The sequence below is a fragment of the Euleptes europaea genome, chromosome 19 (assembly GCF_029931775.1).
Source record: "Euleptes europaea isolate rEulEur1 chromosome 19, rEulEur1.hap1, whole genome shotgun sequence".
Lineage (NCBI taxonomy): Eukaryota > Metazoa > Chordata > Lepidosauria > Squamata > Sphaerodactylidae > Euleptes > Euleptes europaea.
This window is the reverse complement of record NC_079330.1, coordinates 33523280-33647471: the sequence shown is the minus strand read 5'-3', so window position 1 is coordinate 33647471 and position 124192 is coordinate 33523280. Positions and strand designations below refer to the sequence as shown.

At 46.5% G+C, this 124192-nt stretch overlaps 2 protein-coding genes and 1 non-coding gene across 3 annotated transcripts; 2 read left to right on the top strand and 1 right to left on the bottom strand.

Moving 5' to 3' along the window:
* Positions 1–23884: 23884 nt before the first annotated feature.
* Positions 23885–108872, top strand: SYNRG (synergin gamma). The gene is made up of 22 exons (XM_056865279.1): positions 23885–23922; positions 24857–24975; positions 25972–26102; positions 27008–27113; positions 27432–27543; positions 28295–28597; positions 32722–32949; positions 35816–35893; positions 38104–38300; positions 39381–39629; positions 45436–45572; positions 51992–52110; positions 52886–52948; positions 58519–59454; positions 74339–74926; positions 87841–88004; positions 89143–89196; positions 95905–96001; positions 98224–98372; positions 98649–98759; positions 100813–100848; positions 108726–108872. The coding sequence occupies exons 1-22, from the start codon at positions 23886–23888 to the stop codon at positions 108855–108857; spliced, it is 4146 nt and encodes a 1381-aa protein (XP_056721257.1). The 5' UTR covers position 23885; the 3' UTR covers positions 108858–108872.
* TRNAI-GAU (transfer RNA isoleucine (anticodon GAU)) lies at positions 101578–101649 on the top strand. The gene has a single exon. It is a non-coding gene; the product is annotated as a tRNA-Ile (tRNA).
* A 7636-nt stretch (positions 108873–116508) lies between the features above and the next one.
* Positions 116509–117337, bottom strand: DUSP14 (dual specificity phosphatase 14). Its single transcript, XM_056865237.1, has one exon. The coding sequence runs from the start codon at positions 117335–117337 to the stop codon at positions 116738–116740; it is 600 nt and encodes a 199-aa protein (XP_056721215.1). The 3' UTR covers positions 116509–116737.
* Positions 117338–124192: the final 6855 nt, after the last annotated feature.

Here is a 124192-nt window from a genome sequence, read left to right as displayed (position 1 = left end):
TACTGACAGCTCCTTCTGACCAGCTGTCCTGTCATAATATTACAACATGCTTGTATTTGCGACAGTTCTTGGATTTTTTTCCCCCTTGGCCTGGTTAGAACTAGTCAGAAATACTAAGCTTCAGCTGCACAACCACTGCCACTCTTCTTCATGTAGGTTTACTTTGCATTTGGCCAAAACTACACTGTTTCAAGGGCAAGCTTAGGATCAACATTTGTAGCACTCCCTTCTTTTGGCCAGGAAGCCCAGCCGCTTTCTTCCAGCGGCAAGACGTCTACTTGAAGGTTCAAATTCCCAGTCACTCTCAAGCCCTGCTTGCACAAGAATCTTTCAGCCTGAGATACTACCCAGCCTCGGCCAACAGTACTTCAAAGGCTGTCCATTGCCCTAGGCTGGGGGTGTCATACCTTTGAAAGCTACATGGTAGGCAGAAATAAAACAGGTGGTGCAGGCAGAGATTACCTTCCTAAACCCTAAACAGAGCTGGTGACTCTGTGTCATGTGAGATTCTATGAGTGTCCAAGCCTTTTTCTTCCCTGTGAAAGTTCTTGTTCCCACTCTGAGGGAAGGCCATCTTGCAGCTTGGGTTATTCTCGCCTATTGCTAGGGGAGGCAGGACTAAAATTTCTATTTCCTGTCTCCTGGGCGGGAATAGCCCGAGCTTCCACTTTTCCTCCTGCCTTGCTGGGGAGAGCACGTAGTCAGCGGAGCTCTGCTTCTCTGTACTATAGGTTAGACTAGGGGAAATCTTCCGCACTGGAGACATGCTCCTTCCTTGAGACAGCGCACCCTTTCCAGGCTGAAGCCCCCTCAGTTCCTTCCGTCTCTCCGCAGTTCAGCTGCATTGCCCCCTTTGGCGGGCGCTGCGGGGGGTACCTTTGACGGGCGATCCTTGGAAAACTGGAGGGTTAGCTTGCGATTTTCCACCAAGGCCGCCAGTTTAATCCAGTCCTCTACCGACTCTGGATCACCCAGGGTTAAACAGCCGTCCAGCACTTCCCAACACAGTCCTTCGCGGAAGTGCTGGACCTTGGTGGCCTCACTCCATTCCCTTATCTTGCAGGATAGGGATTGAAAATCCTGGGTGTACTTACTTACAGAGCGGGGGCCCTGCTTCAAATGACGCATGGCAATCTTTGCCTTCTCCCCCTTATGAGGGTCCTCGAAACGGAGTTGCAAATCAAACATAAAGTCATTCAGGGACTTCAAGACCCTGGGCATAGTCTCTGCCACCGTCACTGCCCATTCTACCGCCTCCTTTTCTAGTAGGCTGATCACGTACCTGACCCTGGCTTCCTCAGAGGGAAAGGTCTCTCCTTGATCCTTCATGAACCCGGACACTTGGAGTAGGAAATGGGCTAGCTGAGTGCTGGATCCGTCAAAGGATACTTTCAGCTCCCTGGCAGTAGGGCGCCTGGGTAGGGGCGCCTCTCTGTAGACGGGTGGTTCCGCGGCAGGCAGGGAGCTGGCTCGTGGTTGCTGCGAGGGCTGTCCGAGCTCTCTCACTACCCCCAAAACTGCAGTCAAATCCCTCTGCGGAGCGTTCAGCTGCGCCTGCAGGTCACGGTTCTGTAGGGTTAACCTCTGATTCTGGTTGCGTAGCAGGGTAGTTTCCTCCGTGGCGATGGCGACTGGGGTGGTCGGAGTGTGGATGATCGAGGGTCCCTCCAACCATTCTCTAGGTACGACCTCTCGGTTCCGCTCTCCCTTCACCGTACCAGGCGGTTAGCGGTCCCCGGTAGAAACTGCCACAAGGGTCCGACGACACCCATTCATTGGCCCCTACCCTCCGTCGTTGCTCCGCTAGCATGGGCAAGGAGGTCCACTTTGGTATCCTAGGGAAGCCGGTAAGCCTGGGTGGACGCTGCTCCGGGGTAGCTTCCTCCATACAAAAATCAATAAGGAGGGCTGCTCCTTGTTCGTCGCTCTGGCGGAGGACGAGTGTGTGGATCGCGCAGACATTCTAACACTAACTATTTACTAACACAAAAATAAAAAGAAGGCTAAGAAATTCTGAGATTCTGACCTACTGTCAGACTTCAGTACCTCGTTGCATCTCAGCAATAGTAAACTTCACTCCAGACGTTGCAGAGAGTTTAAAGTTTTATTAAGAAAGCAAACGGGTTCAGTAGGTCTATACAAACTTAAGGTCAGAATACAGATGGGGGGAATACTGGTCATCTTTATAGGGAACATACAATACAATTGATTACATCAAGGGTAGGACATGAAAGGATGAGGTGCAGCAGAGTTGCTTTGAATGTGAAAGGATACAAGGTGACAAAAAGGAAGTGTTCTCCGGTGATTGCCCACTACTAAACCTCCTGGTGAAATTGACTAGCAAACGACCGAGCGATCTCTCGGGCTCCCAGGCATTGTTCCGCAGCGCCAGAGATCTCACAGCGGATCTCTATTGAAACGCTAATGCCTGGCGAGCCAAGGAATGAGAACGGGGGGTGGGACAGAGACGAGGCGAGATGAGGTTTGCTTATCCGTGGCCCGACTGGATGCCCTCGCTGACACCTATTCTGTATTTCTATCTGTATTCTTAGACTACACTATACCTATTTAAAAAAGACCTCTTGCTGTCCTTTCTCTCTTGAGATCTTCTCTCTGGAGTCTTGTCCTCCCTGCTTCACCATGCAAACCCCGGCGATACTGGGGTCCGCTGCCTTAAGTGGCCGGAAGGAAGACAATTATCTCTTTGAGGCTAATCATGATCGCGCCCTGCGATCACAAGCAGCCTCAGCAAGCAAAACACCTTCCTTTTGCCACTTCGGCGTTCCTTCAGAGCAGCAAGAGACGCCCATTGCACAGGCCGACGATATGGGTGCTCAGAAAAAAGCCTCAAAGAAGAGGCAAAATGGCGGCCACAACAAAAAGGGCGCGAAAAAGCCGCGACTCCTGAAGGATGATTCTGGTGGTGCTGCAGCGGTCTTGAGCGGACTCCCTGCCTCTAAGGGCTCTGAGGGAGAAATGCAGACCAGGTCCTCCTGTCCCTGCATGAAGACAGCCACAGGTAAGGTCTCTCTTCCCCCGGGCGGGTCAGCAGGAGGGAGAACAGCGATGGTGGATAAGGTGGCAGCCAATATTGCCATGGCGCTTGCCGCCCAAAAGCAATCTCCCCCCCCGATCCCCCCTCCCCCTCGGGTAGCTCTCCTGTATATTACAGTGGGAGAGACCCGTGATGCAGCCACTCTGAAGGTGCGGGACCTTGGCTAACAAAAGCAGCCATGAAAACTAATTACACTCCACGCTATGCATGATCATGCCTCAGTGTATTCATCTGAAGGCAGCATCAGAGAGGAGGGAGGGTGTAGTTCCGACACGAAGATCACTATGACTGAAGGAAATATTCCTCGTCTGTTTTCTACAGAAGACTATCAGTCCCTCCTTTCCAAAGCCCTCTCTGCTCTGGAGCTTAATGACGAGGCTGAAACGGTGGAGGTGCCCAAACCACAGGTTTGGCCAAAGGGCACTAAGTCGTACTTTCCCAGAGTGAATCAACAAAGAAAAAGAGTCCCTTTACCAGAATATTTTCAGCAGTTGATTAAAACTGAGTGGGATAAGCCCACCATTAATAGACAGTTCCCTGCAGCTATACCAAATGTCATCTGCTGCCATGGAACTTTTCAAGCTACCAGTGGTTGATGCCCCCGTGGCAGCTCTACAGGCCCCTGATCTTCCATCAGAGGATGGGGCCAGTTCCATTAAGGACCCGTTAGACCGGAAGATGGACTTTCTGGTTAGAAAGATCCATGAAGCTGCTACCTTAACACTACAGGCCAACACCACGGCAGCAATTATTGCACGGGAATCCCACGCCTGGGCAAAGAAGCTATCCCAGCTAACTTTGGGAGCAGAGCCAAGGGTGGCAGAGGGAGTGGACAGAGTGCTCAAGGCCTCTGCCTTCCTAGCCGACGCCTCACTAGATGCGCTCTCATTCTCAGCTAGGTTGGTTGCCGCAAATGTAGCCATCTGAAGGGCTCTGTGGTTAAGAATCTGGCCATTTGACATCAAAGACAAATCACTACTGGCATATCCTCTGGAGGGAGGAAAACTCTTCGGAGAAAGGTTAGATAAGATGCTAGTAGAATCAAAAGATAAAAAGCGCATCATGCCCAAGGCCCAGAGAAAGGAATACAAGCCCTTTCAGCAGTCCTTTCGATCCAATCATGCCTTGCCAAGATTCAGACAGGATCAAGGACTTACCTCATGGTCAGGCAACCGCCAGTCCTTTCACTGTGCAGGTAGATTCTCCCATCCCTTCCAAAACCAACAATTTAAAGGAGACAAAGGGGATAAATTCCCCAAGACGGGTAAGCAGTGACGCCGCCACTGCACCTGTGAGAGGAAGGTTGCATCACTTTCTCCCACGATGAAAGCTTTCACAGCCAGATGCCTGGGTGCTGCAAGTTATAGAACAGGGGTATCAAATAGAACTGAAGGCCACACCAAAAGATCAATTTGTCCCATCCCCAATATCTCACTCTACCACCAAGCATGCAAGGACAATGGATGACATTTCCCACCTGCTACACATAGGAGCCATAGAAGGTATTCCCACAGCAGAATGTCGAACTGGCATTTATTTAATATTCTTTACAGTCCCCAAAAAGAACGGGGACTGGAGGGCTATCCTGGACCTGAAGTACTTAAACAGGTTCGTCCAGACCCGGCACTTCAGAATGGAAACCCTCTCATTCATCATAGAGGCATTACAACACGGTGCGTACATGACCTCCATTGACCTACAAGAGGCATACCTACACATACCTATTCATCGACAGTACCTGAGGTTTACTTACATGGATCTACATCTCCAGTTCAGAGTCCTCCCCTTTGGTTTGAGGTCAGCACTGCGGGTCTTCTCAAAGGTACTAGTGACCTGAGTCGCAGTCCTGCGGACGGAGGAGATCCAACTTCACCCCTATCTGGACAACCTGCTGATTTGTGCCCCATCCAGAAAGCTGTCGCTGCCACACACCTACAGGGTGATGCAGGTCCTAGAGGAGCCCGGCTACATAAATCGGGGGGAAAGCCAACTAAAACCCCTGCAACGCATCTCTCACCTAGGGGTTATCATAGACTCCACCCTAGACTGCCTTGTCCTCCAAGAGGACAAAGTGGAAAAGATATCCAACATGGCAAGATCCATGTCCAAGGCCTGTCAGTCCCAACTAATGGCATTGGCCCGACTACAGGGACTCATGATATCCTGCATCCCTGCTATACTGTGAGCACGTTTTCACTCAAGACTGCTCCAGTGGCTGCTCCACCCCTTCCAAAATCACATAGCTTGCAAAAACAACAGAGCTGTCTCGGTGCCTCTTCAGGTCCAAAGAAGCCTTCTTTGGTGGATTCAACCCACAAACCTCCAAAAGGGTTTACTGTTCATCCTCCCACAGCCCATACAGGTATTTACGGACACTTCTCTAGAAAGGTGGGGAGCCACAGCGGAAAGACACATTGTCCAGGGGTCTCCAATTGGACTCCAATAGAAAGGAGCCAACATATCAATCTGTTAGAACTCAGAGAGGTCCACAAGTTCGGTCCCTTCTAAGTGGACCTGTTCACCTCGGCGCAGAACAACCAACTGCCTCGCTTCTACTCCCACTTCTGCCATCTTCAAGCGGAACAGATAGATGCTCTGCTGGCTCCCTTGCCCTCGGGCACGCTTTACGCATTCCCTCCCTTACCAATTCTGCTGAGAGTTCTCAGGAAAATACGCTCGCAGAGGGCAACAGTGATACTGATCGCGCTGGACTGGCCAAGAAGACCCTGGTATGCAGCCCTAACCTCCATGTCAATCCAGAGGCCTTGGAGGCTTCCATGCCTTTCCAACCTTCTACAACAGGGCCCGATTGTACACCCCAGCCCTGGGTGGTACAAGCTAACCGCATGGGCATTGAAAGGCGACACCTAGCGGACATAGGTCTGTACGAGCGGGTCATCGCTACCATCTTAGAAGCTAGAAAACCGTTGTTCAGGAGGATCTATGATTATACATGGAAGGCGTTTGTCAGATGGTGCAGACGGAAAACAGTAGATCCCCTGGCCATCACCCTTTCTCAACTACTTGATTTTCTACAGGACGGTGCAAACCAACAGCTCAGACCAGCTACCTTGCGCAAACAGGTGGCTGCCATAGCCACAGTCATACCATGCTTAGATGGCATTCCTATATCTGTGCATCCACAGGTTAAGGCATTCCTTAAGGGAGTCACTCAGTCAAACCCCCCTGTAATCCATAGATTTCCAACCTGGCGCCTGAACATAGTCCTTACAGCATTCATAAAACATCCATTCGAACCTCTGAAAGATATACCTTTTCGTTTTCTTTCCATGAAAGTGCTTTTTCTCACTGCCATCACATCGGCCAGGAGAATCTCCGAACTAGGGGCCCTATCCATTCGTAAGGACCTCTGCATTTTTCACAGAGATAAGGTGGTGCTTTGGCCTGATCCCACCTTCATCCCTAAAGTGAATATGCTCTTCCGTAGACAACAAGAGCTCCACCTTCCGTCCTTTTCTCCTAATCCGATTACTCCAAAACAAAAGGAGTGGCACACCCTAGATGTGAGTAGAGCTATTGGGACCTATATCAATCGCATGGCTCCCTTTAGAAGTTCAGAATCTCTATTCATTTCCATGTCAGCGCCAAACAGAGGTCACAAAATGTCCTGACCTTCAATCAGTAGGGCAGTTAAGCAGTGCAGTATAGAAGCCTACATGGCGTGTAAGCTCCCAGTGCCAGAGGGCATCACTGCCCACTCCATTCAAAGTGCCGCCACCACAGCGGCCTACAATAACAAAGCATCTATAGATGAAATATGCAAAGCGGCCACCTGGTCCTCCATCTCCACTTTCATACAACATTATAAAACAAAACAAAAACAAAAGTTTAAAGATGGGAAATAATGCTGTGTTTGGAATTTAGCAAGCTGTGACCTTTTGCAACTGAGATAAAGAGTCCACATGCTATGAGGAGGCAGTTTCTATCCTGGCCCCTTCCTAGGTCTCCAAGGTAGAGAATAGCAGAGCCATACTCCCATCTAATTGTTGGAAATACAATGTCTAGTGTACAAAGATTGATTAAAGAAAGGAAGATCAGCAGGGGGCAGCAAGTGTGAGAGTTAGATAGATAGAAAGGTTGTGATCCTTCTCCCTTCTCTTCCTGTGTTCTTGTTTGTTCCCATAATGCACCCCTACTCTTCCTTCTAGTTACAGTGAAAGAGAGGAGTAACAGGCTGCATGTTGCCCTAAATGAACAGACTAAATGAACAGAACTACTTAATCTGGAAAGCCCGTATGCAGACTCACCTCATGGAGCTGGGAAACTGGAGTGCGATAAAGGATCCAAGACCAGCAGATGCCGAGGGAGAAAAGCAACGCAAGTGGGACGAGCATAATGACAAAGCAAAAGGAGTCTGTTCAAAGGTTTGGAAGACAGGGACATTTTGAGGGTGATTCATTTTGATAAAGCTAAAGAAATCTGGGAAGAAGTTCAGAAACTTTATACAGATACCTCTCTGAAAAGTTTTTGCAAAGAAAGTTATTCTCCATCAGAATGAGAAATGATCAGAGCTTGCGTGCACATTTGGACCATTTTCTGAATTTAGTGCAGCAGCTCCGCTCAGCTGGAAAAGACTTGATGAGGATTTGATAATACTGTTGTTGATAAGTCTGCGCCCAGAGTATGAAAATTTTATAAACCAAGTTGAAACTAAGAAAGACTTAACCTTGAGTCAAGCAATAAGTACGCTGGAAGAGTATAATAGGTACAAGGAGTTTAAGAACTCAGACAGGGTGTGAACTGAAAGATTGTGAGAATGCAATGAGTGCTGTAAAATTAAAAAAGAAAACTGAAATCGTATGCCATCAGTGTGGGAAGTGTGGACATATTAAAAGAAATTGTCCTTTCTTTAAACAAGGAAATCATTTCTCCAAGAAAGAAGAAGAAAAGGGGAATGTCTCATATGAGAAATCAAAACCTCCAAAGAAATGTTTTGTGCTGGCAGAGAAAGAATCCAGTAATCAAGTATGGCATATAGATTCTGCTTGTACTGCACACATGACAGGAAACAAAAACGTCTTTGAAATATTAAAGGAAGAAAAAAGGGAGGTACTGCATGTTGCTGATGGCAGGACTGTAGAAATAGCAAGTGTTGGGTCAGGGACTTTGAGATGCAAACTTCCAAATGAAGAAATTCAAGAAATCCTAATAACAAAGTGTTTTTATGTGCCAGCCTTGAAGTCTAACCTGATTTCTGTGAGTGTTCTTACTGAAAAAGGCATGAATGTGTCTTTTGGAAAAGAATGTGTTATTGAAAAGGACATAGAAATAATTGCAATAGCTGAGAAAAGAGATGGACTATGTACTGGAAACATGCGAGCAAGTAGCAAGCTTTGCCAATGCAAAGGAAAGTTGCAAGCACAGAGATTGTTCATTAATTTGGCACTGACTGTCAGGCCTGCTCTCTGCTGAGACAGCCAGACTGTGTATGTTTTGGTTCCACCAGGTGCGTCCCAAGGCCAGGCTTGTTAACTGTCAAATTCCTTTCGCTAACTTTGTGGGAACTGCTCTCGTAGGGAGGGTGGTTGCCATGCCTGCCACCACTATCTGATATGACCCATGCTCTTCCATATAGACCTTAGGCCGTGCCTGTAGTTCTCATTCGTGCCAATTTACCTGTTAGCTTTCTAATAAATCAACTCTTTTGGAGTACTCGTCTGTGGATGTTGTTTATGGGATTATCACGGGGACAAGGGCTCACATTTTGGCACGAATCCCTCTCTACCTTTTACCTGCCTGGCTGGAGCCCTGGAGAGATCGCCGGGATCTCGGATGGGAGCAGGGAACGTGATCTCCGAGTGAGTTGCCTGTGGCTGGAGCCCCGAAGGGTTCGCCTGGGTCCCGGGTGGAAGTAAGGACGGTGCTCCCCTGGGTAGAGGGTTCCTGACTGGAGCCCTGGAGGGTCCTGGTCCTTGGTACCTTCCGTTGGGATCTTTGGATGAATTCCCCGATGACCCTACTCTGCTGAATTACATTCTTGCTGAGGCGCTGCGGACGGATGCGGAGATCAGTCGCCTAGTTGTACTTATTCGAGTTCAGTGGCGTCGCCTTGCTGAAACGACCCCCTGGACGACCCACGACACAGATCAAAGTGCCCAGCACGACCTCCGGACACTGGATAGTTTGTTGCAGGAAGTTCGGCTGGCGCAGGAGGATTTAGCAGCATTAACCCATTTGTTAGCGGGATTAACTTTACACAAGACGCAACTGGAGTTGGCGGTGGCCCCGATCCGCCCTGTGTGCGGCTCTCCCATGGCGGGAATGCGGGAGGAGGGGGTCCCAATATCAACCGTTCCCGATCCCAATGAGTGCCTGAAGGAGGCACAGGATGTGGCAGCCCGGACGGCTTTACAGTTTGTGGGACTGACCTCAGCCATGGCCACAGTGGCCGAGATCGCGGAACGACTAACCCCGGAGTTTGGACCGGACAAGCTGCTTTAGAAGAGGCCCTCCCGATCGTCACAATGGCGATCGCCGTTAAGCTTGAGGCCGACCAAACGCTCGCCGATCGGAAGCGAGCCGAGGAACAGTTGTGGGCCGCAGATGCGGCTGCAGCTCAGACCCTGGCCAATCTGAACAAGGCTGAGGAGCTACGTTTGGCTCAAGTGGCCAACGCTCGAAGTAGCGCGACAACGGCAGCAGACGTGCGTCCCAAAGAAAGCACAGTGTTCGGCTTGTTCCCCTCAATTTCCCCGACCTATGGCCCACCTCGAGACGTGCAACGCGCACGTCAGCTCGCTGGTCGCCGGGTCGAACCGGATTACTCAGATGAGGAGGACTTATACTGTGAGGAGTCTCACTGGGCTACTGGCCTCCGAATCAGTCAGGCCCGACGTACTGGGGGAACTGGGGACGAAATGCGTCTCTTACGGGGCCAGAACCGGGACTTGACTGATCGTGTGGCCAGTCTAATGGAGCTCCTAATGCGAGAAAACGAACGTTTACAGCAAGCTCAAACGCCCCCAGTTCGACCGATGCCAGGGCATCCAACTCAGCCGGCTCCACAGTCACAGGTTCCGCCACTGAGACTGCCAACTCTGCCCCCTCCCGGGCAATCGGCTCAGCTGGCCCCGGGGGCACCAGTCCTACCGCCTCTGGGGCAACCAGTTTTGCTGCCCCCAGGGCAACCCCCAGCGCCCCCTTTCATGCAGTGGAAGCAACCACAGTTAAGGGTGACTTACGGCGGCTCAGTTGAGGCTCTGCCCTGTTTCCTACACCAAGTGGACAGTTATATGAGGGAACAGGGGCAGCCCCACCGAAGACAGCCGGGTACGATTTGTTGCCTCACTATTGACTGGAAAGGCAGCCGACTGGATGGTTCTCCAGTTTGACACTCGGGCCCGATCCATACGCTCACTCGATGATTTCATGCGAGTGTTGCGGCATGTTTTGAGGACCCCTTCCTGGGAGAGAAGGCCAAGGCAGCCCTCCTGCAACTTCGGCAAGGCTCTACACCAGTGCGAGAATTCGTGGACGAATTCCAAAGGCTCGCCAGTAAAATAGTGGACTGGACCGAGGCTACCCAAATACATTATTTCCGGGAAGCCTTACACCCTGAGATATTGAACTGGGCTTATATGCAACGAGACCCAGACACTCTAGAAGAATGGATTTTACTGGCTGAAGAAAGTGGAAAGCCGCCGCCAATTCATTTCGCTGGCCCAACGTCGGGCCAGGGAGGGGGGCAACCAAAAGCCCCCGCCTAAGGCTGCAACTCCTACACCACGGAGACCTGCTCAACCCTCGCAAGTCCACGTGTCTCGGTTTCAAAGGGAAGCCTGTCTCATTTGCGGAGCCATCGGCCACTTTGCTGCAGCCTGCCCGCTTCGACCGGACCGGTTAGTCCCTTCTCGATCGGATGGACCGCCCCGGAATCGGGGGCGAACTCAGCGAAGAGGCACCGCGGCCAACCGTAGCGCTGCTTCGGGACGAACTGCGCCGTCAGCGCTTCACATCGGAGATGCACCCAACGAGCCTGCACCGACTGACCCATTGGGGTCCCGGATTATAAATGCCCCGGGAGGGGACAGCTCACCTTCTTCGGATGAGGACAGAAGCTGGGACCCCCCGGCTTTGAATCTAGAGTCTCCTTTGGATCTGTCAAAAAACGGGAGGGGTCTGCGGTGAGTGGAGCGACACCGCGGACCCTCGCAGCTGTTCCTGCAAAACCCAAGGCTCCTGTAATGGTGAGTGAGATCGAAGATACCGTGTATGTGGACATAGTGTTACAACACTACAAAAAGGGCCCCCAATTACAAGTCAAAGCACTAATAGATTCCGGGTGTTGCCCGATCCCTAATCAATGAGGCCACTTTCAAAGCGCTCAAAGTCAAATCAGAGACTCTGTCAGCTCCCATTCAGTTTGCCCAAATGGATGGCAGTGACTTTAAGGGTGTCTGTTGTGCGGAGGGGAAGGGAAGGGGATTGTAAACCGGTTTGATTCTCCCTTAAGTTGTAGAGAAAGCCAGCATATAAAAACCAACTCTTCTTTTTCTTTGCCCCAATTCCTATGTGTCTTGGACAGACTGCTATTAGTCAACCTTAGAAAGACCACTTAAAACTGTTTTCTACAAGTCAGAAATCTGATCCTTATGCATTAAGAACTGCCTCTCTGTTTTTCCCACTTGCACATTATAACAGTATCTGAAAAGCTGTAAGCTTGACACATGAGAAGTCAGCGTTGGAGTTCAGGGGCAGGAAGCAAACAAGGCAAGACCATCAATCTAGCAGAGGCAGTTTGGGAAAGAGAAGAGCAGGAGAGAGAGCAAGCTGCTTTTGTCTAGAATTGCGAAAGGTGCTTCTTTACCAAAGATAAAACTATCAATATCGAAATGCCCTGATATAGTTCTGTGGCGAGGCCACATTTGGAATCAATACAGGTTGAGTATCCCTTATCTGGATATCCAATATCTGGGCTGACCTGAAAACCAAACGTTTTGAGACGGAAGGTGGGCATTACTCTCAGGCCCTCAGCAGCATGCCAATTTGTTTTCTGTTGGTTCAGTGTACACAAAAATATTTAAAATGTTGTTTAAAATTACATTATGGCTATATGTATGAAGAAGAAGAGGAGGAGTTTTTTTTTATATGCCGCCTTTCTCTACCACTTAAGAAAGAAACAAACTGTGACCAAAGTTCAACAGCCTCAGTCATTTTAGCTTCTAGGGGTCAGTTCAGGCTTGATTTGATCTATAACCCACTGATTTGTTTTTGTTTTTTTGGCAGTCCACGGTATCCGTAACGCTCTCTTCCAATGCCACATTTCAAAGGAATCTACTTTTTTCATACCCCCACCCCATTGCATTCTTTCCAGCATGGTGTAGTGGTTAAGAGCGGTGGAGTCTGATCTGGAGAACCAGGTTCGATTCCCAGCTCCTTCACATGAGCGGCGGGGGCTCACCTGGAGAATCGGGTTGGTTTCCCCACTCCTACACACAAAGCCAGCGGGGTGACCTTGGGCTAGTCACAGTTCTCTCGGCCCCACCCACCTGACAGGGTGTCTGCTGTGGGGTGGGGAAGTGTTGGGTCTTAGATAGCGAGATTCGTTACATGTCAGACAGTCAAGGGTTAATTAGCCAAATGGTGAGGAAGAGCAGATCGCCATTGCATTCATGTCATATAGTCACGTAGGCAAAAAGCCTAGGGAACTTAGCTATGTAGGAAGTTTATTGTTTAACCCATGTACCCTACCCTTGAGATTAGTTAGTACATCTAGGATGCTCTTAGGCCGATACCTTCAGATCCCTAGAACGCCTATGCACGTGCGGTTTAAATTTGTTGGATACAATTGACCACATCCTTTTAGATTGCCCCTTCTATGTGACTCTGCGGGATAAACTGCTATTTACTTTGCTCCAGTACAAGAGATACAGGAGTAATGAAGTGAAATGCAAATTTCTTTTGGGTGATCATGATCCTAAAATTACGGCTACCGTGGCAGTATTTCTTACAGGAGTTCTTAAAGAACAAGAAAAGTTTTATTAACCCAACTTGTAACTTATATGTATTGCCCTTTGGAGGTATGTTGATGTTGTTTTTTATCTCTGTCTTTTGGTATGCCAATAAAGGTTAGCGAAATGAAATGATTAGTTAGTAAAGAATCGATTTGATTAAGAAAACGACTCTGTGGTGTTTTTGTGTGTGACTAACCTTATTTTCAATAAGCCAAAATCCAAGATCCATCGCTCTGAGTGGTAGCAGATTAATTAAGTGAGTTGCAGGTGTAACCCTGTTGATACAAATCCCCACTAGAGGATAAGAGAGGGGTTCTGAATTCAATAAACTGACAGCGCTACTTGTGGACAAATGTGAAGTTGCTTACAATAAAATAAAACATTTAATACAACAGCACAACAGATAACTTCAAGTAACCAAACAATTACAAACACAATACACAAAATCTTCAGTGCCTTTCAGGAAGGACACGCTGTACATTGGTAAATAACACCAAGTGCAATAACAAGGAAAGAAAAGTCCACAACTTAAAGTTTAACTGCAGGGTTGTTGCTTCACGAATGCTGCTGCAGATGCTGAAGGCCTCCTTCTCTCTCCCCAGTCTGACCTGTAAAGGGAAATGATTAATCCCCTCAGTTTAACTCTGGCTTCCCTATTCCTAGCCAGCCCAACTGACTCAGGGTGTCAGTGTCTAAACTATCCCTTTAAAACCATTTTATTAACACAACTCTTTCAGGGAATATTCTAGTGTGCCCCTTTCTTTCTAACAGGACCCACACATACCTGTAAAGCACTGGTTCCCAACCAGGGGTCCGCGGACCCCCTGGGGTCCGCGAGAACTGAATTAAGGTCCGCGAAACAAAGTTATAAACCCATAATAAATTAATATTTTCAATTAAAAGTTCTCTATTATAAAAATATATATTCAAATATTATTCTACGTTTAATGTTTAACTAACAGTTATGATTAAAGTTTATTTTCAAATTCTCGGAAATTTTATTTTGCACCTTGGGGTCCCTGCACCGAACAAAAAAGTCCTAGTGGTCCCGGGCCAAAAAAAGGTTGGGAACCACTGCTGTAAAGGGGAATGATTAATCCCCTCCGTTTAACCCTGGCTTCCCTCTTCCCAGCCAGCCCAACCGACTGAGGGGTGTGGCAGTTGCTGTCAGTAACCTACCTAACTGCCCCTGCTCAGGGAGCCCCCCTGGGTCCTAAAGCCCACAATATTGGCAGGGTTACACAGAGTCTAACAGGAAGGGAAGGGGGTTGTCAGCCGGTTTGAGTCTCCCTGAAGTGGTGGAGAAAGTCGGCCTAGAAAACCCTCCTCCTCCTTCCTTTTCTGGCATCTCCCCGCCTAGTCAGCATCTCCGCTCCCCCGACTCAGAGCGACCCTCCCGGGGGCCCAGGGGTCCTTCGGGCTCCGCCTCCCTCGGCAGGCATGGCGGCGGCCACCCGCCTCCTCTCCGCCGGGCTCCCTCAGGCGGCGGGGGCGGGGCCTGGCCCGGAAGTCGCGCCGCCCAGCCCCGGAAGTGGCGCCGGCCCAGCTGACGGGAGAGGCCGGGCCGGGGCTTCGGTTGCTGCCGCTGCCTGGGGAGGCGGGCGGCCAGATGGCGCTGCGGCCGCGCCTGGGAGCCGGCGGCCCCTCCGCTCCTGCCGGGCCGCCGGGGGTCGCCGCCGGTGCTGGGGGCGGAGGGGGCGGCGGCGCCGTCGCCACAGGCAGCCCGGGGCCTGCCAGGTAGGCCCCGCGGGGGGTGGGGTTGGGGGGGGCGTGTGGGGAGCTCCGGAGGGGGTTTCTTTTCTCGGGGGCGGACGGGTTTCTTTGTCAGGAGGGCGGCGGGGAGGGGGGGGTTGGTCCCGTCCTCATGAACCGCCGCTCTCCCTTCTGCCCGCCCCCCCCCGGGGCCGTCAGTGCAGGAATCGCTGACCTGCTGCTGCTGCTGCCGTTAATTAAAACACACACACAATAGCGAGATTGTCGTTCATAAAAGCACGGTGATCCTCCATATGCTGATCCTAATAAACAGCCTCCTCCTGTAAAAAGCATGTTGTCGTTGCTGTGTTGGCCATCTATGCAGGGGAGGTTTTGCCTTGGATTTGCCGCTCTCGAGATGCACATTTTCCCCATCCCAGTTCTCGAAACCCTGCATGGGGGCTGATTGTTGATTTTTGAGAATTGGGATGGGGAGTTTTGAGAACTGGGATGGGGGAAATGTGCATCTCGAGAGCGGCAAATCCAGGGCATAGCCTCCCATGAATACATGGCTAATGTTAGCATTTTAATGAGGCCACCTGCATTTATTAATAGTTATGGCGGTTCATAATACCGACAGAGTCATGACATCCGCTGTGTATTATGAAGACGCTTGAGAAGATAGATGATTTGGAGCAAAATAACTATTTTTTTAAAAAAAGGGAAATATAGCTCAAGTTTGGGGGATGGGGCTTATCTTCTTAAGGAGGAAGAACTTGCCTGATGCTAGGAGTTTTTATTTATTTTTTAGAATGGAGTGCAAATATGGGTCTTCTGCATTGGAGTCATGTGCCTTTAAAGTCCCCCCCCCCTTTTGCTTGTTTTAAAATTAACTGGCTATGCAGGAATTTCATAATGGTGCTTAGTGGAATAGTGAAAGATGTGGGGTTTAGAGGAATGGTCTCCCTCTATTGTTTGGACGAGTTGTTTTACAGCCCAATCCTATGCAGTTTAAGCTCATTGAAATGAATGGGCTTAGATTGGAATAACTTTGTGTAGAGTTACCCAATCGAAGCCCATTCATTTCAGTGGGTTTAGATTGGAATAACTCTCTTTAGAATTGCACCTTTGGAGTGCAACTCTGTGACCTGCCCTTCTTCCCCATGAAAGGCATTGTGTGTATTGAAAGTGTAATGAGGCTGGGGGCACAAAGTGTGGGGCTTTTCTTTTTATTGGTGTTTTCTCAACCTGCTTGGGAAATACTGAGGTAAGAAAAGTAGAAGGTTTCGGATACTGGAGTATCTACTGTTTTAACTTGTAAAAAGAGAATTGCTGGGGTAGAAACTAGTATGGAGGATTTGCTCCCCCGATTTGAGACATGTGTGGACTTCTTGCATAAAATTCCCTCAGGGATGTTCATTACAGGCGCTGCTGAAAATATTACATCTCTGCTGAAATCAGACAATATGAAGATCCCACCTGAGGCAGGGAACTACTTGTGAAGGCCTATTCACATGTAAATCGCTGCTTCTCAGCCATGGAGTAATACACATACATGTGTGAACTACCCTTTGGGGATGAGAAACTCCTTCTGAGTTTTGAGGTGTTTCCCTCATGCTCAGCCAGGCATTTAGAACAGATTCTGGGTCTTGGCCATGGCCCACATCAATAGGGTGGGATTAGGTATTCTGGCACTAATTCCCCATAGTGGAGAGAAGTAGTATTCAGTGCAATCCTAAACAGAGAGCCACTTTAGACTCGAGTAACTCTCTTTAGAATTGCACTGCTTGTCTAATGGGGTGTGTGGGGGGTTAGTATATTGGAGATGAGCATTAAGAGTGGATGAGCTCTTATTCTTTAATTTGCATTATTTCACTTTTCTTAATGTGTTACTTTGTTCACCCTTACAACAGTCTCTTTGGGAAAGAGGCAGGGAGCTTCGTAGGTGGGTATAATGAAATCCTGAGGACTGTATGATGAGGTTAAGAATTTTTGCGTAGGGTGCGGGAAGATAGGTCTTGACAAATGTTCCTTGGTTCTATGTATGAGCCACCCCCAAAATTTAGGAACCAGACTTATTTTTCAGCCTTCAGGGTTTAATGGCCATACTTTCTAATGACTTTGCTCACAAAACCTAATCCTAAACTCTTCCAATTGTGACTTTTTTTAAAAAAACGGTGACCTCTATCCCTCACCTAAATAAGCTTGGTACTTCTACTGAGAATCACCAAGAGGCACTTACAGTAAATGACTGCTGAAAACTCTAGCTGCCAAAATTTCTAGGCACCATGTGTCCTGGTGCCTGCATTTGTCGAGCCTGGCAGTAAGTGTCAGTGGTGTTGACCGTTGCTGAGGTTTTTTTAATCCTTGGTCAGCAACTAGATTTATGGAAGGGCTTCAGAGGTATTGGTGGCATACCAGGTGCCTCCCACTTAGGGATGCTAGGCCAATGACCAGCATCCATGGGAATATTAGTTTTGAGGACAGAAATAATGTCACTCAATACATGACGTTGTGCAACATCATTTCTGCCTGCAGACCTTTCTCCTGCTGGTCCAGTGAGTGTTGGCAGGTCCGTGGGCCCACCTGCCCCCATCCACCAGAAACGAGCAACTGGTGAGCCTACTCCCACCTGCAGTAAGGTCTAGTTGACACATGCAGGGGAGAATCAGGTGGTAGAGGCCCGAGCTGGTAGAATGGAGGCACTGCTACAGGTGGAGGAGGATCACATTTTGGAAAGTTCCCCCATGTTCAGAAACTCCCTGAAAACAGCCAGCATGTCAAGCCTAGAAAAGGGGAGAATTTCTGCTTTTTTTCTATCTGCATGGCTTGTTTAATGTGAAGGAATGTTAAAAGCTGGAATCTACGCATCTGCACTTTCTGCACCACGGTTGGCTGCTAGAGGAGCCAGCCTGACCTCTTGGGTAGAGGGCCCTGGGGCCTCCTTTTACTGATCCTTAATCAAAAAGCTTTAAAATTATTTATTTTCTTCACTTTTCCATCAGTCCTATCAAGTAGGCCATTTGTTATTCCCATACAGGCAACAGTGACTTGACCGAGGCTCCTTAATAATTCTGTATCTGAAATAGGGCTTGAGACCATGGGACATATTTAAGGCAGTTCTGGTTTATTGGTTCTTGTAGGTTATCCGGGCTGTGTAACCGTGGTCTTGGTATTTTCTTTCCTGACGTTTCGCCAGCAGCTGTGGCAGGCATCTTCAGAGGTTACTCAGTGTTACTCCTCTGAAGATGCCTGCCACAGCTGCTGGCGAAACGTCAGGAAAGAAAATACCAAGACCACGGTTACACAGCCCGGATAACCTACAAGAACCAACGAACTCTGACCGTGAAAGCCTTCGACAATAGTTCTGGTTTAGTTTCTTCCTTAACATCCTCGTTGTCTTTTATTTTATAGCAGCAGTGAATGGAGTGGTACAGATTCCTTCCTTTTTTAAAGAGTATATTTATGAAGGACATGGGGATTCTATGTATATGCTGCAGCTAGTGATCATTTTGTATTAATTAAATACATGGGGGAAATGATAACTGGGCTGTCCATTTGCATGTGTGATCAGCCTGACTCCCAGCTTCAAGCTCATTTCCATTCTATCTGCATATGTTTTTTGCTGTGAAATTAAGATATTTCATTAGATGGTTGCCCATTTGCCTATTTCCCCATGTATAATATCATTTTCACACTTTAGAGCTGTGTTCCATATGATATACATCCATTTTCATGCATTTTGAGGGTAAGGTAAAAGGTAAAGGTCCCCTGTGCAAGAACCGGGTCATTCCTGACCCATGGGGTGACGTCACATCCCGACGTTTTCTAGGCAGACTTTGTTTACGGGGTTGTTTGCCAGTGCCTTCCCCAGTCATCTTCCCACTTGTGAAAAATAATAATTAGTGTGTGTCTCTGTGCTTTTTGTTTCAGCATCCCATTGTGTGTGTATAACTGATCTCTTTATCTCTTTTCTTGTTGTTACTATTGGGATCAGTTGAGACGTAATGCAAAGTCAGGTTTCTTTTAACAATCGTTTATGAAACCAGGGTTTGGCTTTGAGACCAACGCTGCTGGCTTTCCTTGACAAATGGTTTAATTACCTTTCCTCTAGACAGGAATAATGTCTGGATTACTAGGTTTGACCATCACACACAGATAAGAACTAGTTAGTTGCTAATAAACCAACTCTAAATCATGGTTTCTGACTAAGCATGGTTTCCTATCTAAGCATAATTGGCTTGCATTTAGATGATCATTTAACTGTCATTAATTTACTTAAACCATGGTTTTGTGTGATGTCTGAACCAAACCTGCATACTGGTAAGAAGCATTCCTCATGTAGGATAGTGACAATACCTTTTCTCCTGCTTTCCACATATTGCAAATATGTTGGTCACATTCTGTTGCAGACTTAGGCATGCCTGAGACCACAATTGCATTGTAGCCATTGCGTGTATTCAGAAGACTGTGGTTTGAGCTGTAATATCTTCTTTTAAAAAGGAGTAAAAGAGGGAGATTACAAAATAAGAACTCTCTGGCAATATGGTGTGCATCTTTTATTTGGGTGGGAATGATCTTTCTTTAGTTTTTTAAGTATTACTGTGTACAGATCTACCTAGCATTTCTCCCACACTGGGGACTCATGAGCCTTATGTGCAAGTTACACAGACCCCCCCCCCCCAACATTAACAGAGAGATACAAAACAGTACCCAGCTTGCTGGGGGTAAAGTATAGATGACTGGAGAAGGCAATGGCAAACCACCCCGTAAACATAGTCTGCCTAAAAATGTTGTGATGTGACATCACCCCATGCATCAATAATGACCCGATGCTTGCACGGGGGACTACCTTTCTTTACAAAATAGGCACTTAAAACATTCTTCTGGCAGGTGATGGGATATAAAGTAATCCTAGGGTGGTGCTGGCTCTAGAGGGGCTGTGGCTCAGTGGTAGAGAATCTGCTTGGCATGCAGAAGGTCCCAGTTCATTCCCTGGCATCTCCAGTTAAAGGAACTAAGCAAGTAGATGATGTGAAAGACCTCTACCTGAGACCCTAGAGAGCTGCTTCCAGTCTGAGTAGACCACACTGACTTTGATGGACCAAGGGGCTGATTCAGTATAAGGCAGCTTCATGTGTTCAATCATAGGGTTGTAGGCTGCAGACCACAAGCTAAGAGGGGCAGGTGCTTAGCCCCAGATCCTGTTCAGCTGGCTCAGAGGTTCCCATAGGAGAATGTCTCTCCTGCTATGCTCTGCCATGACAACTTCACTCATTGGAGCAGGGTCTTCTACAGGTGCCAACCTGCAAGTGGGCAAAATCCAACAACTGCCCCTACATGTGCCTTCTCCATTGTGGCCCCATCTTATGGAATGGCCTGCCTGAGGAGCTCAGGAAGGCTCCCACTCTCCTGGCTTTCTACAAACTATGCAAAACTAAATTATTCAAGAGGGCTTTTCTGCGTAGGCAATAGGGTTGCCCTGTACTAAATGATTCACAGTTACTTAGAAAAATGATTAGGGACTGTGCTCTAATACTACTGTGTATAGGTGTTGAAACTAGAATGCTAGTATGGAACTTTACATAGTTTAATGTGTCATGTTAATACTGATGCTTCAGTTTTGTTTTTAGACTTCTGGTTGGTTCTACAACCCTAATCCTATTGCATTGTTTATTGAATGCCCCATCCGTTGATTGTATTGACTCACTCTGTGTAATCCACCTTGAGTCCAAGTGAGAAAGGCAGACTATAAATAATGTAAATAAATGAATGAATAAATTATCTCCTGGCCTAGCTGGTCTGGGTAGTCAGCTGTTGCTTCTAGTAGCCAGTGAAGCTCAACTTCCTTGTTTCCTGCTTCACAGAGGCACAGCGAGGTGGTCTCTCTTGTACCACTTTCTCTGCTTCCCTCCATTTCTGTGGTGGAGGAATACCGTGAGAAGCTAGGTACTGCTTCTTATATAATAAGCTATCCTACCAGCAATTAAAATGATGACTGTATTGCAGAGTTTCTCCCCCACCCCCAGTTGTGATAACTACGTTTCTAATTTTTGTTTCACCTACCATGTAGTGATTATTTTCCTAAAACAGAGATCCTCACCTAGAAATGATCCATAATAATAATTTTATATTAATAATAAAATAATACCAAACTTGCTGTTTTGCTTAAAGTACAGCTCACTCACTGTATGCGAGGCACATAGTGAGAAAGAAGAATCAGCTGTTTAGACCCACCTGTAAATTTTTTAAAAAACTGATTCCTCTCATAGCGACAAAAAATGACAAAGAAAGTTTTGAATTGGTGTAATCTGATTCAAGAGAGTTACCCTTAAAGAGTTTTAAACATCTACCAGATAGCTTATTTCTGGATTGTCTCTTTGTCACACCATGCTGTGACTGAGAAGAGGATCAATCTGCTCTGTGACAAACAGGTGTGTATGTGGATAAATGAGTTGGTGGACACTTGTAGTAAGAAGAAGAAGAGTTGGTTTTTATATGCCGACTTTCTCTACCACTTAAGGAAGAATCAAACCGGCTTACAGTCACCTAATTTATTGGGAATGTGTCCTCCCAGAGCTACTGTTGTGTCTTTACAAATTAGTCTGGATTATTTTTTTTAAAATCCTCATCAGTAATAATGGTGATAAAAGCATTTAATCAGCATGACTCAATTTTGGTAGAACAAAGTCAGTGGTGAATCCTTACCAGGATGCTGGCTACATTTTAATATCTGAGAGAATTCTGGGTTTGTGTGTTTTTCAAAGAAGGCTGTAACTAGCAAGAGTGTGTTTTTTCATAGATGCTTATAAATAAGTCACTTGCTTCTCTAGACAGGCATGAATGTTTAATGATTTGGCCTTCATTCGCTTGCCGCATGAAATGGTAACTAGCACTGCTTGGCTGGGTTATGTTGCACATCAGATCAACTTGTGCGAATACCCGCTTGTTTCTCAGGAAAATCCTTACATCGAAGTATGAGGGGAATTATTCATGTGTGCAGCTGCTGATGCAAATGTGATTTCAGCAGGAGGATTTCAATGTGATGTGCCGGTTTTGAACGAACATCAACAAAATGAGCTGTAGGAGAAGAAAATGTCTTTAAAGTGTTAGAGGCCGCTTTCAGGACATTATAGTTAAAAAGGTTGGATGATAATCACAAGAACAGGTTGTGGAAGGGGTGCTGTAATTCTGGGCTTGGAGTGTACTGGCAACCATGTCATGGTTTGTAACTTTGATGCACATCCAAAAGACAGCTGGACCAGATGCAACAGTTGCCCCTCCAAGGAGTGTTACACACATTTCTTTATGTTAAAGGTGACAGTTGGCAAACTGGAAAATGACTGTATACACTGGACCATGGTAAATCATGTCCATTTGACGAGTCACATTGAGCAGCTTTTTGCAAAATACCGTATATACTCGGGTATAAGCCGACCCGAGGATAAGCCGAGGTGCCTAATTTCACCCCAAAAATTGGGAAAAATTGGGCACCCATGTATAAGCCGAGGGGGAAATGCACCCCCTCCCCCCCCCCGCAGGCTTACCTGACTGGGCTCCAGGCGTGCAGGCAGGCGGTGGCGGCAGCGGCCCCCTCCCTGCGCACAGGAGGCCCCGCGGGCCGCTCCTGGCCCGCAGGGAAGGCATGCGGGCAGGCGGCGGCGGTAAGTTCCCCCCTCCCTTCTAAGTACCGTATTGACCCGCTTATAAGCCGAGTTGGGCTTTCTCAGCCCTTTTTTTGGGCTGAAAAACTCGGCTTATACGCGAGTATATACGGTAATTATTTGGATATTGCAAGATGCATCAACCCATATTTTTAAAGTACAAGATGAAAGCACTTTTAGTATCACTTGTTATTGACAAAAGGTGGAGTTAAGCAGCCAGTTTTTCCTTGTGTTGCAGTCTTCAGTTGACTAGGTGAACCAAAGGTTTTCTATTGTCCAAAGACCCAGGGCGCTTAACTACTTCTGAAAAGAAGAAATGAATACTTTGTGAGTGAGTTTCTTCTTTTCCTGCTGTGTTGTAGTTAGTTGTCATGCTGAATTTCTTGGTTGCTAAAATTCTGACCAACAGCTGACTTTTTGGTGCAGCTGGCAAACAGCTGTTAAACCTGGGCTTCTTTCTTTTTCCTCTAGAAAGAGGCACAATTCTGCTTCAAAGCAGGGATTCATTGTTCTTTCTACATAGCTTTCATTGAACATGTTTATTTCTCCCCTTTTCTTCCCCTGCTTCCACAAAACATTTTTCCAAATAATATGAGTAGAAAGTAGGCCGGTATGATGACATCTGTTTCACAGGTGTCAAGAGAAATCCATGATAAATACTGTGTATCTCTCCATGCTCTGTGTGCAGTCTCACATTACATTTCTGTTTGTGATACCTGTCAGTGAAGGTCAGAGAGGAAGGTAGTTTTAGCTTTCTTCATAACAGCACGCAACATAGTTCTTTCACCTGTAGAAGAAAATAGCCATTCAGTTCCACAGGAAGAAGAGTTGGTTTTTATATGCCGACTTTCTCTACCAGTTAAAGAAAACTCAAACCGGCTTACAATCACCTTCCCTTCCCCTCCCCACAACAGACACCCTGTGAGGTAGGTGGGGCTGAGAGAGCTCTAACTGAGCTGTAACTTGCCCAAGGTCACCCAGCTGGCCTCGTGTGTAGGAGTGGGGAAACAAATCCAGTTCACCAGATTAGCCTCTGCCGCTCATGTGGAGGAGTGGGGAATCAAAGCCATTTCTCCAGATCAGACTCCACCGCTCCAAACCACCGCTCTTAACCACCACACCACACTGACAGATATACTTGGTATGAACATGCACATGTGTGGACTCCACTGGCGTGCTAAACCCTGCTCCTAAGGACCTCAGCTACTGAGAATCAAGCCTGCCCTTATATGCGCAGCATTACGTCTTCGTTTGCATAGCCCCATTCTGGGTTCTGTTTCTTGGTCTCACCAAAACATTATGGAATGATGGGAGCTGGATTTTGTAGATATGGATTTCTGTAATTTTCTTCAGTGTGCAAAATGCCTGTCAATTAACACACACACACACACACACACACACACACACACATGAGGTAAAAGGAAAATAAGGCAGTGTTTTGCAATAGAGCTTATGTTTTTAAAGATTGTAAATGTGATTTATTTTCTCTATTTCAGCTTCATGTTTTCTGTGCCGGGTGGTCTTGGATCTCCTCAGGGTATGTACAGATGTTTAAAGCTGTAAAGAGTGCATGTCTTAATGGATGGATATCATAATTAGAGTTTTACTTGTGAGGATCAGAGATAAATATGTCTCTGGGGATTTTAGCTTGCATGTTGTGGTGAAGAGCGACAGTGATACTAGTTGAAAGAAGGTGTTGGCTTGTTCTCGAAGACCTCCAACCCTCTCACACCCCTGCCCTTCCACCATAAGAATATAATTCTCACAACTCCTTGGAAGGAAGCCAGAACACATGGTGAAATAGAATTTGTGCAGGTCTCAGGCTCACATGCTCCTTCTCCCATGGGATCAAATTCTCCACACAGTCCTTGGCCATTAATAAGAGTTTACCTGAGCACTATCGTTAACCAAGGTTGATGCTAACCAGGAAACTGATTTAGAAACAGTTTCCAGTCCTTAGCTTCACTCATGGGTAATGCTTGTGTCAACGTGGACATTAACCGTGGTTAATACATGTACCATTTGATGCTATGCCTATGTTCATGGTGCTCCCTCAGTGTCAGGCTGCCCCGTGACACTCAGTCATAGCCTGTCCCACGGCCACATTGTACCTGAATCAAACTGGAAAGAAACGGCATGAGTTACTCTAGCATTTCTATCTCTGAGCTCAGTCCCACAGTGTGCATCCAAATCCTGCTCCAAACTGCAAAGCCATCTCTCATTGGTAGTAACCAGGTCAGTAGGCATGGACATTATCACCTACTCCTAAGTGATGATGCATCTCATGAGGGGGGTTGGGGGGGTCGATTGAAAGTTTTCTCATGCATCACCAATTTAGGCCGCTACCTAAATTGGACAGGCCTTGGTGTGTCTGCTGCAAACCAGAGTGTATAGGCTTTTAGTGTAGTAATGAACTAATTTAAGCTAAAGGCCAGTAAGAATCCTAACTGGTCTTTAATGTCTTGGTGCAGGCATGATTTCCATGCAACAGCAAGGCTTCCCAATGATGTCTGTCATGCAGCCCAACATGCAAGGCATGATGGGTGTGAATTACAGCTCTCAGATGCCTCCTGGAACCATGACCATGCAGGTTTGTGACTAGTGTTTGTGTTCAGTTGACCCCAAGCCGTTTGTTTTTAATCTGTATTGAAAAGGGAGACTCAAACGGATGTTGGCCAGAGAAGGAAAACCTAAGCAAGGTGTGCTCTACTTGTCGGGCTAGGATTCTGACATGAATTGACAGGTTTATATACTGCCCTTCCAAGAGTTGAGGAAATCCGCCCTCTGAGACCTTAAAGAAATATTTTTTGGCTACAGGTCTCCACCACTATACAACTTGTTTGTGGAGTTCTCTTAATATCTTTGGGCTTTGGGGTAGACCTGTGATGTTGCTGAGGAGGATGGATGGGAACTCCCAGTGCAGTAGACCAGGGTTTCCCAACCTGTGGGTTCCAACTCAGAAGCGGGTTGCAAAGCCTGTGAAAATGGGTGCCAGGCTTTGACAGTTTGATGTCTGTATTCTCTATTTTTTTAAAAATTGCGTCACCATACTAAGTAAATTTGGACTTTTGGGTCACTATACCAAAAAAGTTTGTAACCACTTTAGTAGACCATGTCCACCCTCTTGACTAAAATGGGGTAACATTTAAACATACGTTTGAAATAGGGAAGTCTTCCATCAGGTAAGGCATCCAATAATTTTCCATGGGTTCTTGCCCTCATTAATGTATTTGTTTCATGTGGTAGACATCATGAGATGGTGCCGTTGATTTCAAATCAAAAGTTTTTTTGTGGCTGTTCTGTACTCCTGTGCTACATGGGACGGGGCACTCTTTATTACATTTTTAACAATCTGGTGTCTAATTTATAAAAATGGATGAGCATTCATAATCCTTCTGGGATTATCTCCGAGTGGTGAGGTTTCACTGTAAACAGAGATCATGAAACTTTCAGGCTGCTGGAAGTTCAATGCATAGGCTTTAGTGTCTCATTGGTTGCAAAGCAGTGGCTGGCCATTGTCCCTAGCTAGGTGTCTTTTTTTTTTTTAAGTGATAATTTCATGTTGAAATTTTAAATTTGTTTGCAGGGTGGCATGCCTTTGGGTTCAATGCCTACAGCTGGAATGCCATACATGGGGCAGGCTCCCTTCCTTGGAATGCGGCCAGCAGCTCCTCAGTACATCGCTGATATGCGGAAGCAGTTTGTTGAAGAGCAGCAGTAAGTGATGCTGAGCTCTCGTGTCCTAGGTGGAGGCAAGAAGGGTTGTTATCCATCAGAGCCCCTATGTGGACAAAGCATTTAACCAAGAGGTTGGGCTGCAGAATCGTGTGCTCTCTTGTCTTCTGGCACAAGCATTCTGAATGTTCTTGATGGTGTTGGCTGTGCTCTTTGTAACTAGTTAAACAGGCCCCTAAACCCCAAATTCAGGCATGGTTTTGGCCTGGTCTACACGTGTAGCAGAATGCAGCAGTAGAATTTTGAGTGGTAGAATGAGCAGTACTGCTTCAGATCGCATGTGGGAAGAGTCACATTTTTAATGCTTCCCCCCATAACAACTCCTAGCAAATAAGAAATTAGCATATCAGAGAGAGGTTCTAGACTAGAAGCCCTTTGCATGCTGTGCCAGTTTTGGCCTATAGGGAATAATGTAAGGGAATTTTGAAAAACATAATCCCTTACTTTGCGGTCAGTCCGTTCTACCATCTCATTTCAGTCAAAAGCGTGGTTTCACACCTGCACTCTGAAGTTGTACAATTTGTTTTACCATCTTGCTACTTTATGTGTGAAGCCTGATCTTCTTTCTGCTTCATGGTAGATCATGGCTTAAGATTTCTGAGCTAAGCCCTGCCCTGGAAAGTACATGTAGGGAGACCCCAATAAAACTTACATGTCACCTTGCAAGAAGAGAGGCTATAATTTGCTTGGTGTGCATGTAGTGGTTAATTGTGATTTGCAAACTCACTTCAGACCACTGGACGCTTTCACATCCAGTCCTGAAATGCCATTTAGGTAGTCAGATGGTGCTGAACTGTGTAAATCTGTAAAACAAAATATATTAAGTGTTATGTCTGCATAGGACCTAAATAACGTTTTTAATTAGAATGGCTTGTGCATCATTGCAGGAAAAGATATGAACACCAGCAAAAGTTTTTGGAAGAGGAAAGGAAAAGGCGCCAGTTTGAGGAGCAGAAACAGAAGCTCAGGCTTTTGAGCAGTGTGAAACCAAAGGTATGTTACAAATACTGTTTCAGTGGTGGCCTCTTAAACGTTTTGTGAATTAACAAAGGGATTTCTCTATCCCTTTGTTAGGTTGGAAAATCAAAGCAGCTAACAAAACGTACAGTCAATGGAAACGTATCACAAAGAATTTACAATAAACTCTGGAAGAATCCTTTGCTTGGCACCTTTTCGATGGCAGCTCCAGAACTGGGCTGCAGGGACAGTTGCGAACTGGATAGAGCCGCTTTTGAAACATGCACCAGATTTCCAACAGAAATTTCAAATACTGCTCGAGTCATCTCAAAGTGTCTTATGCTTTTGTTTCAGATGGGTGAGAAAAGCAGAGATGATGCATTGGAAGCTATTAAAGGGAACCTGGATGGGTTTTCCAGGGATGCTAAACTGCACCCTACGCCAACAGCTCACCCCAAAAATGCAGGTATTCTATTCTGGATAAAATTCTTGAAACTAAATATGTAATTATGCAGATTAACATTAATAAAAATATATGGATCTGCAGGACCTCCCTGTGCTTTGTCTGGATCATAGTTCTGTAAATGTCATGAAAAGTCAATTGGCACATCTAAAGATTTTAGGGGCTGGTAGCAAATTCTAACCTTTGTTGTTGTAGATGCCCATGCAAATCTGTTTTTACCTTGCATGGCCACTGCAATCTCCACGCTGCCATGGGAGCAGGCACCTTCTCAGCCTGGCCTACCTCACAAGGTCTTTGTGAGGGTAAAATGGAGACAGGGAGAATGCTGGAAGCCGCTTAGGGTCCCCATTGGGGAGAAAGTGGGCCAGCCTTCTGTGTATGTCTATCAAGCATCTCTGGACAAATGAACCTCCCCAAAAGGCGGGGATATAAATGTCTTAAATAGATAAGTAAATAAATGTACTGTTGAGCTGGGTTGTTTTTTTCGTTCAGAAATGTAACAAGCCTCTTTCTGTGGTTGGCCAAGCCACACACAACCAGCAAACCAAGATAATGGTCCTCAGTACAGAAGTGCTGATAAACTACAGTTCTAACACCCTGATCCAGAAATTAAGTGGAACCATAGCAGGAATGCTTTGCCTTCATTAGACGTGACCCCTTTTCACTTTTCTTAGCAAAAAGAGTAGTTTGTTTTCTCTTCCTCATTGGTTTTCCGTGTGTGTGTACGTACGTGTGTGTTCATTCCATTTTGCAGATCATCCCTCACCATCCCATTCCACCGTGTCTGTCTCCCATACCTGTGCCTTTCTTGACGACGAGGAGTTTAGTGACTTTATGCAGGGGCCCATCGACCCCCCAGCTCTCGTGCCTCCAACCTCTCCCCGGCCTTTTCAGTCTTGCCATCCTTCTTCCCCGACTGGGCAATGGCTTTCAGAGAAGGCTGTGGCCCAGCCTCTCCCTCTAGTCCAGATTCCAGTGTCCTCCATCCTCCATGGTACCATTGGGCAGGATCCTTATTTCTCTACTTCTGCAACTTCACAAATCACTCAGAAAACAGGTAACCTTGCCATGTCTTTGATGGTGGAACAAAACGTGTCAGATCATGGGGTGTTACCTCTAGGCTTGAGAAATTTCATCTCATGAAAAGCCAAAGAGGGGCAAGGGATTTAAAGGAAATGAAAAGCTTAATGAAATGAAGCTACTTTGGGTGGGTGTCAGTGTGATCAGTTACTGGAGAGGGGCATGGAACCAGGAGTATGTGAAAATATGGCTATAAATGATAATGTGGCATGAATACTGCCTTGGAGCAAGGACCTTGAGATGATGTGGCCGAGACTGTAGTTGGTTGGCTGTCTGAAGCGGGTCAGTGCCTTTCGAGTGACTATGCTCTTAGAATTGACCCCTTCCTGAGAAGTGGTATGTAATCTTATTCAGTTAGTCACCTACTAGGCAGGACTCAACTACTTTACTCACTTAAAAAGTAAGTCTTTTTATTGATATGCTCCAATGTAATTGTGTATATATATGCATATATGCAAGTATTACAAAATCTTAAAATTCAGTAACAGTGTATACAGTAAAGCAAGCAAGTTCAACATACTATTCAGTTTTAAAATCCAACACTTAAAATATAACAGTTGAAGTCTGATTTAGTTCAAAGTATCTAATTCACATTCTGTGTGTGTGTGTAAAGTGCCATCAAGTCACAGCCGACTTATGGTGACCCCTTCTGGGGTTTTCATGGCAAGAGACTAACAGAGGTGGTTTGCCAGTGCCTTCCTCTGCACAGCAACCCTGGTATTCCTTGGTGGTCTCCCATCCAAATACTAACCAGGGCTGACCCTGCTTAGCTTCTGAGATCTGACGAGATCAGGCTAGCCTGGGCCATCCAGGTCAGGGCCAATTCACATTCTAGAATAATATATGTGTAAAGCCATACATACCAATACCATCTGCTGAGCCTCCCTTAGAGGTCTGAAGTTCTAGCCCTTTCCCTGCCTGTATTTATACTGTTTCAATCACCTTGAAAAGGGGCTGTCTTGAAAAATCTCCATGCATTGAAGTAACCACTTCTGCACTGTTTTAGGAATGTTAATGCACATGCTCAGTTGCTCTACTTTAGATGGCCATATATGGACTTCCACTTCCACCAGGCTAAGCATACTATTTCTTAAACAGTCAGTTTTGAGTTTTGTTATACCATCATTCTCATCGCCAGAAAAATACATTGAGATTGAACCCATTCATTAATTTCTAGCATCTTGTTTTCATGTTTAAATTATAAAATACAATATATTGTTTACATTGCATCATTACATCTTAGCATAGAATACCCTTGGAATGGAGAGCATTTCAGCACTTGAAGTCATTGGAAGGGCGGCGAACACTCTGCTCTGTAGCTTAAAAAATGTAAAAAGTGCTGCGAAGGCTTTGCTCTTTTCCCATTGAAAAGTCTGGGGAAGGTCATGAAAAAAGGGGAAAAGTGCAGCTAGCAAATCTGCTCTGACACTGAAATCTTTGACAGAGTAATTCAGAAACATAAGCCTCTGGCAAAGAATATCCAGGCTCTGTTTCCTTATAAAAGGAAATATAAGCCTCTGCTGTATATTTTGCAGTTTGTATGTGTAGCTTGGTTTTACATTGAATATTTCTGCATATGTACAACACTAATTCCATAGTTCATGTGCTCTAATATGTCACAGCCTGTAACATGTCCATGTGGCATATTTTAAGCACGTACACTCCTTCAGTGGTGCAAATGGCTGTCTGAAACCATCCAGAGATGACATGCATTGAGCAATGGAGCTATTGTGGGAAGGTGCAAACCCTCCATGGTTTCCTACTAACTTCCCAGTCAGTCCTAACCATGGTTAAGTGTTACACCAGCACCATCTTATAGGTACTATGAACGGAGTTGTCTCTTAACCAAGGTTTGCTAGTCAGTGCTTTTAATCTGAACCTGAAGGTCCATCTCTTCCTACACTATTCCAGCCTACCTGTTAATCTGCCTCCCCTCCCAATCCTTGCTGTCTTTGCCTAAACCTTTGGAGGTGAAGTAGGTGGCAGCTAGATATGGGGCCTTTTCAGTTGTGGCACCTTGCCTTTCGAATGCTCTCCTCTTTGAGGCTCACCTAGCAAATACCTTACTATATTTAGGCACCAAAGAAAACCTTTCTCTTTACTCAGGCTTTTAATTAAGAGGTTTTAATCTTTTTCAAAGCTATTTTATGTTCTGCTCCGAGCCTGAGTACTGTTTGCATTAATGTCTTTTTAGACTGCTCTGTTTGTTTTAATGCTGGTTTTATGGACCTGTTTATATTGGCTCGTCATTTTTATTGGCTTGTTTAGTTTTATTGTTTTAGCTGTGAGCCGCCTCAAGTGGGTTCTAGAGAGAGAGGCAGCATAGAAATTCTCTGAATGAATAATTAAATAATCCCTGGCTGTGATGGGGTAACACAAACTGTTGTCTGTGGTTCTGATGTAATGAATAGCCACAGGCAAGGGAAGGTGGGGGCTTTGCACTGGGGACAGGGGAGCTGCAGTCCTGTGGCCAGAAAGCAGTGAAGCCTTTAGGATCTTTGCCTCTGGAGTGCTCTGGAGCTGATGAGAGAGAGGGGGGAAGCGTCCAAGAGACGACAGGAAAGCAAGCACAAACAGTAGCAGGCGTTTTCAATTGTAAATGTTTCTGACACCCTGAATAGATTGAGATGTGATTTAACATGTTTTCTGTGACCTGTATGTAATTAAAAAACAACTGTCTTTAAAAAGTATTCCTTATTAGCTTTACATGCCGAATAAATATCCCAGAATGTTATTTCAGTAGTCTAAAGTAGATACACGGAAATGTTTGAGTAGGGGAAAAATCATTCATTTGTAGTTACAGGATTGGTAATGAGGCCATGTGAGGCAGTGGAGTAAGGGGATAGATTTGTGGGGGGGGGGGGCGCTGCCACCATGTCACCTTCACCTTTTGCCTGTTTCCTCAGGAGCCAAGGTAGCTAACCTTCCCTCCTTATTCCCCAGACATCTTTAAGGGGGCAGGTAGGAGGGGGGGGGACTCAGGCAACACCCTCTGTTGAGCCACACCGGAGTGATTCCAAAATTAAAATCAAACAGAACCAAAACCTTACTTGAGAGACTTTTTGTTGTAGAATCTGTAAATATTGTCATGGCGTGACCGTTCAATAGCGTACACTTCCCTTGCATAAATGAAATTTGAAAGAAAAAACAGTTAAGGTGCAGGATATTGTTAACATAATTCTTGCACGCCCAAAGACCTATGTGTAATTTTTCTGTTAATCTGCTTTGGCAACATGAAGCTGCTGGAATTCATACGGAGGTTGGGCACTGTCAGTCATACAGTGCAATCCTATGTAGAGGGACGCCTTGTTAAGGATATGGAAGTCGATGAGTATCAATGTGCGCTCACCAAAAGTTATGCTGTATTAAATCAGCCTTTAAGGTGCCCTAAGATCCCTCTGGTATCTGATGAAGGGAGCTTTGTTTCTTGAAAGCTTATACGCTGGAAATCTTGTTGGTCTAAGATCCCTCTTTATCCTTACTTCAACAGAATTAAACTGTCAGTTGCCAGTTTTGACTGGAGCAAGATCCATTTGGTTCTTGTAGGTTATCCGGGCTGTGTGACCGTGGTCTTGGTATTTTCTTTCCTGACGTTTCGCCAGCAGCTGTGGCAGGCATCTTCAGAGGAGTAACACTGAAGGACAGTGTCTCTCAGTGTTACTCCTCTGAAGATGCCTGCCACAGCTGCTGGCGAAACGTCAGGAAAGAAAATACCAAGACCACGGTCACACAGCCCGGATAACCTACAAGAACCAATGAACTCTGACCGTGAAAGCCTTCGACAATATCAAGATCCATTTGTTCTGTGTAACTAACTTTCTGAAATGATTATTTAAAAAAATGGAACATTTTCTGCAGAGCATTTTCCAGCACCTTCCCTCCTTGATTACTGTACATGAACACCTATGCACATATAAGGCCAGTGTGTGGAGATTGGGAGCATTACATTGCACCAGCTCTCTGAATCTGTAGGGGTGATTGTGCATGCTTGCTTGGGTAGCTGGAGTTTTTTCCCCCAGTGGGAGTGGAGTTAGAGTAGGGAGACGCTCCAACATCAAGGTGGTGAGCCATATACAAATAATCCCTCCTCTGTTTGTCTAGGCCATTCCATGGAAGAGCAGCTTCCACCACCTTGTGGTTTGAATGAATTTGGGGAGATTCAAAGCAAATTTAAAATGCCTGAAATTGAGTTGGATGCTGCAGCTATCAACCACCCTGACCAAAAGTTAGTGGCCAATAACTGCAAGCCCTTAGGGGAGCTGGCAAATGGCACCCCGAATGCAGGGGCAAACAAGATTTCAGAACAAAAGCTATCAGTCGAACAGCGTGGTGAGCAAATTGCGTTCTTTTGGCCAAGCGTCTGTTCAGCTGCTGCCGGAGTGTGCTGACCTCTTAACACGAATGCCGACTTGACTTTGCTCTGAATCCCTGCTTGAATAACAACCACAGCAGAGAGTCTCTTCTCCTTACTCTCACATAATACAAAGCTACTGCTCTGATTTTAAGACCCTTCGTTTATCAGCCTGAAGCCTAATGCATCTTTTTTAAACGATTCAATCCTTATGATAACCAGTCTTCAGCAAAAGTGTTGTTCCAATCATGCATGCTTTCTGCTGTTTCTTGTCACTGTTGTTGTTAACCTTGTGGGAGAGGAAAGGGCCTCCAAGACCCCTGAAGTGGAGAGTTTGTGTCATTTAGCAGTAAGACTTTGAATAACAAAGTCCCTGGTTAGAATTTCACCTCTGCCATACATTCACTAGCCTTAGGCAAGCCAGTCTCTCGGCCTCCATCAGAAATGTAGGGATAATAATGCTGCGCTCCCTTACAGGGCTGTTTTAAACTTTACAACTCTGTATGTATAATGTGTTGAACACTCAAAAGCACAATAGAAATACTAAGTGGTGTTATTAGGTTGATAGGGAGATATTTAGGGTAGGCAAAAGGATGTACTTAACCCAGGAGTGGGGAACCTTTTTTCCACCAAGGGCCAATTGAATATTTATAACATCATTTGCAGGCCATACAAAATTATCAACTTAAAAATTAGGCGACCAAGCCCCAAGCAGGCAGCTGCCCCAGATGAACCCCCCCCTGCACGCGGGCAAGCAGGCATCCAACTAGTGGCGCACTCGCCCACCTGGTGGCACAGGATAGTCTAGCACCAGCCAGGTGTAGCCATCCAGCCACACGCTGGAGTTGCTCCTGTTCCGCATGGTCGGGGCTGGATTCTACAGCCGGCTCCTGCTACCTCCGCCTGCAGGGATGAAATGAGGACACACTGGCTAAGAACTCCCCCCCCCCCCGCACATTCTGGCCATGCCCCCTTTAACCCCTCCATTGTCGCCACTTCCACCCCCAGCCCTCTTGTAGTGCAGAGAGAATATGTTTCTCCATGGCCTGGGTGGGAAAGGGTTAACACAGTTTCTTGGGCGGTCCTGGCAGCTCCATAGCTAACTCGTCTGCAAGGGGGGAAAAGGTTCCTTTCCTCAGCAAAACAAACTCACATCTGCCTTGAATAGAGGCTATTCCTGTCCGCAGGAGGGGGCGGATCGCCAGTCTTAGATCCTTCTGAGCTAGAGATCAGCAGGACCCATGAAGGGCCAGACCAAATGATTTCGCGGGCCTTAAACGGCCCCCAGGCCTGATGTTCCCCACCCCTGACTTAACCCAATATATAGTTAAATTGTTGAGTTCATAACCACTGTATGTGGCCATTAGGTGCTCATAGTTGACTTTAGAGTTTGCAGTGGGATCTAAGAGACCACCATGTGTTGGGTCCAGTTTCATAGCTTTATCAATAATATCGTTCAGCTTAGAATTCTAGTTGAGCACTTTCCCAAGAGTTTAATGCTCAGATACGTTTTCTCTGTGCACTGTCTGGCTTTCTGTTTGTATGACCTTTCTTCTAATTAACAGTTTCTGAAGAACTCTACTGGAATTGCATGCCATCTGGCTGCTTAATGAGTGATAATGTAACAATATTATTTAAGTCTTTTTAAAAATCTATTTTGGTTGGGCTCTGTGAACTAAGAATGATAGTATCTGCTTAGCAAGTGCGAGCTGTAAAATAAAATTGAATGAGGTGTGTCTTGATACAAACCAAGAGACAAGCTGTCACCAATCAGATGTGCTTGATTTTATCCATGAGGTGGCCAATCCGTTGCTTTTAACCGCTATACCACACTGGCTCTCTTCCCCCCCCCCCTCTTTGGTGGTATCTTCCCCCCCCCTTTTTCTTTTTTTCCTTTTCTTTTTGGTGTCAAGTCACAACCCAATTTATGGCGACCCCATAGGGTGTTCAGGGCAAGAGGCGTTCAGAGGTGATTTGCCATTGCCTGCCTCGTGTAGCAACCCTGGACTTCTGGTCTCCCATCCAAATACTAACCAGGGCTGACCCTGCTCAGCTTCCAAGATTCGATGAGGTCAGGCTAGCCTGGGATATCCAGGTCAAGGCAGTTGCTGTCTAGGCAGAACATTTCCCAGTAGTGAATGTTTTAAGGCAGAAATGTCAGCATGGTCAAGGAAGGCCATAGTTCTCACTGTGAGCAATTTAATGAACCAAGTAATGAGCCACATGACTGGCTCAGTTGACCTGCATTTATTTTCATAAATATCCAGCAGTGCTGCCAGCTCTTCCCCAAAGTTTGATGCAAGCCCTGATGTGTCTGTCGTGTGGAAAAAGGGAGGCTGTATTCAGATGTGACAGTGAACCTCCATTAGTCTGTGACGGTATGAACACAGCTCGCTTGCCATGCTTGCACACTCCCTCAATTCTTGTTTCACCCATGGGGCAGGATTGAAAATCTTCTGCTTTGATCAAACTTCAGTCTGTCGTGACATCCAAATGCAGGCATTCAGCCTTCACAATGAACTGGAACTTGGTCAAACCAGGGAGTTTTGAATTGTGCTCTGGCGAACAAAGGGAAGAGGGAGAGCGAGCGAAGTACATGAGCATGGAAAGCAAGTTGTGCTGTTGCCCATCACAAATGGATGGGTTTGTCGCGACATCTGAATTCAGTTGGTCTCTCTTCCATTATGTGTATTTTTGAGCCAGACATGTGCCTCTTTGACAGGACTGTTTGTGGCAGTCTGATTCTATCTCTGAAATGGCTTGATGGCAGTGCTGCAGACAAGGAAGTGCAGTCACTGACTGCAAGTGTTTCCTAAATAATGGTTCTCTTGTCTGTGTCTTTAGGTGTTGGTGTATTTCCTTCACAGGACCCAATCCAGCAGTTGATGCCCCCGTGGATTTACAATGATAGTTTAGTTCCAGGTAAGAATATTTAATAGTAACAATGCCCCTAGAAAATAACTTGAGGTGTTGATTAGTTAGAAATGTTGCAGGCTGATCTCCCTTTCTGGAGTCCTTGTTTTAAGGACTCCCTTTCTGGAGTCCAACTTCTTTTTGTAGGATTATTCGTCTTTTCCACAAGCTTAAGTCATAGTAAACAGAGAATGAGGCACCATGCTAAATATTGATTAGACTGCGCTGAATTATGAGCTGATTCCTGCTAAGGTTGTCTCGTCTTGAAGGATTTCAAAACTACGGAGTGGATTTTATCAAAGGGAACTCCTTCCCAGAGCAACCATGTGCATGTATGAATTGTTATGCAGTCTGATATCAGTCCTCTTTGGAACTGTTCACATTTGATTATGTCCAAACTCAGCATCTGTTTGTAATGCACATTCTTGCCATCTGGCATCTGGGAGAAAAGCCACAAAATCTTGACTGTGAAACTAAGAATGTATGTATTGGGTTACTGAAGAGTTGCGTTACCAGCATCTAGTCAGAGTGCAACTCGCTCCTGTTTTCTTAGAATGCTGCATTAACAAACAGTATGTTTTTGCTTCCAGAACAACAAAATGGAAAGAGGTCAGGACGTTTTGGCTTGTAATGTCGACTGGACAAAATAATGGCCATTAAATGGGAGGGCCGTAACTTAGTGGCCAGGCCTGGGTTCAATGCCTGGCATCTCAGGTGCTGGGAAAGACCTCTCTCTGTCTGAGATCCTGGTGATCCACTTGCTAGTTGTAGGAGGCCATAACGGGCAAACAGTCTAACTCCATTATAAGGTGGCTTCATATGACTGCACTTTGTATGCTTTGTAATTTAGAAAAGATACAATGTCGATAACCTTCATTTTGAGGCAAGAACAGCCAAATTATGTATGTCTAAACAAATGAAGCAACTCAGCCAGTTTGGGTTAAATTTGTTTGCATAATCTGTTGTGTATCCATTAACCACTTGGAAGGAGTTCTGTAGAACTTTACACTTCATAACCACTGGATGCTGGTGAGGTTTGGTGACTACGAAAGAGGCCCAGATTTGGGCCTCGCCTCTACAGTGAATTCTCTGTTTAAAAAGGTAAAGGTAGTCCCCTGTGCAAGCACCGGTTTATTCCTGACCCATGGGGTGACATCACATCCTGACGTTTACTAGGCAGACTTTGTTTATGGAGTGGTTTGCTCTTGCCTTCCCCAGTCATTTACACTTTACCCCCAGCAAGCTGGGTACTCATTTTACCGACCTCAGAAGGATGGAAGGCTGAGTCAACCTTGAACCGGCTACTTGGAACCGACTTCCGTCAGGATCAAACTCAGGTCTTGAGCAGAGCTTTTGACTGCAGTACTGCAGCTGACCACTCTGCGCCACGGGGTTCTTGAATTTTCCTTCTCCGTTTAACTCACCCTATAACTGGAGAGGCAGTCCAAAGCTGTTGGTGGAGGGAATGGCACGGAAAGTATTTTCGCCTTCAGTTGTTATGTGTAACTTCCAGACAAGTAAGCAGAATGAGTTATAACTCTGCTTGTGCAACCTTGCCAATAAACCCTCAAAGCTGCTAGTCCACAACACTTTTCACTATCCCACCTTGACCACACATACCCTTGCTAGTTGAAGCACATCCACTTCTCATTTATGAGAGCTCCCTTGCGGTTTTAATCAGTATAGGCACCCAGCAGAACAGCTGTTTATATTCTTGGAGTGGTAGAATCATAGAATCATAGAGTTGGAAAGGACCACCAGGGTCATCTAGTCCAACCCCCTGCACAATACAGGAATTTCACAACTACCTCTCCCACACACACCCAGCGATCCCTACTCCATGCCCAGAAGATGGCCAAGATGCCTCCCTCTCATGAACTGCCTAAGGTCATAGAATCAGCATTGCTGACAGATGGCCATCTAGCCTCTGCTTAAAAACCTCCAGGGAAGGAGCACTTACCACCTCCAGAGGAAGCCTGTTCCACTGAGGAACCGCTCTGTTAGAAAATTCTTCCTAATGTCTAGATGGAAACTCTTTTGATTTAATTTTAAAGATAATCATAGGCATTGCCGGCACTCTCTTTGGATAATTTTTGTGTCAGGCCAGGTTATTATCAATTCTTGCAGACAAAACTTTCAGCTTCTAAACACAAAGTAGTCTGAATAATTCCAAGTATGTACCATTCAGTCCTTTTGACTATCTGCTTCCTCTTTTACAGATCTATACAAGAAAATTTTAGAAACCACGATGACGCCTACTGGGATAGACACTGGCAAGCTGTATCCTGTTCTGATGTCGTCAGGGCTTCCCAGAGAGACTCTTGGGCAAATATGGGCCTTAGCCAATCGCACCACACCTGGGAAGCTTACGAAAGAAGAACTGTATTCTGTTTTGGCTATGATAGCAGTCACTCAGGTAGGGAGTGAGTGAGAATTGTAGGGCACAGAGGAAGGAAGAGCATTTCTTGTCCCACTTTCTATTCGCAGTAAGGATTTGGGGCTGTGGCTCAGAGGGAGGGGATCCCTTCAGAGCTTGAGTGCTCCGTGCTTGGAAGCTTGATGGCTCCTTTCCCCAACCCTCTCCTTTCTGCCAGCTGTGAGTTTGCTGCTGGGTTCTTGAGCACATGCAGAGTATAGTCACTGTGATTGAAATATTGGGGTTAACCATGTGATTTCATGGCACATTCCTGAGCTCTGAATCATGGCTAGTGGTCGGAAGTGTTATGTTTGTGTAGACCAGGGTGTGTGACCTAGGGGTGCTATGAGACCTGGCCAAAAAAAAAAGTATAATAAACCTTTTTAAAAAGCAAAATGCCCACAGAATATTGTAAAGGGCTTGGTCCTTCCTCTTGGAATGGAGGGGAAATACTTACTCCTGTACATTGAAACGATTTGATTAGTACAAAGCTGTGCATATTGAATATAGCCTTGGCATCAAATTAGGTATTACAACCAGTTGCATTTAATTTTCTGCCAGTGGGTGGAGGAAGATGTATTGTTTCCTCAACAAGGGCAAAAACACCCAAGAAAGGAGATTTTGAATTGCAAAATGATCCTAGGGGAAAGGGTTGTTGCCCTTCTCCTTCTGTTCCAGTGAGTATCCTAACCCTCTGTGGCTGCTTTTCACTTTTAAAAGATCTCATGGATAGCCCTTTTCCCCTAAAGTGGCAAATTTTGCTAATAATAATGAGTGAAGTGGTGCATTACATGCAGTGGTGATCTTAGGTTTTCTTTGCTACAACCTAGGTCTGTAATGGATCTATCATATTTTTACCCTGCCCATCCTCCAAGGAACCCAAGGGCATCAGACCTAATTCTCCCCTCAGTTTTATGCTCACAACAACCCTCAGAGAGAGAGTGATTGGCCAGCAGTCACCTGCAAAATGAGCATCAGACCCAGACCTTCCAAGTCCTAGTTCGACCACTGAACTTTACTGGTGTCAGTTTTCAAACCATGTAATGCTTTTCTGTTTGCTTTCCATCTGCTTGCTTGCAGAGAGGAGTTCCAGCCATGAATCCTGACATACTAAACCAGTTTCCATCTGCCCCCATCCCTACGTTAAGTGGGTTTCCAGTGACAATCCCTGTCACGGTGAGCCAACAGCCGATGATGTCCCCGGGACCGCCAGTTTCCATGCCTCTTAGTATGGGGCCATCAGTCGTGGGGATGAACTTGGCTGCACCAGTTGTAGGATCTGCAACACAGGTTTCCAGTGGCTTTCTGCAATCTTTCCCTGCACATCAGGTTAGTGCTGCCGCTGATGTATGTGTGAGGGACACTGATGAGCATTGTTCTCATATCAAGCTTAGGGCAGCTTGTAGTTAATTTTAAGTGATACAACCTAAATGTCAAAAGAATTCTTTAAAAACCTTGTCTCTTCTGCAGCCACTTCTAGGATTAAGATTTTGTTGTTTTTGTTTGTGCTGTAGTTTTAATCTAAAATACTCCCAGCATCGCTTCTCGGCCTTTTGGCTAAGATCAAGTGTAGTGTAAAATACTCCCAGCAAGAGTGGGGCACGGAATCTATTTGATTGGCATCATTTCTCCACCTTGTCAAGGTGTTTCAAATTGTGTTGTGTGGTTCAGTGTCCCTCACACTCTGTTCGTGCATGGCTCGATCTGTGCAGAACTGTAATTCTTGAAGTCTGTGTATTAAGACATTAATTACCTGATGTCACCAATGAATGTTGAGTGCTTACCCACACAGAGGCTGCCTGTTACGTCTCTGCACGATCTGATGCTCTGCCCTTGCCTCCATTCATATTTGTCATAATACTTATTTGTGAATAGTTTCCAGTGTTCAGAGGGCTTAACACATATTAGATTGGATTTCGCAATGTGTGAGCGGAAAGGAAAAGTCACTTGACACAATTCCACTTACACAAGCGATAGCGCCAACACAGCACTTCAGTATAACTTTTAACGAAACAGCAGTGTGCCCACAGAACAATGCGATGCACAATAAATGGTTTGCATGATTTTAAAATTTTACTTCGGTTTTGAAATTGTATCAGAAGAAATACGTGTTATGTCTTGCACACATGGAAAAGATAGTGAAGCTGGTCAGTGCCTTTCAATGCCTATGCTCTTAGAATCGACCCCTTCCTGAGAAGAAGTATGTTATCTTATTCAGTTAGACACCTAATAAGCAGGACTCAACTAATTTCTTACAAGAGTAAGCTTTTTATTGAACAACTTCAAAAAATATGTAAAATATGTATATGTATGTACAGTCTTAACATAATGTAGTATGTATATAGATGATTACAAAGTCTTAAATGTTACAAAAGTTCAGACATGAGTCTTAAGCATGTTTCATGTTACCAGCAATCTTAAGCAATCTCTATTTTATACCTCTATGTGAGAGTTTCAAACCTTAAAACAGTAATAATATTTCATTCAGAAAATGCAACAGTTTGCAGAAATATTTAAAATGGTTAGTGCAGTAAATAAGATCTGATTTAGTTAAAAGTATCTTAATTCAAAGTATCTAGAATATCATAAGAATAAGTAGGCATACTTGTCAGCTCTAGTCCCGTGTTAATCCCATAAACAGACATCAGCAGTCAGTCAGTCAAAAAAGAGTTGATTTATTGGAAAATCCACAGGTTAACAGAAGCCAAGAGTCAAATGGACACTAGTGAAAACTAAGGGAACAGTACAGGGCATATATGGAAAAGAGCAGAGGGCAAATCGGGGTGGATCTGGATACCATGGCAACCCCCCTCCTGGGAGCTGACAGGGTGCTAGGAGTCTTCCCACAGAGAGAGTAGTCTAAACATACTGTTTACAGGACACAGAACTGGCCAAGGCCAGCACCTGGAGAAACCACAACATTCCTTCTCAGACCATGTCTGACAATACTTTACCCAATCATGTCATCTGTGAAACTCTCCAGTCCATAAGGACTAGAGAGATCTGAGAGTCCCCAGTACATGCTAAGACTGGGTAGATCTCTAAGACCCTCCATTTGTTATTGGAGTCTCTGAGAATCTCTAGTATATGCAAAGCCTAGAGAAATCTTTGAATATCCTCAGTCCATGCAAGGACCGAGTCTATGAGCCTCTCCATTTGTTTGAGAGACCTCTGATCTATGCAAAGATCAGAGAGATCTGTGTGTGAACCCCTAGTTCATGCAAGAACTAGAAAGTTCTATGAACCTTTAATCCATGCAAAGATTAACGAGTTCTGTGTAAGACCTCCTTAGCTCTGAGGCTAGGGAAGCCTAAGAACTTCCAGTCCATAAGGACTGGAGCGCCCATGCAAGGGCTAGATAGATCTTAGTGAAAACTTCTTAATCCACGCAAGGATTAAGAAGATTTCAGTCTCTCCATACAAGGGATGGAGAGATCTATAAAAAGTGAGCTAGGGAGCTCTTAGAACCTCCATTTCTACGCAAAGACTTGGAAGGATCTAAGTTCCTCCAATCCATGAGGACTGGAAAGCTCTAAGAGCCTCAATCCACGCAAGGATCAAGGTCTGAGAGCTTACATCCCATGCAAGGGATGGAGAGATCCATGAGCATCCAACCTACGCAAAGGTTAGAGATCTGGAAGCTCTAAGAATCTCTAACTTTACTGCTGTTGTGCCTCTTCTTTTATATCTTTTCAAGATCAGTTTTTTCCGGTTTTATCTGATTTGATCTATAAGATGCACTCTGAGGTTGCGCAGTACTGCTGTATTCCTTCGTAAATTCCCTGGATATTACCATATAAGGAGTTCCTCTTCCAGCAGGTCACCTGCTGGTCATAACCACATATACTAAACAGTCAGTTTGTGTCTTTGTTATAGAATCATAGAGTTGGAAGGGACCACCAGGGCCATCAAGTCCAACCCCCTGCACAATGCAGGAAATTCACAACTACCTCCCCCCCCACACCCCTAGTGACCAGAAGATGGCCAAGATGCCATCTCTCTCATCATCTGCTTAAGGTCACAGAATCAGCATTGCTGACAGTTGGCCATCTAACCTCTTCTTAAAAACCTCCAGGGAAGGAGAGCTTACCACCTCCTGAGGAAGCCTGTTCCACTGAGGAACTGCTCAAACTGTTAGAAAATTCTTCCTAATGTCTAGACGGAAACTCTTTTGATTTAATTTCAACCCGTTGGTTCTGGTCCGACCTTGAGCAACAGAAAACAACTCGGCACCCTCCTCTATATGACAGCCCTTCAAGTACTTGAACATGGTTATCATATCCCCTCTCAGTCTTCTCCTCTTCAGGCTAAACATACCCAGCTCCTTCATCCTTTCCTCATAGGACTTGGTCTCCAGACCCCTCACCGTCTTTGTTGCCCTTCTCTGGACACGTTCCAGCTTGTCTACATCTTTCTTAAATTGTGGTACCCAAAACTGAACACAGTACTCTAGTTGAGGTCTAACCAGAGCAGAGTAAAGCGATACCATCACTTCGCGTGATCTGGACACTATACTTCTGTTGATGCAGCCCAAGACTGCATTTGCCTTTTTAGTTACAGCATCACACTGCTGACTCATGTTCAGTGTTTGGTCTACTAAGACCCCAAGATCCTTTTCACACACACTCCTAGATTGCAGATCATTCTTGTAGCTGCCTAACTGCATCTGCTCATTTAATCAGCAACTTATTATCAGGCTTTAATAAATCCTATGGTGTGAATTGCATCTAATGTAGGGAGAGCTTGTATAATCAGAATTCTTGTCCATTTCTCAGGGCCATCATATTTGCTCGTTAAATTTTACACGAATCCCTGTCAGACACATTTATTTTAAAAAGTGTTACGCTACCTCACCAGAGAGCCTGCCCAATGTGGCTTAAAAAATAAAATTACTAACATCACAAATCTTTAGAAGTTACTAATTCAAGTTAATTTACTCAATACAATTTCTGGATTAATTAAAATCCAGAATTTTAAAAAGCCCCCCCCCCAAATGAGCTGCTTAAAATAACCATTTTCAGACTACAAAGCATACTGTAAGATGGTTTTACAAGATCAACTTCTTAAAATGTAAAAGTACCTCTTCTTGGATAGTTTAAAACGGGTCCCCGACCTCTTTGAACCTTTGGGCACCTTTGGAATTCTGACAAAGAATGGCTGCCACAAAAGGGCTGCCAGAAGAGGCGGAGTCAGTCACAAAATGGCTGCAAAAGCTTTAGGGCTGTTGAAAAAAAATCGGTATAGTTCGGCTTCGGCAAAATACGGCCCGTTTTTATTCGGGCCGTGCCGAAGTCCGAACTCCCCCACTTCGGATCCCCGGAAATTCGGGGGGATCCGGAGTTCGGGGGGAAATTCAGCCCCCCGCGCGCCTTCAGGGAATTTCCCTGAAGGCGCGCGGGGCCCTTTAAACAGATCTGCGCCTCCCAGCTGGGAGGCGCAGATCTGTTTAAAGGGCACCCCGCGCGTCTCCAGGGAAGCTCCCTGAAGGCGCGTGGGGTGGGGGAAAGGGCCCAAATCGGCCGAATTTATTCGGGAACACCCCAAACCCGGCCAATTCGGCTCCCCGGTTCCCCCCCTTTTTGAGTTCGGTTCGTCCGAACCGAAAAACCTCCGAATTGAGAGAAATTCGGCTGTTTTTCGGCTCAGGCCGAACCGAATCAACAGCCCTAAACAGCTTGCCTTCAGTCACACAGTGACGAGCCTTGTCCTTTTTGAAAATCTGCACTGCCAGTCACATCTCCAGTGGCAAGTCAGAAGTCTTGCTGGGCAAAAGCCCCATCCACTTGCTAAAAACACTTGGCAGTAGGGTTGCCAACCTCCAGGTGGCACTTGGAGATCTCCTGCTATTACAGTTGATCTCCAGATGACCAAGATCATTTCCCATGGAGAAAATGGCTACTTTGGAGGGTGGACTTTATGGCATTATACCCAGATGAGGTCCCTCCCCAGGGTGTACCCCCCAAATCTCCAGGTATTTCCCCAGAGCTGGGTTTAAAATCTCAGACTTGCCCATTGCTTTCATGGCAGAGTCTTTTTTTCAGTGACTTTTGCCTTCCCAAATGTGCTTTCTCAAGTGCGCCTCTGCCTGACACCACTTCATAATCTTTCCAGTTTGATGCGGAGGTCTCTGATCGTGTCTGTTGTTCCTTTCGATTTGTTTTAGAAAGGCTTCTGTGGGTTTGCCTTTTTCCTTAAAGCAAGGAATCCTTAAAATGTACAACAGCTCAATTAATTCATCCTCACCAGTCCTTTCTTTTTGCTCCTTGTTTCCCACTTTTTGGAGATCAGGCATGGTCCTGGCTGCTCTGCAGGCAAGTAGGTTTATAGCGTTGCTGCATTCGCTCATCCAGGCAGACACACTCCAGAACTACTCACACTCGGAGGAGGCCGCCTGTTAGCCTCTGCATGATTTACTTCTCTGGGCTTTATCCTTCGTTGAGGAAATGCACATAAATCAATGACTCTCACAGAAGCCCACCAGGGCAGACTCCTCTGATTTTTAATTCCTTACTGTTTGGGTGCAAGGCTGAAGTGCTTCCAGTGTTAATTCAGGAAAAAGTTCCTGGACTAAGGTTCAGTTTAGTGGCAGGTGGTCACTTGGGGTGCTGAGGAGGGGAAGATTATCCTTGACTGGAGAAAAGGAGTTCTCGTAACAGGCTTGAAGTTCTGCTCAATAGCAGAAGCAAGTAGCAGTGGTTCATGGTGTTCCAGCCAATGCTGATGCACAATTCAGTTTCTTGAGGTCAGTGCCTTTCAGCTGTTCTGAATTTCAAAAGCTTCTTAAGCTTAGAGGAAACAAAGTTCTTTTTATGTGCTTCTATAAGGCACAGATAAATACAGATTTACGAATCCTAGCATGCAAATTAATCATGAGACAGGGATAAATAGGGCATGCAAATCTTGTCTCAGAGTTGTGAACCAGGCTATAAATGCAATAAAAAATAAGTTGAATGAACTTCATGTGAGGGGTGTGTGCAGAAGGTTTTCTTTAGCTGAGCACCATTGGGTCTATGGCTGGCCCTGACCCTTGGCTTTTGGGAAATTCATGGTGGTGGTCCAGGGGGGATAATAGCATCAATAAAAATATGAGTAATGGATTACCCTGAAAAGATCTTCATGGTCTCCTATAATTTAGGCAGCCAAACCAGAAGATGATGATTTTCAGGATTTCCAAGATGCTTCCAAGTCTGGGGGGCTCGACGATACCTTCACGGATTTCCAAGGGGATGTGTCTGGATCTACTAAGACTACCACGGCGCAGCACCGGAGCAGGTAGAACATTAAGCTGGGATTTATATTTAAGTGTATGCATATTTGTGGGTTTTAAAGTATACTAAAGGATCCAGTAGTACTAATAAGCTTGAATGATGTTGCTTTACTCTAAAGGAGATATACCGTATATACCCATGTATAAGCCGACCCGCGTATAAGCCAAGGTGCCTAATTTCTCCCCAAAAATGGGGAAAAATTAGGCACCCGCGTATAAGCCAAGGGTCGGCTTATAACCCCTCCCCCCCCGCAGGCTTACCTGACAGGGCTCTCCAGCGGTGAGGGTCCACCGGCGGCGCGGCCCAGGGGGGCCTGGGCAGCCTTCCTGCGGCTGCAGGAGGCTGCCCCAGGCCGCTCCCGGCGGGAGGAAGCGGCGGCGAGGCCCAGGGGGACCCGGAGCAGCCTTCCTACTGCTGCAGGAGGCTGCCCAAGGCCCCTCCCGCCCGAAAAAAATGGCGGCGGGGGGCGGGGGGGGCCTTGGGCAGCCTCCTGCAGCCGCAGGATGGCTGCCCAAGGCCCCTCCCGCCCAAAAAAAATGGCGGCGGGGGGCAGGGGGGGCCTTGGGCAGCCTCCTGCAGCCGCAGGATGGCTGCCCAAGGCCCCTCCCGCCCAAAAAAAATGGCGGCGGGGGGCCTTGGGCAGCCATCCTGCGGCTGCAGGAGGCTGCCCAAGGCCCCTCCCGCCCGGGAAAAATGGCGGCGGGGGCCGGGGGGGCCGGGGCAGCCATCCTGCAGCTGCAGAAGGCTGCCCCAGACCGCTCCCGGAGGCAGGAAGCGGCACGGGCCCGGTGGCGGCGGCGGCGGTAAGTTTCCCCCCTCCCCCCTCCTCCCTCCCTCCCCCGTATTGACCCGCGTATAAGCCGAGGCCGGCTTTTTCAGCCCATTTTTGGGGCTGAAAAACTCGGCTTATACGCAAGTATATACGGTAGTCACAAATTCACATTGGTAATTACCAGATTCCGTGCCAGAGCACGCTCACGTGTCATGAGAAGAGAACTCGTGTCCTGCTATTAAATAATTGAACTGCAGAACAGAAGAAGCCCTGTTGGATCAGACCAAAACTCTGTTTAGTCCAGCATTTCCAACTGGAGCCCCTGAAAGGCTTGTAAGTAGGACATAAAGGCAACAGCCTTTCCCTATTCTTTCCCTCCCCCCATCAGGAACTTGTTTTCAGTTATACGCCTTTGGGACCAACAAGATTTTGGGGATATAAGCTTTCAAGAGTCAAAGCTCCCTTCATCAGATATCTGGTATCTGATGAAGAGAGCTTTGACTCTTGAAAGCGTATACCCCTCAAAACCTTGTTGTCCTGTAAGGTGCTATTGAACTCAAATCTAAGTGTTCTATAGCTGACCAGCATGGCTACACTCCTGAAACTGCCAAAGAACAGTAATGTTTCACTTAGTCATAATGACTAGTAGCCATTGATGGGACTTATTCTCTGTAAATTTATTTAGTCCCTTTTTAAAACTACCTAAGGCCACCACTGGTGGCTGTGAATTCTTCAGAATGTCTGAAGAGCCCTTTCTTATTATCTGTCCTGCTGTCCATCAGCTGCACTGAGTCACCCTGAGTTCTCGTATTATGGGAGAAGGACAACACCTAAACAATTAAAGGCCTTTGTTAACCCCAAATTACACCCCCCAACAGAGGCCAGTTGAGCCTCTGTATGATGGACTCCTCTGGATTTGCCCCCTTGCCTCTGATAGGGGAATCATTTTTCCACACTATGTGTGATTCATTTATTCAATCGCTTACCAGTACAAAGGCACAACAAGATTACCTGGCTTCTGAGGAGATTGTCTGATACATCTTTGCATGACTCACTGCTCAGTAAGGAGGCATGCTCAGACTGAATCACAGGCAGGGACCTCCTCTGAAGGTTGGTATTCCCTACTCTTACACATTCTAAACTTTTTTTGTGGGGGGACAGGGGCTTCCAATGTCAACTTGGAAATAGTATGACTCTGCTGTTGGAAGCATGAGAACATAGTGGCTTAGCTCTGCAATGTCCATCTCCCCTGCCTATTCCCATACACACACACACCTTAAGGGCTTATCATGCACAGTGATATAAATATATATATGTATTTTAGGCTAACAGTGATGAAAAGTGATTTATCCTAAGCCAATAAATCAAGTCAAACAGAAAAAATATATGAATAAAATGAATGTAAATAATAATAATAATAATAAGCCATATTTCCCCCCCTTCTTTCTGTGTGTAGAATGTATTTGTATGCATAGAAACAGTAAGAAATAGAGTTTCTCTCTTCCTCCATGTGTACGCGTGTTTCCATCCTGAGCTTTTTGGAAGCTTTTGTACACCACCCTGAGCCTTTTGGAAGAAGGGAGGGATAAAAATTTAAGATGTGAATATACGTCTCTGACTCAGATTGTCCATTGGAGCTGGCAGAAGCTTTCCAGGGTCTCCAGCAGAGGAAGGGTTTTCCCAACATCTGTTCCTTGAGAATCTTTAACTGCAGATGTTAGGAAATCAACCTTGGTGTGCATGTATATTGGGTGTTCAGCCTCTGAGCCACAGCCACCCCCCACCCCCACTACTATTTTGTATTTTGGACACAGGAGAAATGATACCAGTCTTCTTTCTGTCTTTGTTGAAAGTGTTTACTTTTTGCACAGAAAATAATTGTTGACTTAACTGATAGGGTGTATGAGCTGGGATGGAGGGCTGTTTTCTTTTGAGGTGATTCTGGGGATTGTGTGCCGGAGCTTTTCTTTCCACCTCCCTGATTTACAGAGTAATAAGACAGTCTAATAATTGTTTACAGACTTCCCTTTGACAATAGAAGGCAGTCTTCAGCTCTACAGTTCCCTCTGCCCCTGAAGCAGACTCTTAGATATCCAGTGCGAAATTGAATAATGTTGCCATAAATGCTATCTCTTGGTCTCTCTTTGTCTGCAGGCTTCACGGATTCCCATTAGCACGGGTCTGCAAAATACTCCGCTAGTACAAGGCTTATAGGCTGCTGATAAGGAGATTTAAAATAGTAGCAGGAAGATTCATGCTCCTGGTGCAAAATAACCCAAACAAAAAACAGTTCTGAGAATCCTACTTTCAGTGGACATCTCACTGGGTGGGTTGGACTCAGCATCACGGAATGCTTGTTTTACTATCCAGAAAATTATGCAGAGCTGCTATGATTTGATAAGGGAGGGGAGACACCTGATCCATGGCGCTTTTTCACTGCCAAGAACTGCAAACACCATTTTTAAGTACCTCTAGCATTTGCCTCTGTAGAACAAAATGTGTTTGCGCTGGCAGTGCTGAGCCAATTTATCCATTAGATCAATAAAACATTTTGACTGATTAAAAAGATATCTCTATTAATTGGGTTGCAGACCGTAAAAAAAAACACCTTGTCTTTTTGCCACACTTACCAAACCACAAATGACAGGCGCCATCTTGGAAGCAGCATTCCCTCTTCTCCCAGGCATGAGAGGGAATGCCTCTTCTCAGATGGCCCCAGCTGCAACATGGTCAAACATCACCCAGAAATGTGTTGTGCTGCTTTAGATTAAGAGCTTTCATTCATATGCAAATTTAATAAATGAACTAAAACTCCTATGATTAGCGGTATGAGACCTCTTCGGCCTTAATGTTCACACAGAAGAGCGTAGCTTGCACAAGTATGCTGCATTCCATATTTGACTTTTTGTAAGTGGTTTCCTGAACCATGCATCTTGGAACTGATGTGTCTTCCTTAGGGAGAAGACAGGCAGATTCCTCCTTCACAGTTTACCTGGAAGGATGGAAAGCATGAGACCCTCGTCCATCTGGTTTTCATTAATATGCTGAATCCTCGAGGCCTCCGAGTTGGCCAAATATTGCTCGAAGCCAGGGCATAGTTGGCCGCCTTTAAGTTACAACGTAAGGTGGCACTTTAGCACTGAGGGGCTCCTAGCTTCTCTGAAGCATGACCCTTTTAAATCCTCATGGAAAAAAATCTTAGATGAGAAATTGTCATTGTTGGGCTTCTCGCAGGATATGTTATTAGATCTTGGGAAAACTGAAGTTTTCACCAAAATTAAAAAGCGCATTAAAGAGCTTGATTATAACAGCACTACTTTTCGTGCTCACCACGTTTGTTCATCTCAGTTTTTCGGAGTACCACCACCATGCAGTTTGCCTGCTTATACTTATTATTTGACAACTCCTCATCTTTCTAGAGCCTTCTGTTAGCTAGACTGAATGATAACCCCTCCATGGTTATGCAGGGCAGGATTTTGAATATACCCTACCCAGACAGGACCTGTCCTTGCTCTTCTGGCTCTATTGATTCATTAGCTCATGTCCTCTTGGAATGCCACTTTTATGAGGAACTTCGATCACATTATATTTCTCCCCTTTTAACATATAAATCTAATGCCTCTGTCTCTGACATAATGCCTTTTTTATTAAGTGACAGGGATCCCGAGGCTACATTGTCAGTGGCAAGATTTATTTCAGTCCTTATATCCCTCAAACATTAGATTTACGCTGCTCAAGATCAATGGATCAAGGAGCTTCTAAGGGATAAAGGAAAGGAAAGTGTCAGGTCTTTGCTACATGCTGGAGTAGGGGTTTGGCAATTGCAGGCCAGGTTCTGGCTTCCTGTCAAGGCCAGGTTCTGGCTGCTGGTCAAGGTTTAGTTCTCATGCTGCAAATCCTGTGTACAGTTTCGATTCTCCTGTTTATCACAGATGTGCCCTTGTTATGTGTTCGATTCTCTGGGAATCATTATCTCGTAGTTATTGCACTGTGGTTTCACTTAGTTTTCTTTTTCTGTCTAGAATGCTTTTATACTGTAACCTACCTGCATAGACCCCATTAACAGCCTCACCTGCGTGTGAGGCAGTCAGCTTCTTTTAATTTGTCTTATTGCTCATAATAAAGTAGCATTGCTTAGAATCACCTGCCTGGGTGTGTATGCTTTATGGGATGCTAGCGACAGACGCCTGAGTCTGACAGAAAGGAATCCTTGAGCCCCCCCCCACACACACAGATTTGTGTAGCACCACCCCTCCCCACCCCCTTCTTTCCCATTGCAGAAGCACCAACCTGATGAGAATCTTCCCTGGCCCCCTGCAGCCCGGCAGTCCCCCCACCCTTGAACAGCTGAGCTGCTGCCAAGTTAAAGAAAAATGACCTCATTAAAGGGCTAAAAATTTAATGCTGAAGTTTTGCACCATTTTGGAGGTGGTGCTAAGCCCTGCCCCCTCCACATGTTGGCTGGGGGTGGAGCTTTCACGCAGAGGCTCTGCCTACAGCCACTGCACTGTTTCCACTTTAAGTTGGAACCAAGGGGGGTTTCTTTGGTCTGGCTTAAAAGGGTGATCCCCAGGAGCCTCACAAGTCATGCTTGGGAAAAGCACATCTTTGTATAGAAGCACTCAAAAAAAAAAAGCGGGGATATGCTGCATTCCACCCAAAAAAACAACCCCGTATGGAAGCAGGACCAGGTTTGGAAAAGGTCAGAGTAAAACAGGGAAGCAGATGATTTATTTATTTTTAATTTATTTTAATAACTTACTGTATGTCCATCTTCATCCTGAGTATCTCAGGACCCAAAGCAGGGGGAAGTAAGTGATGTCATGTGTATGCTTACCCCCCCCCCAAACCCCCCACTTCCATATGGAAGCCAGCAAAGAGGAGTAGAAAGGAGGGCTTTTTAAGTGTAAGAATGTTGAAAGGTACAACAATTTTAAGCTTTTTGTTTTTATATGAATGATAACAGTGGGATGGAAAAGGAGAGAATTGTTGCAGCCGAGGGGGTCACAAGAGGGCGTGGCAGCCAGTTCTTCACACTGCATACAAAATGGACTGTTTCAGAATAGAATGGCCATAAATGGCAAAAACAAAAAAATACACAGATTATTGAATTAGGTTATTTCCACCCTAATTCCTTATCCTAAAAATATCTTCAGGGAGCACAGCAGCATTAATGTTAGGATTTCCCAAATGAGTAATAATTGCCCAGCTCTTTCAGTGTTCAAACGCACTTCACGTAAATTATAACAGTTGTCCTAAGAGCAGCCCTGTGAAGTAGGCCAGAGTTGTGCCCGGAGTCTGAGAGAATGTGGCTTGCCTAAGCCTCCTAGAGAACGTGGCTAAAATGAGGTTTGAACTAGGGTCTTCTCGTATCACACCCTCTCTTAGTCATAGTGCTACGCCAGATGGGTAGGGTAGTTTTCTTCCTCATGTAGCCCTGCAGTGGTTCTGCCTAGGTTTTTATCAGGATGTGATCTCAGTGTCACCAAAGTGGCCTCACGTCAGGCTCTCGTCTAGTTTTATTCTGTTTTGCCAGTTCGTGATCGTTATCCAACCTGAGAAATTCTGCTCCAGTTGACCGATGCCCACAATGGCCGGGTTCACAAATCGAGAACTTTGCACTGAGAGTGCTTTCTTCTCATTTGACTTAGTGCTGCTCCGATGCTGATACCTCTCTCTGGCGCGAAAGTTCCTTCCGGCGTGGATAAGTACGCAGTTTTTAAAGGGATTGCTTCTGACAAGCCTGCCGAAGGCCCTGCTTCACTTGGAGGTAAAAGCAACTGTCTGTTTTTTCTTCTCCTCAGAATCCACATTCTAAACCAGGGGTCCCCAACCTGTTTGAGCCTGTGGGCCCTTTAGGATTGTGACACAGCATGGGGGCCGCAGCCACAAAATGACTGACACAAAAAAGCTGCCACAGGTGGAGCCAGCCTGTTTCATGCTGTAGCCATTGGGCACTTGAGATTTATTTATAGTCCTGAGCGTTATTAGGCTGAAGAAGAGCTAAAAGCACAAAACGGCTTTTCTGTCCTGAACATGTGTCATCCCTTCGTTTCATCTTTGGTTCATTTTGACTAATGCCTTGGTGAACAACATCGGAATACTGCATTAGGCATGCCTTCTAAGAGATAAAACCTATCCAGCCATGGAAGGGAACTGCTGCTTCACGTAGAACTCTATTTGAACTTGGTCTGAATACTCTACAAGTTTTGAATTTATAGCAGCAACCTCTGAACTTTCTTATCCTGAGTCTGCTTCTTGAGATAGCTGCCTCACTGTGCCTCGTGGTAGGACTCTGTAGGAGGAAAATTAGGGAAATCTTAAATTAAGTTTGGGGGGGGGGTTGTCTTCCAGACAATGAGACACCTATACCATACCATGCCTAGTTTGCTAATACCTTTTAACATTGGCTAACAGCCACTGCAAAAACATCTAGACTACAAGATAATAGTAGTATGGTCTGTTGAACCCATGTTTTTTTCTGATTGCATCCTAACTCAACCTTATTGTAACTAAATTTCTGCCTTAAATTTCATGCACAGTAGATTACGGAGATAAATATAGCGCTTTTCGAGAGCTGGAGCAGCCATCTGAGAGTAAACCCCTAGGTAAGCAGACCATATTTTGCATCCCTTTTTAGTAATGTTTTTCAGACTGTTTTAGTGCTTTCTACAGACTGGCAAAATCCCTCTGACACAGGTGCTGGGGCAGAAATATGTTCTGTTTAGGATTTTTTTAAATAGCTGATGCTCCCCTGTTCAGAGTTTCAGAATGGTGCATGGCACTTGTGAAGAAAGGCACCGTGCAGGTATGTTAAATAAAGGAATAGGAAGCTCTGGCAGTTTTGAAGGGAGATGGGGGCTAAGAATGGGCAAGGGGAGATACGGCTGGTCAGCCACTACAGGAAGTCTGAAATTCATTAATAATTGAAGATAACAAGCCCTATCTTTGGCCTCAAGCCTCTAGTCCTAGTTTCACATGTAGGAGGTTTTAGTTTCTACTGTAGTGGTTCCCTGGCACCCTTCCTGGAAGAGAAAATGGCACAGGGAAAGATGCAAGCCTTCCTTCTCTTGTGCCACAGTCCCAATAATGAAGTCTGGATAACAGTCAAGAGCTGTAAAAACTGGCATTGTCTCCTTAGATCCTGAATCGTGTCCACCCACATTGCCCAGAAACTTGAAATTTGGCACACACGTAGTGCAAGAACATCTGTTGCCTAGGAAAGTCTGAAGATGGAACATTCTTCCTGCCCCCAGTCCCGCCCTTTTCCCTTTATAGTATGGTTGGGTTGAGACATCCCAAGAAACCAAGGTTTCCTGCTCCCTGAATGAGCTGAAGTGGAGTGGGGATCCTCTGGCTTGCAAGCATACCCCTCCCCACATGCATGGCCTGCTAATTAGAGCTTTCCATTTTTACCTCTCTGACTCGGCACACTGTTTGGAGTACCAGTGTGAAGGCAAAGAGCAAGCTTTCATTCAGCAGTGCAGGCATGAGAGACAAATGTGGCTTACTGCACAGAAAACCTTTAATTGGCTGGCGGCGGGGGGAGAGAACATGTGAATCTGAGGATTCTTCCCAACGCATACACACACACCTTATTCACATAATGACAAGCCTATGTTCGTCATTGCATCTCATTTATGCCACTGTCTGAAGGGCAGAGAAAACCACTGGCTGCATTTCTGGAAGAATCAGCTGAGCAACTTGTGTGGGCTGGAAGATCTCTCTCCCCCCCTCCCCCCAGGCATTCCAGGGAAAAATTATTAAGAGCAGCCTTCAGACTGACTAGGGCAAAGACATAGCGGTAATGGGGAGGAAATGAGGATAACATATTGTCGAAGGCTTTCATGGTCAGAGTTCATTGGTTCTTGTAGGTTATCCGGGCTGTGTAACCGTGGTCTTGGTATTTTCTTTCCTGATGTTTCGCCAGCAGCTGTGGCAGGCATCTTCAGAGGAGTAACACTGAAGGACAGTGTCTCTCAGTGTCAAGTGTGTAGGAAGAGTAATATATATATTACTCCTCTGAAGATGCCTGCCACAGCTGCTGGCGAAACGTCAGGAAAGAAAATACCAAGACCAAGGTTACACAGCCCAGATAACCTACAAGAACCAAATGAGGATAACATTTAGCACTTTCAGTGTTCCAAAAGCTTCTCTCTTGATATCTTGTAACTCCTACAATAGCTCTGTAAGGGAAAGCAAACTACAGTATTCCCATATTGTGGCCGAGTAGAGATGGCTCACAGAAGGCCATGCAGTGCATTTGTAACGGAAGCAAAAGTTGAAGCAGCTTGTTCTGCTAGTTGTGGTGCCCTACTGCCCCATCCCTGACAAAAACAGCAGCAGGCATTTAAAATGAAATTGGGGAAAGATACCGGGCAGGTAATGCTTAACTCACCCAGGAAAGCAGAACACAAAAGCTCCCTCTGTTTCCATTGACTACCAAAAAGAGAAATTGGTTTTTGAATGGCCCGTCTTGTCATTTTTAACCCTTCACCAGCTTGCATTTCAAATGGAAAAGCGTGCAGTCCATCAGTAAGTTGTTTGCTGTGCTGTGCCTTGGTTTTGGTGAACGTCAGTTTCACAGACTGCTTTAAGGGATAATCTGATCCACAGAACTAGGAGTTGTGTTCGATATGCCATCAATAGTCTTGCTACATCTTAAATCCTACTGAAACATTGACTCGCTGTTTTTGTTTACTTTCCATAGAGTATGTGAAACTGACTTGATTTTGGTGGTGGTCATGTTAAAGAAGTGTGCTTGTGGAGATAGAGGGAGTCACTGTTGTACATTTCTGTGGCTCAGTGGTAGAGCATCTGCTTGGCATGCAGAAGGTCCCAGGTTCAATCCCCGGCATCTCCAGTTAAAGGGACTAGGCAAGTAGGTGATATGAAAGACCTCAGCCTGAGACCCTGGAGAGTCTTCTGGTCTGAGTAGACAACACTGACCAAGGGTCTGATTCAGTATAAGGCAGCTTTATGTATTCATGTGTTCATTGAACTGTGGCTTCGTGGTAGAACATACACTTCCATGCAGAGGGTCCAAGGTTTGTCTCCAGTTAAAGATACTCAAGTAAGAAGGCCTTCTGTTTGCTTCAGACCCTGGAGAGCTGCTGCCAGTCTGTAAATAATAAGGTGAGATTGACCCATGGCCTGGGTATAAAGCAGTTTTATATATTAATTTACACACTTTATTTTTAAGAGGTCAGGAGAGAGTTAAAGGTCTCATGCAGTAGATGACAGGAAAGACCTTTCCCTGCCCTTGATCCCAGACAACCACTGCCAGTCCGAGTAGACCACACTGAGCTGGATTGGCCAGCGGTCTTTTGAATCCATGCACTTTTTAAAGAATGAAAGTGCACATTTTTAACTGCAGCTTCTTTCTAAATACATCAAGCTGGTGAATGGGTTAATCACAATGTTAACGGGTATTTTCACCTGATTAATTTTAACAGATAATTGAATGGGGAGGGTAGTGTGATTTATACACTATGACAGAAAGCAATTCTGGCCATGCTTGCTGTTTTGTAACTGTAGGCCATAGTATTGTTTGAAAAATGGTAACAGTGAATTGCAGAATAAAAAGTCAATTTGACATGAAAATGGAGAAAGCAACAAGTGTCTGCTTGCTGGTTAACACATAGCGCTCAGATCAGGTGCTCACCTGTGCAAGGAACAGCTATTGACTGGAGACAACTCCGTATTGGTTTTTTAAGCAGCAACAGCAATTAAGGACACTTTATAGGTCACCCCTTTCTCTTGGCCAGGTAGCTGGAAACAAACCTTTTAAATGAGAAGCATTGACATATGCTACACATCCAGTCATAAGGTCCCTGCACAACATTATATTTCTGGGACAGGCTGAATGTCCAGGCATAGTCTTCTCCTTGCAGGTATTTGGGGGTTGGTACCCACAATCTCTTGAGCAGAAAGTATTAGCAGAGGCGATACATTCAGGTCATGGGAAAAAAGGCTTTGTACAACTTTTGTCGGGCAGGCCAGTGGATCTGCTCACAGCCTGCTGGCACTTTCCAAACCTGCTGCTGTAATGGCTGTGTCTGCTTGACGTGTATTTACATTTTTATCACACCCTTCCGTGGAGAAACGCCGGTCAGCACATTCCCCTCGCTTCATCCTCGTAAAAGCTCTGTTGAGGGTAGATTAGGCTGAGAGGGACTGACTGCTAGGAATCTGACTGGATCACCTTGAGTAAAAGTGGGAATTTACACCCATCCAGGTCTCCTTGACCCAAGTCCAGCACAGCACCACACTGGTTCTCCCATGTAGCATGTATTTGATATTTTATAGTTGGAATAATTGGATTGGATCCAGTGGAGGGTTTGCACGCATGGGAAGAGGTGGGCACAGTTTTCTCTGATTCCCCTCTGCTGTTCTTCATGGGGTTCCTCCATCCCTTTGAAGCATCATTTCAAGGGTCATTTAGGGCTACATGTCGAAGGGGCGAGCAATTAAGTCATATTCCACTGGCAGAATTCCCTTCTGTCAGCAAAATTTTTGAGGGGTCCAAGACATTATTGTTGTTGTACAGTCTCACTACGCCAAGCCATAATCTTCTGCATCACTCCAAGTCTTCTGGTCATCCATCTGCCTGTCTCACTTTTTATTCCCAAACTCCCTCCAAGGAGCTCACAGCCGATGGATGTGGCTCTCTCCTTCTCCATTTAATCCTCACAACCATCCTGCGAGGTAGGTTAGGCTGAGAAGCCGTTGCTGGTCCAAGGTCACTTAGGGAGCAGGTCATGAGCAGGACTACTCAAGCATCTGCCCCATTTTATTCAGTCACCCTCTGACTGGTGGGACTGCAGAAGGCGTTACCCAAATGCTTTCATTCATATCCAGGGAGCCAGAAGGACTAGCCACTTGGTCTTTTTATATATATATAAATTACCACTTTGATTCATAGGAATCTGAATTCTTTGCCCAGCAGCAGATTAAGCAGCTTTTCTGTGTTCCTGAGAAATTGCAGCATACATACAATTCTGAATAAATCAGCCTGAAGAGTTTTTGCCACATTTTTTGTCACTTTGGACGCTGTGCCAAGTCCAGCACAATAGTTGAACGCTCCTTAAGTCTACTTAACTCTATGCTGGATTGTGTCCCCCAAAAGTACTGTTACTTTTAGAGGTGGCTTGTATTCTACACTGTTAGGTTTAAAACAAATCAGCAACATACCTCTGTGGTAACCTAAATTCTGCTTCTGACCTATTCTGTATAATTTTAGGTACCAGAAGCAGCAAGCTAGGAGTGCTCCAGGCATTGAAGCCCCACTTTTCTTTGTTTTTAGGTTTCCCTGGACATTACCCTACATTTTGCTACCATAAAATAGAAGCTTGCTTTAAAAAGAGAGAGAGAGAAAGAGAAGGGGGATGGAATAGAGGTGGGAAGCACAGGAGGAGCGAGTTCAGATCTGCCTCAGGGAGAGAGCAGGGAGAGCGCAGGTCTGGTTCAGGAAAAAGAGCAGACCGAGGGAAGGATACCTCTGCCTAGTAGTGTGGTAGAGTGGTTTAACCCTACCTCTGGGAGAGGACCCAATTGTTAGGCCCATCTCTGGTAATGAGCAGACCTTGTACCATTTAATCTGACTCTTGACAAAAGGCAGGATGGTGTGGGTGGAATCCTGTATGTGAGAGGATCCAACCAGTGGCTAGTCAGTAAAAGTCTGTCTGTGCCTGAAAACATGAAAGAAAATTCAAACTACTCTCAGAAGCCATAACTGGCTTAAATGTATGTGCCTCAGCCAGGTTTTTCCTTTGCCTACCTGGAGACCTGTGCTACTGATCTGTTCCTTGAAACCAACTTGTAAATAAATAAATCTTCTTAGTTGTTTATGTACTAATCCTGCCTCTGTGATCTTCTTATTCTACTTGTGCACCACAAAACTTAGCTCAAATCAGTGAACCCATTCCTATACACTTGCTACCCTAAGAACATCTAGTAACTGAGGGGAAGGTTTATCGTTTAAAACTCCCCAAAATCACAGGAGGCTGTGTGGTCCCCCTCAGTAGGTTAGAAAAGGCCTGTCACAGACACCAAACCAAATTAATACACATACTTAAGATCCGTTTTTTGGTATTTCTGTGAATCAGTGTATTTGTTCCTTGGATGAGTGCTGTCATTAAAAAAACCCTCCTGACACATCTCTTTTTCTGTCCTTCAGGAGACAGCTCTGCAGAATTCAAATCCGCTGGGGCAGATGACGGCTTCACAGATTTCAAAACAGCTGACAGCATCTCACCGCTAGACCCGCCTACAAAAGATAAATTGTTCCCCGCACCTTTCTCTTCTCTACCTGCACAATCAAAGCAGCAACCACAAGCAAAACCTTCTTTCAATCTGGCTGACCTGAGTCTGTTTTCCTCAGCCTCTGCTGGTGAGAACAGGTCTCCTGCGTTTCCAGTCTCTTACAATTCATTGAAACCGGCGCCTTTCCCTGCACCACTGCCCCCAACGGCCACTGCTGCCACCACTTTGCCAATGCCCAGCAATAGTTCGATCTTAGCTGATGACTTTGCTGACTTCAACCTTTTTGGGGGGCTATCAAATTGTCCCCCAGCCCACACTCAGGATGAATTTGCAGATTTCATGGCTTTCAACAACAGCAGCTGCACAGAGCAGAAGCTGGGTGAAAAATCCAGCGCTTTCAAACCAGACGCCAGCCCCACTCCTCTGACTGCAAAGAGTGGGCAGAGCCCTCCCTCCTCGATTGCTCCCACAAAATATGACATCTTCAGACAGCTTTCTCTCGATGGCCCTGGATTAGGCTTTGAAGAAGCAAAAGACCACACCCCTTCATCTGCGAAGAGTGAAGACGACTTTGCCGACTTCCATTCCAACAAGTTTTCCTCCAATTCTGACAAATCCCTGGTTGACAAACTGGCGGCTTTCAAGCATGCCAAAGAGGACTCTGCCTCAGTCAAGTCCCTGGACCTCCCGTCCATCGGGGGCAGCAGTGTGGGCAAGGAAGACTCTGAAGATGCACTCTCTGTCCAGTTTGACATGAAACTGGCAGACGTGGGAGGAGACCTTAAGCATGTCATGTCTGATAGTTCTTTGGATTTACCAACCGTTAGTGGCCAGCATCCGCCAGCAGCAGGTGAGGAACTAGTTAGATTGCTCTGGTAACGAAAGCAATAGATGCATCCCAAAGTGTTATTCCTTGAGCTGAATTTCAGTGTTACGTGCCGGTCCTCCAGTGGGAGAAGGCTTCTGAACCGGTGTTCTTGGCTAGCTGCTAACCCCTTAACCAAGCAGTGTTACACCTGACTTTTTCATTGTCTTATGTAGTTTTTGGATCGGATTGTTTGGACTCTGGACCCTGCACTACTTGGTATTACTGATGGCCTTTGAGCAGCTCCACTTTGTAGGGGAGGTATTCTGCCAGTGCTTTTGGTGCCCCTAAGAGTGTGGGACATTAACTGCTACTAAGGCTATCTTTTCCCTCTAGGGTTTAGCCAGACTATCTTGCAAGTTGGCTTTGGCCGGCTTCTGATGTGCTGAGGGTTGTTCCTCTTTCCAGAGAAAGGCTGTGTGGTCTGTTCTTGGAAAGCTCATCCCTTTTGGAATATCTGTGAAATTGCAGTGGCTGATAACAGTCTCTGGACATCCAAGTGCCCGTGCAGATGTAGTTCTCACTCAGTGTCTCAGCTGTGAGATTGGATTTGCGCGTTCTCTCCTTGGGAGTAGATTCCGTCCTCCTGCCTTAGCCCACGGTCAAGAGATACTTCAGCTCTGGTGTTAACAGCAGACTTAGGATTTCAGTTTAACTAGGATAAGAAATCCACATGGAAACGGCACTAAATCTTGGCTCCACTGAAATGTGAGCTAACTTTAACTGCAGTCAATGTCAGCCTTGAGGTAACTGCTTAACCCTGGAGGGGGTTGTGTGTGTGGTTGACGCCAGTTCTGAGTGTTTGCCGGAACCAGTGTTACGCTGTGTTACACAGTGTCCTGTATCCCTTTCTGAAATTCTGCCTCGTATGCTGTCTTTGCACTGCAATAATCTTGAGTAGTTATGGCTTCCGCATGATAATTGCACAGATTGTCAGCTGTGGATGACTCCTGAGCGCTTTGCTGTGTCTTCTGAAAAGAAACCAATTGAGTCCAGCTCTGGAAGCACAGCCCCAAATTGCGGTTAGTGCAAAGAATAGGGAGATAGATCTCTCCAGCCAACAGCTGCTATTTTTGTTCAGAAAAGTGCACACTTGTATGCAGATGTGTGTTTTGTAGGACAGAATGTTTGCACCCAGGTGTACATTTTCATCCCAGTATGCAGTTCACAGGAAAGGTCCCCAATATTGTTCATTAACATCAGAATATACACCAGTGCAGCCTTTTTCCTGTTACAGAACATGCCAATTTGAGTGCATAAATTATAGACTTGGTTGTCTGGATATGTAGCATCCAAATTAATCTTATAGAATATTCACACAAGTCACTAGTGGCAGGGAAGTCCCTTTCCCTTAGTAGGATCCCTGAATAAGAGCCACATGTGGATGGGCAGTTCCTTGGTCCTTCCTTTCCAGCCGTGGAATCTGTTTGATTGTCCTTGTCCTCATGGTTTCTGGCATGGGATCTTTCCCATGCAGATGCTCCCATGCTAGCCCACAGAAGGATTGTCTAGCGAATGGAACATGTTTGGGTTGTGCCATTCTGAGGTGACACCTGGGCTGGGGAGTGCATTAGAACTTAGTAGGTGTTTATGTACTAGCAAGTTTTTTTCTGACTTGAAATGAAAACAAGGAAATCCTGTTTTATGTTATTGGGATTCTTCTCTTTTTAATTTCCTGTGTGGAATTAATGGCATCAAAGCATACAAACCAGATCTCCTGTCTGGTTGCAACTTAAACTTAACAAGTGTCCTGTTTTTGTTTGCGTTTCCCCCCCCCCCATTTGTACATAGAGAGGAGAAAGCATTAAATCAAATGTTTTGTGGCCTTTTAAAAATATATAGAGAAACTACAGTATTCTTTTAAAAAAGTATTGGGCAGCTTTGGTGTTTGTGGCAGGGAGCTGTTGCTGCACAACCTCTCTGATTTCTGTATTAGCTGTTTTTTCCACCATATCTTGGGTGGAAAAAGCAAAGTGCAGTATTGTAATTTTCCATTATATTTTGAAGTGGGAACAGGAGAAAAAAAGTTCAATTTATGGCTTTAGATGTGGAGAATTACTCTAACAGGGTGCAAAATATCAGGAATAATTCTTCTTGGTGAAGAATTACATTTTTTCTATGCTAAAATGCTTTGGTATGAAGTTCTAAGACCTGATGGGCTGTCCAGTTTTCTGATAACTGCAGTGCGTGTTCTTGAAAGTTTTTACTTCTGACTTCTGGAGTCTTTTTTGTTTTCAAAGCACTTTTTTCCTACTATTTTTCTACTCTTTCTTGGCAGTAGCTTTGATCTTTCTGTAACTTGTTTCCAAGAGATGAGTTTGGCGTATGTCCGTTGCAATTCACTGGTTGCCAATTGCCATTTTGTGCATCAAGAGATGCACTCTGGGCCCTAAAGGCTGCTTAAATTCATCATGTGTTTAATGTTAAATATTTTGATCTCTGAAGTATAATTGTTGCTGGGTTCCCCCCAAAAAAATGTGAATCAAAATCCTCACCTACTCTCTAATGTGCCAAGTCTAAAGTATTCCTCAAAGTGCTTGTTCAGCTATTAACGCTTCCTGTTTATTAACCACAGTTATGGGATCAGTGTGCTAATGGGATTCTTTGCAGAGCAGTTTCCCTTTCTTCTCTTGGCCCCTTACCTCCTACATGTGAACTCTTACCTCTTACAGCTGCACCAAAATCAGGGCCTGCCAGGGTTCACTCCTAACCAAGATTTTTAACCAGTTTCAAGCCCTATTTTGAAAAGCAGGTCAAGAGCCAAGCCATAGTTGGCATTAGCCATGTGGGAGCATCCCCCACCCCAGGGCTCAGCAGGGGCTTGGAGAATGCAGCCCCAATCCTGGATGAGTCAGCCCTCTCAGAGGAAGGTGTACTTATCTCCCACTGGCCAGCCCAAACTGCCAAATGTGGGTGTTTTCTCACCTCTGTGTCCTCTGCATCTCTCTGCCTACTTTCTCATCTTGCAAGGATGTTAACTGGAGTCTTTGGACTCCATTCCTGCTGCTTTGTAGCAGCATGATGTGGAAGGGGCAGCAATCTGAAGCTTCTTGGCTTCTCTTTTCAATGGCCAGGCCAAGTGTTTGATTCCCCTTCAGCTCCCTGACTGCCCCACTTCTGCGATATGCCCTTTTTGTGCCTCTACCCAAGGGTCCTGGGTGATGCTCTAATGTCTCTTCTGGTCAGTAGGGCAGTGGCTCTGATGGTTTTGCTGAGGTGTTAGAGGGCATTGCACAACACCACGGTTAATTTTGGTGAAGCCATATTGATGAACCAGAGTTTTCTCCTGACTAGGGGCTGAAAACAGTTACCAATCTTGGTTGGCAGCACAGGTTACCAATCTTGGTTGACAGTGAGCCCTGGGATTCAGTTCACCATGGTTAACTTTGGTAGAGCCATACTGATGAACCATGGTTAATTCAAACCAGAGTTTTCTCCTGACTAGGGTCTGAAACTAGTTACCAGTCGTGGTTGGCAGCACAGGTTACCAATCTTGGTTGACAGTGAGCCCTGGGATTCAGTTCACCATGGTTAACTTTGGTGCAGCCATACTGATGAATCATGGTTAAGGGGAGTAGGGAAGGAAAGTGAAGTCTTGCTAAAAGTAGAGGGAGTGTATAAACCTGCTGCTGATACCCCATCCCAAATGTTGTTAAGGGATAGGATGTGTTAAATCTGTTGTGGCCCAAACGATTCCTTCCCCCCCTTGTCTGAACTCTTATTTGTTAAATCAACTTTTTAATGCCGTGGAATTTGTATGTATATAATTGTTTGAAACATTTCTAGCTCTGAATCAGTGTTCAAGAGTGTGTCTAACCTTTTTGAGGTTCATCTGCTTTAAGAAGGTATTCCCCCCCCCCCTTCACATGTAAACTGAAATGTTAGAACGGGACAGTATCCCTTTTTCTATTCCTTGTTTTAGGAGAAATGGCTGATCTGCCCTTGGAATTTCTTTTATGTTATCTTTGGAGGGGCTTCATAAGTGATGTTCTTAAGTCAAGAATCTGAGTGTTTGGGACTGACTTTTCTGTATCTGAATCTTCCAGTTAATGGTGCAGCAACTAAAAAAGAGCTTTTATTTATTGCCAATGGGAGTACATAGGAGGAGGTGAGTTACAGGGCTAAGAAGGTATGGATATTTGGCCAGAGGGGAGAAGGAGGCTAAAATTGGCTGCTACTTAATCAAATTGCCTTAACAGTCCAGAGCAGGATGGGGAATAGGGGAGAGACTTCTTTTCCGAGCCTTCTTGAGGGGATACTGTCTCTTTAAACTTTGCGACATAATTAGCCAATACTAATCCTGTGGTTTTGATGGCTTGGCTTGGTTTTCCTTTAACCTGTGACACAAACTTTTAACCCTTCAAGCACTTGCTGCCATGTTTTCAACCAGGCTGCTGCTTTTCTGCCAAATTTTAACCCTTTTGTTCGTGCTTCTCTCAGCTGATTCATTTGGGTCCTGGGGTGTTTCCTCCCTTTCTTTTCCCTTCTGATTTTTCTCAGTTGACCCAAACATTGCGGCAGGAGTGCACCCTCCCTTACAAGAACTGTCAAAAGGTTACCTGGTCTGCTGAACTTGCAAGTGTGTAGAACTTTCCTTTTTCATTGACGTTACTGGAAAAATTCTTTGTAAAACTGGAATCAAAAATCAGGGTGGGGATTTTTCCCTTTTGCCTGTCTTATTCCCCCCTCCCCCATATCTTATTTCAACTCGACATTTCCTGTGTGAATGTGCCTTTTTAAATCTGCTTTGATATCTCTCTTCTGCAAAGACTGACTTGCATGCTTTGAGTCTGAAGACTCCCTTTGAGCTCCTGTATATCATCTTCTTTTGTGATCTGTAAGTCCTGCTGTGCTGTTAATAAATATTTATCTTGGCATATTTTGAAAGCATGTGTGATTTTTCTTTTCTTTTTTCTTTTTTGAGTCCAGAAATAAGTCTGGTGATGATGGAAAAGTTTAAAGCAATAGTATCCCTTTTCCCATGAAAAGTCTCTCTCTTCTGAAGTTATTGTGTTAGGGCTGCGGTGAGCCAGAAGCAGGGCGCCAGGAGGGCAGTCTGAGAACCCAGGCTGTGCTCAGGCTAAAGAGCCAGCTCAAAGTGGGAGTTTTAAGGATCAGGTGCAATCTTTCTGACTCTTAACCCTGTAAGTGCTGTAGAGGTGCTATTTGTAGAAACTGGTACCTCTGTGTGGAACAAAATTCAAGTCCAGTAACCTTGAAGACCTGTACAAATTTCCAGGGTATATATAAGCTTTCATGAGTCAAAGCTCACTTTGTCAGCTACATATGGACCTGAGCATCTCACAAATGGTGTTGCGGCTTCTGCGAGTTTGTTGTGGGGTTGCAAACCCAGTAGTAGCCCTTGACCTCCTTGAGGCATTTGTGTTCAGGGTCTGAAGCAGACCAGCAGGGCGTTCTTTCATTTGAAGCTGGCTGACCCGTTTGGCCTTGAGTGGCCGAAACAGGCATTAGCTGGCAGTGACATTCTGCCATTTCACATGGACGTCTTTCCTCAGCCTTACTGCCTGAGGTCCTCTTGAACAGAGATGCCTGGGATTGAACACAAGACTCTCTGTGCTCTAAGGTTGGACCTTAGGCATTACTGACTCTGTATTTTGTGTGTCTCTCACAGTGATAGATCTGTGTATCTAGTACATGGATACTGTTTGGATATCCATTTGGTGGACAAAGTATCCTAGTTATGCAGGAGCAAAGAATTTTGTGGGACCTTAAAGTATTAAGGCTTTATTGGATATACACTTTCTTGAGCCATGGTCACCTCATCAGGTGCATGAAATATCGATGACACGCGCACACACTCAAACAGAAGAGAGGAGGTAGAAAAGTGGTGTTACAAAATGAGACCCAAAATTGAGAATCCAGGAAACAGATGTCACATTATTCTGCAAAACACCACTGAAATCCTGGCCCAGACAAATGTCTCCTCTCCCCTAAATCCAGACCTGAAGAGGCAGCGGGACTCCAGTATCCCAATATTTTGTCACATGTTCAATTTGACTCTCTGTGTCCTGCATTGCTGCCCAGCTTTCTGTCTGTTGAGGTATAAAGATGTCCCATTTTCAGACTTTACTAGTAATCAGAGCTATGTTGCGGTTGCATTTTCACTTCCTGGGTTGTTCGGCAGCCCCCCCCCCCATTCCTAGGGGAAAGTTATGCACAGTACAATGTACTATATATGTGCCAAAATGCAGCTTTCTGGGGGCTGAGAAATGCTTTAACTATTTGGGGGTTTCCTCCCTCAATTGTTTTCAAAGGTTGCCCCCTATAGCTGCAGCATGCAGGAACGCCGGGGCACCCTGTAAGCCCCTCTTGCTGCCTGTCGGCTGTTGAGCAGCGAGGGGGAAACAGGCTCGTGGCTCCTGGCAGCAGAGCATGCGCGCAGGAGCCGATCGGGCTTTTGTCAGGGGGACTCTGGGGCAGGGAGGGCATGGAGTGTGGGGCCAGGTCGTGTGGGGCCGGCGGGGGTGTGTGTGTGTGGGGGGAAGGCTTTTCTCTCTCCCTCTGTCTGTCTCCCTCCGTCCTTTTCTTTCTCCCCCTCTTTCCATTTCTTTCTCCCTCTCTCCCTTTCCCTCTTTCTCTGTTTTCCTTCCTCCCTCCCTTGCCGATCGACCGTGGGCTGCGCCTCCCTGGCGCCTCGTTTGCTCAGGCCCACCGCTGGCTGCCCTCCCGCCTGGGAGGGGTGGAGGATCGGGGGAACCCTCCAGGCCTTCTCTGCGTGGCCTCCCCTGGGGTTGCCATCCTCCAGGTGGTGGCCGGAGACCTGGCAACCCTAGCCTCTCCCCTGCCCCACCGGGAGATCTACACCTGATATGGCCCCCAAATGATGTTATAAATGTGCAAATGGCCCTTGGGAGGAAAAAGGTTCCCCACCCCTGCCATAGAGACATAGAGAGAGTGCTAATTGCAGATTTGGTGGTGAAGGAAGTGCGTTCAAGTCACAGCTGACTTATAGTGACCCTGTAGGGTTTTGAAGGGAAAAGACGTTCAGAAGTGCTTTGCCCATTGCCTGCTTCTGCATGGGAACCCTTGACTTCCTTGGTGGTCTGTCTTCCAAGCACTAACCAGGGCCAACCCTGCTTAGCTTCTGAGATCTGATGAGATCGCCTGATGAGATCGGGCTCTCCTGAGGCCATCCAGGTCAGGGGCAGTTGCAGATCAGGAGGGTGTTAAATAATTGAACAGGCATGGGGGGGAAGATGAACACCCCCCTTTTCCCCAGCAACTTTTCTTCAGTCTTGAATGCCTGCCTAGGACTGCTGAAAAGCACAGAAGAGCATGTATTCATACCTTTCATGTAACATCTGCTTTGGTCTTTGGACTACATGTGTACAAAGTTATAAGACCTTTAACTCGTTTTCAACAGTTTCTGTTCTGTGAGTGAGAGCCCCACGCATAACTGTCTGATGTTCTCCACCTCTAAAATCCAGAAGCTGCCGAACTGAACACACTCACATAATCTCTCACTATCAAAAGGTCTCTTTGCATAATTTTATCCCTGTTTTGTGACTTGCAGGAAGGGGAGTAGAAATATTCAGGACTCTGAAGCTGTACCCTCAGTCCGGATATTTCAGTAGGCATTGTTTTCGAGCTCCTCACACAGTCAATAGCTCTAGAAACTTGGGGTGGGGAGTGCATTACTGTAAATCATATCATACATCCCTGTGTGTACTGCCATTTTCCCTATTTTGAAACAGCTACATTGGCTGCCAGTCTGTTTCTGAGTTCAATTCAGGGTGCTGGTTCTGACCCTTAAAGCCCTTCGCGAGCTGGGACCCACATATTTAAAGGCCCATCTCCTTCCATATGTCCGTTTGCTGACTACGGCCATCGAGCAGCCATCTTTCAGCTCTCCCACCACTGAGAGTGGCCCTTCTGGCATCAACCAGAGCCAGGGCCTCTTCCATCGTGGCTCCAGCTCTGCGGAAGGGGCTCCCTGAAGAGGTGAGAGGGGCCCCCTCCTTGGAAATCTTCAGGAGGCCCTGCCAGGCCTGCCTGTTTGCCAGGGGGGTTGACTGGCAGGCATCGTTTAAGGGGGTGGAGTGATTTGGGGTTTTGTCATTTTATTCTGGTTTTAAGTGGATATTTGTTTTTAACTATTATTGTACTGTGAGAAAAGGTGGGGTAAAAATGTTATAATAAGTCAAAATAAACAATCCGCATGGCCAAAAAAGAACATGGGTTATATTCTACAGCACCACCTGAGAAGCTTCTTTCTGGGCCAGACTTAGGGTTTTTTGGTCCCATTGTTTTATTTAGAGCAGGATATTTTTAACCTGCTTTTCAATGAAATATTCCTGAGACAGGGAACAACAGTGTGTCGTAATCAAAGAAATAATAAAAAACGGATAAAATATCGTTTCAGAGGGTAGCTGTGTTGGTCTGCAGCAGAACAGCTAGATTCAAGGGTCCAGGAGCACCTTGGAGAACAGCAAGACTTGGGGGGCTGTGAGCTTTCAAGAGTCAAAGTTCCCTTTGTCAAATACAGGATCTGCATCTGTCGAAGGGAGCACTGACTCCAATCTAACTGATAAAATACAATACAGTAAAACCAGTGTGGTCATTGTGGCTCTAACTGATGCCAACAACCCAAAATTAATCTCAATAAAAAGATTCTCAAGATTCGCTTTCAGCTCATCCAGTGGCTTTCTTGGGAGAGGTGGTTCCGTAGTCTGAGGCTGGAGAAGAAAAAACACTCTGGCATCACCATTTTATTTTTATTTTTAAAATTAGTCCTGCTTTTTCTCTAAGGAGCTGAGGGGTGGCGTACCGAGTCCCTACCTCCCATATTATCATTACAACAAACCTATGAGGTAGGCTAGGCTGAGAGAGAGAAGGGAAACTGACATTCCAGCACTCTGCCTGGCAGATTAGGGATTTGAACCCAGGTTTCTTCAGCTCTTGTTCAACATCCTGACTTCTTCCAGTGAGATGTTGTTATGTGTATTGTGTGTGTCATCAGCAAGGCTTAAAAGCAAGAGGAGATGGCAAATACAGTGGGAGGAGGAAATGTTTCTCAAAAAAATTCCAGATCAGAAGTTCCCTTGACAGCAATTGTATTCCGCTGCAATTCAGCTCGTTAAACCTGAGTCCTGACCGCAGTAGTGAGGCACAGTTTAATAATCCGTGGTGGGCAGAGTTGTACTCTGCAATATTGTAGTCTACTGAAATGAAGAGTGTCAGATTTTTAGGCCTGGCCTTTCAGCTGTATTTCTCCCCCTGTCAAAATTCTTCTATGTTTGCCAGACGAGCATCATTCATTTTATTACCCATCAAACGCACCAGAACTTTTACCTTTCCCTTGTGGTTTGCCATGCGGCTGAGAGGAAGTAGTTCCTGGGACCCGGCTGAGTGTTGGTCTCCAAGAACTTTTCATGTCCCCTACAGTCATATTATTAGTACGAAGAATGATTGTAATGGCATTTAATTGTGATCAGTGTGTCAGGACCAGGGACACTCAAATCCCCGTTCTTCTGTGAAGTTCCCTAGTTGACTGGTTCTTGTAGGTTATCCGGGCTGTGTAACCGTGGTCTTGGAATTTTCTTTCCTGACGTTTCGCCAGCAACTGTGGCAGGCATCTTCAGAGTAGTAACACTGAAGGACAGTGTCTCTCAGTGTCAAGGGTGTAGGAAGAGTAATATATAGTCAGAAAGGGGTTGGGTTTGAGCTGAGTATTGTCCTGCAAAAGTATTGTCCTGTAAGTATCAAGATAATGTGCTAATGAGGGTATGGTATGTTAATATGGAACCATTGTATCCTGAAGTGATCTGTTAATGTGTGTAATCCAAAACTAATCTGTATGGCTATTGTTGAATGTTGTCTTTGTCTGGAGGTGTTTCCTGCCCTGAAACACCTCCAGACAAAGACAACATTCAACAATAGCCATACAGATTAGTTTTGGATTACACACATTAACAGATCACTTCAGGATACAATGGTTCCATATTAACATACCATACCCTCATTAGCACATTATCTTGATACTTACAGGACAATACTTTTGCAGGACAATACTCAGCTCAAACCCAACCCCTTTCTGACTATATATTACTCTTTCTACACCCTTGACACTGAGAGACACTGTCCTTCAGTGTTACTACTCTGAAGATGCCTGCCACAGTTGCTGGCGAAACGTCAGGAAAGAAAATTCCAAGACCACGGTTACACAGCCCGGATAACCTACAAGAACCAATGAACTCTGACCGTGAAAGCCTTCGACAATATCCCTAGTTGACGTTGGGCTGTGTTTTTTCCCCTCTCTCTCTTTCTCCACCTAACCCCTCTTCAAAGGGTTGCTGTAAAGGTAAAATGAGGAGGGGGAAATGATGACTGCCCATAACTCCTGAGATAAAGTATGAGTTCAAACAGAAGGTAATTATGGTTGGTTGAGGGGGGGATGTTGGCTCTGTTGATCTAAACAGGGAAGAAAAGTACAGCAACCCCTTAAAATATAGGGGAAGGGAGTAAGCCACATTGGGTTCTGATCGGAGAGAAAGGCAGGGTATAAATGAGGCAAATAAATACATTTAAAGACCAACAACCTTTTATTATTATTTACTCTTTAAGGTGTTGCTGGACTCCTGTTTTGCTGTGCTGCTACAGACTAACAAGGCTGCTCGTCTGAAATTATCTAAATGGGAAAAGGCCTGGTTGTCAGAACCATTGGCTCGGTGCTGGGGCATAGAGCATACCTAGAGGCACCATACATGTTTTGTGGGTGCCTTCGGCAATAGCTAAAGCCAGCACAGCCTGGTGGGTTTTAGTGTCAGCAGCAAAATAATAATCAGGAAAGAATGGTGGGAAGGAGTTGTGTTTAATTCCCTCCCCCCGTGGGAATCCTTCCATGTGGGGGGGGGGGGGAGTGACAGTTTGTGAAGAGAAGCGACTTCCCTGAAACCATCCCAAGCTTTATGGCTGGGCGGAGACTTGAACCCAGGTCTTCCAGGCATTGGTCAGATGTGTTCTTGTTTCCATCACAGCGGCTCGTCAGCTGCAGCCCTTGCCAGATTTGCTCTGAAAGACTTCAACAAGACTCCTTGAGAAACATTTTTCCAGTGTAGCTTCTAAGGGTCGCACGACACAGTTATGATTTGTAACGGGATGTATGTTTGGGTTAGAATAATAGAATAGAATCATAGAGTTGGCTATTTAGTCCAGGGCTATTTAGTCCAACCCCCTGCACAATGCAGGAAATTCACAACTACCTCCCCCCCCACCCCAGTGACCCCTACTCCAGGCCCAGAAGATGGCCAAGATGCCCTCCCTCTCATATTCTGCCTAAGGTCACAGAATCAGCATTGCTGACAGATGACCATGTAGCCTCTGCTTAAAACCCTCCAGGAAAGGAGAGCTTACCACCTACCAAGGAAGCCTGTTCCACTGAGGAACCGCTCTGTTAGAAAATTCTTCATAATGTCTAGACCGAAAACTCTTGATTTCATTTGAACACGTTGGTTCTGGTCTGGCCTTCTGGGGCAACAGAAAACAACTCGGCCCCCTCCTCTATATGACAGCCCTTCAAGTACTTGAACATGGTTATCATATCCCCTCTCAGTCTTCTCCTCTTCAGGCTGAACATACCCAGCTCCTTCAACCATTTCTCATAGGACTTGGTCTCCAGACTCCTCACCATCTTTGTTGCCCTCCTCTGGACACGTTCCAGCTTGTCTACATCTTTCTTAAATTGCGGTGCCTAAAACTGAACACAGTACTCTGGTGAGGTTTAACCAGAGCAGAGTCTGGAGACCAAGTCCTATGAGGAAAGGTTGAAGAAGCTGGGTATGTTTAGCCTGAAGAGGAAAAGACTGAGAGGGGTTGTGATAACCATCTTCAAGTACTTGAAGGGCTGTCATATAGGATGGTGCCGAGTTGTTTTCTGTTGACCCAGAAGGTCGGACCAGAACCAACGGGTTGAAATTAAATCAAAAGAGTTTCCATCTAGACATTAGGAAGAATTTTCTAACAGTCAGAATGGTTCCTCAGTGGAATAGGCTTCCTCGGGAGGTGGTAAGCTCTCCTTCCCTGGAGGTTTTTAAGCAGAGGCTAGATGGCCATCTGTCAGCAATGCTGATTCTATGACCTTTAGCAGATGATGAGAGGGAGGGCATCTTGGCCATCTTCTGGGCATGGAGTAGGGGAAACTGGGGGTGTGGAGAGGGGAGGTAATTGTGAATTTCCTGCATTGTGTAGGAGGTTGGACTAGATGACCCTGGCTGTCCCTTCCAACTCTATGATTCTATGATTCTATTTCAGACGGCTGGTGCAGAGTCGCGTGTTTGGAATGCACCCTTGTGTTTTATCACCCTACCAGCACAGCAAGAAAAAAGTCGGGGTTGAACCTTTCTCCTGGCTGTATTGATTTCCTGTGTGCGTGGAATGCTTTTTCCTCAGAAGAGCATTCATTCTGTGTTGGCATCCACCACCTGCAGTCTGAGATGGTGCCGTCCATTCTGGCTCGACTTTCTTGCATGTGTGAACCGGGCCTCAGTTAAGGGCATGGCAAGGAGAGGGTGTGAGAGGGAGGACGTGCCTGCCCATTGCAAGTACGTGCCTCAGCTCCAGGCCCACCAGGGGTCCACGTACGGCATCTTGTTTGTGCTTGAAATACCCAACCGTAAGGAAGATCTGCTGTGACCTGGATAGCCCAGGCTAGCCTGATCTCGTCAGATCTCAGAAGCTAAGTAGGGTTGGCCCTGGTCAGTATTTGGATGGGAGACCACCAAGGAAATCCAGGGTTGCTATGCAGAGGCAGGCAATGGCAAACCATCTCTAATTGTCTCTTGCCTTGAAAACCTCACCATAAGTCAGCTGCAACTTGAAAGCAAAAAAAAAAAGATCAGATCACACCTTTGAAATCCCACATAAAATCTGGCTCCTCCAGCACTGAATCGTTGGCATATACATGTTGTTGCAAACATGGTCCTGCAGTGAGCCCACAGTCAGGAAAGGTACTTGCAGTGGGTTAGACAGTTGACTGTGATCCCAGTTCCCCCACTAAGCATAGCCAATAAATTCTTCATAAACAGACGTGAGCAGCAGCTGAGATTTTAATTCGAATCGACAGCTGTTAATGCCTGGAAAGCAAATGCCAAGCATGCAGAAGGGCGGCTGCCGAGCCCTGATGCTTTTACCATTTAAAAAAAAAAAAAATGTCCCTCGGCTATTGTTTTGCATCTGAATTTAAACATTACAAAAAAGAGAGAAATGAGAAAACAATATAGCCTATCAGAACTCCAGTTTCTGCACTCTTCTCACCACCACTTGGTGGTCTTCACAAGAAGCAAACTCTTTTGCACCGGCATAAGCCACATAACAACCAGGTGAGTATCAATGATTTTGTTATATGTTTGATGTGTATGGGGGGCGGGATTTCTGCAGGGCCTTCTTGGGTGAAAGCACCACATGCATGCATAGTCCATAGTCATCACTCTTTGGCCTCAGTCAGAAACTCTGAGAGAAGCTGACCTTTTCATAAAATAGGAGCACCGGGCACCTGTCAGTCATCTCCGTCCCACTGCACTCGTTGTCTCCGACAGCGGGAAGCAGCTTTCCATCTTTCCGGGTAGGAGAATTCCAGCTGGTTTTCCTTTTATCTCTGAAAATGAACAGCTAGAGATTGTCTTTAAAAAAATTAAAGGTAAAAATTCAGGGAAGGGGCCTGAAACAGGACTGGAGGCAGCTTGTGTATTTGTCATTTAGGCCCAAACCCTTAAACGAGCATCCACTTTTCATCTAAACAATTCAACGGGCTGTCATTGCATAGACATTTCTAAGGAGCTGCTATCCATGGCTGGTTGCAGTTTTAAGCAGTCGGCTGCTTTGGAGTGAGTTGCTGTCATCTCATGGATGATCAGCTTGGCAACGCATTTGCCGCAGTCAGCCAGACTCCAGGGTGAACAAGAGGAAGACCAAGAAGAAGAGTTGGTTTTTATATGCTGACTTTCTCTACCACTTAAGGAAGATTCAAACTGGATTACAATCACCTTCCCTTCCCCTCCCCACAACAAACACCCTGTGAGGTAGGTGGGGCTGAGACAGCCCTAAGAGAGCTGTGACTAGTCCAAGGTCACCCAGCTGGCTTCATGTGCAGGAGTGGGAAAACCAACCCAGTTCACCAGATTAGCCTTCGCCGCTCATGTGGAAGAGTGGGCGGTTCTCCAGATTAGAGTCCACCATTCCAAACCACCGCTCTTAACCACTACACCACGCTGGCTCTCTTAACCAGCATGACCCCAATTATGTCTATGCTGTAATTCTGTAGAAGCACAGGGAAACCCCCTACACACACACACACACACACACACACACAAAACCCATATGGGGTGCAGAGTTCAACCTCCCGGGAACATCACCTTTTTTTAAAATTAGATGCAAGCATGTAGTCATCATGGCAGTAAAGATACACCTGAAGCCCTGAAAGTATGTAGGGTAGATTCCTGCTGAAATCTCAGAAGCCAGAGAGGAGGCTTGAATAATGTTTTGCAGGGCTCCTGCCATATCTTAGATAATCCAGAAGAATTTATGTAAAGCAGCCAAAGTTCAGAATAAGTGATGCAAAAGGTGGAGCAAATAACTTACGCAGGCTGCAGAATCCTGCTTTTCAGTATAGATTACACACAGCTCTGATAAGGGCGTAGAATACGGTTTGCTCTGCCTGCTTGTCTCCTTAGTGCTATGCTATGCTGATTCTTAGCTGGGACCACAGAATAATAGGCAAACCCACTCCAAGGCACGTAGCCTCCATATATGTTCTAATGCTTGTGAGGAATGTATGTGCTTTCATTCTCTGGACTGGACTTGTGTGTTTGTCTGTTGGCATCCACTCCTTCAACTGTTTGGTTTTTGTTTGCAGATCTTGATGACTTGAAAGGTGCCATCTTTGGAAGCTATAGCCACGGTTCTGCTCTGAGTAGCTTTCCAAGCTATGACTGGTCCGATAAGGAAGACACCTACCAGAGCAGGAAGTTCTCCTCCTTCCCACTTCCCCCAGGAAGTGGTTCCTCCTCAGCTACATCTGTCTTTCAGAAGAAAGAGACCTTGTTCGGCAGCTCAGAAAATATCACCATGACCACTGTTTCTAAAGTAACGACTTTCACTAGCGAGGATGCTCTCCAGGACGTGACGTTTTCACCCTTTGCGAACTTCAAAGGTTCTGCTCCTCAGTCTACAGACCAGAGCGACGATGACGTGGAAGACTTTGGGGAATTTGCAAGACCTTTGGCAGAGGTACCCGAAGCTCCAGCTGCGATCCAAGAGGCAGGTGCCAGCGGTGCTTCCTTGGGAGTAACTAAAGAAGGCACAGATGACTTCGGAGAGTTTCAGAGCGAGAAACCCAAGATCAGCAAGTTTGACTTCTTACTGGCCACTTCCCAAGGAAAAATGAAATCTAGCGAAGAAATGATCAAGAGTGAGCTTGCAACCTTTGACCTCTCTGTGCAAGGTAAGCAACCTGGGTCATCAGTTGGTCCTATTTGTATGCTAGAGCTGAGCCCGTTGAGATGTAATCAAAGAATCACAGGTTTGGAAGGGACCACGAGGGTCATCTAGTCCACCCCCCTGCACAATGCAGGAAATTCACAACTACCTCCCCCCCACACCCCCACTGACCCCTACTCCATGCCCAGAAGATGGCCAAGATGCCCTCCCTCTCATCATCTGCCTAAGGTCATAGGATCAGCATTGCTGACAGATGGCCATCTAGCCTCTGCTTAAAAACCTCCAGGGAAGGAGAGTTTACCACCTCCCGAGGAAGCCTATTCCACTGAGGAACCATTCTGACTGTTAGAAAATTCTTCCTAATGTCTAGACGGAAACTCTTTTGATTTAATTTCAACCCGTTGGTTCTGGTCCGACCTTCTTGGGCAACAGAAAACAACTCGGCACCATCCTCAATATGACAGCCCCTCAAGTATTTGAACATGGTTATCATATCCCCTCTCAGTCTTCTCCTCTTCAGGCTAAACATACCCAGCTCCTTCAACCATTCCTCATAGGACTTGGTCTCCAGACCCCTCACCATCTTTGTTGCCCTCCTCTGAACACGTTCCAGCTTGTCTACATCTTTTTAAAATTGTGGTGCCCAAAACTGAACACAGTACTCTAGTTGAGGTCTAACCAGAGCAGAGTAAAGCAATACCATCACTTCACGTGATCTGGACACTATACTTCTGTTGATGCAGCCCAAGACTGCATTTGCCTTTTTAGCTACCTCATCACACTGCTGACTCATGTTCAGTGTTTGGTCTACTAAGACCCCAAGATCCTTTTCACACACACTACTGCTCAGACAAGTCTCCCCCATCCTATAATTATGCATTTGATTTTTCCTACCTAAATGCAGAACTTTACATTTGTCTTTGTTGAAGTGCATTTTTGTTGAAGTTCTAGCCCACTTCTCCAGCCTGTCAAGATCATCCTGCATCTTGGCTCTGTCTTCTAACGTATTTGCTACCCCTCCGAATTTAGTATCATCTGCAAATTTAATAAGCATCCCCTCTATTCCTTCATCCAAATCATTTATAAAGATGTTGACGAACACAGGGCCCAGCACAGATCCCTGAGGAATCATTAACTAGTACTCTTTGGGTACGATCTGTCAACCAGTTGCAGATCCACCTAACAATAATAGGATCTAAACCACATTTTCCCAATTTGTCAACTAGAATGCTATGTGGAACCTTATCAAAAGACTTACTGAAATCTAGATAAACTATGTCTACATAATTCCCCTGATCCAGCAAGGTAGTAACTTTCTCAAAAAAAGAGATAAGATTAGTCTGACATGACTTATTCTTGAGAAACCCGTGCTGGCTCTTAGTGATCAGATCCATCCTTTCTAAATGCTCAAGGGCTGACTGTTTGATGATTTGTTCGAACACTTTTCCTGATATAGAAGTCAAGCTGATGGGTTGGTAGTTACCGTACCCGGATCCTCCTTTTTCCCCTTCTTGAAGATGGGGACAACATTTGCCCGCCTCCAATCTTCTGGCACCTCAACTGTTTGCCAAGACTTGTCAAAAATAATGGACAGAGGTTCCGAAATTACATCTGCAAGTTCTTTGAGTACTTTGGGTGCAATTCATCTGGCCCAGAGGATTTTATTTCATTTAAAGAAACCAGGTATTTGTGCACTATCCCGCCAATTCTAGGCTGCAAATCCCTTCCCTCATCACATGTTCTGTTTATGCCATGTTGCGCACCACTTCCCTCATGAGAAAAGACTGAGGAAAAGTAGGAATTGAGGAGTTCTGCCCTCTCTTCATCTCCCGTTACAATTTCACTTTCCGGTGCACGCAATGGGCTTATCTTGTCCTTGTTCTTACTCCTACTCTGTACATAGGAAAAGAACCCTTTTTTGTTGCGTTTAGCATCTCTCGCTAGCCTGAGTTCATACTGAGCTTTAGCTTTCCTAACACTCTCCCTACAAGCACTAGTTATTTGCTTATATTCCTCTTTGGTTATAAGGCCCTCCTTCCACTTCCTAAATGAGTCTTTTTTATTTCTCAACTCTTTAAAAAGCTGTTTATGGAGCCACCCTGGCCTCTTTAGGCTCCTCCCATTTTTCTTTCTCATAGGAATGGTTTGGGATTGCGCCTTCAGTATTTAATTTTTAAGAAACGCCCACCCTTCTTGAACTCCCTTCTCCTTAAGTATTTCCGACCATGGGATTCTACCTAGCATAAAGTTAAGTTTGTTAAAATTTGCTCTTTTAAAGTCAAACCTATATGTCTGACTACATACAGGTTTTCATTTCCCCAAGATTGTAAATTCCAAGAGTACGTGGTCACCACTACCCAGGGTGCCTACTACTTTAACCTCATCGACCAGTTCTTTGACGCAGAAGCCAGCGGATTGGCAGTCTGTCCAGGATAACACCATCAGAAAGTCCTCTGCTACTTAGAAAAGTGTAGTTTATTTCACAGTGCAAAGATATAATACAGATACTTCTTACACACTCTCCGCTCATAGCATCCCACACAGAGCTTCAGTTCCACTCCATTATATATACCTGGTGGATGCAGCCACCAATCACAGCTGATGCTTAGTCATTCTGACTTGCTAATGCATTGCATCAGCCACCTGGCCATAACCGGATCAGGCCAGCTCTCTCTAGCTCTCCAGGGACTTTCCAGGCTGATTGCATCATTACTAGATCCATCTGATCTAACCTGCACCTGTCAAACTAATCTGACAGCCTTGTAATATTGACATTCTTCCCTGTTGGTGAGAATCAAATCTGAGATAGCAGACCCCTTGTTTCCCTGTCCACCTTCTGGAAGTGCTTTCCTCTGCACAGTGCTTTCCTCTGCACAGCAACCCTGGTATTCCATCCAAATACTAATCAGGGCTTTCCCTGCTTAGCTTCTGAGATCTGACAAGGTCAGGCTAGCCTGGGCCATCCAGGTCAGGGCACAGATCCATCTAACAGTAGTAAAATCCAAATCACATTTTTCCAACTTGTCAACAAGAATATTATGTGGAACCTTATCAAAAGCCTTACTGAATCAAGATAAACTATGTCCACAGCATTCCCCTGATCCAGCAAGGTAGTAACTTTCTCAAAAAATAGAAGGTTAGTGTGACATGACTTGTTCTTGAGAAACTTGTGCTGGCTCTTAGTGATCACAGCCATCCTTTCTAAATGCTCAAGGACTGACTACTTGATGATATGTTCTAAAACTTTTCCAGGTGTAGACATCAAGCTGATGGGTTGGTAGTTACTGGGATCCTCCTTTTTCTCCTTCTTAAAGATGGGGACAACGTTTGCCCACCTTCAGTCTTCTGGCACCTCACCTGTTCTCCAGGAATTTTCAAAAATAATGGACAGAGGTTCCGAAATTACATCTGCAAGTTCTTTCAGTACCCTTAGATCATGGGTGGGGAACCTTTTTTCCGATAAGGGCCATGTGGATATACATCATTCGCGGGCCATACAAAATTATCAACTTAAAAATTAGGCGACCAAGCCTCAAGCAGGCAGCTGCCCCAGATGACACCCCCCCCGGCGCTGGCAAGCAGGCAGGCATCCAACCAGTGGTGCACTCGCCCACCTGGTGGCACAGGATGGTCTATTGCACCAGCCAGGCGTAGCCGTCCAGCCACATGCCGGAGTTGCTCCTGCTCCGCATGGTCGGGGCCGGATTCTACAGCCGACTCCTGCTACCTCTGCCTGCAGGGGTGAAATGAGGACACACTGGCTAAGAACTCCCCACACACACACACACATTCTGGCCCTTCCCCCTTTAACCCCTCCATTGTCGCCACTTCCACCCCCAGCCCTCTTGTAGTACAGAGGGAATACATTTCTCCACGGCTCGGGTGGGAAAAGGTTAACACAGTTTCTTGGGCGGTCCTAGCAGCTCCATAGCTAACAACTCTTCTGAAAGGGGGAAAAGGGTTCCTTTTCTCAGCAAAACAAACTCACATCCGCCTTGAATAGAGGCTATTCCTGTCCGCGGGAGGGGGCGAATCGCCAGTCTTAGATCCTTCTGAGCTAGAGATCTGCCAGGACCCACAAAGGGCCAGACCAAATGATTGTGCAGGCCTTAAACAGCCCCCGGGCCTGATGTTCCCCACCCCTGCCTTAGATGCAATTCATCTGGCCCTAAGGACTTATTCATTTAAAGGACCTAGGTGTTTATGTACTACCTCTATGCTGAGCCTAGGGTGTAACTCCCTTCCCTCATTATGTGTTCTGCTTTTGCCATTGACAATTAGTTTTTTAAATCAGCACTAGAATATCTCTGTATTGATATACCATTGAGAATATAGGTGTAACAGGTTTTCTGAAGTCCCAGCCACCATTTTCTTGTTTTAAAAAGTAAGTCTCTAGCCATGTCAGTTGCAAAGATATGCCTTTTTCTTTGTATCTCTGCAAGGGGGGCGGGTTAGAGACTTGCTTTTTAAAAAAATGAGCGTTGGGAATTCAGAGAACCTGCTACACCTGTTGTTACAATGGTATGTTGATGTAATGATATTCTAGTGTTGATTTTTTTTAAAAGCCACCCTCCAGTGGCGGGGGGAGGAAAGGGCTCGGGTGGTGACAGGGTTAGAGGAAATCGTTGCCATGTGAGGCAGAAAATCTGAATTTTCCAACTCTCACAGAAGTCACCAGGCTTAAATTGCTATTATCCTCAAAAATTTGGAGCACAGCAGGTTTGAGAAAGATCAGAGAAAAGCAGGGAAACTGCTGTAGGTACACAAATGCACCAAGATGCTGTGGGAAAGCAGGAGGGAAACCCACTTCCTAAAAGCATTCAACTCCAAGCAGGTAACCTTTGCAGAACTGGCAGATAAAAGGAAGTATTTCTTCACACAACGCATAGTTAAATTGTGGAACTCCCTGCTCCAGGATGTAGTGATGGCTGCCAATTTTGAATGCTTTAAAAGGGGAATAGTCCAGTAGCACCTTAAAGTCTTTAAGGTGCTACTGGACTCTTGCCCTTTTTGACTACTGCAAACAGACTAACACGGCTACCCACTGTGAATTAACAGGGGAATGTACATGTTCATGGAGGGGAGGGCTATCCATGGCTACTAGTCAAAATGAATACTAGCCATGAGGTATACCTATTCTCCCACTGAGTTCGGAGTACATCTTCATCAGCGGGTTTTGTCGTTCCTATGCTCAGGGAGGCAGGATCCAAAAAACCTTTACTTCCTGTCACATGTGCTAGGATCGCCCTCTGGTATCCAGTTCTCTTCCTGCCTTAGAGGGAGAAGCAGCATTTGTGGTTAGCTCTGTAGCAAACCTTCTTTTCTAGCCTTTGCACTTCAATAATTATTCCTGTCTAACTTTATTTCTGTGTTTTTTCTTAGTCCTAATCTTGGTCTTTGTGCACCCAGCAGCCTTTTCCTCTTGTATCTACTGTTTTCCCTCATCTTTGCCTCTGTCTCCCCCTCCCCTCTCCCCCTCCTCCGTTTACAATATGTCTGAGAGTGGAGATAGGGCTTCAGAGGAATTAATGTCAGGAGACGAGGAGCAAGTTGAAGGACTCCTTCCCCGCCCCCCCCCCCGCCAGCTTTCCCTAGTGGCGTCCAAGAGCCGCAAAGGGGAAAAATGGGCGAATCGGCCCAATTTGCAGGCGGCGGCACAAAAACGGAGCCTCCAGCCGGGAGACGTTCAAAACGGCGCAAAAAAGACGCGCACAGACAAGATGGCCACCGCAACTCCCCTTTCAGCCTCTAGAGGTTACAAGGGCGAACTTGATCCCAGTGATGCCGGCCTCTGGAGTTCATGTGACTGGGACTACCCCGGGTAATGTTAAAAATGTTCATTTTTTAATTGCAGAAGGGGGGGAGGGCAACTTAAGTCTGATAAATTTAATGCGGCAGGCATTGAGAGAGGAGTTTGCCCAAATTAGCGACCATTCTTGGGGGGACGTCACAAGATCCAGAGCCTCATTCCTGGGTTCCAGGGCTTCCATCCACTCTGATTCAGAACGTGGGGAATGCTCCAGCGACACACGCCATGCCTGGCCAACTAAGGCAGCGAGGAAGGCACCATCGTCCTCTTCCAGCAGGAACAGGTCCCCTTCTCCCTCTTCTAGCGATAGAGAAGAGGGCAAGTTCTTCTCAGGAGAAGACAAGGAAGGGGAGGAGACTCAAAATCAGGATCAACAATCCCAGTTATTTTCCGGGGAAGATTATCAGGCGTTTCTGAGCAAGGTATTGGCATCCTTAGATCTTCATGAGGTGAGGACTCAGAGGCTTCCAAAAGTAAGGCTAAGTTTAGGGGCATGAAGGAATTCTTCACCCGACTGAGGACCCATACCCGGGCTGAGCCTTTTCCTGAATTCTTTGAGGACCTTCTCAAAAATGAATGGGAGAAGCCTCTGTCTAACAGACAGCTCCCCACTGCTGTTAGAAGAATGTATAATCTAGAGTCCCGAGCTTCTAACCTCTTTCAGGTTCCCTTAGTTGAAGCACCAGTCGCCGCTCTGCAATCTACCGGCTTACTTTCTGAGGATGGGGCTGGCAACATCAGGGACCCTCTAGATAGAAAAGCTGATTATGCTATCAAAAAGCCCCATGAGGCTTTGGCCGTATCCATACAAGCATCGGCTACGGCAGCATTGGTGGCTCGGGCATCCATCATGTGGATCAGAAAAATAATTTTCTGACTCTACAAGACAGTAAAAGGGTTCTGAGTGGTCTTAACAGAGTTCTGAAAGCAGTAAATTTTATGGCGGATGCCACCCTTGATTCCATGACTATGTCGGCCAGGGCACTGGCAGTTTCCTCTATTTCTAGGAGGGCACTTTGGCTCCGGTCCTGGTCAGCTGACTTCGGTTCCAAATCCATCCTGTTGGGATACCCATTCGAGGGTGATCAGCTCTTCGGCTCTAAACTAGAGGACATACTAGTCGAGACGAAAGACAAGAAAAAGGCCTTGCCAAAATACATAAGGAAAGAAGGTAAGACCTCTTACTCTTCTTCCTTTCGTCTCTTCCGAACCTCTCACACCCTGGCAAGGGGCAGAGCGGACAACAGAAGGAACAACTGGAATTCTGGAAGGGGATCCTTTCGCAAGGGCCCCAGGTTTAACAAGGGATTCCAGCCACAACAACACTTGGACAAGTCCAACAGATTTAGTGAGAAACCCGGGAAACAATGACTGCTGGGACAGTCCGGTGAAGGGAAGACTCCAGCCTTTTTGCCAATACCTGGGACTCCCTTCACCCAGACAGAAGATTATTCACGAAGGATACAGCCTAGAACTACGCAAATCCCCCCCAAACCGCTTCTTTCTCTCCCCCTCCTCTTCCAAACCAGACAAGATAGCCCACAGTCAAGCAGCCATAGACCACCTGCTTCAAATCAGGGCAATCGAACCAGTCCCCCAGACAGAACGGTGCGCCAGGGTATACTTCATTTTCTTTACCATTCCGAAGAGAAACAGAGATTGGTGCACAATCCTAAATCTAAAGCACGTCAACAAATTATCCGGCTCAAACATTTCAGGATGGAGACACTCAGGTCCATCATAGAGGCACTCTGTCCCCAAGCGTTTCTGACGTCGGTAGACCTGACGGAAGCGTATTTACACATCCCCATCTACCCCGAGTACCAAAAGTTTCTCTGCTTTGGGTACAACCTCGATCACTATCAGTTTCGGGCCCTCCAGTTTGGTCTCTCATCAGCCCCGAGGGTCTTTACCAAGGTCCTGATGATGTTGGTGGCTCACCTGAGAGATGTAGGGATCCACGTCTTCCCATATTTAGACGATATCCTGGTGAGCGCTTTTTCAGAACAACTGTCCTTACAGCACACGGAGACCGTCCTCCGGGCTCTAGAACTCCACGGTTTCCTGGTAAACAGGATCAAGAGCACCCTCTCTCCGTCCCAGTTCATCCATCACCTAGGGGTATTCATAGACCCGAACCAGAATGCAGTCTTCCTTCCGCCAGACAAGATTTCCTTCATTGTCAATTTGACAAGGACAGTGATTCTTTCCAAATCCTCCGGCCTGTCATCCTTAGTCAGACTGCAGGGGGAAATGGTGGCATGCATAGGGATTGTGCCATGGGCTCACCTCCACATGAGGGACCTGCAATGGTTTCTCAAGCTATTTCAACTGCAGATAACTCAAAAGAGGAACCCACTCCCCACCATCCCGAAACAAGTGAAGGACAGCTTAAGGTGGTGGACCAGGTCCCACAACCTAGCCAAGGGCCAGAACTATCTCCCGATCTCCACGATCCAGATTTTCACCGATGCCAGCTTGGAAGGCTGGGGACGATTCTGCAGCAACAAGTAGCACAGGGTCATTGGACACTGAAAGAGAGTCACCTCCACATAAATCGGCTGGAGTTACGGGCAATCCAGAAAGCCTTGATAGAGTTTCAGCCAAGAATCAAGAACAGTCACGTCCTGCTGAGAACGGACAATGTCTCAGCAAAAACTTACATAAACAAGCAAGGCGGGTCTTGTTCCTCCTCCCTTCACGCGGAAGCCATAACAATTCTGAATTGGGCAGAGGTTCACTTGGCGTCCATCAGGGCAGAGCACATAAAAGGAGTAGACAGATTGACTCAGCCGACAGCAGGTGGACGAGGGGGGGTGGTCCTTGAAGAGAGAGACCTTCCTTCAAATAACGGAGAAATTCGGAAGACCCATCATGGACCTCTTCGCAACAGGTGAAAATCACCAGCTTTCAAGGTTCCTGTCAAGATTTATGCATCCAAGGGCAGAGGGAATAGATGCACTGTTGTCCCTGTGGCCACGGGGTCTCCTTTATGCATTTCTTCCTCTACCAGTAATCTCCAAAGCTCTACGAAAATTCAGACAAGAGAGGGCCCTGGTCATCTTCATAGCCCCTCGATGGCCCCGACGACCTTGGTTTGTGACACTGAGAGAGCTGTCGATCCAGGAGCCATGGTCCCTACCTCCAGTCCAGGACCTTCTCCAACAGGGCCCCTTAGTACACCCAGATCCAGCCTGGTTAAAGCTGACCGCCTGGCTCTTGAAAGGTCAAGGTTGCTAGAGACGGGCTATACCTCAGAGGTCGTCGACACCATGTTGGAAGCCAGGAAACAATCCACCAGGCGCATATACTATTTTTCCTGCAAGGCCTTCGCTAGATGGTGCGGGAGAAAACATACTGATCCAGTGACCATTTCCACTGGCAACTTGCTTGACTTTCTCCAGGAGGGATTAGCTCAAGGGCTGAAGGCATCTACTCTCAAACGACAGGTGACAGCGATCGCGACAGTTGTTCCCCAACTGGATGGCTACCGAACGTCAAGGCATCCCCACCTAGTCACTTTCTTGAAAGGAACCTTGGCCATCTCTCCTCCAACAATTCATAGATTTCCGACTTGGAGACTTCACATGGTACTCCAGGCTCTCTCGACACCCATTTGAACCCTTACGGGAGGCTTCCCTGGGTCACCTTAGGATGAAAGTTTTCTTCCTCATGGCTGTTACATCAGCTAGAAGGGTGTCGGAACTGGCAGCTTTGTCATCTAGAAAAAGCTTCTGCGTCTTCCACATGGATAAAGTAGTACTACATCCAGATCCGGTCTTCATCCCGAAGGTAAATTCTAAGTTCCATAGACAACAGGAACTCCATCTTCCATCCTCTTGCCCTCACCCTTCTCATACAAAGGAGAAGAATTGGCACACTCTGGACATGAAAAGAGCTTTACGCATCTTTTTGAGAAGGATGGAACCTTTCTGGCGCTCTGAGTCTATTCGTTTTTATTTCATCACCCAATAAAGGTTGCAAAATGTCAAAGGCAGCTATCAGCAAGTGCATCAAACAGTGTATCCAGCTGTGCTATCAACTTAGCAACATACCAGTGCCGTTAGGAATTACCGTTCACTCAGTCTGCAGCGCCACTACTTCAGCAGCATTTGATGGCCATGCATCCGTGGAAGAAATCTGTAAGGCTGCGACCTGGTCGAGCCCTTCTACGTTCATAAGACACTACAAGATAAATGCCTATTCTTCATCCAACTCGGCATTCGGCAGGAGAGTCCTCCAGAATGTTGTATCAAATGATCAGTGAAGACTCCCTCCCAGTGAACGTCAGCTTTTGAAGATCCCGCTGATGAAGATGTACTCCGAACTCAGTGGGAGAACGGAACCTTGGCTTACCTGTGAAGGTTCCTTCTACACTGAGGGAGGAGTACATCTTGCCCGCCCAGGGTGAAGAATGGATCAAGATGAAGAATGTCAAGTGTCCAGATAAAGCTGAATTTAAAAAAAATTAAAAATGGGAAAACAATACGTTATATATAGGAATAATAAGGAGAATTAGAATAAAGTATTTTCATGTTCTACTTGTTACTAATTCTTGGTTTTAAGCTGTGTTTTTTGGAGTGGCTGCTCGTTCTTTTGGGTGCACATCTGTCTTTCTGTTTTTAAAAATTCTGCTATGGAAGTCCTCAAACTGGATATCAGAGGGCGGTCCTAGCACATGTGACAGGAAGCAAAGGTTTTTTGGATCCTGCCTCCCTGAGCATAGGAACGACAAAACCCGCTGATGAAGATGTACTCCTCCCTCAGTGTAGAAGGAACCTTCACGGGTAAGCCAAGGTTCCATTCTCTCCAGGATCAGAGGAGCATGCCTATTATCTTACGTGCTTTGGAACACAGGCAGGATGGTGCTGTTGCAGTTGTGGGCTTCCTAGAGGTGCCTGGATGGCCACTGTGTGAACAGACTGCTGGACTTGACGGGCCTTGGTCTGTTCCAGCAAGGTTTTTCTCAGAAATTGCACTTTTTATTTATTTATTTATTAGTCTTACAACCCGCCATCCCCAGCAAGCTGGCTCAGAACGGGTAACATTTTAAAATACAACAACCAATATAAATATCCATGATAAACCAACAATAAAATTCTAAAACCTAACATGATGGCGCATCAAGTCTAAAACTGTAGGGACCATATAGGTGGAAACCATTCGCTTGGTTGTTCCCACTCAAGGGGGAGAAGGTGTGGGGGAGGCTAGTAAGATGGTACAGATAATATAAGCTGATATAGGCGGCTGTCCTCAATTGTAGGCCTGGTGGAAAAGCTCTGTCTTGCAGGCCCTGCGGAAGACTTTCAGGTCCCACAGGGCCCTGATGTTACTAGGCAGAGCATTCCACCAGGCCGGAGCCAGGGCCGAGAAAGCGCTGGCTTTTGTTGAGGACAGCCGCACGCTCTTAGGGCCAGGGACCACCAGCAAATTTTCGTCGGACGATCCTTCGGGGGGGGGGGGTTCTATGGTTGCATGTACAGCCACAACACTGAATACCTGAGTGAGTCAATTCAACAGTGTGCCTTGTACATACATAGTGCAGTCTGAAAATTTGAGGAAAACCCCCAAAAATGCAACACCCTCTTGAGCTGGGCTTTGTGGAAACATGTGAAGCCATCTTTTTTACTAAGTCTCACCAACGACCTGTCTAGCTGAGCATTGCCTGAATGTCTCAGGCTGAGAAAGGTCCTTCCTGCTGCACTTTAAATGGAGCTACCAGGGGCTGAACCTGAGACTTTCTCCTTGCAAAGCATGCCTTCCGAACCACAGCCCCTCAGAAAAGGAGGAGGATGTAGATTTGGTGGGGCTTGCCAGGCTGGGTAAGCAATACTTTGAAGCTGAGTGAGCAGTGCTTTTTGTAGCGAAACACCCAGAGGCCACTTGCTAATATTATGCAAGCTTTAATCAGGCTTCAGTGTACCCTGAACCAGGAGAAACTACATTTTGCAGATTAAATATTGTGCATGCTTTTATTGTTCTTGCTCTGCTTTTGCTAGCTATGGGGATGTGTGTGTGGGGGGGGGGGTACTGAGCCTCCTTTCCAAGCATTTGACATGCTATTGAATGCTCCCTGATTGGCCTGACTGGCATTACCTGTACTTCTGGTCACTAAGTAGATTTCAATAGGGGGCATATTTTTCAACTGAGCAAAGGGCTCACAGCATTGGCTGACACACAAGTAAAGAATGCAGGTGAAGAGCTCTAACACCCTCTCTTCTGGTATGTATTGCAACAGAGACTTTGAGGAGAGCCTTTTGGTGCCTCAACAGCTCCCTTTCTCTCCTGCCTTGACATAACTTGTGAGTGAACTGTTGTGATTCATGATAAGGGGAGGCCTTAGCCAAGGCCTCTGTTGAACACATGAAGCTGCCTTCTACTGAATCAGACCTTTGATCCATCAAAGTCAGGATTGTCTTCTCATGCCGGCAGCGGCTCTCCAGGGTCTCAAGCAGAGGTCTTCCACATCACCTCCTTGCCTAGTCCCTTTAACTGGAGATGCCAGGAATTAAACCTGGGACCTTCTGCATGCCAAACAGATGCTCTACAAACTGAGCCACAGCCCTGTTCTTCCTGCTACAGCAACTGGGTTTCAAGAGCCTTTTGCCTGTACCCTTGCTTGGGAGAAAGTAACGAAGGTAAAGAATAGTGTGTGACTGGAGCAGGGACCGGACTGGAGGCTTTTGAGGGGGCCGTGTTAGGCCTCCAGTCTCCTACCCCTGACTCAGTGTGCTTTCAAGCATATCTTCACAATCTTATGGATATGAAACTTGCTTTATTTAAAAATAAACAAGAAAATGAAAGCTGCAGGTCTCAAGCAGCTGAATTCTGTCTCCCCTCCCATACTATGTTCCGTGGTTATTTTGTATTCCCCTGGATTAGTTCATGCTTGCATTTCCTCTATTATGTACTGGGCATGGTTATCTGAGGAACGTCAGAAAAGCCGTGCTGGATTAGACCCATGGCCTGGGTAGTCCAGCAACCTGTTTTCCACCCCTGCCAACCAGATGCCATGAAAGGCCTCTGACCAGAGGACCCCAGCAGCTGGTAGTAGGAGGTATTCTGCTTCTGAACATGGAGGCTCTTTTTAGCTTTCTCATTCTTTGCAGGATCTCACAAAAGGAGCTTGAGCTTGGGTGACAGAGAGATAAACCGCTCCTCACCTTTGCCAGCCCTGGAGCAGCCGTTCAGAGATCGGTCAAATACCCTGAGTGAGAAGCCTGCCCTGCCCGTCATCAGAGACAAATATAAAGATCTGACGGGGGAAGTAGAGGTAAGAAGTGATAGCAAGGAGGAAGCATTGGCTGGTGAAGAAGGTCAGGGCAGATCCAAGAGGAAACAATACTTTTGTGTAGCGTTTTGGATGTTTAAAACCTTTGCATTATCTTATCCTTACAACTGCCCTGTAAGGGAGGCCCAGCATGATTACCCATCTTGCAGAGGGCGGGCTCTGCAGCTGACAGTGTGTCCTTGTCTGAGGCCAGCTAGCAGACTCGTAGGGTTGACAGCTCTGGGTTGGGAAACACTTGGGTGAAGCCTGGGAAAGGAAGGGTTTGGGCAAGGGAGGGACCACAGCCACAGAGTCCACCCTCCAAAACAGCCATTTTCTCCAGGAGAACTGATCTTGTTTGTCTGGAGATGAATGGTAATAGTGGGAGATCTCCAGGTGTCACCTGGAGATGGCAACCCGACAGCAGCGGCAAGATTCAAACCATGGACTTTCTGGTTTGCAGTTTGGCCTCTACCAGTGCCATCAAGAACAGAGGGTTTGGACAAAGAATAGGAGAAGCTTAATGGTTTGTTAACTGTTTGGTTGATGGGGTGCGGTCCTAAGAGAATGACTGGATCATTCCCTTAAGTACCAATTGATTGGAGGGGTGGGAGCAGATATGGTGAGTAATTGTCTGCTTGGAGCGTTGATTAAATCACCTTAGGGTGCCACAAAAGTGTTTAGCTAGCCCAATTGTTAAGCCAGGCACACCTTTAGGCTGAGGGGGAAAGGTCAGCTGCCAAACCCTTCCTGGCCAGGCTTTGAAACAAAATGGTTCCCCAAACCTCTGAGGCAACTCCATTTTGGGGAGCAGTGCCCTGCTCTGATGCAAGTCTTAGTGGCCCCCTTACCTTCATGAAGGCCTTTGACGGGAGGAGAGGTCTACTAGAATTGCTATGGTGCTTGATCACTGTCTGGTTTAGCCAAAGATGCATCCCCCCCTTGGCCTACCTGTCCCATGCAGGAGAGACTGAACAGCAACTTCTAAGAACTACTTCTTATAATCTGCACAAGGGTGTCTCAAGGGAAAACAACCTTCCATTCTGGAGAGCACCTTTCCCTGATTTTGTTGACCTCCATGTAAGAAAAAACACCACGAAACAGCCCTGGCTACCACATTTTTGTTTTCTTTTTCATGTAGGAAAGCGAGAGGTATGCTTATGAATGGCAGAGATGCTTGGAAAGTGCTCTCCAAGTAAGTATGGTATCTCCTTCTACCAAAGTAACTTCCTTTGTTTTTTTGTGTCTGCTGCCAAAAAAAAGCAGCAATTTCACTCACAAAAACATTCCTAGTTGGAAAGAATAAGCGAGGCAAAACTAAACAGGATTCCAGTGGCACGTCGAAGACTTAACACTTATTCCAGCACAAGCTTGTAACAGTAGCTAGTCGAAGAGAAATGAATTCTACTCTGGCTGTCTCTCAACAGATGTTGCTCACCCACTCCCAACTATTGAGAGATGGGTAGAGTAGGATAGACATAAGGTCATATCTAATCCAGGAAGATGCATGATGATCAAGGTCAGAAAGCAGAATTGTTGGCATGGGGGGGGGGACTTAACTGGGAAAGGATCTTGAGTAGCAGGACCCACAGAAGACTTCTTGCCTGAGACCCAGGGGATTCACTGACAGACAGAATCGACCATCTTGTCTCTGTAGAAAGCAGCTTCATGGAATCTCTTTGGGCTCCTGATGTTTTGAGAAGCTAAACCTGGGTCTGACGAAAGTGACAGGGATGCTTGCTAGGTGGTGCCTGCTTTAGTCTCCTGTGTTCCTGCCATGCCTTGTGCTACACTGAGTGCTCAGGGCCAGGTAGCCATGTTCTTTGTCACTTTCCTCTGCTCTAGTTAGACCTCACCTAGAGTATTGTGTTCAGTTTTGGGCACCGCAATTTAAGAAAGATGTAGACAAGCTGGAACATGTCCAGAGGAGGGCAACAAAGATGGTGAGGAAAGGTTGAAGGAGCTGGGTATGTTTAGCCTGAAGAGGAGAAGACTGAGAGGGGAAATGAGAACCATCTTCAAGTACTTTCTCAGGCATGGCCTGAGAAAGGAATGTTGTAATTTTCTCCAGCTGCTGGCCAAGGCCAGCTATAGCCCTGCTAACAACGTGTTTAGACTGAACTCTGTGGGAATGCCGATAGAATCCTACCTCCCTGACAGCTCCTGGGAGGGGGGTTGCCATGGCATCCAGATCTACCTCGATTTGCCCTATGCTTCCATATATGCCCTGTACTGTGCTTGTAGTTTTCATTAGTGTCTATTTGATTCTTAGCTTCTGCTAACCTGTGGATTTTCCAATAAATCAACTCTCTTTGGACAACTTGTCTGTGGATGTCTGTTTATGGGAGTATCATAGGGCTAGAGCTCACATTTGGGCACTAATCTTAAAAATATCCTTATCCCTGGCTGGAGCCCTGGAGGGATCGCCGGGACCTTGGGTTGGAGCTAAGGATGGGCTCCCCGAGGGTGTTTTCCCCGGCTGGAGCCCTGGAGGGTTCGCTGGGAGCCCGGGTTAGAGCTTTGGGTCAGCTCCCCAAGGATTCTGATCTACTGCGTGCTATCCTTGCGGAGGCACAGCAGTCTCAAGCCGAGTCCAACCGACTGACTGAGTTGGTCGTGGATCAGTGGCATCGGCTGGCGGCAGCGGCCCCCTGGGAGACGCGGGGCGCTGATCTCCGCGCCCATAACAAACTTTGGTGGTAGGATGTTTTGCTAAAGGAGACCCGGTTGGCGCAAGAGGACGCAACTCTCTTTAACCCAGCTGTTTCACAAGGTTGCAGTTCGCGGGGCGCAGCAGTCGGTCCCAATCTGAGGGTCCGTTTCCTCATTCCCAATGGCGGGAGCTGGGAGTGGGACTGGTCCGGACCTCAACCTGGGCAGCCGGGACGTGCATAACCTGGCCGCCAAGACAGTGTTGTCCCTTATGAAATTACGGCCAGACCTGAGGACGATGTGATTAAGATGCTACATCCAGAGTTTGGTTCTTCTTCCATGGAGCTTGCCCGCAAGGTTTTACCACTACTGGGCAAGTATGAGGAAATTCAGTTGCTGTGGAGCAAGCGGCCGAGCTGGTGGTAGCGGCTGCCGAGGCAGCTCGGGCCGCCGCCTTGGAAGCGGCTCAGGCTCAGGCTGCTCAACAAAGGGTGGTGGAGCAACGTTTGGCTGAGGTGGCCGCTGCTCAGAAAAAAGCCGCCCTGGAGCGGGCGGCCTTGGTGTCCGGAGCGCAACCGAGAGGCGGGGGGGACTAGAATGGCCCTTGTTCTCCCCCGAACCCTGTCCACTCCGGGATGTGGCCCATCGACGGCGGCTCGTCTTTTCCTCGGACGTGCGGGACTATTATGAGGATGTGGAGCCTGACGAGGAGGACTCAGACGACTGGAATACAAACTTCCGGGTTAGCCAAGCCCGACGGACTGAGGGGGCTGAGGAGGAGATACACGTTTTGAAGTATCAAAACCGAGCACTATTGGAGCGTATGGCCCAAATGCAAGACTAAATGGACGTGCTAGTGCGCGAGTATGGACGCTTGCATCAGGCCCAAACCGTACCGCCACCACCCCCAGGGCAACAGCCAGTTCCCGGGCAACAACTAATACCTGGACAGCAGCCGCAGCAGCCAGTTCCTGGGCAACAACTAATACCCGGACAGCAGCCGCAGCAACCAGTTCCTGGGCAGCCACTAATACCCGGACAACAACCGCAGCAGCCTCCTGGACAACGCCACCAGCACTACCCTCAGGACTGCCCATTCAGCCAGGGGCCCCACTCCAACCGGTGGTACCGGTTGTACCTTGGCAGCAGCCCCGACTTCGTGTAACTTTTGATGGCTCAGCGGAGGCCCTGCCCTGCTTTCTACACCAAGTGGACAGTTATATGAGAGAACAGGGGCATGCTTTCCCCACGGAAGACAGCCGGGTAAGGTTAGTCTCTTCTCTTCTGACTGGGAGGGCTGCAGAGTGGATGATCCTGCAGTTTGATACCCGGGCCCGATCCGTCCGCTCGCTCAACAAATTTATGCGAGCATTAAGATGACGTTTTGAGGACCCGTTCCAGGGGGAGAAAGCCAAGGCTGCCCTTTTGCAACTCCGGCAAGGATCTTCTTCGGTCAGGGAGTTTGCTGATGAGTTTCATCACGGGTGCATTACTTCTGAGAAGCCTTACACCCCGAGATTTTGAACTGGGCTTATATGCAACGGGATCCAGCCACCCTGGAGGAGTTGATCCTACTGGCGGAGGATGTGGAAAGCCGCCGCCAGTTCATCTCTCTTGCCCGACGTCGGGCCAAGGAGGGGGGAGGCTAGAAAAATCCTCCCAAGGCCGCAGCTCAACCCATAAACAGGTTCAAAGATTTCTCGGGTTTGCAAATTTCTACAGGGGGTTCCTCCCCAACTTCGCTCAGGTTGCGCTGCCCATCACAGACCTCCTTAGGACTAAAGGAAAGGGAAGCGCAGCCACCTTGCCTACGGCCAAAGTGAATTGGACCCCCCAGTGTCAAACCGCTTTTGACAGTCTCAAACGACTGTTTACCTCCGAACCGGTTTTAAAACACCGATTGTGAACAAATGTTTGTAGTCCAAGTAGACACTTCAGAAGTAGCAATGGGGGGTGTGCTACTGCAGTGAGGAGGGGACGGCCAACTGCATCCATGCGCTTACTTCTCTAAGAAGTTCACGCAGTCTCAGCTCAATTGGCCGATCTGGGAAAAGGAGGCAGCCGCTGTTAAGCATGCCCTCACGTTGTGGAGACAGTTTTTAGAAGGTTCTAAAGTTCCTTTTGAAGTTTGGAGCGATCATAAGAACTTGGAGGCATTAACAGGGGCTCACAAACTGTCTGCGAAACAGGTACGATGGGCGGACTTCTTTGCTCAATTCCGCATCGTATTAAAACATGTGCCAGGGAAGCAGAACTTGCTGGCCCATGCTTTGTCCAGACTGCCCCAATACCCTACCAAGATCAAGCGCCCCACAGAGTCTCTATTTTCTCCTGCTCAGAGAGGTTTACTGCCCACCCTGGCAGTCCAAACCCGGTCGCAGACCCAGCTCCCAACGCCGCTGCCTTCGGAAGGGGGGGAAGCCCAAAGCCCGACCACGTCGGTCGGCCCGTCCACTCCTCTCCCCTCACCTCTCTCTCCGGCACGGACTCCTCCACCCATGCGGTCTACTAGTGCAAGTCCCGAGGGGCAGGGACCCGTCCGGCAGGTCGAACCGGCCCCCCTGCCCCCCTCAATGGCGCCAGCTCCTTCTCCTTTTGAGATGCCTGCCAGCACAGTTCCCAAAATGCCTCATGTGGAGGGGCTTACCGATTCCTTCAAGGAAACTCTCTGTCACAGTTGCCAAGCAGAACTCTCCGCCCAAACCCTCTCGGCTTCTCTGAGTGAACGCGGAGGTTATTGGTACAAAGATTCAAAGTTATATGTTCCTAAAGTGCTGCGGGGGGAGGTTTTGGGTCTAGTTCATGGAGCTAAGACTGCAGGACACTTTGGGTTTCTCAAAACATTACACTTTCTAAGGAGACAGTTTTGGTGGGCGGGCATGCAATCAGGAGTAGATTCATTCGTCCACAGTTGCCCAGTGTGCTCTACTGCCAAGAGACCCCAAGGCAAGCCGCCTGGACTATTGCAACCTTTGGAAACCCCCACTAGACCCTGGGAGGTAATTGCAATGGATTTTATGACTGATCTACCCCTCAGTGAGGGAAAAAATGTACTTTGGGTAATCACAGATCTGTTCTCGAAACAGGTGCATCTTGTACCTTGTGCAGGTATCCCTTCGACCCCAAAGTTGGCCCGCCTCTTTGTGTCACATGTCTTCCGATTACACAGTTTTCTGCGCAAGGTGGTCAGCTTTCTTGAAGTTAGTTGGGGTGGAACAAGGACTGTGAAGCGCTTTCCATCCCCAAACAGACAGTCAAACGGAACGAGTAAATGCTGTGCTAGAGTGCTACTTACGCTGTTATGTTAATTACCATCAAGATGATTGGGTAGGACTGTTGCCCTTTGCTGAATATGCTTACAATAATGCTGTGCACCAGTCCACTGGGTTTAGCCCTTTTCGAGCTGTATATGGACAAGACTTTGGCCCCATCGGCCATGTTGGTATTTCAGGGGAGGAGGGAGGTGGCTATGTGGCTGACTGGGTGCACACAATTCAGACAACCTGGCCATGACTGATAAAAAATATAGAGCGAGCCAAACATAAATATAAGGCTCAAGCTGACAAACACCGTTCGCCGGGTAAAGAGTACGAGGTGGGAGATTTGGTTTATTTGTCCACCAGGAATCGATGATCCACCCGCCCGTGTGGCAAACTCAGTGCCAAGTATGTGGGTCCGTTCCCCATTTCCCGGATCATCAACCCGGTGACTGTAGAACTGAGGCGAATTCATCCCATGTTTCATGTCAGTCTATTGAAACCGCATGTTCCCTCCCCGGAGTGGCATCCTGAACCACTGCCTGAGGCGCCTGTGATGGGATAAATGTGATGGTGGGGTGGGGGGAGCATTTTGAAATCGCAAAAATCCTGGATTTGCGTATCCATCATGGTTCTCTCCAATATCTAGTTTGCTGGTAGCACTTCAGTTCTGCTCAGGATGAGTAGGTGCGTTCACGCGACGTCTCCGCCCCTCACCTGGTCCGCGAATTCCTGGTCCCTCACAGACCAGCTCCCGGAAACTGAAGGGGGGGCCTTGGGGGGGGCAGAATGTCAGGCATGGCCTGAGAAAGGAATGTTGTGGTTTTTTCCAGCTGCTGGCCAAGGCCAGCTATAGCCCTGCAAACAACGTGTTTAGACTGAACTCTGTGGGAATGCCGATAGAATCCTACCTCCTTGACAGCTCCTGGGAGGGGGGGTTGCCATGGCATCCAGATCTACCCCGATTTGCCCTATGCTTCCATATATGCCCTGTACTGTGCTTGTAGTTTTCATTAGTGTCCATTTGATTCTTAGCTTCTGCTAACCTGTGGATTTTCCAATAAATCAATTCTCTTTGGACAACTTGTCTGTGGATGTCTGTTTATGGGATTATCATAGGGCTAGAGCTCACAGGCTGTCATAGAGAGGAGGGTGCTGAGTTGGTTCTGGTCCGACCTTCTGGAGCAACAACAGGTTGAAATTAAATCAAATGAGTTTCTAACCGTTAGAGCGCTTCTCCAGTGGAACAGGCTTCCTCGGGAGGTGGTAAGCTCTCCTTCCCTGGAGGTTTTTAGCAGAGGCTCCTTGGCCATCTGTCAGCAATGCTGATTCTATGACCTTAAGCAGTTCATGAGAAGGAGGGCATCTTGTCCATCTTCTGGGCACGGAGTAGGGGTCAGTGGGACTGTGGGGGGGGTAGTTGTGAATTTCCTGCTTTGTGCAGGGGGTTGGACTAGATGACCCTGGTGGTCCCTTCCATCTCTATCTTTCTATGATTCTACAGTCTGAAAAGACACGCTTTTGCCTGTCCTAAAAGCTCATAATCTAGATGAGACAAATGGATACTGAACACACATGAAGCTTCCTTATACTGAGTCAGACGTTTGGTCCATCAAGGTCAATATTGTCTACTCAGACTGCCAGCAGCTCTCCAGGGTCTCAGGCCACATCACCTCCTGCCTGGTCCTTTTAACTGGAGATGCTGGGGATTTAACCTGGGACCTTCTGCTTGCCAAGCAGATGTTCTGCATCTGAGCCACAGCTCCTCCTTCTACTGCAGGAAGTAGGTGTTGAAACAGGAAGAAAAGAGGCAGGCGTGAATTTAACCCCAGAGGTGTTTTCTGCTCTTACCGATGTCCAGCAAGGTTCTGCCTTCTCATTTAAACAAGATTTTTTTCATTATGTTGGTGGCAAAATAAGATGTCTTCATTTGGCCTCTCTACTGTTCTGGGAGGATGAATCATTCATGTGGTCCTCTTTTTATTTTTTGCTAGATCATCAAGAAGGCAAATGACACCCTGAATGGAATCAGCAGTTCCTCTGTGTGCACAGAGGTCATCCAGTCTGCCCAAGGCATGGAATATTTGTTAGGTATGATTTTATTTTACCATATCTTGTTGATGTTAGAACACTGATGTTTGGACAGTGGCTCAGCAGCCACGTGTGTCACCTGCCATTCCCGGATGTGTCACCTGCCTCATGTTCCAGTAGAGCACCGAGGCCGGTGCATGGAAGGGCTTGTGGTTGGCAGGTGTGGTTCACACTTTGAAGCAGCTGCAGCTGGGGGGACTAAAGGATGGGCACATGCCAAGCCCCATGCCAAGGAAGGAAGTAATGGGCCCATCCTCTCCACCACCACCCCTTCTCTGCACTCTCGTCCCAGCACCTGGGTGGCTGCCAGGAGGAGAGCAAACGAGCTAAGAGAAGAGTGAGACCACCACTGCAGCAGCCGCTCAAGGAATGAGCAAACTGGCCGGCAGTAGGTGGTGGTTTTGTTCCCCTTTCTCCAGGGCCACCTTGCTCTCCTCATCAGACAGGCAATCAATCTCCCAGTCCAAATTTTCACCATGGTTTAAACAGTTTAAAAGGGATCATGTCAGAGCTTCATACCTGGTCAGTATCCCCTTCCAGAACCTCATAATAGCTTTTACCTCCCTCTGGTTTCAAACTATGCCAACGGCTTGGATAGCTGGACATTACTCTCGAACACCATGGGCCTCTAGCCTATGTATATGTGGAGCCGTTCCAGAGGACATAATTCATTACACCTTATTCTGTCCTCTTTACACAGAGCCCAGATTTAAATTTCTTGGAGGGCCTAAATTTCTGAAGGGCCTAAATCTTTTTCCAGATCCAGAGAAGCTGCTCTTTCTCCTATCAGACACCAATCCTGATGTTTCCTACAAAGTGTCACTCTTTGCTTTAGCAGCCAAGACAATCCAAGCTAAAGCTGTTTTTAATCAGGGAATTTAACATATTTAAATACTAGCTTCTTGGGGGTCAGACTGTTTTAAATTTATTTCAATGCTATTTTATGTTATTTTAATGTTTTGTATGATAGATTGTGATGACCTTCGGCCACAAACAATAAAACTTTATATCGCCTTGCTCTCCTCCAGGCACTTTGGCGCTCCGACTCTCTTGTTGGAGCTGCTGTGCCTCATGTTGAGAAGAGAGCAAGAAGACAGAGAGGGAAGCCCTTCCCCTCACTCAGAATATACAAGGGCTGCTTAAGGTTCAGTAGCGGTGGAGAGAGACAGCTCTGCATGCTGGGGGTACTCTGGTAATGAAAAAAGTTTATAGTCATTCATGTGATGGGACAGTTCACAGGGCATAAAATCATCATATGGCTCTTCTGGCTGGTTGTAGTTGCTAATGTGGTTCTCTGCTGGCCACCGAGTACTGCTGCATTAAGAAAAAATTACTTAATTTTCAGTCCCCACGCAAACATCCGTTTCTCCTGTTCTCTCTGCCCCGTCTCCATTGTACATGGTTGATCAGAACATATGCCGTTGAGCATCCAATACTTTTATTTCCAAAAGGCCTGTGAAGTGTGTTTCTGGTGGCTGTAAGTAGCAATCTGAAAGCAAAGTGGGTTTTTATACTTTCAGGTTTACTTTTGGGTATGAAGATCTTGCATTGGAATTGGTCAGCCATATAATTTATCTATAAATAGGATTCTCATTTCCTCTAGGAACACATAGGGGGGGTTCCGAAATGAATAGAAAATCCTATTTATAGAGAGATAAACATCTGGAAAAGTTACCTGGCTGGTTCCAGTGCAGATGTCAGATCACTTCAAACCTATTTTGGGGAGGAGTCTGTATTGTTGTTGTTGTTGTTTCATTCTTATATCCCGCCCTCCCCAGCAAAACAGGGCTCAGGGCGGCTAATAAGGCTAATGTCGCCAGGTATTGCCTTCATAATATCCAAATCCATCTCCAGCTGAGGTTGTACCTGGTAAACTGAAAGTCCATCCAACTTCCAGCTGCCATGGACTAAGGCCACCAGACCGGGGTGGGGTGGGGGAGGCAGCTAGGCACTTGTCTTGTGCCTGGATTCAACTCCGGTTGAGGACCTGCTCCCCATAGAACAATTTGTATTTAATTTTCGTTGTGATTTTTTGATCCTGATTTTTCCAGCCAATTTTGGACTGCAAAATATAAACCTAAATAGTATATTAATTTCATCATGGAGGAGCAAAATCTGCCTTCCCTGAATGGCCATGGTCCCTCTTTTCCCCCACCCACCCTCTGCCTTGTGTTGTCTTGGGCCTTAGTGACCCTCCTGCACTCTTCTTCAAATTCCATTAGGGGTCATAGAGGTCTACAGAGTGACCAAACGAGTGGAGTTAGGCATCAAAGCAACAGCTGTCTGTAGCGAGAAACTCCAGCAGCTGCTAAAGGACATCGACAAAGTATGGAACAACCTGATCAGCTTCATGTCGCTCGCTGCTTTAACGGTAAGAGAAACAGGGCCTCTTTGTTGACATCTCTCTTCATTACATCTGCAGTCAGTATCATGCGTAATATCTTATCAACCTTTTTAATAATTAAAAATTAAGCCTCCATGTACAATATACCTCTAAATATTTAACACTGGGACCAAAATACTGTACTTAATATTCTCACCTTTCTCCTAACAGAGGAACTCAAGGTGGACAGCGAGAAATCCTGTGTCATTTATTATGTTAACTTCTGATGTAAAATATGCTGTTTTTCCCCTGTTGGCCCTGCAGCCTGATGAAAACTTGCTGGACTTCTCTTCTTGTATGCTTCGCCCTGGAATTAAAAACGCTCAAGACCTGGCTTGTGGTGTGTGTCTCTTGAATGTCGATTCTAGGAGTAAAGTAAGTACAGGAGCAACATTCTCCCACCTCTAAAACCCCTTTCATTTGCTGTGAGTGTGTGTGTGTGTGTTTTTGTTTGTTTTTGTGTTTTGCCTTGGTTATTCCACTAATTTTAACCAGCGTGTTGAAGTATCATACACTTTATTTTTGTTAAAACATTATTATGCCGCCTTTCCACCCAGTCAGGTTCCCCAAGGAACCTAAAAACATTAAAATACTTGGACAGCTCAAAAGAACATTTAAAAGTATAAAACAATGCAATTAAATACACATAAACAACACCAGAACCAGGGAAGAAGACCCATAACCGTTATTGGGGGTATGATGAACGAAACAAAACCGTTTTCACCTACTGGCGGAAGACACTGATAGAGGGAGACAGCCGAATCTCCCTGGGTAGGAAGTTCCAAAACAAAAAGCTGCCATGTAGGTAGAGCTGGGCTGTCTCTGACCTTCTCCCACCCAATTGACTGCCCACTGCTTCTTTGCCAGCAGGGAACTTGTTCGGCAGGTGATATGGTAGGGGAACGAAAAGCAGGAAGATTTGGCCATTGAGGGAATGCAGCAAAGGGATTGCAGCCAGCCAACTGCCAGCCAGGTGAAGATAGAGCAGGCGCTTCTTAGCTTGTTCTGAATGCCTGTCTGTGTTACTCTGTAGCAGCAAAATAAAACAAGAGTCCAGGGGCTCCTTGCAAGACGAACACCATATATTCCAGGATAAGCTTTGAGGCTATGAAGAGAGCTCAGACTAAAGAACCCTTCCGCCCGCGTGCTTTTTATTTATCTTTTGTGTGTCGCTGGAATCCTGTGGTTTTTGTTATTTTTGTAGGTTCTAATTTGTAACATTTACTCCATGTTTTAGCCATCATATTCTTATTTAAATTGCAGTCCATTTAGGGCCCATTTAGGGTTGTGTGGCAAAATACAAAAGTGAAGTGAAGGAAAAAAAGTATTTCCCAGACCCATCCCGGAAGCTTTTATAGCACTTCCAGGTCGAAGGGAAAGCAGTTGACTGCCTGGATGTCTGGAGACACCCTGGAGCCTGGAAGGGTTTTGGGGCCCTGAGAGCCTATTAATATATAGCCTGGATGGTGTTCATCACAGCAGAGCGTGGACCTGAAGGTTCTGAGTTCTAGCTCTGAAGGCGCCACAATCATGTGAACCCTGATTCCTAAAAATACCCCTGGGCTGGCGTCACAGTAGCAGTCTAAGGGTGGAGGGAATCCCAACTGCAGGGCCATCCTGCCGGCCTCCTTCTGGGTACGTGGCGAACAGATGTGCAGGAAAGAAACCCTCTGGGTCCTGCTTATTGTGAGACTCTGCAGTAAGACTCAAGCAGAATGCCCTGAGTACCTTAGCAGGCGGTGTACAGGCAAACTCATGCTTCCTATACACTGCCCTGACAATTTTTTAAAAACTCCTCTTGTGTTACAATATAATATTTCTATTGATGATTTTTTTCAATGAACAGTAACATTTAATCACAAATTATATAAGGAAAGGGGGAAGTTTGCAAGGGAAAATAGAAGGTAGAGGGTACGGAGATGAAATAGTTACGGAACCGGAAGTGAATTGTGGTTTGTCACTATGTGAACGAGCCTGGGGGAACCTTCTGCAGCAAATCAAAGTTGGTCATCATAAGTGAATCGAAGACTATGATTTACTCTCTTCCCTCCAAAGAAGGATTCCAAACCATTTTGTTGACCATTTTGGTTTGGAATCCTGCTTTGGAAAGAAGAGAGCAATCGTAGTTCCTGATTCAGAGGCAACAGGAAGCTTTGTGGCTGCGTCTCGAGTTATTCAGTGTCAAGCAGAACAGCAGGAAAAGAAGGGCACATTTTGCGAGCCTGGCAAAACAGAGACGTGCAGGCTCGGAAGCCTGGGCTTCCTTGATTGTCAAAGGGGTCAGGCGAGTCCCTGGAGGGTAACTCAGTGGGACAGAGGACCCCCCCCCACCAATGCCCTACCTCTGTGAACAGGAGGGCAGTTCTTGCCAGCCAGCTCCTGTGTTTTGGCAATTGTGTTGACCTTTTTGGTTTCGACGTTGTTTCAGAAAGAAGAGAAGCCTGCGGAAGAACCTCCTAGAGAAGTACGAACCCCTGAATTTTTTTTATCTTTTCATGTTTGTCCAAGGCAAGATGGCGTCCTTGACCGCCGCCCTTGTTCTCCCTGTGTGTCCAATCACAATTTTTGTGATTCTCTCTAACCTCTCGATTTAATCGACTAACTTGTACTCGTGTCACTTCCCCTCTTCTTGTCTTGTTGGCATGCCTTGTGAGTAGTTTTGCTTTTTGTGCCAGTGTGTTGGTGTGTGGCAAAGAAGTTGCAGTCGTAGTTGACTTGCATATCAGCTCTTGCATGTCTGGCCCAGGACCGGGTTGCCTTCATTGTGTTTTAAGGCTTTCAAGGAGCATGATGGACATCTTGGGTTACGTTCACTATAAATAAGCACTCCTGTTAAGAGCCTTCTGTTGCAAAAGGAAGTGGTTCAACTGAGACTTCAGCTGTCCTGGTATCTCCATGTAAGACTCACTAGTGTGAGATCAGAAGTATAACACTAGATTTTCAATGTCTTGTAGAATAAGAGCATCAGGGAACCCAGGTGAGCCAGGGTGTTGGTGGTGAATGTGAAATGCTTGCCTGGGGAAAATCAGATGTAGGAGTTGAGTTGCCTTTCGCCCCCATCCATCCTTTGCAAACACCCCCCTTCCCCTCTAGTATCTTAACAAACATGAATAGGGTCCACAAATTTGCTAAGATAATGTCTTGTCTTCATTTATTTGTGCCCCACCTTTATCCCCAATCAGGCCCAAGGTGAGGTGCTGTGGCTCAGTGGTAGAGCATCTGCTTGATATGCAGAGGGTCCCGGGTTCAATCCCCGGCACCTCCAATTAAAGGAACCAGGCAAGTAGGTGATGTGAAAGATCTCTGCCTGAGGACCCTGGAGAGCCACTGCCGGTCTGAGTAGACAATATAGACTTTGATGGACCATGGGTCTGATTCAGTATAAGGTAGCTTCATGTGTTCTGCTCTTTGACCCAAAGCAGCTTACATTATTTGTGTCGTGCTCAGGCAGGAGTGTAGCGTGCAGGCAGTAACCAGGCCAGAGGCTTGGTCTCTGGTTTCAACAACAGCAATGGGAGTACTGCGTTGCCCAGAGCCTGACGCAGTCTTTTCTCTTCCCGTGGACCGGGCTAGACTAAGGTAATTAGCAGGTAAAGGAGTAGAGGCACTTACCAGCACAACCTCCTTGTTTATCAGATCAGACGTCAGGTTGCACACCGGGGTTAACTGAAATAGCTTCAGTTGCTTGGCGCTTCTGTTAGCTTCTCTCAGTCAGTGGCCTTCAACATGTGTTGAGCCCACAAGAACTCTGGCAATCTGCCTGGCCTTTTATCAGCCTAGCAGTTCCCGCTTCATCCACTCCTCCCTGATTAGGCTTAATTGTCTTCTTTCTCTCTCTCAAGGCCCACATGGCATTTTGCCTTCTGTCCCTTAATTGAAGCCGGGCCCTGATTCTCTGCTTTTCAGACGGCTTGGGAGAACTTGCAGGCGAGGAGTCTTGCTCTTCTGTTTGCTGCCAGAATGAGCAGCCCTCATCCCCTGTCATGGGTCTTGGTGGCTCTGATGCCTGTTCCTGCTGTTCCAGTGCAGTCCTTGGAGGAACGGGCCCAGGTTCCCACTCCTCCTCTTCCTCAGAGGAGCAGGGCAGCTCAGGTTGGCCTACGGCAATTCCCCTGCCAGGTTAGGCTAAGAGACTGAGCCTGGGCCAAGGTCACCCAGCAAGCTTCTGTGGCAGAAGGGGGAATGGAACTTGGGTCTTCCTGATCCTGGTCTGGCACTCTTAACCACCACAGTTCTTCCCCAAAATCCAGGTGTTCAAAGAATGTAGATCTTTTGAGAAAAGGCGGTCTGAAGATACGGAATAGGTGAAACTATAAGATGGAGGGAATATTTGCCCTGCAGTGGAGCAGCCTGCCTGCTCACACCTTTCCTGAATAATTGGAAATCAAGCTGAAATCAAGCTGAAATCAAGCCTGGCCCCATGCATTCCCTGAGATTTCTGTAAACAATGCCCATATATAGAAGCTTGTCCTTTTCCAAAAAATCGGAGGTGGGGGCTGAATTACCCATTCCATGGGAGGTCTCATTTAATATGAAAAAGCATTCATGAGGGATCCTAATTTGGATTGAGGCTGCTTTGAGGGAGGGGGTTTAACCCTTCCCTGTGCCATTTTCTTAATAGAAATGCAAGGGAACCGCTGTGGAATAGAGGTTAGAGTGTCAGACTTAAACCTGGTGGACTCACATTAGTATCTCCCACTGCCAGTTGCTCTCTCCGCCTAGTCTACCTCACAGTGTCCTCATAAGGATAACATTCCCCTGCCTTCTCCCAAGCTGTTGATAGCCCCAGCAAGGAAAAATGTTAAGCATCCATGTGAATCTAATAATGAATGGTTTTATTTGCATTTAGCCATAGGCCATTACAAACATGTCAAGGATACCACAGATACATCAAGCATCCATGTAATATCTATCTTTTCTCTGTGTTGGGGTAAACAGCCACTGAGATGAAGGCATACACTGCATCCCTGATCTAAAATATCCCCATCCCAGCTCCTTTTTAATTTTTAAAAAACAAGTCAGGAGATTCCACATGACATTCAGTTCAGCCCTGAGACATTCAAGATACTGGCATCCACATGTTTGTATATTACATGCACACAAGCTGCATTCATGCAACTCAGAAAACCATGGTTTGATCAGTTAGTTGTGACATCTGAATGAACATCATTCAGATGTCACAACAAACTGTGGTTAACAAAGCAGCTGCAAACCCTAGTTTGGAATCCCAGTTCAGTGGGTAGCACCTCTTCTTACTTGGCCAAAGGGATAGCAGTATAAGTAAGATGGAGGCAGGTAGAGAGGAGATGCAAGAATCAGACAAACCTAGTTTTATTGTTTACATCTGTTAACTAATTGTGGCCTGTTGCACAGACTCTGGTTTATTGTGGTGTCTGAATGCAGCCACTGTTGCTTGCCTGGGCTTCTACCATTCACAAAGGTAGATTTATTTGTTCATTTATATCCGACTTTCTCCCCAGTGCAGACCCAAAGTGGCTCACAACGTTCTCCCCTTCTACATTTTATCCTTGAGAGATAGGTTAGGCTAATTGTGCATAAGAAGTAGAAGAGTTGGTTTTTATACCCCACTTTTCTCTACCGTAAGGAATCTCAAAGCGGCTTACAATTGAACAAATGAAGCTGCCTTATACTGAATCAGACCCTTGGTTCATCAAAGTCAGTATTATCTACTCAGACCGGCAGTGGCTCTCCAGGGTCTCAGGCAGAGGTCTTTAACATCACCTACTTGTCTAGTCCCTTTAACTGGAGAAGCCAGGGATTGAACCTGGGACCTTCTACATGCCAAGCAGATGCTCTACCACTGAGCCACAGCCCCTCCCCTTCCCCCCTTGTGAAGTAGTTGGGGCTGAGAGAGAACTGTGACTAGCCCAAGGTCACCCAGCAGGCTTCATGTGGAGGAGCAGGGAATCAAACCTGCATCTCCCAGACCCTAGTACGACACTCTAACCTATACAACACTGATTTTAACAGTGGACATAAAAGTGCCCTACTCAATGAGGTCTTGATCAAAAACCCTCCTTGCGTTCCCTCCCTAAAATCTGTGTTAGTTGACCTTCAAAAAAACCCAGCAACTAGGTTACTGGAAAATATTCATCCTTAAGTGGAGCATAATAGTATCACTGTGTGGACACAGCATGTTTTCTGTAAAATTACATAAAAGGTTTTAAATCAGACAAGTCCCGAGGCATCATGATCTGCCCCTGGCTGAGAGACAAACGGCTTTGATTTTATTTCAAGACCTAAATGGTGAACCTTTTGCCATGCCTTCCCTTTCCCTCTTCTAATAAGGCCTTTTGCCATGCCTTCCCTTTCCCTCTTCTGGAAATACTCCAATGGGTTGGTCAGCTGCGGTATTAAGGCAGCCGGCAAGGAAACCTCTTCTGCCGCTTTTCCTAGCCAGCAGAAATCCCCTGTCCAGTGTCAAAGTTTAGTCCTTGGGCTTCGATCGCTTGAGCATGACTTGGTATCAACATCCCTCACACTCCACTCCCCCAGTTCGACACCTCTCCGCTTCTTTGTGGTTCCCCAGGCTGTATTCCAACAAATGGAGGCTGTGAAAGAATTGCTTAAAGCTAGTTGTACTGAGGGCAGCCATGGAGCCAGCGAGCTGTCCTGCCTGAGGTCTGAGCTGCTGCCCCCAGCGTATCAATTAAATAGCTTTTAAAACCAGTGTAACAATTAAATATATTTAGTTCTCTAACTCAAACAAGCAATAATTATTATTATTACAGGTTGAGTATCCCTTAACTAGACATCCAAAAACCGGAATGACCCCAAAATCGGAAGTTTTGAGATGACGTGCAGGCATTACTCACAGGACCTCTGCAGCGCTACTGATGGTTCAGTGTACACAAAATTCTTTTAAAATATCATTTGAAATTACATTCAGGCTATGTGTATAAAGTATATATAAAACATAAATTAATTTCGTGTTTAGACTTCTGTCCTATCCCCAAGATATCTCATTATGTAGATGCCAATACTCCAAAATACAGAAAGAGCCGAAATACAGAACACATCTGGTCCCAAGCATTCCAGATAAGGGATACTCAACCTATATTTATTGCAGCTTCTACTAAATGATCATTTTATTTAGAAAATAAATTAATCCGCTGTTCTGCTAGTGTTAATTGAACATACTACTTTTCTAAATAAGTAAAACATGCATTCAGTAGTACTAGTAAAATATTTATTGCAATAAGCTGATGCTTATTTTGTTTGGAGAATAATATTAATCTAGAAAAGTAGTATTTGTTTATTGACTTAAGGCACTTGAATATTGTATTCATCCAATAAATATATAGTCTATAACTTCCTAAATAAAACAAGCATTTAGTGGTTATATTAAATAATACAATAATTAATTTACTGTTTTGTACTACTACTACTACTAAATAGTTATTAATTTAGACTACTTTAACCCAGCTTTCAAAAAAGAATTTCCTAAGGCATAGGCGGAAAAACATATGCAGTAATTATAATTAAAAAAACACACAATAAAATAATTTCTTTTTGCCATCAAGTCACAGCTGACTCATGGCAACTCCATAGAATTTTCAAGGCAAGAGACGTTGGGTGGTCGTTTGCCATTGCCTGCCTCCACATCACGCCCCTGGTTATTCCTTGGAGGTTGTCAGGCTTCAGAAATACGTTGTGTTCCTGGTATAAGGGACTTCACTGCAGACGATGCAGCGAGTTAAAAGTTTTATTCAGAAAGTCAGCGAGTTCAGCAAGTCATAGAAACTTAAGGCTAGAATACAGGCATGGGGAAATATCGGTACATATATAGGGTAAATACAATGGGGTTGATTAGGTTTTAGAAACAAAGAAACAATACAGAAGTTAACTACCGGTAAAGACTTAAGACAACGCATACAGGAAATAAACGCGTGCATTAACTGGCTGATCTTCCCGAGCTCCCAGCTTTGTTTTGCGGGACCAGGTATCAGATCAGCGATTACTCGGGCGGGTCTCCATAGAGTTGCAGATCTCGGGCAGGAGACCGGGTGCAAACGGGGGGGAGCGGAGTGCACAAAAAACTCCATTTTGTCCGTGGGGAAAACCATCTTGTTTGTATCCAGGGTCGACAGAGAGCCTAGCTGACAGAGGTCTCCCATCCAAATACTAGCCAGGGTCAGGGCTGGGAGTGTGTGACTGGCCGAAAGTCACCCAACAAGTTTCCATGGCATGAGTCCTAGTCTGACACTTCAACCAACTACAAAAAATTAAAAAAAAATTTAAGTAGAGGTGGCAGACAGAACTCCAGTCCTTAGTGTGACATTTTGTGTGTTCAGTAACTTACCTGTAACTGGAGTAGTGATATCTCATAGTTCTCATAGTTCACCTTAGCCAGATAATATTATTATGAGAAAGGTCTGTGATGAAATTCAGGGTCTGAGCCATATGGACTCGGGGTGGGGGTAGGGGGTCAGGATTTTCCCAGACCAAAATCAGCTTAATGTAGCTGGTTGCTTACCTGGTATTTTCACGAACCACACCAGTGTGATACTTGGGGGGCCGAGGGGTGAGGACAAGTTCCTGCATTTAAGGTTTTAATTCCTGGGGCCTGTGTTAACACCTGCCGTGAGAACACAAGTGAAAACGGCCCTCCGTGCTGCGAATCGTTCTCATCCTAGCTGCAACATGTCCAAGTTGTGCCGATTGGCTCCTTTCCCCTCTTGACTGTGGTTCTATCCTGTCGTTTCTCTGTGGACCTCAGGGCAGCAAAACATTTTATCCTCACAACAGCCTTCCCCATTTTATCCTCACGGCCAACCTGCAAGGTAGGTTAGACTGAGGGTGCGTGACTGGCCCAAGGTCAGCCAGTGAGCTTCATGGCACTAATGGGGATTTGAACCCAGTTCCCACATGCGGGTCTGCCATTCTATCACAGCGGCTGTCCATCTTCACTGGTGAGGATCTGGTTGTGATCCAGAGGGGGATGATACCCCACATGGAGAAACTGTAGCCTGTCTGAACTGTCGCCATTTTGATGCAGACTGAAGGGCCTGAGGTTATGTCCTTGTGCTGACCTAATTCTGCTTCTCGCCTCAGTTTGCAAAGTGGGAAATAGAGAATCAGCCTCAGAAACATGTGCCGCTCCTTTCTCCCTCTGGAGTAATGGTGCTCATTCTGTGGCTCACAGAGAGCCATGTGAGCAATATCCATCAACTAAAAAGGCCACATTGACTTCCATCCCTGGCATGCGGCCTGCACCTCAAGGGGGCTTGCAGCTTACCCGTTCCTCTGGCGGCGGTGGTTTCAAGGTACAAACCACCTGCCAACCACAGTCCCTAGCGGGCAAGGGCTTTGCCCACTTTTCTGAAACATGGGGCAGATGCCACCTTGGGGAACAGTTCTCATTGTGGCTCTTGAGCCATTGACTGAGTATGCCCCTTCCCCATGCACTTCCACGTGTCAGCTGTAACTGTGGTTTAGAATTGTGGCTGCCCTGGCAGTATATAAGAATGTAAGAAGAGCCCTGCCTTGTCACACCCAAGGCCCATTGAGCCCAGCACTCTGTTCACTTGATGGTCGACCAGCTGCCTCTAGGAAGCCCCTGAGCAGGATGAGTGCCACACCATCCTCCCACCCACGCTCCCCAGCATCCGATTTAAAGAGGCATAGGGCCTTTGGTGCTGGAGGTAGCCTGGGGGTACAAGCCTCCCTCAAACTCCAATTAAGGTGTAAAACCTGATAGGTGTAGATGTAAGTCTGGTTAAGGCTGGCATGGGGGAGTCACGCTCAAGATGGGGAGGGCTCAGGGGGAGGGCAAGGGTGTGCCGGATGCTGCAGCCCAGAAGCCCCAATGAATGGGTAGGGGCAGCAGTGTACCTCTCCTCTCATGATGCAGACCTCTTCTCTCCAGGATCGGAGGAGTACACCTATTGTATTAGGTGCTGTGGAGCACAGGCAGGATAATACTGCTGCAGTCATCTTGTTTGGGGGCTTCCTAGAAGCAGCTGGTTGGCCACTGTGTGAACTGACTGCTGGACTTGATGGGCCTGGGTCTGATCCAGCGTGGCTTTTCTTATGACCTTATGTTCTCTCAGTCTCCCCACTTCTTTAAAAGAGCTGTTTTGTAGACCCTACCCTGGCCGAGACCATCCACAGCCCTCTACTTTCCAGGACCTGCTAACATGTCTCTAGCCAGACCCACATACATGGCCACAGAGCAGCTACAAAATTCCATAAAAATTTAGCGTGTGTGCATCAGTGTGATTGTCTGTGCCGCAATCCAGTCTTCCCCTGTGGCACTGAACTCCCCAGCACATGAGAGCATGGCAGGTTTCTAATGTGTTTTGTATTTTTCCTCCCCAGGCCTTTAATTCGGAGACTGACAATTTCAAACTTGCCTACGGAGGGCACCAGTACCATGCCAGCTGTGCCAACTTCTGGATCAATTGTGTGGAGCCCAAGCCCCCGGGTCTCATTCTGCCTGACCTGCTGTGAAGACTTCTGCCGATAGGGAACAATACACTGGAAGGGGGCAGGGAGACCAAATAGGTCGGTGGGGTGCAGGGGTGGGGCGGGGGGCAATAAATGTGAAAACTGTTCTGAGCGAGTGGTTAGAGTATTTATAAGATGTTAGTTTCAGGCTCTGTTTCAAAAGGTGGAAGCCACTATTTATCTCCAAGTTCCTTGTGAAGGACTTTGCAAAGAACAATTTGGAAAGCGGTCCAATCCACAAGGGTCATTTTGGTTTTTTGGGTTTTTTGCACTGAGGCACAAATTGCTGCGTGGGATTTGACTAGGTGTGTTAAACCACTAAATCTAAATTTGGGCAGGTGGGAACTGAAAATTCCCCCTCCAATAGAACAAAAAAGTGACTTCTGTTTCAAGCCACAGTGGCTCTCCTAAAGGGGGTTGGTTGTGTGTTTTTAAAAAGGTCTTAAATTATCGTATCTCTCTCTCCCAGATCCTAAGCCTGTGTTCCGTCCCACAAGGAATACTCAAAATGGTATATCTTAGGAGGTTGCTGGCTGAGATTTTCTGGTAGAGCTGTCTGGCCCTCTCTGAAACAATGTGTTGGATCCCCTCTTCCAGTGGTGGCCCTATCCACTGGTGCGATGAGGTGCCTTCTCCGGTGTGAGAGACCATGAAATGCTTCTTGCACTCGGCGAAAGCATCGCTGTCCTTGGGATCCAGTGCATTGTTCAGACACAGGCAAAAAGCCCTGGCAGTTTAAAACCATGTAATGTTTTGTACTGCGGACATGTCTTGACAAGCACAGGGTCTAGGATCTTTATTTTATTGTTAATTTTTTTACCATTAAGTGGCAGTATGAAGTTAGGGCATCTCATAATGAGCTACTGTGTCTCATCTTTCTTAAGGACATTACTGCTGCTGTGACCCAAGCAACTTGTGGCAAGCAGAGAGCTTCTCTATGCAGAAATACTGTCTTCTGTGGACTGATTTGTCGTTTCTGAGATGTGCTCTGATAGAAACCCTTTTTCTGGCATGCTGATGGTTGAGGAGGGGGAAGGGTTGGTCTGCCCTCAACTTGTAAACGGCTTGTTTGCATTGTGGCTTAGAGATCTGCCTTGTTAAAGCTGCAGAAATCTAGATACTTTTGTCTTTCTTTTACTGCCTCTTGCCACAGTGTTAAAGTAGAATAGGGCTTCTTAGTTAGGCGTAACAAGGCAACAGGTCTGCGAAGCATTAAAGCCTGGTAGCTTTACCTTTTTGGAAACTGGCCTACGAAGAAGCTGTCTTTGACTCCTGCCTGACACCCTCTTCTCCACCACGTGACGTTTATTTTTAGTCAAAGACCGCCTGGTTCAGTTGGGCTGTGAGGTTTGTTGGCCACCTCCGTCACGGTTACTCCTCACCTGAGTAACTAACTATCCCTTTTTCCTGTTCGGCTGCTGGCACTGTTCAACTGTTGAAAGTTTCCTCTCGCACCCTTGGTGCAGTATAACTCTCCTGCATGCCTCGTTCATGACCAACTTCCACTCAAACAGAGGCACAAGGTTAGAAGTACAGTTGCCAGGTTTGGTTCCCTTTTATGATGACTGTTAATGGTTGCAAGGAATAGAAAACTGGAGTGGGTTCCGGCTTCCCTTGTCACAAAACTCCAGCCACGGGAAAAGGAGTTCTTGCTGAACTTCCTCCTGCAATGAATTGCAAAAAGTTCAGGTATCTGTCCAGTGGGAGAGTCCTGGCAGGGGGGAGATAACTTTTTTCAGCCAGAATCCAAAAAATTGGAGGTGGGGGAATAGTGGGGACATCACTCAGTAACACATATTGGAAACACTCCTTGTGATTCCAGTTTCCAGAGAGTAAATACTGGGGAAAGTCTTGGGTTTTTTTCCATCAGGAGCAAGAGTGTTGCCCTGTATTCAATTTTGTGTGGTTGTTCTGTTTTCTGAATGTAGGTTAGAATTTGTGTTTCCCATGTATTTCACTAGATGCTAGTTAAAACCCGGTCCGGCATAGTGAATACCAGCTCTTGCTACATGAGATCCCATCTGGACAAGAACTTTGCCACTTAGCAATTGTGGTACAGTCACCTTGTGGCCATTTTTGCCATATCCCAACATCACATGTGACTGAACTCCCAAGAAATAAATGAGAGCAGGGTCCAGTTTAAGCGGGAGACAGCTGTCCTTTGTTCCCCTTCAGCTCTGCCTCTGCAGGGGGTGGGCTTGTGAACTACTTAATGTCTCAAATGCCAGGACACACGATCTCTTCCTCCGAGAGCCATCACACGTTCTGAGGATTGGGGCCATGGTGCAGATGCCATGGGACATTTGTGCATTGCTGTGTTCCTGTTTTTGCTTTTAGAGCACTCATTCTCACATTACTTTAGGGTGCAATAAAGTCCCCACGGGGTGATTTTACAGCATCTGTTGAGCAGCGGCTATTTTCTACACCAGGCCTATGGAGCATACACTGAGATTTCTCTTTGCCATGCAGCAAGCAAAGCTCTCTCCCCCCCCCCCCAAGGGAGGTTCCCTCCTTGTCTTCAGGATTTAGCAAACTGTACACATGTAAATGTTTGGGAGAATAACCTTATGCAGCAGAATCAGACCAGTATTCGTGCATAATGACTGTGCTGGGGAAGGAAAGGATTCCCCAAAGATAGAAGTCTACAACAGACCCTCACACCACAAGCTGTTGAAAAGCGGCGGGCGCATCAGCTGGTGCCGGAGTGCTCGGGGTGTGGGGCCACCAGGGTAAGAGCCCGTTTCAGAGTACGCTTTGACTTCTCGTGTGACTACTGTCTTCAGATCCCTCCAGCCAACCTTTTAGCTGTGTTGCAGGGGTGGAGAGAGACAGAATTTCCAAGTATACTTATGGCAGAGCTTATTGAATTGTGGCCACGTTCGGCCTGCAACAGATACCAGAGAGGGAAAGTAGTTGGCCGGGTTCTATTATTAATGTAGTCTACTGAAGGAAAAGCATTTTAAGAACGCAGCAGTGTGCCTTGTGTGTTGCCTGCCATGAACAATTTCACATTCTTACTGATAGGTCATTGCATCGGGAGAGGTTATTCTGCGGACACACCACTCACACCCTGTTCAAAAGGCTCAGCTTCAGGCTCACCTTCCCCTCTGCTGTTGTTCGGTTAGCCAAGGGCCCTTGTGTCCTTGGAAACTGTATCCAAGGTTACAGTATTTTCCAGATTTCATTGTGTCAGGTTCTGCTTCTTGCTTTTAATTGAGTGCATGCTAACAAATGCAGGGCAGGTTTTAATGTGTCAGGGTTTAACCATTTGGAGGGGGGTATTGCTTTTTAAAAGGCGCCTTTTTTCTTGGGCAAAGCAAAGTGTGTATTGAAGTGAGTTTGTTATGTGCCTACATGGCGCTAAGGGGGAGGCCGTTGGGCAGCTGGACAGTTTGCCATTTTCTCCCCTGTGTGTACATCTTGATTGGAGCTGTCCTGAATGGTATGCATCTCTGGTTTCCCTATTAGGCTGTATTTCTGTTTTCCCTGGCTTGGCACAGGCCAATTGCAGTTTGCTTTCATTAATGCTGATGGCACTCCCACACTCCCAAATGTTCATAAGCATGTCAGTCGCAGCATGACCTGCTGGGGGGCGGGTGTTTAAAATTGAAACCCGAGGCTCCATCTGTGTTGTATAACTCAGCCCACAGTCCAGAGTAGTACAAAGTCCGAATCTCCTAAGTCCTGTCCGTTTTCTGTTACTGGAGGAGACAGTTCCTGTTGCACGTGTGGCCCTTTTCCTCGCCATAGCTGTAAGTAGGAGCCCCAGCATATTCTGTCTTCTGGCCGTAGCTCCGTCATCGTGACTTCCTCCAACTGTGGTGACTTTGTGTCCTACGAAGCAGGCCGGGCTTGGCAGGAAATGTGGGTTGGCTTGTTCAAAATCCTCTCCAACACAGTACTTGGGCGGGAGGATGGAAAAGTGGTCCCAGGGGCAAAGGCTGTGTTTTGATGGTCATTGGAGGACCCTGACCCGAGGAAGTCGCACTTCAACCTTGCCTTCCCGAGCCAGTCACCACTTATTTAGCTCCTCTTTGTTTCAGCAGGATCAGAACACATCATCCTGGCTCTGGATCAGGGTCGTATCCTCTCAGCTTTCTAGAGAACTTGTGATTTGTTTTTCATTCGGGAAATTGGGGGAAGGAGAGGGGAGTAAGTGCTGTTTGTATAAGTCATGGCCATGAATATGTTATAAAGGGATAAGAATAATTTTAAAAGCTTTCCCCTAGAAATTAATGAATGGAATTTATGTTAAAAGGATAACTTTTTGCAAAAGGAGAACCAGCTGCTATTTTGCCGCTACTTTAACTCGCAGTGGTATTGTGCTTACTTTTTATTTAATTCCATTTTTTCAGGTGGGAAAAAATGTCATGTAGTTATATCACCATGAGAAAACTATTTTTAATGTGTGTATTGTTTTCTGAAGTTCCCTTGATTGCTTCTGGAATGGTTTTGTGGCTCTTATGACTATGATTTAATCTCTTGTTTTATTTTGTGGCGTGGTGTTGTTGATATTTTAAAAACTTGATAACTTAAAAAAACCTGATCTACTTCACTCGCAATGGTGTGCACAGACTCTTCTCGATTCCTGTGAAATTCCTCATTCTCCATTAAAAAACTTTACTTTATTTCTGTCAGTCTGTGAAGTCTGTTCTTTTCTTTAGAAATTTCAGAGGAGGGGGGGTGGGACTGGTAAATGCAGCACCAACGAAAGGAAGCACCGCTACACCCAAAGCATAGATTACATTGTGCAGCTCTCTGATCATTATCTTAGGTGGTTTTTGATCAGACACATTCTTGAAGGAAGATAGATTTATCAGTGGCCATTAGCTAAATGAAACCTCCTTGTTCAGGGGCAATATCTCTCTCTAAATACCACTTATTGGGGTGCCACAAAAGAGGGTGAGACTTTGGCTGACGTACACTGTCTTGTTACATTTTCTGGTTGGCCAGTGTGGGAAACAGGAAGCTGGACTAAATGGATCACTGGTCTGATCCAGCAGGGATCTTCTTACATTGAAACTTCCCAAGACCTTACAGCAAGTGTGTCGATCTCATGAGGGCTGGATATGACATAAATGTCACTTGGTTGAGCTGGGACATGCCTCGCCAGCCCATATCAGGAGTGGGGAGGGTGGCTGGCTCGTGGGCTGGATAACAGCTCTCAGGGGGCCGGATCTGGCCCCTGGGCCTTGCATTCCACGTTATTGAACAGCTCTCATAATTATCCTTCTCCCACTGCAATCCTGACCTATCTCCTACCTAATCTTGCATTCCTTGTCCAAGTGGTGCTGGTCCATTGAGTGTTCCCTGTTCTAGGCTTCCCTGATGTTTATCACTATGAGGACTAGTAACTTTTTAAAAAGAATAAAAATCAAGCTATCCATTTCAGAGACCAAGTATCTCATTTTATATCAGATATCCAAATCTGGTACAGAATTGTAACTCATTCAAGTCTCATGCCTCACAGGCCGTACCCCATTAACATCCGTGCAATGATATGCTTATTGCTTGAAGCTATAGTCCATTTGTTTTTGTTTTGTTTTCTTATTTATAAAGGGCTGTCAGGAAGAAAAAGAAAAGTGCTTTGTTGCTGACAGGTCTCAAAGACTATTTAGTATGTCAGCTTAAACAGTGATTTGATAGTACAAATAGGAACAGCTTTACAAACTCTGATATGAAGAGGTTTAGGAGGTGCCATTCAGTATAACAGCTGGTGCTGGACTAGTACTGATGACAACAGAGATCATCTGCAGGAGCGGAGGAGAAACTGAGCCTGTCAGTCAGCTTGGGGGTAACTAATGTGGTTTTTCTTGCAAGCTGAGTATCTGTAATATTAAACTGACAATGCTGAGGCTTCGAGGAAAATGAAGAAGAGTTGGTTTTTATATGCCGACTTTATCACTTAAGGGAGAATCAAACCCGGATTACAATCACCCTCCCTTCCCCACAACAGACACCCTGTGAGGTAGGTAGGGTTGAGAGAGCTCTAAGAGAGCTGTGACTAGCCCAAGGTCACCCAGCTGGCCTCATGTGGAGGAGTGGGGAAACCAGCCCAGTTCACCAGATTAGCCTCCGCCGCTCATGTGGAGGAGTGGGGAATCAAACCCGGTTCTCCAGATCAAGAGTCCACCACTCCAAACCACCACTCTTAACCACTACACCACGCTGACTCTCTGCTTCCAGCCTGATCAAGTGACCAGTTTATGGGATGATTTGGCCACTGCTGGGGTCTCTAGACTACTAATTCTGTGTTGCCTTGTGTTTTTATTGGGGTTGGAGCTGGTAAAAATGCTCTGTGGTTTTGCTTGTGTAACAAACTGCTGCAAATAGACAGCCTGCTAAGCCTGCTGTTGACTTGTTTTAAAGAATGGTGCTGGTGGAAAGTACTGCCAAGTCACATCCCACTTATGACGACCCCATAGTTTTTTCAAGGCAAGAGACATTCAGAGGTGGTTTGCCATTGCCTGCCTCTGCATAGTGACCCAGGATTTCCTCAGTGATCTCCCATCCAAGTACTAGCCATGCTTAGCTTCTGAGAACTGATGAGATCAAGCTAGCCTGGGGCCATCCAAGTCAGAGCTTTTAAAGAATAGTTAACCCAAAATGTTTTATAGTTAGGCCAGTCACATATATTGCATAACTAAAAGAAATTCTACTTGTTACACAGAATGCCGGGACAGAATTATAGAGTGTGCAACTTCCATAAGTTTGCAGGGAGGGGATCAAATTTTTTGTAATGCACAAATTACTCCCTGCATGTAGCGAACTAGTTCATCAAGAGGAGAGTTTCAGAACAGCCCTTCTCCCTGAGGCATTTGTTTATTGCATGGAATGGAGCTTTACTTGGGGGGGGGTTATACTGGCTTCTGGAAATTGTACTTTTTGCACAAGTATTCACCAGTTGTGACCGCTTGTTATGCACAAGGCAGCTTATGCTCTGTGATTGCACTGCACCGCTGGGCACAGAATTCAAGGTTCCTGAGATCTTACTCCTTGTTTAAACACAAAAGCACGTTCCTAGCCCTTGAGATTGCTAAAATGGGCCGAGGTTGAGCGGTGAGGTTATGGTTTATTCTGCTAATCAGAGAGTCAACAGATAAGCAAAATAAATTATGCAAATATATGTAAAGTGGCTTCATTTACATAATTTGCAAAATATAGCATCTTTCAGAGCAGGATTGTTTTAAGCATTGTGCAAAAAGAGTGGAAGGAATGTTGGATGCGCTGGATGAAAGGTCAAGATCCACAAAGAGGGGGGAAAACAGCATAATAATAGTGTGAATAATTTTATTTGTGGCAGATGGTCTGGTTAGCATTTTTTTCCACCAACTAAAAATTAAAAGCCTAAGGAGATGGAAAACCTTTCTGGAATAATCTCTACATAATTTAAGATTGCAACAAGCATAGTGCTTCTCAGTTTCAACCATGAATTTATTTATTTTTAAATCCAACATGAAAGTGTATCTGTGCAGTTCTACTTGTGAGACTTTTTACCATCAAGTTGTGCATTACAATGAAGAGAAAAAATCCAAAGAGGGAAAAAAATCCACTGCATTGCAGAACAGTATTTGGGATCACATCTTCCGCCACTTTAGTGCTTGGCTTCATTAATTATTTTGTTGAAATGGGTTTTGCAGGAGCACAATTGTGGAAGCTGTACATTTTTGCAAAGGAGACCTTGCTGTAAAGTGAACTCCACAAGATTTGGGTTTAAGGCCCCCCTGAATTCAGGGGTTGCTGGTTTAGTGCTTTGAAAACTCCTCCGAGGTTCTGCTGTCTGGTAAGGAAAGAGCAGATGATGATCACGAGAAGAGAAGGAAATGGTCTCCAGTCCGGTGGGCTCAGAACATCACGTCCTCTTCTGCTCCCATCCCTTCTCTTCAAACCCCCCCACCCCAGTAAGGTGCGAAGGATCGTCTGTCCCTCGTGTAAACATCTGGCATCATGCCATAGGGAGTCTGTACCATTTTCACGGTGTTTCTCCCGTAGAGCTCTCGTTCATAGTCTATGAGTTGCCTAAAGAATCCCACATTGGGACGGATGACGGGCCTCCTCGATTTCACCCAGTTGTAAGCCTCGAACAGGGAGACATTCTGGTATTTCATGAGGTATGCGATGCAGAGGGTGGCCGACCGGCTGACTCCGGCTGCGCAGTGAACCAAGGTGACCCCATGCTTCCGCGCCACACTTTGGATCTTGTTGGCCACGCTGTCAAAGTACAGCGAGATGGGGGCATTGGGCATGTCGGCCACAGGCACTTTGACATATTCAAAGTCGGGGAAGTTGTAATTGGGGAGCTCGATGGTGGCGTTGATGACGCAAGTGATCCCGCGAGCGAGGAGCAGCTGTCGGTTGGCAGCGACGCTTCCCTTACTGAGGTACAGGAAGGGGGTGATCTGGGCAATGCCCCCCAGGGCCCCTTCGGAAAACAAGCGAGGAGCCATCAGAGTTCGTGGTAATGAATGTCTTCGAGATGTCATGGAGATGCTGGCGTCGCTTAGGCTTCCATTCTGCGTGCCGCAAACCTGGATTATATTTTCTCTCAGTGTTCAGTGGATCGCTGATGTTTTGCTGTTTCACCTGCAATACACAAGGGAATATCAGCTTGTAAAACTTGTCTGTACATGCAGGAAAACTAGCAGTAAATCAGAGTATAACACACCACACCCGAACTGTATCTGCCGGTACTCGTCAATGGACACGATCCAACAAAACATGATAACAGCTATAGTCTCCTAAACATGCCTGCTTGGAAATAAAGGGAACTAAGGAAGATCTAGTGATGACTGAGCGATCATTGGTTTCAATGAGGCAAGTGAGCACACACATGAACACACATGAATCTGCCTTATACTGAATCAGACCCCTGGTCCATCCAAGTCAATATTGTCTACTCAGACTGCAGTGGCTCTCCAGGGTCTCAGGTGGAGGTCTTTCCCATCACCTACTTGCCTAGTCCCTTTAACTGGAGATGCTGAGGATTGAACTTGGGACGTTCTGCTTGCCAAGCAGGTGCTCTACCACTGAGCCACAGCAAGATCAACATCTGCCTGTACATGTACTTTCTCTGCTGTGGCCACCCCCTTATGGACGTGTCTGCCTGAGGAGATCAGGAAAGTTCCCACTCTCCTGGCTTTCTGCAGTCTATGCAAAGTATGCGTTGCTTCAATTCTATTTGTTAGGTTTCTAGTTGGCTCCACACCAGCTTGTCTGCTGAGGAGTCCTTCCCCCTTGTGAAAGGGGCATGATTCAGGGATGCATGCACAGTTTGTCCTGGCCAGGCTTGTTGTGGATTTGGGTGTGTGTATTGGTTCCAGGATGTGGTTGGGAAATGCCTGATCCAGCTGCCTTGCTGAAGCTGAGCGGGGCCTGGTCAGTGTCTGGACGGGAGAACCTCTGGGACTTCTGCGTTACACCGCTTGAGAGGTCCACAGTGGGCAAAACGCGGAATGCAAATTTAACTTATGAACTATTTAATAACAGAGGATCAAACTACACATTACCATAGCTGAGGAGAGGGAATGCTTGAATTGGGCAACCGGTGGGGGGGGGGGTGGATTGGTCCTTTCCTCCTACACCTTTTCCTTGCTGGAAATTGGGACTCGAATTACTCACCATTTTGAAAGGGGATAAAAATACCGGTTACTCCTTTGTAGCAGCTAGGAAGGATTTATATTGGGGAAATGTATGGAGAGTGAGTTGAATATTCCTGGTCTTATCTCTGCAGCCTGAATCCAGATCACACACGGATCAGTTAAAATTTTATTTTGCCCTTCATGAAAGAACTGCAGGGCAGCATACATGGTTCTCCGTCCAGGCAGAGAGATCAGTTTTAACATTTTTATCCTGCCTTATTTCAAGAGATCAAGCTTATATCCGACTGAACGCCAAGCAAAATAAATTCTTAGAACTGTCAAAACGAAACTCAATGTTTAAAAAATCTGGCTTTCAATTCGAAAGAATTTGGGATGTTCTAATGTAGAAAATGACAGATAAACTCAGGCAATCCACTCTAGCAGCACTGAGAAAGTTGTGCGTTCAAGTGCCGCTCTCCATCTGCATTGCAAACCTGAACTGCTTTTAAAACCTGTCATGCCTTCCCCTAAAGAACCCCGGGAACTGTCGTTTTGAGCACATGCTGAGCAATGTTAACATTGTCAGCCTGCTTCACAGAACTATTTGTGTTAATAATGTGTATCTCATGCTCCTTGGCCAAGGTGGGCTTTGCTGGGTTAAATCTTCATAAACTCATCCCCAGGGTTCTTTGCTGGAGAAAGCTGTGTGAGCGGCATCCTTAAATTTGAGCTCCTTGATTAAAGAAATAAATAAACGGTTGCATTTTAGCTGCCAGCCGACCTCCTAATCAGTTAATGTTCACTGTAAAGTATGGAAGAATTTATCAGAGAGGGGGCCCTTAAAACAGGGGTGGGGAACCTTTTTCCTGCCAGGGGCCATTTGCACATTTATGACATCATTCAGGGGCCATACCAGGTGTAGATCTCCTGGTGGGGGGGGGGGAAGAGGCTAGGATTGCCAGGTCTCCAGCCACCACCTGGAGGGAGGCCACACAGAGAAGGCCTGCAGGGTGCCCCCACTCCCCCCTCCCAGACGGAAGGGCAGCCAGCAGTGGGCCCGAGCAAACGAGGTGCCAGGGGGGCGCAGCCCACAATCAATCGGCAAGGGAGGAAGGAAAACAGAAAAAGAGGAAAAGGGAGGGAGAAAGAAATGGAGAGAGAGGGAGAAAGAAAGAAAAGGACGGAGGGAGACAAAGAAAAGGGCAGAGGGAGACAAAGAAAAAGATAGAAAAAGAGGGAGAAAGAGTGACAGAAAAAGAGGAAGAAAAGAGAGAAAAGCCTTCCCCCACACACACTCCTGCTGGCCCTGCGCGACTGGGCCCCAGCCCCCCTGCCCACACACACACCCGGCGGCGCACAGAGCCCCCGCACCCGGGCCCCAGTCTCCATGCCCTCTCCTCCCCAGAGTCCACAAAAGCCCCCCCCCCGAAGCCCGATCGGCTCCTGCATGCATGCTCTGCCGCCGGGAGCCGCCAGCCTCTTTCCCCCTCCTTCTCGCTGCTCAATAGCCGACAGTCGATGAGAGGAGGTCCAAAGGGCGCCGCAGCGCCGCTGTAAGCCGTGGCACCAGGAACACCCTCTGGGAGGGCCGCCCTGCGCCCCACCTCTGCAGCAGGGCCTGGAGCTCCCGAGGGCCACAAAAAATGTTCTCGGGGGCCGCATATGGCCCCCGGGCCTGAGGTTCCCCACCCCTGCCTTAAAATGATCTCTGACACGCCCTGTGGAGTGGGTGGTGATTCCCTTCAGAATTTAATTAATTTGTAAATGCTGCGTCCCCCCCAAAAAAAAAAAACAACCAACGCTCCACCACAAAGCACCTAAAATGGTTGCTGATGCGCTTGATTATTAATAACCTCAGGCTCAGAGCACCTTACTGGACCCAAAAAAGAAAAGAAATGCCAATCCTCTACACTACAGCATGAGACTGCAATTCCCGCTTGTTTCCTCCTTGCACTGTGGAATTTAATTCAAGCAGCCCCAAATACCAGGCCCCCATCGTCTCCGAAGCCCCACAGGAGGAGTCTCAATAGATTGATTCAGGGACTCATCCAATGTTCGGCTCCTCTAACAAACTGTGGGCAGCAAAGCAGGATTACCATCTTTGGCTCCCCAGCACGAAATAATGATCAAGTCTCACGGGGGGTGGAGGGGGGGGAGCTAAATGAAGCCAGCTATTGAAAAAGGGTTTTGCCTGGGTTATGCTGTGGAGGCCAGTTTTCCAGGCTGCTCAACATATATAATCTTGAAACACGGAGAGACGGGATGGACTCCAGTCCTGGAGGAAGAGCTGCTGGCCAGGATGGTTAAACTTCCTTCTTTAGTTCATTTATAGCCCATCTTTCTCCCCAGTGGGGAGCCAAAGTGGCTTTCCTCATTCTCCTCCATTTTATCCCCACAACAGCCCTGTGAGGAAGGTTAGGCTGAGAGAATGTAACTGGCCCAAGGTCACCCAGCGAGCAGGAATTCACACCTGGATCTACCGGATCCTATTCTGACACTGCCATGCTGGCCCTCTGTGTCCATTTCTGGTATACTAGTAAATGAACTGGGTCTGATTCCCCACTCCTCCACATGAAGCCTGCTGGTTGACCTTGGGCCAGTCGTGGTTCTCTCTGAAGTCTCTCAGCCCCTCCTACCTCACAAGGGGTCTGTTGTGGGGAGGGGAAGGGAAGGAATTTGTAAGCTGCTTTGAGACTCCTTAAAAGTAGAGAAAAGCGGGGTATAAAAACCAACTCTTCCTCTCTTCTAAAGACTAGTTTTGGGGAATGGCAACAGCAGGCAGCTTTGGGATTCTCCTCCCTGATTAGAGTCATTCTGAGGGCCATCATGGTGTAGTGGTTAAAGCCGGCTAGGATCTGGGAGTCCCAGGTTCAAATCTCCATGGAAGCTTGCTCTGCCATGGAAGCTTGCTGGGTGACACTGAGTTTTGGGCAGAAATGAAGCAAAAGTCAGCAGTTATTTTGGAACTTGTTCCGCATACCCTGCTCCATAGGCTTGCCAACCTCCAGGTACTAGCTCAGGGGTGGGGAACCTTTTTTCTACTAAGGGCCATTTGGATATTTATAACATCATTCGCGGGCCATACAAAATTATAAACATAAAAATTAGCTGACCAAGCTCCAAGCAGGCAGCTGCCTCAGATGACCCCCCCTGGCATGGGCAAGCAGGCAGGCATCCAACCGGTAGCACACTTGCCCTCCTGGTGGCACAGGATGGTCTGTTGCACCAGCTGGGCATAGCCGTCCAGCCGCACGCAGGAGTTGCTCCTGCTCTGCATGGTCAGGGCCGGATTCTACAGCCGACTCCTGCTACCTCTGCCTGCAGGGATGAAATGAAGATACACTGGCTAAGAACCCCCCCCCCCCACGCACATTCTGGCCCTGCCCTCTTTAACCCCTCCATTGCTGTCACTTCCGCCCCCAGCCCTCTTGTAGTACAGAGGGAATATGTTTCTCCATAGCCTGGATGGGTAAGGGTTAACACAGTTTCTTAGGAGGTCCTAGCAGCTCCATAGCTAATGACTCTTCTGCAAGGGGGAAAAGGGTTCCTTTTCTCGGCAAAACTCACATCTGCCTTGAATAGAGGCTATTCCTGTCCACGGGAGGGGACGGATTGCCAGTCTTAGATCCTTCTGAGCTAGAGATCTGCCAGGACCCACGAAGGGCCAGACCAAATGATTTCGCGGGCCTTAAATGGCCCCCGGGCCTGACGTTCCCCACCCCTGTACTAGCTGGAGATTTCCTATTACAATTTTTTTGCAGTCAATAGAGATCCGTTCACCTGGAGAAAATGGCCACTTTGGCAATTGGACTCTATGACATAAGTCCCCCCCCCTACCCAAACCTGCCATCTTCAGGCTGTGCCCCAAAAACCTCCCACCGGTGGCAAAGAGGGACCCGGCAACCCTACTGCTCCAGTCAGCGTTGCTGCTATATTCTGGACTAGATGTACCCTTTCTGAACAGTCTTTAGCAGCAGCTCCAATTTGGGTTGTGGTTCAGTCCTTCAGCCAAAATGGGATTACTCTGTGCACGTGCATATATAAATAACCACTCAAAGGAGTTCACCCAATGAGTTTCTGTGCGAATAACTGTTCGGGGCTTGCCACCTCCTAACACGGCACACCCAAGTGCTCGGCTCGTTCAATCACATCCCAAAGCAGAGACTCAACAGAATCGATCACTCCTGCAGAGCCTGGTTAGAAGATGGTCGTTTGTACGGAGAACATTCCAATTCAGCATTAACCTTTGGACAAGGTACCGATTGAGCCAAGAGGATGTTGGTCCTTTCTGTATCCTCCTGTGCTAAGCTGTTTTTCAGCTTCTGCACCGTGAAAAAAAAAATTACTTTTGGCCTTGACGCCTCAGGGGCTTCTGATATTCCTCCCTCACTTGATGTAGTCTGGAATCTGGATCTTGTGTGTCGTGCCAAAGCAAGCTGCAATTTAATAGAAAGCTGTGTTGTCCAATCTCATTCCTTGGTGGGATTATTTTCAAGTGAGCCGGGAGAAACAAGTTCTTATAGTTCCTGTAAACAAGCCAAATACCTCTGGGTCTAATAAAGCCCCTCCCCAAAAAAAACCATCTAGCTACCGGACTCTTGCTCTTTTCTACTGCGTTAATGTTTGTTATCCACCACCTTGGGGACCCTATTCAGGTAGCAAGGCAGCTTAGAAATGTTTTCAATACAATAAACAATGAACATATTTTCCTTTAACTGATGTGAAGCTTCTGAGCTTCAGCCTACTCTGTTCTCCTTTTGGCAGCTCTTTGAAATGTAACCAGATGTTCCCAATAATGCCATAGAATAGTGATAGTCAGTGGCTTGGCAGCCATATGTGGCTTTCTGATTTGCCCCCTGTGGCCCTTCTGAGCTCTGTTCCCCAATGTGGCACCTGCCCATGTTTCAGGAAAGTAGGCAAGACCCCTGAGAGCCAGCGGGGTGTAGTGGTTCCACATGAGCGGCGGAGGCTAATCTGGTGAACTGGACTTGTATTCCCCATTAGAATCATAGAATCATAGAGTTGGGACCACCAGGGTCATCTAGTCCAACCCCCTGCACAATGCAGGAAATTAACAACTACCTCCCCCCCACACATGCCCAGTGACCCCAACCCTCCCCTACTCATGAAGCCAGCTGGGTGACCTTGGGCAAGTTACAGTTATTTTAGAGCTCTCTCAGCCCCACCTATCTCATAGGGTGTCTGTTGTGGGGAGGGGAAGGGAAGGTGATTGTAAGCCAGTTTGAGTCTCCCTTAACTGGTAGAGAAAGTTGGCATATAAAAACCAACTCTTCTTCTTCTTGCCTAGTGGGGCTTGTGGTTGGCAGGTGATTCCCTGCTGGCAGCTGAACAGGTAAGCCGTGAGCTTCCCTGAGGTATAGGCCTCAGGGGACGGAAGTAAATGTGGTTTTTACTTTTAGAAAAGCTAGAACGTGTCCAGAGGAGGGTAATGAAGATGGTGAGGGGTCTGGAGACCAAGTCCTATGAGGAAAGGTTGAAGGAGCTGGGTATGCTTAGCCTGGAGAGGAGAAGACTGAGAGGGGATATGATAACCATCTTCAAGTACTTGAAGGGCTGTCATATAGAGGATGTTGTGGAGTTGTTTTCTGTTGCCCCAGAAGGTTGGACAAGAACCAATGGGCTGAAATTAAATCAAAAGAGTTTTCAGATAAACATTGGGAAGAACTTCCTAACAGAGTGGTTCCTCAATGGAAAAGGCTTCCTCGGGAGGTGGTGGGCTCTCCTTCTTTGGGGGGCTTT

Coding starts and splice junctions, on each gene's coding strand:
- DUSP14 (XM_056865237.1), bottom strand. CDS start 117,337: ATGACATCTCGAAGACATTCATTACCACGAACTCTGATGGCTCCTCGC.
- SYNRG (XM_056865279.1), top strand. CDS start 23,886: ATGTTTTCTGTGCCGGGTGGTCTTGGATCTCCTCAGG. Junction 35,894..38,103: donor CAATGATAGTTTAGTTCCAG/GTAAGAATATTT, acceptor CCTCTTTTACAG/ATCTATACAAGAAAATTTTA. Junction 38,301..39,380: donor CTATGATAGCAGTCACTCAG/GTAGGGAGTGAG, acceptor GCTTGCTTGCAG/AGAGGAGTTCCAGCCATGAA.